Source organism: Cherax quadricarinatus, unplaced genomic scaffold, assembly GCF_038502225.1.
Source record: "Cherax quadricarinatus isolate ZL_2023a unplaced genomic scaffold, ASM3850222v1 Contig1043, whole genome shotgun sequence".
NCBI lineage: Eukaryota > Metazoa > Arthropoda > Malacostraca > Decapoda > Parastacidae > Cherax > Cherax quadricarinatus.
This window is the reverse complement of record NW_027196069.1, coordinates 1-111,332: the sequence shown is the minus strand read 5'-3', so window position 1 is coordinate 111,332 and position 111,332 is coordinate 1. Positions and strand designations below refer to the sequence as shown.

At 41.3% G+C, this 111,332-nt stretch overlaps 1 protein-coding gene across 1 annotated transcript; it reads left to right on the top strand.

The window, feature by feature from the left end:
• The first annotated feature begins 19,566 nt into the window (after nucleotides 1-19,566).
• LOC138851573 (zinc finger protein 300-like) lies at nucleotides 19,567-83,712 on the top strand. The gene is made up of 2 exons (XM_070080816.1): nucleotides 19,567-19,685; nucleotides 72,236-83,712. Exon 2 carries the CDS (start codon nucleotides 75,191-75,193, stop codon nucleotides 76,163-76,165), a length of 975 nt encoding a protein of 324 aa, XP_069936917.1. The 5' UTR covers nucleotides 19,567-19,685; nucleotides 72,236-75,190; the 3' UTR covers nucleotides 76,166-83,712.
• Nucleotides 83,713-111,332: the final 27,620 nt, after the last annotated feature.

Here is a 111,332-nt window from a genome sequence, read left to right as displayed (position 1 = left end):
CTCCTCGTTCCCGGCGCCCACTCTGACACCTCGCCAAGTACCATGACTCGCTGTTGTCTACCTCACAGGCATTCACTGATTCGTTCAGTCCACCAATCTTGTAGGAAGTGCAGCATAGGGCCAGAGAGGTGCTTAAATACTTGAGGGACTGATTACCTCAAACTTCTCTCCTTTCGCAATTCTACTTTTTATTGGACTGATGAAGCTACTGTGTGGCGAAACGTTTCTTCAGTAAAGATTCCCATGTGTTGCATAAGTGTCTCAATTCTTCAACTTGCGGTTTTCAAAACCATTCATCACATTCGTTGATTCATTGTAGTACCTTCCCTGTTATCCCTGCCTGGTGTGCGTGTGTATGTATGTACTCACCTTTTTGTACTCACCTATTTGTGGTTGCAGGGGTCGAGACACAGCTCCTGGCCCCGCTTCTTCGCTGATTGCTACTAGATCCTCTCTCTCCCTGCCCCATGAGCTTTATCATACCTCGCCTTAAAACTATGTATGGTTCCCGCCTCCACTACGTCACTTTCTAGGCTATTCCACGGCCTGACTACTCTATGACTGAAGAAATACTTCCTAACATCCCTTTGATTCATCTGAGTCTTCAACTTCCAATTGTGACCTCATTACCTTTGTAACTTGTGAGCTCATTACCTTTGTACCTAGTTCAGCTATCAAAACTTTGGGGGCCCAGTCCCTGGACCCATTACGTACCTCTGTAATCTGTAAATACCTTTGTAACTTGTCATGATTGTGACCAGACTTACCTGGAGTTCATTACCTTTGTAAATTGTGAGTTCATTACCTTTGTAAATTGTGAGTTCATTACCTTTGTAAATTGTGAGTTCATTACCTTTGTAAATTGTGAGTTCATTACCTCTGTAACTTGCTCAGCTATCAAAACTTTGGAGTCCAGTCCCTGGACCAATTATGTACCTCTGTAATCTTTTGACTACCGCCCACAGGATGGGTATGGGGTGCATAATAAACATATTAAACTAACTAACTTGTGTCTGTGTCCCTTCTCTGGAACATCCCGTCTTTGTCCACCTTGTCTATTCCGCGCAGTATTTTATATGTCGTTATCATGTTCCGCGTGCCAGCGTGTCAGCGTGCCTCGTTGTGCTCCCGGTTTTCTCGTGTTTTCACGGTCGCTCTTACGTGCTAGAACTTTAATTTGTGTCATCAATCCTATACGATACATCCCTGTGGAACCCTGCTTGTCACAGGCGCCCACTCTGACACCTCGTCGCGTACCATGACTCGTTGTTGCCTCCCTGTCAGATATTCTCTGATCCATTGCAGTGCCTTTCCTGTTATGTGTGCCTGATCCTCTAGCATTTGCAGTAACCTCTTGTGAGGAACTGTGTCGAAGGCCTTCTTGCAGTCCAAAAATATGCAGTCGATCCACCCCTCTCTCTCTTGTCTTACTTCTGTCACCTTGTCATAAAACTCTAGTAGGTTTGTGACACAGGATTTTCCTTCCCTGAAACCATGCTGGTTGTCAATTATACACTTGTTTCTTTCCAGGTGCCGCACCACTCTCCTCCTGATGATCTTCTCCATGACCTTGCATACTATACACGTTAGTGATACAGGTCTGTAGTTTGGTGCCTCATGTCTGTCTCCCTTTTTAAAAATTGGGACTACATTTGCCATTTTCCATACCTCAGGGAGTTGCCCAGTTTCAAATGATGTGTTGAAGATCTTTGTTAATGGTTCACACAATATCTCTGCTCCCTCTTTAAGGACCCATGGAGAGATGTTGTCTGGTCCCACCGCCTTTGAGGTGTCAAGTTCGCATAGCAGCTTCTTCACCTCCTCCTTGGTTATATGTACCTCATCCAGCACTTGCTGGTGTGCCCCCCTGTTCTGATTTCCTGGAGTCCTACTGGTTTCCACTGTAAATACCTCTTTAAATCTTGTGTTGAGCTCCTGACATACCTCTTGGTCGTTTCTTGTGAATTCCCCATCACCCTTCCTCAGTCTGATTACCGTGTGTGTGTGTGTTTGTGTGTGTACTCACCTATTTGTACTCACCTATTTGTGGTTGCAGGGGTCGAGTCCTAGCTCCTGGCCCCGCCTCTTCACCGGTTGCTACTGGGCCCTCTCTCTCCCCGCTCCATGAGCTTTATCAAACCTCGTCTTAAAACTGTGTATGGTTCCTGCCTCCACTACGTCATTTTCTAGGCTATTCCACTGCCTTACAACTCTATGACTGAAGAAATACTTCCTACTATCTCTCTGACTCATTTGTGTCTTCAACTTCCAATTGTGGCCTCTTGTTTCTGTGTCCCCTCCCTGGAACATCCTGTCCTTGTCCACCTTGTCTATTCCACGCAGTATTTTATATGTCGTTATCATGTCTCCCCTGACCCTCCTGTCCTCCAGTGTCGTCAGGCCGATTTCCCTTAATCTTTCTTCATAGGACATTCCCCTTAGCTCTGGAACTAACCTTGTCGCAAACCTTTGTACTTTCTCTAGTTTCTTGACGTGCTTTATCAAGTGCGGGTTCCAAACAGGTGCTGCATACTCCAGTATGGGCCTGACATACACGGTGTACAGTGTCTTGAATGATTCCTTACTAAGGTATCGGAATGCTGTTCTCAGGTTTGCCAGGCGCCCATATGCTGCAGCAGTTATCTGATTGATGTGTGCTTCCGGAGACATGCTCGGTGTTATACTCACCCCAAGATCTTTCTCCTTGAGTGAGGTTTGCAGTCTTTGGCCACCTAGCCTATACTCTGTCTGTGGTCTTCTGTGCCCTTCCCCTATCTTCATGACTTTGCATTTGGCAGGATTAAATTCGAGAAGCCATTTGCTGGACCAGGTGTCCAGTCTGTCCAGGTCTCTTTGAAGTCCTGCCTGGTCCTCATCAGATTTAATTCTCCTCATTAACTTCACATCATCTGCAAACAGGGACACTTCTGAGTCTAACCCTTCCATCATGTCGTTCACATATACCAAAAATAGCACTGGTCCTAGGACCGACCCCTGTGGGACCCCGCTCGTCACAGGTGCCCACTGTGATACATCATTACGTACCATGACTCGTTGTTGCCTCCCTGTCAGGTATTCTCTGATCCATTGCAGTGCCCTTCCTGTTATATGCGCCTGATGCTCTAGCTTCTGCACTAATCTCTTGTGAGGAACTGTGTCAAAGGCCTTCTTGCAGTCCAAGAAGATGCAATCAACCCACCCCTCTCTCTCTTGTCTTTTAGATTTTGCCACCAAAGTGGCTAGTTTATTGAGCACCCAATATCCATCCTGTGGACGGTAGTGCAAGAGCGTATGGATACACAAAAGGCCTAGGAACTAGGCCCCAAAAGGGTTAACAGGTGTACATTTGGATTTATATCTACAGTTCACTTATCTGTTACAAGCAAATTTAGGAAATTTGCTTAGTATATCTGGTATCTTATTTTCATTAATAAGATATCTTGACATGTCACATAGGTTATTATACTGTCTATCTCTGTATTCCTCAATAAGTGGACAATTAAGCACATAGTGTTCAAGACAGTGACCATATGCCTGATCACATAATTTGCATTTAGTTTGATCATCATCTGTGTGTCTCCCAAACTGCCAGAAGTACTTGTAACCAAGCCTAAGCCTGGCCACTACAACATCAGTCAGTCTGTTCACATTGCAAGTTGCTCCATAAACATACTTATCTACGTTCATGTTATCATAGTGGGTTATAGATCTACTCAGGCTTCTAACTGCATTCCTATAACAATCATTTTCATTATTTACTTCTCTCCTAATATTATTCCTAATGCTAGACACAGATATACCAAAGTTATATTCTACATTCTCCTTCTGGGTACTCTTCTTGGCTAACATATCAACTTTATCATGAAGGAGTAATCCAATGTGTGATGGGATCCATAGCAATTGTACATTAATTCCTTTTCCTTGATTTTTGAGTATCTATACCTGGCTTCTCCAATGAGCATGTTGTTGGAGTCATTATATGAGTCAAGAGCCTTCAATGATGACATAGAATCAGTAATGATGATAGAGTCAAGCTCAGTGTCATAAGTTAGCTTTAGCGCCATTAGGATTGCAAACAATTCAGTTTGCAGTGTAGACGCCCAGTTGTTAATTCTTATGCCTAACTCAACAAATTTATTATCGTTCTTAACTAGGGAGGTGGCAACAAGAGCAGATGCAGCCCTGCCAGAAGACTCCTGTTTAGATCCATCAGTGTATATAACTTGTGATAACTTGCTTATTTCAAATCTTACCTTACTAATAGGTATCAGTATGTCACCATTAAAGACACAGCATCAACAACACGGCCACTTGATACTGGAGTTCCGCAGGGAAGTGTCCTTGGTCCCCTGCTCTTCCTCATATACATCAATGATCTTCCAAACGTATCCCAACACCTGAAACCCATTCTCTTTGCTGACGACACGACTTATGTCATCTCTCACCCTAATCTTGCCACCCTCAACACCATTGTTAACGAGGAGCTGATCAAAATATCGACTTGGATGACAGCCAATAAACTTACGCTTAACACTGACAAAACCTACTATATTATGTTTGGTAGCAGAGCAGGAGATGCACAAATTAACATTAAGATCGACAACACTCTAATTACCAGACATAATGAGGGCAAATTCCTAGGCCTATACCTTGACAACAACCTGAATTTCAGCACCCATATCCAACACATAACCAAAAAAGTATCCAAAACGGTTGGGATCCTCTCCAAGATACGATACTACGTGCCGCAAAATGCCCTTCTCACACTATACCACTCACTTATTTATCCATACCTCACCTATGCTATTTGTGCTTGGGGATCAACTGCAGCAACACACCTAAAGCCAATAATAACCCAACAAAAAGCTGCAGTAAGAATAATCACTAAATCCCATCCCTGGCAACACCCCCCCCCCACTCTTCATAGATCTAAACTTACTCCCTGTTCAGTACATCCACACTTACTACTGTGCAATCTACATCTACAGGACCTTAAACTCCAATATCAACCTTGACCTAAAACGCTTTCTTGATAGTTGTGACAGAACCCACAGGCATAACACCAGACACAAACATCTCTACGACATTCCCCGTGTCCGACTAAACCTTTACAAAAATTCAATGTATGTCAAAGGCCCTAAAATCTGGAACACCCTACCTGAGAACTCTAGAACTGCAGACACATTCATCACCTTCAAAACTACCATTAGAAAACATCTTATCTCCCTGATACACCCCGTCAACTAACTACACGAATACCACCTGGTGGTTCACACTTACACTCACTCACCCATTTGACCATAAACAGAAATATTAATCTCAATCTTAAAATAATGAATCCTGTGATACTCCAATACTGAAACTATGTACTGTGCCAAAACAAAAGCATTCACATTGCTAAACTCACAAACTAGTATTTAGTCACTTAGCCATAATACCAACTTACCTCATAATTTGTAATATTTTAAATTTAAGATTTAAACTAAGTCTGCCCGAAATGCCTAGCCATGCTAGGTGTTCTAGTGGTACACTCTGTAATACCTAGCCATGCTAGGTGTTCTAGTGGTACACTCTGTAATGCCTAGCCATGCTAGGTGTTCTAGTGGTACACTCTGTAATGCCTAGCCATGCTAGGTGTTCTAGTGGTACACTCTGTAATACCTAGCCATGCTAGGTGTTCTAGTGGTACACTCTGTAATACCTAGCCATGCTAGGTGTTCTAGTGGTACACTCTGTAATACCTAGCCATGCTAGGTGTTCTAGTGGTACACTCTGTAATACCTAGCCATGCTAGGTGTTCTAGTGGTACACTCTGTAATACCTAGCCATGCTAGGTGTTCTAGTGGTACACTCTGTAATACCTAGCCATGCTAGGTGTTCTAGTGGTACACTCTGTAATACCTAGCCATGCTAGGTGTTCTAGTGGTACACTCTGTAATACCTAGCCATGCTAGGTGTTCTAGTGGTACACTCTGTAATACCTAGCCATGCTAGGTGTTCTAGTGGTACACTCTGTAATACCTAGCCATGCTAGGTGTTCTAGTGGTACACTCTGTAATACCTAGCCATGCTAGGTGTTCTAGTGGTACACTCTGTAATACCTAGCCATGCTAGGTGTTCTAGTGGTACACTCTGTAATACCTAGCCATGCTAGGTGTTCTAGTGGTACACTCTGTAATACCTAGCCATGCTAGGTGTTCTAGTGGTACACTCTGTAATACCTAGCCATGCTAGGTGTTCTAATACCTAGCCATGCTAGGTGTTCTAGTGGTACACTCTGTAATACCTAGCCATGCTAGGTGTTCTAGTGGTACACTCTGTAATACCTAGCCATGCTAGGTGTTCTAGTGGTACACTCTGTAATACCTAGCCATGCTAGGTGTCCTAGTGGTACACTCTGTAATAGCCTAGCCATGCTAGGTGTTCTAGTGGTACACTCTGTAATACCTAGCCATGCTAGGTGTTCTAGTGGTACACTCTGTAATACCTAGCCATGCTAGGTGTTCTAGTGGTACACTCTGTAATACCTAGCCATGCTAGGTGTTCTAGTGGTACACTCTGTAATACCTAGCCATGCTAGGTGTTCTAGTGGTACACTCTGTAATACCTAGCCATGCTAGGTGTTCTAGTGGTACACTCTGTAATACCTAGCCATGCTAGGTGTTCTAGTGGTACACTCTGTAATACCTAGCCATGCTAGGTGTTCTAGTGGTACACTCTGTAATATGTCATCTGTTTGCAGGAATGTAGATTGAAAGATGGAGCACCTCCACCAAACTTGCCTGGATATGCAGCTTATAACCTAAGGTCAACCAACTGTTGTGTGATGTATGTCAGAAAGAACTTGCCACATTCACTCCTTTCCTTGCAGAGTCGAGTTAACATGCAGTATCATGGTGTCAAAGTATATGCAGGCGATTTTTCCATAAACATTTTTAATCTCTATGCCCCAGCGAACCAGCTTCGACCTGATGCTTTACCAGATCGCATCAATAGTGAACCTACCATCATTCTTGGAGATTTTAATGCCAGACATAAGAATATTGGTGGGTCTATAACAAACACCAATGGAACTAAACTAGTGAAATTGCTAAATGAGCATGATAATGTTCGAATTGTGGGCACTACTGAGCCTACTCACATATATGGTGGCATACTAGATCTGTGTCTTGGATTTAATACATCATATACGATGCATGACTCTGTCATAGTTGATGATCTTCTATCTGATCACTTCCCAAGACTAACAACTGTCAATCTTGATCACATCTCCAGCAATCAAGGAGCTAAATACAGAAGGAGGAAACTTATTCTCAAACCAGAACACAGAGACAACTTTATTAACCACTTGGATCAATGGTATAAGAATTACGAGCCCATTGGCACACAAAAATTTAATGATGATTTAATTACCACTATTGAGAGTGTTCTCACAGATCAAGTGGGCAGGAATAGGAAACAAAGACCCTCCACTATAAATAACAATAAAAACCAATGTAAATACTATAATGATCCACAGCTACGCAATCTAACACATGCAGCTAGGAGGATTGGTAAAGCATACCGTGAATGTAGAACCCCAGACCTGCTCAGAACGTTCCAAGCTGCACTAACAAATGCAAGGAATAGAAAGGAAGAACTTAGGCAACAGGAATGGGAACAGTTTGTTAGTGGATTAAATAGGTCCACCCCTTTGAGTTTGGCTTGGAAAGGTATAAATAAAATAACCAGGAAAAAGACTGGCAATGTTGCTCATCCCTTTCCTCTTGAAAAAGCAAATGACCTCATAAATGACTGGTCCAAAACATCCAGGCATGAAAACCTTCCATCTCATATTAGAAAAAAATTAGAGAGTACTTCTGAAGAAATGTTGAAACTGATTAATTTTATGAGCCAAAATATTGATGAGAGTGATTGCCTCTTTACCGAGTATGAATTAGATAATGCATTAACCAAAGGTCGATCAACTGCTCCTGGAGAGGATGGTATAACCTATGATATTCTCAGAACTCTAAGGCACGTGCCTGATAACCCTTTGTTGGCACTGTATAATCTCAGTTACATTGAGGGCGTTCTTCCTACTTCCTGGACCAATAGTCTCATTGTGCCTATCCCTAAGCCCCAACAGCCTGATACATTTAGGCCGATCTCCTTAACTAGTTGTCTTTGTAAAACTTTTGAAAGAATGATGCTTAACAGACTGTACTACAGAATCAGACATCAACTTTCCCCCTACCTCTATGGGTTCATGAAAGGTAAAAGTGTGCAGAACTGTATTTCCACCTTTCTCACTGCACACACCTCTACTAGTTTTACCACTTTTCTTGATCTAAAATCTGCATTTGATATTGCGAACAGAACCGTTATACTACATGAACTAGCCAAAATGAATATTGGTGGTAGCTTACTCTGCTGGATAATAGGATACCTGTCAAATAGAGTATCCTCTGTCCTTTACCAAGGCTTCAGAAGTCTAAAGAAATGTCTTTAGGTACACCGCAGGAGATTAATGCTCTCCTAAATGCTTCCTCACCTAAACATATAGCTATAAGCTATGCTGATGATATCATGATCCATACAACAGGGCATAAGAAGATGAATACCATTCTTAATGAAGTTCAAGCAATTTGTAATCGACTAGGCCTCATAATATCTTCCTCTAAAACAAAGCAAACGACATCCCCCACCCATCTATTTGCAGGGTGAAATCATTAGCTACGCAGGGGTGTAGATGTACCCTTTAACAAATCGTACACTTAGTGGAACCACATGGATTAATGCTCTTCCTTGGCAAATGCAGGGTCTAAAGCCAGCCTCATCTGGAAAGGCAAATAATGTTCGCGGCTTCTATGATGAGTCATGTGACAGAGTGAACCATGAAGCCTCCGGATGCAACATCCCAGCAATTCCAGGAACAGCTGTTAAAAATTGACCACTGTCTGGAAAATCTTCCAGCTCCTGCACCCAACATCTTGCTCCTGGGGGATTTCAACTTAAGGCACCTAAAATGGAGGAATATAGCAAATAATATTGTTGCAGTAATAACACCAGGAGGCAGCTCTGATGAAAACTCACACTCACACGAGCTTTTAAATCTCTGCACAAAATTCAATTTAAACCAGCAAATAATAGAGCCTACTAGACTGGAGAATACACTAGACCTCATCTTCACTAACAATGATGATCTGATAAGAAATGTCACCATATCAAAAACAATATACTCAGATCACAACATAATTGAGGTTCAGACATGTATGCGTGGAGCCCCAGACCGACAAAATGAGACTAGTCACGAGGGAGCATTCACCAAATTCAACTTCAATAACAAAAACATAAAGTGGGACCAAGTAAACCAAGTCCTAACCGATATAAGCTGGGAAGATATACTAAGCAACACAGACCCAAACTTATGCCTAGAACAGATTAACTCGGTGGCACTCGATGTATGCACAAGGCTTATTCCTCTAAGAAAAAGGAGGAGTAGATGTAAAATAGAAAGAGACAGGCGCTCCCTTTACAGGCGACGGAAAAGAATAACAGAGCGGCTAAAAGAGGTCAATATATCTGAAATGCGCAGGGAGACACTGGTCAGAGAAATAGCAAGCATCGAACTTAAGCTAAAAGAATCCTTTAGGAGTCAGGAATCGCGGGAAGAACTAAAAGCCATAAATGAAATCGAAAGAAACCCAAAGTATTTCTTCTCCTATGCCAAATCAAAATCGAGAACAACGTCCAGTATTGGGCCCCTACTTAAACAAGATGGGTCCTACACAGATGACAGCAAGGAAATGAGTGAGCTACTCAAGTCCCAATATGACTCAGTTTTTAGCAAGCCGCTAACCAGACTGAGAGTCGAAGATCAAAATGAATTTTTTATGAGAGAGCCACAAAATTTGATTAACACAAGCCTATCCGATGTTATCCTGACGCCAAATGACTTCGAACAGGCGATAAATGACATGCCCATGCACTCTGCCCCAGGGCCAGACTCATGGAACTCTGTGTTCATCAAGAACTGCAAGAAGCCCCTATCACGAGCCTTTTCCATCCTATGGAGAGGGAGCATGGACACGGGGGTCGTCCCTCAGTTACTAAAAACAACAGACATAGCCCCACTCCACAAAGGGGGCAGTAAAGCAACAGCAAAGAACTACAGACCAATAGCACTAACATCCCATATCATAAAAATCTTTGAAAGGGTCCTAAGAAGCAAGATCACCACCCATCTAGAAACCCATCAGTTACACAACCCAGGGCAACATGGGTTTAGAACAGGTCGCTCCTGTCTGTCTCAACTACTGGATCACTACGACAAGGTCCTAAATGCACTAGAAGACAAAAAGAATGCAGATGTAATATATACAGACTTTGCAAAAGCCTTCGACAAGTGTGACCATGGCGTAATAGCGCACAAAATGCGCGCTAAAGGAATAACAGGAAAAGTCGGTCGATGGATCTATAATTTCCTCACTAACAGAACACAGAGAGTAGTCGTCAACAGAGTAAAGTCCGAGGCAGCTACGGTGAAAAGCTCTGTTCCACAAGGCACAGTACTAGCTCCCATCTTGTTCCTCATCCTCATATCCGACATAGACAAGGATGTCAGCCACAGCACCGTGTCTTCCTTTGCAGATGACACCCGAATCTGCATGACAGTGTCTTCCATTGCAGACACTGCAAGGCTCCAGGCGGACATCAACCAAATCTTTCAGTGGGCTGCAGAAAACAATATGAAGTTCAACGATGAGAAATTTCAATTACTCAGATATGGTAAACATGAGGAAATTAAATCTTCATCAGAGTACAAAACAAATTCTGGCCACAAAATAGAGCGAAACACCAACGTCAAAGACCTGGGAGTGATTATGTCGGAGGATCTCACCTTCAAGGACCATAACATTGTATCAATCGCATCTGCTAGAAAAATGACAGGATGGATAATGAGAACCTTCAAAACTAGGGAGGCCAAGCCCATGATGACACTCTTCAGGTCACTTGTTCTATCTAGGCTGGAATATTGCTGCACTCTAACAGCACCTTTCAAGGCAGGTGAAATTGCCGACCTAGAAAATGTACAGAGAACTTTCACGGCGCGCATAACGGAGATAAAACACCTCAATTACTGGGAGCGCTTGAGGTTTCTAAACCTGTATTCCCTGGAACGCAGGAGGGAGAGATACATGATTATATACACCTGGAAAATCCTAGAGGGACTAGTACCGAACTTGCACACGAAAATCACTCACTACGAAAGCAAAAGACTTGGCAGACGATGCACCATCCCCCCAATGAAAAGCAGGGGTGTCACTAGCACGTTAAGAGACCATACAATAAGTGTCAGGGGCCCGAGACTGTTCAACTGCCTCCCAGCACACATAAGGGGGATTACCAACAGACCCCTGGCAGTCTTCAAGCTGGCACTGGACAAGCACCTAAAGTCAGTTCCTGATCAGCCGGGCTGTGGCTCGTACGTTGGTTTGCGTGCAGCCAGCAGCAACAGCCTGGTTGATCAGGCGCTGATCCACCAGGAGGCCTGGTCACAGACCGGGCCGCGGGGGCGTTGACCCCCGAAACTCTCTCCAGGTAAACTCCAGGTAATCCACTATACCACAACTAAACAAGAAATGTAAAGCTAGGCTAAATGCTCTCAAAGCTGTTGCTGGCTACAATCCCAACTATGGTGCTAATGTGAGAATCGTGAGAATGATGTACATAGCCTATGTTAGGTCCTTAATTGATTATGCTGCTCCCATGTTGATATTAGCTAGAGAAAGTTCTCTCCGACCCTTGGAGTTAATGCAAAATGAAGCTCTCAGGATTATTCTTGGCTGTCCCAGATCTACAAAAGTTCTTAACATGAGGAAGGAGCTTGGTATTTCTAGTATCAGTGATAGGATTGTTGAAATTAACACTGTACTCGGTATTAGAATGTTGAGAAACGAACCAGACACTGTCACAGTGAATCTTACCAAGTGTCTAGAGGTAAATACACACAGATCTAAATGGATTGTGAAAACGTGCAATTGCATTAAGTTTTATAACCTGCATGAACTGTATCACTGTAGGCAACAAGAGCATTTCACCCCTCCATGGAAGATGTGTTCATTTAATATCACATACCTACAAGTCCCTCCCAAGAAGCTCATTGCTAGTAATCCCTTCCTTAAATCTCTTGTTAGAGCAACTGCTCAAGAAGAAATTTCTCACCTAGCTGGTAGTAATAAGTTATCACAAGTTATATACACTGATGGATCTAAACAGGAGTCTTCTGGCAGGGCTGCATCTGCTCTTGTTGCCACCTCCCTAGTTAAGAACGATAATAAATTTGTTGAGTTAGGCATAAGAATTAACAACTGGGCGTCTACACTGCAAACTGAATTGTTTGCAATCCTAATGGCGCTAAAGCTAACCTATGACACTGAGCTTGACTCTATCATCATTACTGATTCTATGTCATCATTGAAGGCTCTTGGCTCATATAATGACTCCAACAACATGCTCATTGGGGAAGCCAGGTATAGATACTCAAAAATTAGGGACAAAGGAATTAATGTACAATTGCTATGGATCCCATCACACATTGGATTACTCCTTCATGATAAAGTTGATATGTTAGCCAAGAAGAGTATCCAGAAGGAGAATGTAGAATATAACTTTGGTATAACTGTGTCTAGCATTAGGAATAATATTAGGAGAGAAGTAAATAATGAAAATGATTGTTATAGGAATGCAGTTAGAAGCCTGAGTAGATCTATAACCCACTATGATAACATGAACGTAGATAAGTATGTTTATGGAGCAACTTGCAATGTGAACAGACTGACTGATGTTGTAGTGGCCAGGCTTAGGCTTGGTTACAAGTACTTCTGGCAGTTTGGGAGACACACAGATGATGATCAAACTAAATGTAAATTATGTGATCAGGCATATGGTCACTCTCTTGAACACTATGTGCTTAATTGTCCACTTATTGAGGAATACAGAGACAGACAGTATAATAACCTATGTGACATGTCAAGATATCTTATTAATGAAAATAAGATACCAGATATACTAAGCAAATTTCCTAAATTTGCTTGTAACAGATAAGTGAACTATAGATATGTAGATATAAATCCATATGTATTCCTGTTAACCCTTTGGGGCCTAGTTCCTAGGCCTTTTGTGTATCCATATGCTCTCGCGCTACCGTCCACAGGATGGATATGGGGTGCACAATAAACTAGCCACTTCGGTGGCAAAATCTAAAGGTTGTAGCCAGCAACATTAGTACCATAGTTGGGGTTGTAGCCAGCAACATTAGCACCATAGTTGGGGTTGTAGCCAGCAACATTAGTACCATAGTTGGGGTTGTAGCCAGCAACATTAGCACCATAGTTGGGGTTGTAGCCAGCAACATTAGCACCATAGTTGGGGTTGTAGCCAGCAACATTAGCACCATAGTTGGGGTTGTAGCCAGCAACATTAGTACCATAGTTGGGGTTGTAGCCAGCAACATTAGCACCATAGTTGGGGTTGTAGCCAGCAACATTAGTACCATAGTTGGGGTTGTAGCCAGCAACATTAGCACCATAGTTGGGGTTGTAGCCAGCAACATTAGCACCATAGTTGGGGTTGTAGCAAGCAACATTAGCACCATAGTTGGGGTTGTAGCCAGCAACATTAGCACCATAGTTGGGGTTGTAGCCAGCAACATTAGCACCATAGTTGGGGTTGTAGCCAGCAACATTAGCACCATAGTTGGGGTTGTAGCCATCAACATTAGTACCATAGTTGGGGTTGTAGCCAGCAACATTAGTAGCATAGTTGGGGTTGTAGCCAGCAACATTAGCACCATAGTTGGGGTTGTAGCCAGCAACATTAGCACCATAGTTGGGGTTGTAGCCAGCAACATTAGTACCATAGTTGGGGTTGTAGCCATCAACATTAGCACCATAGTTGGGGTTGTAGCCATCAACACTAGCACCATAGTTGGGGTTGTAGCCAGCAACATTAGCACCATAGTTGGGGCTGCAGCTAGCAACATCAGCACCATAGTTAGAGATAAGATAAGATTTCGTTCGGATTTTTAACCCCGGAGGGTTAGCCACCCAGGATAACCCAAGAAAGTCAGTGCGTCATCGAGGACTGTCTAACTTATTTCCATTGGGGTCCTTAATCTTGTCCCCCAGGATGCGACCCACACCAGTCGACTAACACCCAGGTACCTATTTGCTGCTAGGTGAACAGGACAACAGGTGTAAGGAAACGTGTCGAAATGTTTCCACCCGCCGGGAATCAAACCCGGGCCCTCCGTGTGTGAAGCGGGAGCTTTAGCCACCAGGCCACCGGGCCATAGTTGGGGTTGTAGCCAGCAACATTAGTACCATAGTTGGGGTTGTAGCCAGCAACATTAGTACCATAGTTGGGGTTGTAGCCAGCAACATTAGCACCATAGTTGGGGTTGTAGCCAGCAACATTAGCACCATAGTTGGGGTTGTAGCCAGCAACATTAGCACCATAGTTGGGGTTGTAGCCAGCAACATTAGCACCATAGTTGGGGTTGTAGCCAGCAACATTAGTACCATAGTTGGGGTTGTAGCCAGCAACATTAGCACCATAGTTGGGGTTGTAGCCAGCAACATTAGCACCATAGTTGGGGTTGTAGCCATCAACATTAGCACCATAGTTGGGGGTTGTAGCCAGCAACATTAGCACCATAGTTGGGGTTGTAGCCAGCAACATTAGCACCATAGTTGGGGTTGTAGCCATCAACATTAGTACCATAGTTGGGGTTGTAGCCAGCAACATTAGCACCATAGTTGGGGTTGTAGCCATCAACATTAGCACCATAGTTGGGGTTGTAGCCAGCAACATTAGTACCATAGTTGGGGTTGTAGCCAGCAACATTAGCACCATAGTTGGGGTTGTAACCAGCAACATTAGCACCATAGTTGGGGTTGTAGCCAGCAACATTAGTACCATAGTTGGGGTTGTAGCCAGAAACATTAGTACCATAGTTGGGGTTGTAGCCAGCAACATTAGCACCATAGTTGGGGTTGTAGCCAGCAACATTAGCACCATAGTTGGGGTTGTAGCCAGCAACATTAGTACCATAGTTAGGGTTGTAGCCAGCAACATTAGCACCATAGTTGGGGTTGTAGCCAGCAACATTAGTACCATAGTTGGGGTTGTAGCCAGCAACATTAGTACCATAGTTGGGGTTGTAGCCAGCAACATTAGTACCATAGTTGAGGTTGTAGCCAGCAACATTAGCACCATAGTTGGGGTTGTAGCCAGCAACATTAGCACCATAGTTGGGGTTGTAGCCAGCAACATTAGCACCATAGTTGGGGTTGTAGCCATCAACATTAGTACCATAGTTGGGGTTGTAGCCAGCAACATTAGCACCATAGTTGGGGTTGTAGCCAGCAACATTAGCACCATAGTTGGGGTTGTAGCCAGCAACATTAGTACCATAGTTTTTATTTATTTATTTATTTATTTATTTAATTTGCGCACACATACAGAGGTACAAAAAAAAATACAGATAAGAGCAGCATGCCAAAGCCACTTATACTATGCATAGCATTACGGGCTGGCTTAAAATTAACTTAAGATTAACTAAGCACTGATGAAATCAGTGATAAAACATTAATGTAAACAGATTACTATAAAGCACAAGTGAGTATTACAAAGACAGGTCATATGGTTGCATGCATTGTTGTTCATTCAGTGAATGGAGTTAGGTAGTGTATTTAAAAAATAATAAAGTTAGATTGGGTTTTAGGTTTAACATTTATGTGATATAATTGTGAGAAACATTTAAGATATACAATTTATAAGGTTCAGTTATTCAGTATTTATTTGGTTTTGGGTGAGTAAGTGATCTTTGAGAAGAGACTTGAATTTATAAACAGGTAGTGTTTCTTTTATATTTACAGGTAATGAATTCCAGATTTTAGGGCCTTTTATGTGCATTGAGTTTTTGCATAGCGTGAGATGGACACGAGGAACATCAAAGAGTGATCTGTGCCTTGTGTTATGGTCATGTGTTCTGTTGAGGTTGGCAAGGAGATGTTTGAGGGGAGGGTTAATATCAGAGTTAAGTGTTCTATGTATGTAATAGGTGCAGTAATAAGTATGGATGTTTTGTATGGTGAGTAGGTTTAGTGTATTGAATATTGGTGGAGTGTGCTGCCTGTAGTGAGAATTTGTTATCATTCTAACTGCAGCCTTTTGTTGGGTAATTAGTGGTCTGAGATGGTTAATTGTTGTTGAGCCCCATGCACAAATTCCATAGGTGAGATAGGGGTAAATAAGAGAGTGATATAGGGCCAGGAGGGCTGACTGTGGAACATAGTACCGTATCTTCGATAGTATGCCTACAGTCTTGGAAATTTTCTTAGAAATTTGTTGTATATGTGTATGAAATTTGAGTCTATTATCAAGGTGGATTCCTAAGAATTTTCCCTCTGTTAGCTTTGTGATAGGTGATCCGTTTATCATTATGTTAAGAGGGACATCTGTAGCTCTGTTACCAAACTGAATGAAGTAGGTTTTGTCAATGTTTAGTGTAAGTTTGTTAGTCCTCATCCAGGTAGATATTTTCTGTAATTCGGTATTTACAGTATTGGCTAGTGTGACTGGGCTCGGGTGAGAGAAGACGTATGTAGTGTCATCTGCAAATAGTGTGGGTTTGAGTAATTGCGAAGCATTTGGAAGGTCATTTATGTATAGGAGAAAGAGAAGAGGGCCAAGGACACTTCCCTGTGGGACACCAACTGTAATTGGTTGCGCAGAAGAGTTTGCCCCATTTGCGTACACATATTGGCTTCTGTTGCTGAGGTATGACTTGAGGTAGTTGAGGGAGTGCCCTCTTATACCATAGTGTGACAATTTTACGTGGAGCAAGTCATGGTCAACTGTATCAAAAGCTTTACGTAAGTCAATGAAGATCCCCAGTGGGACTTCTTTTTTCTCTATTGCAGTGTATATATGTTCTAGCATGTGTATAATAGCATCATTAGTATTTTTATTAGGCCTGAATCCAAATTGGCAGGGGTTGAGTATGTTTTGGGAGATAAGGTAGGAGTAGATTCGTTTATGAATTAATTTTTCGAAGATTTTTGAGAGAGGGTGTAAGTTGGATATTGGCCTATAGTTATTCAACTCTGTTTGGTCTCCTCCTTTGTGGATCGGGGTGACCCTTGCTATTTTGAGTACTGTAGGGAAGGTGGAGGATTCAATGGATTTGTTAAAGAGTGTTGCAATGATTGGTGATAGCACTTGTGACACTTTTTTGTATATAAAGGGTGGTAAGGTACTTAAATCTCCTGCCTTGTTTTTTAGTGCATTGATAATAAGGGAGACTTCGTATGGGTTAGTCGGAGCTAGGAACAGTGTGTTCGGGTAGTTGCCGGTGAGGTAGTCATTTGGTGGGGTATCTGAGCTTGGGATTTTATTGGCAAGGTTTTGTCCTATAGTGGAGAAGAAATCATTGAGTCTGTTTGCTGTTTCTGTTGGTGGGAGTTGGGGTTCATCTGATTTTGCTAATTTTATTTCGCTATTTCGTGATATCTTTTTTGTTCCCAGAATTTCTGATAGGGTTTTCCAGGTCTTTTTTATATCACCTCGTAAGTTGGATAATCTGTTCTCATAATACAATTTTTTTGCCCTTCTTATCAGGCTGGTTAGGATTGACGAGTAACGTTTTGTTTGGTCTCTGGTTATGTGACCCATTCTGTACTGTTTTTCATATTGGTGTTTTGTATTTATGGATTTGAGAATGCTGGGTGTTAGCCAGGGACTGTTCAGTCTCTTTGCTGTCATCTGTTTAGTTTTTTTAGGGCAGTGCTTGTTATAGAGGTATTGGGTCTTTTTTAGAAAATTATTAATACATTCGTCAATATCTGTATAGATTTCTAGCTCAGTGTGCCAGTCAATGTTTGCTACTGCTGTTGTGAAGTTATTAATGGCTGCCTCATTGTGAAGTCTGAAGGTGACTTTAGTAGTGTCTTGGGGTAGTTTACCAAGAGTTGTTATGAGGAAAGTAGGGTAGTGGTCTGTGGTATTATCTGTAATTATGCCTGATTTTAAAGGGGATATGGTGTTGGTCCAGATGTGGTCAAGTAGGGAAACACTAGTCTCTGTAACTCTTGTAGGTTTTGTTACTGTTGGTAGCAACATACAGTTACTCATTGTGTTTGTGAATTCAGTAACGTGTGGGTCCTGGTCTTGCAGGAGATTTATATTGAAGTCACCTGAGAGTAGTAAGTGATCTTTGTTCATGCGTGCATCAGTTATCATACTTCCTAGATTTTGACTAAATTGGCTAATGTTTGACTGTGGAACTCTGTAGATGTTTATCAATGTGAGAGGTTTTTGTAGGTATTTGGATTTGAATTTAGCTATTATATATTCCCCATGTTCATCCCTTGTGCAAGTATTAGTGATACATTCTAGTTGGTCTGAGTAGTATATGGCTGTGCCACCCCCTTGTTGGTCTGGCCTACAGTTGTGTATGGCTGTGTAACCAGGAATGGCATAGACATCTGTACTATCAGGCTTTAGCCAGGTCACATTAGCACCATAGTTGGGATTGTAGCCAGCAACAGCTTTGAGAGCATTTAGCCTAGCTTTGCATTTCTTGTTTAGTTGTGGTCTAGTGGATTTGATAAAGGGTACATCTACACCAAGATATCTGTAAGTTTTAACGTAGCTAATGATTTCACCCTGCAAATAGATGGGTGGGGGATGTCGTTTGCTTGTTAATATCTTTGTTTTAGAGGAAGATATTATGAGGCCTACACCAAGATATCTGTAAGTTTTAGTGATTTCACCCTGCAAATAGATGATTAAGAATGGTATTCATCTTCTTATGCCCTGTTGTATGGATCATGATATCATCAGCATAGCTTATAGCTATATGTTTAGGTGAGGCAGGTAGAGCATTTAGGAGAGCATTAATCAGAATATTAAATAGCATGGGACTAAGAACTCCTCCCTGCGGTGTACCTAAAGACATTTCTTTAGAATCACTTTTGAAGCCTTGGTAAAGGACAGAGGATACTCTATTTGACAGGTATCCTATTATCCAGCAGAGTAAGCTACCACCAATATTCATTTTGGCTAGTTCATGTAGTATAACGGTTCTGTTCGCAATATCAAATGCAGATTTTAGATCAAGAAAAGTGGTAAAACTAGTAGAGGTGTGTGCAGTGAGAAAGGTGGAAATACAGTTCTGCACACTTACCTTTCATGAACCCATAGAGGTAGGGGGAAAGTTGGTGTCTGATTCTGTAGTACAGTCTGTTAAGCATCATTCTTTCAAAAGTTTTACAAAGACAACTAGTTAAGGAGATCGGTCTAAATGTATCAGGCTGTTGGGGCTTAGGGATAGGCACAATGAGACTATTGGTCCAGGAAGTTTAATGTTTCAGTGTCTCTTTCCAGAAGAAACTTTATTATCCTTCATGGGTTATCCTGAGTGGCTAACCCTCCGGGGTTAAAAATCCGAACGAAATGTGATCTTATCCAGCTGTCAGAGGTTAATAAAGCGTCGCTTGCGGTGGCCCTTAACAACAACAACAACAATAACATACTAGTTATTATTAAAAGTTTGTTGTTGTTATTATATCAAGTTCTGGAGTAACTAGCACTTATATCAAGTTCTGGAGTAACTAGCACTTATATCAAGTTCTGGAGTAAGTAGCACTTATATCAAGTTCTGGAGTAAGTAGCACTTATATCAAGTTCTGGAGTAACTAGCACTTATATCAAGTTCTGCAGTAAGTAGCACTTATATCAAGTTCTGCAGTAAGTAGCACTTATATCAAGTTCTGCAGTAAGTAGCACTTATATCAAGTTCTGCAGTAAGTAGCACTTATATCAAGTTCTGGAGTAACTAGCACTTATATCAAGTTCTGCAGTAAGTAGCACTTATATCAAGTTCTGGAGTAACTAGCACTTATATCAAGTTCTGCAGTAAGTAGCACTTATATCAAGTTCTGCAGTAAGTAGCACTTATATCAAGTTCTGGAGTAACTAGCACTTATATCAAGTTCTGGAGTAACTAGCACTTATATCAAGTTCTGCAGTAAGTAGCACTTATATCAAGTTCTGCAGTAAGTAGCACTTATATCAAGTTCTGCAGTAAGTAGCACTTATATCAAGTTCTGGAGTAACTAGCACTTATATCAAGTTCTGGAGTAAGTAGCACTTATATCAAGTTCTGGAGTAACTAGCACTTATATCAAGTTCTGCAGTAAGTAGCACTTATATCAAGTTCTGCAGTAAGTAGCACTTATATCAAGTTCTGGAGTAACTAGCACTTATATCAAGTTCTGGAGTAAGTAGCACTTATATCAAGTTCTGGAGTAACTAGCACTTATATCAAGTTCTGCAGTAAGTAGCACTTATATCAAGTTCTGGCGTAACTAGCACTTATATCAAGTTCTGCAGTAAGTAGCACTTATATCAAGTTCTGGAGTAAGTAGCACTTATATCAAGTTCTGGAGTAAGTAGCACTTATATCAAGTTCTGCAGTAACTAGCACTTATATCAAGTTCTGAAGTAAGTAGCACTTATATCAAGTTCTGGAGTAAGTAGCACTTATATCAAGTTCTGCAGTAAGTAGCACTTATATCAAGTTCTGCAGTAAGTAGCACTTATATCAAGTTCTGCAGTAACTAGCACTTATATCAAGTTCTGCAGTAACTAGCACTTATATCAAGTTCTGCAGTAACTAGCACTTATATCAAGTTCTGGAGTAAGTAGCACTTATATCAAGTTCTGCAGTAACTAGCACTTATATCAAGTTCTGCAGTAAGTAGCACTTATATCAAGTTCTTAAGTAAGTAGCACTTATATCAAGTTCTGGAGTAAGTAGCACTTATATCAAGTTCTGCAGTAACTAGCACTTATATCAAGTTCTGCAGTAAGTAGCACTTATATCAAGTTCTGCAGTAAGTAGCACTTATATCAAGTTCTGGAGTAAGTAGCACTTATATCAAGTTCTGCAGTAACTAGCACTTATATCAAGTTCTGCAGTAACTAGCACTTATATCAAGTTCTGCAGTAAGTAGCACTTATATCAAGTTCTGTAGTAACTAGCATTTATATCAAGTTCTGGAGTAAGTAGCACTTATATCAAGTTCTGCAGTAAGTAGCACTTATATCAAGTTCTGGAGTAAGTAGCACTTATATCAAGTTATGCAGTAACTAGCACTTATATCAAGTTCTGCAGTAAGTAGCACTTATATCAAGTTCTGCAGTAACTAGCACTTATATCAAGTTCTGGAGTAACTAGCACTTATATCAAGTTCTGCAGTAAGTAGCACTTATATCAAGTTCTGGAGTAACTAGCACTTATATCAAGTTCTGCAGTAAGTAGCACTTATATCAAGTTCTGGAGTAACTAGCACTTATATCAAGTTCTGGAGTAAGTAGCACTTATATCAAGTTCTGCAGTAAGTAGCACTTATATCAAGTTCTGGAGTAAGTAGCACTTATATCAAGTTATGCAGTAACTAGCACTTATATCAAGTTCTGCAGTAAGTAGCACTTATATCAAGTTCTGCAGTAACTAGCACTTATATCAAGTTCTGGAGTAACTAGCACTTATATCAAGTTCTGCAGTAAGTAGCACTTATATCAAGTTCTGGAGTAACTAGCACTTATATCAAGTTCTGCAGTAAGTAGCACTTATATCAAGTTCTGGAGTAACTAGCACTTATATCAAGTTCTGGAGTAACTAGCACTTATATCAAGTTCTGGAGTAACTAGCACTTATATCAAGTTCTGGAGTAACTAGCACTTATATCAAGTTCTGGAGTAACTAGCACTTATATCAAGTTCTGGAGTAACTAGCACTTATATCAAGTTCTGGAGTAAGTAGCACTTATATCAAGTTCTGGAGTAACTAGCACTTGTATCAAGTTCTGGAGTAAGTAGCACTTATATCAAGTTCTGCAGTAACTAGCACTTATATCAAGTTCTGGAGTAAGTAGCACTTATATCAAGTTCTGCAGTAAGTATCACTTATATCAAGTTCTGGAGTAAGTAGCACTTATATCAAGTTCTGCAGTAACTAGCACTTATATCAAGTTCTGGAGTAAGTAGCACTTATATCAAGTTCTGGAGTAAGTAGCACTTATATCAAGTTCTGCAGTAAGTAGCACTTATATCAAGTTCTGCAGTAAGTAGCACTTATATCAAGTTCTGGAGTAAGTAGCACTTATATCAAGTTCTGCAGTAACTAGCACTTATATCAAGTTCTGGAGTAAGTAGCACTTATATCAAGTTCTGGAGTAAGTAGCACTTATATCAAGTTCTGCAGTAAGTAGCACTTATATCAAGTTCTGCAGTAAGTAGCACTTATATCAAGTTCTGGAGTAAGTAGCACTTATATCAAGTTCTGGAGTAAGTAGCACTTATATCAAGTTCTGCAGTAAGTAGCACTTATATCAAGTTCTGGAGTAAGTAGCACTTATATCAAGTTCTGGAGTAAGTAGCACTTATATCAAGTTCTGGAGTAAGTAGCACTTATATCAAGTTCTGCAGTAAGTAGCACTTATATCAAGTTCTGGAGTAACTAGCACTTATATCAAGTTCTGGAGTAACTAGCACTTATATCAAGTTCTGCAGTAAGTAGCACTTATATCAAGTTCTGCAGTAAGTAGCACTTATATCAAGTTCTGCAGTAAGTAGCACTTATATCAAGTTCTGGAGTAACTAGCACTTATATCAAGTTCTGCAGTAAGTAGCACTTATATCAAGTTCTGCAGTAAGTAGCACTTATATCAAGTTCTGGAGTAAGTAGCACTTATATCAAGTTCTGGAGTAAGTAGCACTTATATCAAGTTCTGCAGTAAGTAGCACTTATATCAAGTTCTGGAGTAACTAGCACTTATATCAAGTTCTGGAGTAACTAGCACTTATATCAAGTTCTGCAGTAAGTAGCACTTATATCAAGTTCTGCAGTAAGTAGCACTTATATCAAGTTCTGCAGTAAGTAGCACTTATATCAAGTTCTGGAGTAACTAGCACTTATATCAAGTTCTGCAGTAAGTAGCACTTATATCAAGTTCTGCAGTAACTAGCACTTATATCAAGTTCTGCAGTAAGTAGCACTTATATCAAGTTCTGGAGTAACTAGCACTTATATCAAGTTCTGCAGTAAGTAGCACTTATATCAAGTTCTGCAGTAAGTAGCACTTATATCAAGTTCTGGAGTAAGTAGCACTTATATCAAGTTCTGGAGTAAGTAGCACTTATATCAAGTTCTGCAGTAAGTAGCACTTATATCAAGTTCTGGAGTAACTAGCACTTATATCAAGTTCTGGAGTAACTAGCACTTATATCAAGTTCTGCAGTAAGTAGCACTTAACTAACCAGTATTATAATGGTACTTAGTGGAGTGGAGTGACTTTGCGGTGGAGACAGAAAAAAAAAAAAAAAAAAAAAAAAAAAAAAAAATAGAAAAGCCAGATACAGCGATTGATAAACAAGGAGGTGACCGTTCGTCATTGTAGGAGCTGCCAGATATCACCGGCTCTTCAACACGCAAGTTATACTTTTGTATCAGTCAAATCACATATTACTCGGGTAGATAATTTCCAGTAGATCCTTCATGTGTTAGCTCAAATCACCGACCAGTATGTTTTAAATAAGTGACCCACTGATCAGAGCAGATCGACTGGTCCAAACCCTTGTCTGGTCCGAACCCTTGACTGGTCCGAACCCTTGACTGGTCCGAACCCTTGACTGGTCCGAACCCGGGACTGGTTTCAAACAGTTTCGTTGGACAATAAAGCAGACTGTAAACGGATGGGGTTGTAGGCGCCCTTATAAACACAAACATTAAAAATCAGGAACGTGACGGTAAGCTGTCCAATATACAAAAAGAGTTAGAAACAGAAATACAAATAGCTAGAGCTTCATTTAAGGTTATTAATATAATATTCAAGAGGTTGCTAGTAGAATTGCAGTAAATCAACCATTCAAATCATTATGAAGCTGTGTGTAGTCTGTGGTCAGTCAAACAAACGGGCCTCCACATGGATAAATTGTCATTTTTGTGGAAATTGGTGTCACGCCCCTTGTGCAGATATCCCAGAACTAGCTACAAGCAGTATTAAAACAGAGAAGTGTTTCTGGGTATGCCCAAATGAGGAAAATCTGTGGACTAAAATCACAAGGGTATTAAAAGAGGACAACATCAAAGCTGCTTTCATAGAAAACCTGGAAGCTTTCTACAACAGATGGGAACATAAAAAGTCTGGGCTGAATGGTACTGCCCTTGATACTGGCCATGTAGTCACAAACTGTAAGGCTGGAGGTGATGTCCTGGGAGACAGTAATAGTAAGGCTGGAGGTGCTGTCCTGGGAGACAGTAATGGTGAAGCTGGAGGTGCTGTCCTGGGAGACAGAAATGGTGAAGCTGGAGATACTGTCCTGGGAGACAGTAATGATGAAGCTGGAGATTTTGTCCAGGTAGTCGGGAATTATACGCAGGAAGGAATACATATAAATGACCACATAGGGGATAGGAGCCATAGTAGGGAAACAAGTGTAGTCAAAGATAAGATAAAACCAATATTGCAAACTAGAAATACCGCAGGAAATAGCAAACAAGAGGACTCCAATAGCAATAGTGAGGATAAATTACCAAAAACAACTGGTGGGAGCTCCATTGTTGGTGCTAGGGAGGATAGAAGTAAGACAGGGAAACATGCACCAACAGGGAATACAGTCACAGAAACCCAAGGCAAGCGGAAACCAAGCCTGTGCACATACTATGCACTTGGTATCTGCTGGCATGGGAAATCTGGAAAAACAGATGGGACGTGCAACTATGACCACCCTAGAAAATGCCATGCCCATATGACAACAGGAAAATGCAAACTCCCTTCCTGTAAGCTTTTTCACCCTGAAATGTGTACCTCTTCAGTACAGGAAAGACTGTGCTATAACTTAAATTGCCAGGCATACCATCTAAAGGGGACAAAAAGATACAAAACATCCAGGCCATGGGAAAACCTGGGTAGCCACAGCCACTCAAGAGGGAGAGGTTTTTTAGTGCCAGGAAGGAAAAAAAACTGGCAGGAAATGGCAGAAATCGTACACCAAATCCAGTCATTCCTGGAGTGGAACCACAGTCGATGGCCTCCACTCCAAACCAACAGATACAGATACTAATGCCGGAAAAAAAATCCCCCCCCAGTACCAACAATACCACCAGTCCGATAACATTCTTCTTTGCAAATATACAGGGTCTAAAGCCAGCAACAAACAACAAAATACCTTTCATCCGTGGACTGCTTGCAGAGGCAAAGGCAATGTTCGCGGCTTTCACTGAGACCCACATAAAGGATCACTTGGACAATGAAATATGGATCCCAGGTTACAACCTATACAGATGTGACAGAGTGAACAGGCAAAAGGGGGGGGTTGGCCTGTACATTGCAGAGTCACTTGTTTGCACAGAACTGCTTAATGCCTCAAATGACGTAGTGGAAGTTTTAGCAGTAAAGGTCGAGAACCAAAACCTAGTCATTGTGGTAGTCTACAAGCCTCCGGATGCAACATCCCAGCAATTCCAGGAACAGCTGTTAAAAATTGACCACTGTCTGGAAAATCTTCCAGCTCCTGCACCCAACATCTTGCTCCTGGGGGATTTCAACTTAAGGCACCTAAAATGGAGGAATATAGCAAATAATATTGTTGCAGTAATAACACCAGGAGGCAGCTCTGATGAAAACTCACACTCACACGAGCTTTTAAATCTCTGCACAAAATTCAATTTAAACCAGCAAATAATAGAGCCTACTAGACTGGAGAATACACTAGACCTCATATTCACTAACAATGATGATCTGATAAGAAATGTCACCATATCAAAAACAATATACTCAGATCACAACATAATTGAGGTTCAGACATGTATGCGAGGAGCCCCAGACCGACAAAATGAGACTAGTCACGAGGGAGCATTCACCAAATTCAACTTCAATAACAAAAACATAAAGTGGGACCAAGTAAACCAAGTCCTAACCGATATAAGCTGGGAAGATATACTAAGCAACACAGACCCAAACTTATGCCTAGAACAGATTAACTCGGTGGCACTCGATGTATGCACAAGGCTTATTCCTCTAAGAAAAAGGAGGAGTAGATGTAAAATAGAAAGAGACAGGCGCTCCCTTTACAGGCGACGGAAAAGAATAACAGAGCGGCTAAAAGAGGTCAATATATCTGAAATGCGCAGGGAGACACTGGTCAGAGAAATAGCAAGCATCGAACTTAAGCTAAAAGAATCCTTTAGGAGTCAGGAATCGCGGGAAGAACTAAAAGCTATAAATGAAATCGAAAGAAACCCAAAGTATTTCTTCTCCTATGCCAAATCAAAATCGAGAACAACGCCCAGTATTGGGCCCCTACTTAAACAAGATGGGTCCTACACAGATGACAGCAAGGAAATGAGTGAGCTACTCAAGTCCCAATATGACTCAGTTTTTAGCAAGCCGCTAACCAGACTGAGAGTCGAAGATCAAAATGAATTTTTTATGAGAGAGCCACAAAATTTGATTAACACAAGCCTATCCGATGTTATCCTGACGCCAAATGACTTCGAACAGGCGATAAATGACATGCCCATGCACTCTGCCCCAGGGCCAGACTCATGGAACTCTGTGTTCATCAAGAACTGCAAGAAGCCCCTATCACGAGCCTTTTCCATCCTATGGAGAGGGAGCATGGACACGGGGGTCGTCCCTCAGTTACTAAAAACAACAGACATAGCCCCACTCCACAAAGGGGGCAGTAAAGCAACAGCAAAGAACTACAGACCAATAGCACTAACATCCCATATCATAAAAATCTTTGAAAGGGTCCTAAGAAGCAAGATCACCACCCATCTAGAAACCCATCAGTTACACAACCCAGGGCAACATGGGTTTAGAACAGGTCGCTCCTGTCTGTCTCAGCTACTGGATCACTACGACAAGGTCCTAAATGCACTAGAAGACAAAAAGAATGCAGATGTAATATATACAGACTTTGCAAAAGCCTTCGACAAGTGTGACCATGGCGTAATAGCGCACAAAATGCGCGCTAAAGGAATAACAGGAAAAGTCGGTCGATGGATCTATAATTTCCTCACTAACAGAACACAGAGAGTAGTCGTCAACAGAGTAAAGTCCGAGGCAGCTACGGTGAAAAGCTCTGTTCCACAAGGCACAGTACTAGCTCCCATCTTGTTCCTCATCCTCATATCCGACATAGACAAGGATGTCAGCCACAGCACCGTGTCTTCCTTTGCAGATGACACCCGAATCTGCATGACAGTGTCTTCCATTGCAGACACTGCAAGGCTCCAGGCGGACATCAACCAAATCTTTCAGTGGGCTGCAGAAAACAATATGAAGTTCAACGATGAGAAATTTCAATTACTCAGATATGGTAAACATGAGGAAATTAAATCTTCATCAGAGTACAAAACAAATTCTGGCCACGAAATAGAGCGAAACACCAACGTCAAAGACCTGGGAGTGATTATGTCGGAGGATCTCACCTTCAAGGACCATAACATTGTATCAATCGCATCTGCTAGAAAAATGACAGGATGGATAATGAGAACCTTCAAAACTAGGGAGGCCAAGCCCATGATGACACTCTTCAGGTCACTTGTTCTATCTAGGCTGGAATATTGCTGCACTCTAACAGCACCTTTCAAGGCAGGTGAAATTGCCGACCTAGAAAATGTACAGAGAACTTTCACGGCGCGCATAACGGAGATAAAACACCTCAATTACTGGGAGCGCTTGAGGTTTCTAAACCTGTATTCCCTGGAACGCAGGAGGGAGAGATACATGATTATATACACCTGGAAAATCCTAGAGGGACTAGTACCGAACTTGCACACGAAAATCACTCACTACGAAAGCAAAAGACTTGGCAGACGATGCACCATCCCCCCAATGAAAAGCAGGGGTGTCACTAGCACGTTAAGAGACCATACAATAAGTGTCAGGGGCCCGAGACTGTTCAACTGCCTCCCAGCACACATAAGGGGGATTACCAACAGACCCCTGGCAGTCTTCAAGCTGGCACTGGACAAGCACCTAAAGTCAGTTCCTGATCAGCCGGGCTGTGGCTCGTACGTTGGTTTGCGTGCAGCCAGCAGCAACAGCCTGGTTGATCAGGCGCTGATCCACCAGGAGGCCTGGTCACAGACCGGGCCGCGGGGGCGTTGACCCCCGAAACTCTCTCCAGGTAAACTCCAGGTAAAAGTTCTGCAGTAAGTAGCACTTATATCAAGTTCTGGAGTAACTAGCACTTATATCAAGTTCTGGAGTAACTAGCACTTAACACTTATTTCTCAGGTAAGTTAACACTCTCTCTTATTATTATTGTTGTTATAAATCACTGGAAATAATGACAATACTGATGAAAGTTATTATTACCAACACTAACTTTACTAAGTTCACTTATGTTCACTCAGGTTCACTTAGACTCAAGTTCACTTAGACTCAAGTTCACTTATGTTCACTCAGGTTCACTTAGACTCAAGTTCACTTAGACTCAAGTTCACTTAGACTCAAGTTCACTTAGACTCAAGTTCACTTAGACTCAAGTTCACTTAGACTCAAGTTCACTTAAGTTCACTTAGGTTCACTTAGACTCAAGTTCACTCAAGTTCACTTAGGTTCACTTAGACTCAAGTTCACTTAGACTCAAGTTCACTTATACTCAAGTTCACTTAGACTCAAGTTCACTTAAGTTCACTTACACTCAAGTTCACTTACACTCAAGTTCACTTAGACTCAAGTTCACTTACACTCAAGTTCACTTAGACTCAAGTTCACTTACACTCAAGTTCACTTACACTCAAGTTCACTTACACTCAAGTTCACTTAGACTCAAGTTCACTTACACTCAAGTTCACTTAGACTCAAGTTCACTTACACTCAAGTTCACTTACACTCAAGTTCACTTACACTCAAGTTCACTTACACTCAAGTTCACTTACACTCAAGTTCACTTACACTCAAGTTCACTTACACTCAAGTTCACTTAGACTCAAGTTCACTTACACTCAAGTTCACTTAAGTTCACTCAGGTTCACTTACCTGGAGAGAGTTCCGGAGGTCAACGCCCCCGCGGCCCGGTCTGTGACCAGGCCTCCTGGTGGATCAGAGCCTGATCAACCAGGCTGTTACTGCTGGCTGCACGCAAACCAACGTACGAGCCACAGCCCGGCTGATCAGGTACCAACTTTAGGTGCTTGTCCAGTGCCAGCTTGAAGACTGCCAGGGGTCTGTTGGTAATCCCCCTTATGTATGCTGGGAGGCAGTTGGACCGGGCCCCTGACACTTATTGTATGGTCTCTTAACGTGCTAGTGACACCCCTGCTTTTCATTGGGGGGATGGTGCATCGTCTGCAAAGTCTTTTGCTTTCGTAGTGAGTGATTTTCGTGTGCAAGTTCGGTACTAGTCCCTCTAGGATTTTCCAGGTGTATATAATCATGTATCTCTCCCTCCTGCGTTCCAGGGAATACAGGTTTAGAAACCTCAAGCGCTCCCAGTAATTGAGGTGTTTTATCTCCGTTATGCGCGCCGTGAAAGTTCTCTGTACATTTTCTAGGTCGGCAATTTCACCTGCCTTGAAAGGTGCTGTTAGTGTGCAGCAATATTCCAACCTAGATAGAACAAGTGACCTGAAGAGTGTCATCATGGGCTTGGCGTCCCTAGTTTTGAAGGTTCTCATTATCCATCCTGTCATTTTTCTAGCAGATGCGATTGATACAATGTTATGGTCCTTGAAGGTGAGATCCTCCGACATGATCACTCCCAGGTCTTTGACGTTGGTGTTTCGCTCTATTTTGTGGCCAGAATTTGTTTTGTACTCTGATGAAGATTTAATTTCCTCATGTTTACCATATCTGAGTAATTGAAATTTGTCATCGTTGAACTTCATATTGTTTTCTGCAGCCCACTGAAAGATTTGGTTGATGTCTGCCTGGAGCCTTGCAGTGTCTGCAATGGAAGACACTGTCATGCAGATTCGGGTGTCATCTACAAAGGAAGACACGGTGCTGTGGCTGACATCCTTGTCTATGTCAGATATGAGGATGAGAAACAAGATGAGAGCAAGTACTGTGCCTTGTGGAACAGAGCTTTTCACAGTGGCTGCCTCGGACTTTACTCTGTTGACTACTACTCTCTGTGTTCTGTTAGTGAAGAAATTATAGATCCATCGACCGACTTTTCCTGTTATTCCTTTAGCACGCATTTTGTGTGCTATTACGCCATGGTCACACTTATCGAAGGCTTTTGCAAAGTCTGCATATTCAGTAGACCCCCGCATAACGATTACCTCCAAATGCGACCAATTATGTAAGTGTATTTATGTAAGTGCGTTTGTACGTGTATGTTTGGGGGTCTGAAATGGACTAATCTACTTCACAATATTTCTTATGGGAACAAATTCGGTCAGTACTGGCACCTGAACATACTTCTGGTGTGAAAAAATATCGTTAACCGGGGGTCCATTGTATTACATCTGCATTCTTTTTGTCTTCTAGTGCATCTAGGACCTTGTCGTAATGATCCAGTAGTTGAGACAGACAGGAGCAACCTGTTCTAAACCCATGTTGCCCTGGGTTGTGTAACTGATGGGTTTCTAGATGGGTGGTGATCTTGCTTCTTAGGACCCTTTCAAAGATTTTTATGATATGGGATGTTAGTGCTATCGGTCTGTAGTTCTTTGCTATTGCTTTACTGCCCCCTTTGTGGAGTGGGGCTATGTCTGTTGTTTTTAGTAACTGTGGGACGACCCCCGTGTCCATGCTCCCTCTCCATAGGATGGTAAAAGCTCGTGATAGGGGCTTCTTGCAGTTCTTGATGAACACGGAGTTCCATGAGTCTGGCCCTGGGGCAGAGTGCATGGGCATGTCATTTATCGCCTGTTCGAAGTCATTTGGCGTCAGGATAACATCAGATAGGCTTGTGTTAACCAAATTCTGTGGCTCTCTCATAAAAAATTCATTTTGATCTTCGACTCTCAGTCTGGTTAGCGGCTTGCTAAAAACTGAGTCATATTGGGACTTGAGTAGCTCACTCATTTCCTTGCTGTCATCTGTGTAGGACCCATCTTGTTTAAGTAAGGGCCCAATACTGGACGTTGTTCTCGACTTTGATTTGGCATAGGAGAAGAAATACTTTGGGTTTCTTTCGATTTCATTTATGGCTTTTAGTTCTTCCCGCGATTCCTGACTCCTATAAGATTCCTTTAGCTTAAGTTCGATGCTTGCTATTTCTCTGACCAGTGTCTCCCTACGCATTTCAGATATATTGACCTCTTTTAGCCGCTCTGTTATTCTTTTCCGTCGCCTGTAAAGGGAGCGCCTGTCTCTTTCTATTTTACATCTACTCCTCCTTTTTCTTAGAGGAATAAGCCTTGTGCATACATCGAGTGCCACCGAGTTAATCTGTTCTAGGCATAAGTTGGGGTCTGTGTTGCTTAGTATATCTTCCCAGCTTATATCGGTTAGGACTTGGTTTACTTGGTCCCACTTTATGTTTTTGTTATTGAAGTTGAATTTGGTGAATGCTCCCTCGTGACTAATCTCATTATGTTGGTCTGGGGCTCCGCGCATACATGTCTGAACCTCAATTATGTTGTGATCTGAGTATATTGTTTTTGATATGGTGACATTTCGTATCAGATCATCATTGTTAGTGAAGATGAGGTCTAGTGTATTCTCCAGTCTAGTAGGCTCTATTATTTGCTGGTTTAAATTGAATTTTGTGCAGAGATTTAAAAGCTCGTGTGAGTGTGAGTTTTCATCAGAGCTGCCTCCTGGTGTTATTACTGCAACAATATTATTTGCTATATTCCTCCATTTTAGGTGCCTTAAGTTGAAATCCCCCAGGAGCAAGATGTTGGGTGCAGGAGCCGGCAGATTTTCCAGACAGTGGTCAATTTTTAACAGCTGTTTCTGGAATTGCTGGGATGTTGCATCCGGAAGCTTATAGACTACCACATTGACTAGGCTTGGGTTCTCGATCTTTACTGCTAAAACTTCCACTACATCATTTGAGGCATTTAGCAGTTCTGAGCAAACAAGTGACTCTGCAATGTACAGGCCAACCGCCCCCCCCCCCCATCCTTTTGCCTGTTCACTCTGTCGCATCTGTATAGGTTGTAACCTGGTATCCATATTTCGTTGTCCAAGTGATCCTTTATGTGGGTCTCAGTGAAAGCCGCGAACATTGCCTTTGCCTCTGCAAGCAGTCCATGGATGAAAGGTATTTTGTTGTTTGTTGCTGGCTTTAGACCATGTATATTTGCGAAGAAGAATGTCATCGGACTGGTGGTATTGTTGGTACTGGGGGGGGGGATTTTTTTTCCGGCATTAGTATCTGTATCTGTTGGTTTGGAGTGGAGGCCATCGACTGTGGTTCCACTCCAGGAATGACTGGATTTGGTGTACGATTTCTGCCATTTCCTGCCAATTTTTTTTCCTTCCTGGCACTAAAAAACCACTCCCTCTTGAGTGGCTGTGGTTACCCAGGTTTTCCCATGGCCTGGATGTTTTGTATCTTTTTGTCCCCTTTAGATGGTGTGCCTGGCAATTTAAGTTATAGCACAGTCTTTCCTGTACTGAAGAGGTACACATTTCAGGGTGAAAAAGCTTACAGGAATGGAGTTTGCATTTCCTGTTGTCATATAGGCACGGCATTTTCTAGGGTGGTCATAGTTGCACGTCCCATCTGTTTTTCCAGATTTCCCATGCCTGCAGATACCAAGTGCATAGTATGTGCACAGGCTTGGTTTCCGTTTGCCTTGGGTTTCTGTAACTGTATTCCCTGTTGGTGCATGTTTACCTGTCTTATTCCTATCCTCCCTAGCACCAACAATGGAGCTCCCACCAGTTGTTTTTGGTAATATATACTCACTATTGCTAGTGGAGTCCTCTTGTTTGCTATTTCCTGCGGTATTTCTAGTTTGCAATATTGGTTTTATCTTATCTTTGACTACACTTGATTCCCCACGACGGCTCCTGTCTCCCATGAGGTCATTTATATGCATTCCTTCCTGCGTATAATTCCCGACTACCTGGACAAAATCTCCAGTTTCACCATTACTGTCTCCCAGGACAGCACCTCCAGCTTCACCATTACTGTCTCCTAGGACAGCACCTCCAGCTTCACCATTACTGTCTCCCAGGACAGCACCTCCAGCTTCACCATTACTGTCTCCCAGGACAGCACCTCCAGCTTCACCATTACTGTCTCCCAGGACAGCACCTCCAGCTTCACCATTACTGTCTCCCAGGACAGCACCTCCAGCTTCACCATTACTGTCTCCCAGGACAGCACTATCAGCCCCACATTTACTGACTACCAGGACATCATCTCCAGCCTTACAGTTTGTGACTACATGGCCAGTATCAAGGGCAGTACCATTCAGCCCAGACTTTTTATGTTCCCATCTGTTGTAGAAAGCTTCCAGGTTGTCTATGAAAGCAGCTTTGATGTTGTCCTCTTTTAATACCCTTGTGATTTTAGTCCACAGATTTATCTCATTTGGGCATACCCAAAAACACTTCCCTGTTTTAATACTGCTTGTAGCTAGTTCTTGGATATCTGCACAAGGGGCATGACTCAAGTTCACTTAGACTCAAGTTCACTTAGACTCAAGTTCACTTAGACTCAAGTTCACTTAGACTCAAGTTCACTTAGACTCAAGTTCACTTAGACTCAAGTTCACTTAGACTCAAGTTCACTTAGACTCAGGTTCACATAGACTCAAGTTCACTTAGACTCAAGTTCACTTAGACTCATGTTCACTTAGACTCAGGTTCACATAGACTCAAGTTCACTTAGACTCAAGTTCACTTAGACTCATGTTCACTTAGACTCAGGTTCACATAGACTCAAGTTCACTTAGACTCAAGTTCACTTAGACTCATGTTCACTTAGACTCAGGTTCACATAGACTCAAGTTCACTTAGACTCAAGTTCACTTAGACTCAGGTTCACTTAGACTCAAGTTCACTTAGACTCAAGTTCACTTAGACTCAAGTTCACTTAGACTCAGGTTCACTTAGACTCAAGTTCACTTAGACTCATGTTCACTTAGACTCAGGTTCACATAGACTCAAGTTCACTTAGACTCAAGTTCACTTAGACTCAAGTTCACTTAGACTCAAGTTCACTAAGACTCAGGTTCACTTAGACTCAAGTTCACTTAGACTCAAGTTCACTTAGACTCAAGTTCACTTAGACTCAGGTTCACTTAGACTCAAGTTCACTTAGACTCAAGTTCACTTACACTCAAGTTCACTCACGTTCACTTAGACTCAAGTTCACTTACACTCAAGTTCACTCACATTCACTTAGACTCAAGTTCACTTACACTCAAGTTCACTTACACTCAAGTTCACTTACACTGAAGTTTGCTTACACTCAAGTTCACTTACAATCAAGTTCACTTACACTCAAGTTCACTTACACTCAAGTTCACTTACACTTACACTCAAGTTCACTCAAGTTCATTTAGACTCAAGTTCACTTATACTCAAGTTCACTTACAATCAAGTTCACTTAGACTCAAGTTCACTTACACTCAAGTTCACTTACACTTACACTCAAGTTCACTCAAGTTCACTTACACTCAAGTTCACTTACACTCAAGTTCACTTACACTCAAGTTCACTTACAATCAAGTTCACTTACACAAGTTCACTTACAATGAAGTTCACTTACAATCAAGTTCACTTACACTCAAGTTCACTTACAATCAAGTTCACTTACACTCAAGTTCACTTACACTCAAGTTCACTTACACTCAAGTTCACTTACACTCAAGTTCACTTACACTCAAGTTCACTTACACTCAAGTTCACTTACAATCAAGTTCACTTACAATCAAGTTCACTTACAATCAAGTTCACTTACAATCAAGTTCACTTACAATCAAGTTCACTTACACTCAAGTTCACTTACACTCAAGTTCACTTACACTCAAGTTCACTTACACTCAAGTTCACTTACAATCAAGTTCACTTACAATCAAGTTCACTTACAATCAAGTTCACTTACAATCAAGTTCACTTACAATCAAGTTCACTTACAGTCAAGTTCACTTACAATCAAGTTCACTTACAATCAAGTTCACTTACAATCAAGTTCACTTACAATCAAGTTCACTTACACTCAAGTTCACTTACAATCAAGTTCACTTACAATCAAGTTCACTTACACAAGTGTGTTACAATTATCATACACATTAACATATATTAACACATATTAACATATATTAACATATATTAACATATATTAACATATATTAACATATATTGACATATATTAACGTATATTGACATATATTAACACATATTAACATATATTAACACATATTAACATATATTAATACATATTAACATATATTAACATATAAACATATATTAACATATATTAACACATCTTAACATATATTAACATATATTAACATATATTAACATATATTAACATATATTGACATATATTAACATATATTAACGTATATTGACATATATTAGACATATTAACATATATTAACATATTAACTCATATTAACAGATATTAACACATTAACATATATTAACATATGTAAATTACCAAGAATAACCCACATATTTCCCTTCGGATCCTTGTAATATTATTGTTAGGTGGTATATGACCCATACAGGTTTAGTGCTTCACCAGGAATGTAATAACGGTTTTGATCAGTGAGACAAAAAGTACCTGACCTTGATGCTTAATAACACCTTGATAATGTTGTGTCAAGTGCCTGACCTTGATGCTTAATAACATCTTGATAATGTTGTGTCAAGTGCCTGACCTTGATGCTTAATAACACCTTGATAATGTTGTGTCAAGTGCCTGACCTTGATGCTTAATAACACCTTGATAATGTTGTGTCAAGTGCCTGACCTTGATGCTTAATAACACCTTGATAATGTTGTCAAGTGCCTGACCTTGATGCTTAATAACACCTTGATAATGTTGTGTCAAGTGCCTGACCTTGATGCTTAATAACACCTTGATAATGTTGTGTCAAGTGCCTGACCTTGATGCTTAATAACACCTTGATAATGTTGTCAAGTGCCTGACCTTGATGCTTAATAACACCTTGATAATGTGTCAAGTGCCTGACCTTGCTGCTTAATAGCACCTTGATAATGTGTCAAGTGCCTGACCTTGATGCTTAATAACACCTTGATAATGTTATGTCAACTGCCAACCTTGATGCTTAATAACCCCTTGATAATGTGTCAAGTGCCTGACCTTGATGCTTAATAACACCTTGATAATGTCAAGTGCCTGACCTTGATGCTTAATAACACCTTGATAATGTTGTGTCAAGTGCCTGACCTTGATGCTTAATAGCAAATTGATGATGGTATGTCAAGTGCCTGACCTTGATGCTTAATAACACCTTGATAATGTTATGTCAAATGCCTGACCTTGATGCTTAATAACATCTTAATAATGTTAAGTGCCTGACCTTGATGCTTAATAACACCTTGATAATGCTATGTCAAGTGCCTGACCTTGATGCTTAATAACACCTTAATAATGTTGTATCAAGTGCCTGACCTTGATGCTTAATAACACCTTGATAATGTGTCAAGTGCCTGATCTTGATGCTTAATAGCACCTCAATAATGTTATGTCAAGTGCCTGACCTTGATGCTTAATAACACCTTGATAATGTTATGTCAAGTGCCTGACCTTGATGCTTAATAATACCTTGATAATGTTATGTCAACTGCCAACCTTGATGCTTAATAACCCCTTGATAATGTTGTGTCAAGTGCCTGACCTTGATGCTTAATAACACCTTGATAATGTTGTGTCAAGTGCCTGACCTTGATGCTTAATAACACCTTGATAATGTATCAAGTGCCTGACCTTGCTGCTTAATAACACCTTGATAATGTTGTGACAAGTGCCTGACCTTGATGCTTAATAACACCTTGATAATGTTGTATCAAGTGCCTGACCTTGCTGCTTAATAACACCTTGATAATGTGTCAAGTGCCTGACTTTGATGCTTAATAACACCTTGATAATGTTATGTCAAGTGCCTGACCTTGATGCTTAATAACACCTTGATAATGTTGTATCAAGTGCCTGACCTTGATGCTTAATAACACCTTGATAATGTTGTGTCAAGTGCCTGACCTTGATGCTTAATAACACCTTGATAATGTTGTGCCAAGTGCTTGACCTTGATGCTTAACACCTTGATAATGTTGTATCAAGTGCCTGACCTTGATGCTTAATAACACCTTGATAATGTTGTGTCAAGTGCCTGACCTTGATGCTTAATAACACCTTGATAATGCTGTGTCAAGTGCCTGACCTTGATGCTTAATAACACCTTGATAATGCTGTGTCAAGTGCCTGACCTTGATGCTTAATAACACCTTGATAATGTTATGTCAAGTGCCTGACCTTGATGCTTAATAACCTTGATAATGCTGTGTCAAGTGCCTGACCTTGATGCTTAATAACACCTTGATAATGTTATGTCAAGTGCCTGACTTTGATGCTTAATAACACCTTGATAATGCTGTGTCAAGTGCCTGACCTTGATGCTTAATAACACCTTGATAATATGTCAAGTGCCTGACCTTGATAATGCTGTGTCAAGTGCCTGACCTTGTTGCTTAATAACACCTTGATAATGTTATGTCAAGTGCCTGACCTTAATGCTAATAACACCTTGATAATGTTATGTCAAGTGCCTGACCTTGATGCTTAATAACACCTTGATAATGCTGTGTCAAGTGCCTAACATTGATGCTTAATAACACCTTGATAATGTTATGTCAAGTGCCTGACCTTGATGCTTAATAACACCTTGATAATGCTGTGTCAAGTGCCTGACCTTGATGCTTAATAACACCTTGATAATGTTATGTCAAGTGCCTGACCTTGATGCTTAATAACCTTGATAATGCTGTGTCAAGTGCCTGACCTTGATGCTTAATAACACCTTGATAATGTTATGTCAAGTGCCTGACTTTGATGCTTAATAACACCTTGATAATGCTGTGTCAAGTGCCTGACCTTGATGCTTAATAACACCTTGATAATATGTCAAGTGCCTGACCTTGATAATGCTGTGTCAAGTGCCTGACCTTGTTACTTAATAACACCTTGATAATATGTCAAGTGCCTGACCTTAATGCTAATAACACCTTGATAATGTTATGTCAAGTGCCTGACCTTGATGCTTAATAACACCTTGATAATGCTGTGTCAAGTGCCTAACCTTGATGCTTAATAACACCTTGATAATGTTATGTCAAGTGCCTGACCTTGATGCTTAATAACACCTTGATAATGTCAAGTGCCTGACCTTGATGCTTAATAACACCTTGATAATCCTGTGTCAAGTGCCTGACCTTGATGCTTAATAACACCTTGATAATGTTATGTCAAGTGCCTGACCTTGATGCTTAATAACACCTTGAAAATGCTGTGTCAATTGCCTGACCTTGATGCTTAATAACACCTTGATAATGTTGTGTCAAGTGCCTGACCTTGATGCTTAATAGCACCTTGATAATACTGACTTACCAGCTGAAGAATATTTTGTGTTAATTATTAACATGAAGGTTAGTAACCTAGGAAAACCCAGAAAGTAAGTTGACTGTCAGTCTTATTTCCATTGTTGACTGTCAGTCTTATTTCCATTGTTGACTGTCAGTCTTATTTCCATTGTTGACTGTCAGTCTTATTTCCATTGTTGACTGTCAGTCTTATTTCCATTGTTAACTGTCAGTCTTATTTCCATTGTTGATTGTCAGTCTTATTTCCATTGTTGACTGTCAGCCTTATTTCCATTGTTGACTGTCAGTCTTATTTCCATTGTTAACTGTCAGCCTTATTTCCATTGTTGACTGTCAGTCTTATTTCCATTGTTGACTGTCAGTCTTACTTCCATTGTTGACTGTCAGTCTTATTTCGATTGTTGACTGTCAGTCTTATTTCCATTGTTGATTGTCAGTCTTATTTCGATTGTTGACTGTCAGTCTTATTTCCATTGTTGACTGTCAGTCTTATTTCCATTGTTGACTGTCAGTCTTATTTCCATTGTTGACTGTCAGTCTTATTTCCATTGTTGACTGTCAGTTTTATTTCCATTACATTTCTTTAAAAACCCTCTCCCACAGTTTTATACCTACTAGCATCTGCAAACACCTCAGTACCAACTAACTGCTAGGTGAACAGTGGCAGCATGTGTAAGTACCAACTAACTGCTAGGTGAACAGTGGCAGCAGGTGTAAGTACCAACTAACTGCTAGGTGAACAGTGGCAGCAGGTGTAAGTACCAACTAACTGCTAGGTGAACAGTGGCAGCAGGTGTAAGTACCAACTAACTGCTAGGTGAACAGTGGCAGCAGGTGTAAGTACCAACTAACTGCTAGGTGAACAGTGGCAGCAGATGTAAGTACCAACTTGCTGCTAGGTGAACAGTGGCAGCAAGTGTAGGTACCAACTCGCTGCTAGGTGAACAGTGGCAGCATGTGTAAGTACCAACTTACTGCTAGGTGAACAGTGGCAGCATGTGTAAGTACCAACTTACTGCTAGGTGAACAGTGGCAGCATGTGTAAGTACCAACTAACTGCTAGGTGAACAGTGGCAGCAGGTGTAAGTACCAACTAACTGCTAGGTGAACAGTGGCAGCAGGTGTAAGTACCAACTAACTGCTAGGTGAACAGTGGCAGCAGGTGTAAGTACCAACTAACTGCTAGGTGAACAGTGGCAGCAGGTGTAAGTACCAACTAACTGCTAGGTGAACAGTGGCAGCAGGTGTAAGTACCAACTAACTGCTAGGTGAACAGTGGCAGCAGGTGTAAGTACCAACTAACTGCTAGGTGAACAGTGGCAGCAGATGTAGGTACCAACTTGCTGCTAGGTGAACAGTGGCAGCAAGTGTAGGTACCAACTCGCTGCTAGGTGAACAGTGGCAGCATGTGTAAGTACCAACTTACTGCTAGGTGAACAGTGGCAGCATGTGTAAGTACCAACTTACTGCTAGGTGAACAGTGGCAGCATGTGTAAGTACCAACTTACTGCTAGGTGAACAGTGGCAGCAGATGTAAGTACCAACTTGCTGCTAGGTGAACAGTGGCAGCAAGTGTAGGTACCAACTCGCTGCTAGGTGAACAGTGGCAGCATGTGTAAGTACCAACTTACTGCTAGGTGAACAGTGGCAGCATGTGTAAGTACCAACTTACTGCTAGGTGAACAGTGGCAGCAGATGTAAGTACCAACTTGCTGCTAGGTGAACAGTGGCAGCAAGTGTAGGTACCAACTCGCTGCTAGGTGAACAGTGGCAGCATGTGTAAGTACCAACTTACTGCTAGGTGAACAGTGGCAGCAGGTGTAAGTACCAACTTACTGCTAGGTGAACAGTGGCAGCAGGTGTAAGTACCAACTTACTGCTAGGTGAACAGTGGCAGCAGGTGTAAGTACCAACTTACTGCTAGGTGAACAGTGGCAGCAGATGTAAGTACCAACTTACTGCTAGGTGAACAGTAGCAGCAGGTGTAAGTACCAACTTACTGCTAGGTGAACAGTGGCAGCAGGTGTAAGTACCAACTTGCTGCTAGGTGAACAGTGGCAGCAAGTGTAGGTACCAACTCGCTGCTAGGTGAACAGTGGCAGCAGGTGTAAGTACCAACTTACTGCTAGGTGAACAGTGGCAGCAGATGTAAGTACCAACTTGCTGCTAGGTGAACAGTGGCAGCAAGTGTAGGTACCAACTCGCTGCTAGGTGAACAGTGGCAGCAAGTGTAAGTACCAACTTACTGCTAGGTGAACAGTGGCAGCAGATGTAAGTACCAACTTGCTGCTAGGTGAACAGTGGCAGCAAGTGTAGGTACCAACTTGCTGCTAGGTGAACAGTGGCAGCAGGTGTAAGTACCAACTTACTGCTAGGTGAACAGTGGCAGCAGGTGTAAGTACCAACTTACTGCTAGGTGAACAGTGGCAGCAGGTGTAAGTACCAACTTACTGCTAGGTGAACAGTGGCAGCAGGTGTAAGTACCAACTTACTGCTAGGTGAACAGTGGCAGCAGGTGTAAGGAAAAATGATCATTGTTTAATCTGTGCCTGAGAGCAACCACCGGTACCTTGGTATATAGTTAAGAACACTACTAATCCTGTCACTGTCAAGAACCCTGCTCGCAGATTTGCTCTCAGTGTTGAAGAATTTAAAAAAAAAAAATTCTTGTGAGATGATAGAGAAAATTTACCCGATGGTAATGAAACCAAAAGTATCAAAATTGATGGAGAATTTGCAGAATTACACTCTCAGGAAGTTAGCGATTTCAGTGATATTGATGCATCCGCAGTTTTGCCCACTTTATGTCCTATTTTGGGCCAATTCCATTGTACGAGTCGACTATATTCAGAGCTGTTTCACTAACACTCCTTTTGTTCTATCGGTTGAGTACAAGAAACTGCCCATTTACTTATTTCAACTACTCAGTAAAGTGATCAGAAATTGGTAATTTGGCCAAATGTACACAAAATTCAAGAGAGGTCAATTTCACAATATGGTCCAGAATAAACAGTGCAAACATTCCTAGCACTAAAATAACATTTTCTCTGTTCATTAGTCACATTTCCAGGACCCTCTTATATTATGCTTACTTTCCATTTTCAGTTTTTATTCACACAAGAATTAGAAGATTTACTGTTATGCAGACTACTGCATTATTGTAAAAATGGCATAAATAATATTAGTGCATTTGTGAAAGTATATTAGACCTACCAGTTGATGTGTATCGGATGCGTGACGTGATTTGTTTACTCTTGAACATCGTCAAAAATTGAACATTTCCACTGCTTCGAGCTCACTTTCAAGCTACTTTTAATCTGTAAACCATTCAAAATCATTTCTATTTCTGTAATATATCTTCCATTCTATCAAATGAGCTCAAGGAAATGAGACTGAAACCATAAATACCATGAAAATTCATCATAAATTTGCTGTTTTAAACCAAAAACACGGTCGCAGTTTTTTTCTCATTATGCATTTTCTCATTATGCATTATGCACTGCAGGATATTTGTTATACTGTGCACATGGACCACTCAGACCCATTCTCTCATATACAGCGGACCCCCGCCTTACGATATTAATCCGTTCCTGAGAGTTCATCGTAAGCCGAAATTATTGTTAGCCGAATTAATTTTCCCCATAAGAAATAATGGAAATCAAATTAATCCGTTCCTAACACCCCAAAGTATGGAAAAAAAAAATTTTTTACCACATGAAATATTAATTTTAATACACACAAACTGAAGAAGACATGCACAATTACAGTGGACCCCCGCATACCGTACGCATCACATAACGTTCAATCCGCATACCGCTCGCTTTTATCGCAAAAATTTTGCCTCGCATACCGCTCAAAAACCCGCTCACCGCTCTTCGTCCGAGACGCGTCCAATGTGCGCCCTTAGCCAGCCTCACATGTTCCGCCGGTGGCATTGTTTACCAGCCAGCCTCCGCGGTAACATCCAAGCATACAATCGGAACATTTCGTATTATTACAGTGTTTTTGGTGATTTTATCTGCAAAATAAGTGACCATGGGCCCCAAGAAAGCTTCTAGTGCCAACCCTACAGCAATAAGGGTGAGAATTACTATAGAGATGAAGAAAAAGATCATTGATAAGTATGAAAGTGGAGTGCGTGTCTCCGAGCTGGCCAGGTTGTATAATAAACCCCAATCAACCATCGCTACTATTGGTGGTACAGCTGCTGCTGCTGCTGTACCACCGTCAGCTGCTGCTGCTGCTGCTGCTGCACTGTCAGCTGCTGCTGCTGCTGTACCACTATCAGCTGCTGCTGTAGTACCGTCTGCTGCTGCTGTAGCATCGTCTGCTGCTGCTGTAGCACTGTCGGCTGCTGCTGCTGCTGTACCACCATCAGCTGCTGCTGTAGTACCGTCTGCTGCTGCTGTAGCATCGTCTGCTGCTGCTGTAGCACTGTCAGCTGCTGCTGCTGCTGTACCACCATCAGCTGCTGCTGTAGTACCGTCTGCTGCTGCTGTAGCATCGTCTGCTGCTGCTGTAGCACTGTCAGCTGCTGCTGCTGCTGTACCACCATCAGCTGCTGCTGTAGTACCGTCTGCTGCTGCTGTAGCATCGTCTGCTGCTGCTGTAGCACTGTCAGCTACTGCTGCTGCTGTAGCACTGTCAGCTGCTGCTGCTGCTGCTGTAGCACCGTTGTTGGTGTGGCTTATTGAGAATACCAAGAAACAATTAACCCCAGAGGATTTGCCACCCAGGATAACCCAAAAAAGTCAGTGTCATCGAAGACTGTCTAACTTATTTCCATTGGGGTCCTTAATCTTGTCTCCCAGGATGCAACCCACACCAGTTGACTAACACCCAGGTGAACAGGGAAAAATGCCTGGAACTAGTGCTCATATTGGTGAATTTAAAGCCAGCAAAGGTTGGTTTGAGAGATTTAAGAATCGTAGTGGCATACACAGTGTGATAAGGCCTGTTCTGGAAGAAAATGCCAAACAGGACCTACAGTACTCAGGAGGAAAAGGCACTCCCAGGACACAGTGTCTCATCAGTCATTGCTGCATCTTCAATAAAGGTAAGTGTCATTTATTCTTCATTTAGTAGAGTAGTACATGCACAATATATATTGTGCATGTACTACTCTACTATTGTGCATGTATCCTTCTCTCTGTGTGTAGGAAAATGTATATTTCATGTGGTAAAAATTTTTTTTTCATACTTTTGGGTGTATTGCACGGATTAATTTGATTTCCATTATTTCTTATGGGGAAATTTCATTCGCATACCGATCATTTCGCATAACAATGAGCCCTCTTGCACGGATTAAAGTCGCTATGCGGGGGTCCACTGTACTACTTTACTAAGAATCTGGTGATGATTGATGGGATGGGAGGGGAGAGTGTGGAAGCTATTGTTTAGAAGGGGAATCCCCTTCCATTAGGACTTGAGGTAGCAAGTCCTTTTCCGGGGTTACTTCCCTTCTTCTTTTAATGCCACTAAGACCAGCTTGAGAGTCACTGGACCTCTGTCACACAACAAAACTGTCCATAGAGCTCTGTATCTCCCATTCCTTTAAGACTTTCCTAAAATGGGCCATAACATTGTCATTGTACAGGTTGCCAACATAGCTTGCAGTAGCTGTGTCAGGGTGATTTTCATCCATAAAGGTTTGCAGTTCAACCCACTTTGCACACATTTCCTTAATCTCTTTTTTCAATTCCATACTAATTCTCGCCCTTTTTACCACAAGGATGGCACTAGAAGTTTTCTTGGGGTCCATGGTGACTTATTTTGCAGTTACAAGCACTAAAAACACTGGGATAATGTGAAATGTACCGAATGTATGCATAGATGCAACTGCACTGGCTGGCTTGTAAACACTGGCACTGAGGCCTCACATGGGATGCGTTCCAGATGAATCACAGAATATACAATATACAAAACATAAGTCTACACACTTCCTAGCTGCTCTCCTAGGGACAGCCCACATGGTGCATCTCAACAATTTGCCCTTCATTCTTCTTGACTAATCTACTTTGAGCTTAATTTCAAGGCACTTTTATTCCGTAAACCATCTCTATTTCTATAATATGTCTTCCATTCTATCAAATGAGACCAAGAAAATGAGAATACAACCATAAATACCATACGAAAATACACTGTAAAGTCGGTGTTTAAACCAAAAACATGGTCAGAGTTTTTTCTTATTATGCACTGTGTGCTGCAGTGTTTTGACACACTTTAGTTACCCTGGCTCCTCCCACACCCACCAAAACAACAAAAGACTGTTGCCAAGTACAATTCTCTAGTTACCACAACTCTACCACACCTTATTTTATTTTTACAAAAAGAAATACAACTTTATAAACTACTTATTTAAATTGTGTGTGTGTGTCTATAGTATAGCCTATTATATTGAGAAAAACAGGCTTGACTCAGCTGCCTTACAGCCATAAGGGTGATCAGCCCTTATGACATTTAGGGCTGAGTCCCCATTAGTTCAATATAATTAGGTATTCCAGAGTAACTGTTACTTACATACATCAATATGTGCTGGGTCCCATAGTCCCATTACATAGAACACAAAGAGTAATAGTAAACAGAGTAAAGTCTAAGGTGGCTACAGTGAAAAACTGTTCCACAAGGTGCAGTACTCACTCCCATTCTGTTCCTCATACTCATATCTGACATAGACAGATATGAGGATGACATTTGGGTGTCTTCTTCATGGATGACACCTGAATTGCTATGACAATGTCTTCATATCTGACATAGAAAGATATGAGGATGACAGTCTTCCTTTGTGGATGACACTCGAATTGCCATGGCTGTGTCCTCCATTGAAGACACTGCAAGACTCCAAGCGAACATCAACCAAATCTTTAAATGGACTGCAGAAAACAATATGAAGTTCAATGAGGAGAAATTTCAATTACTACTCGGATATGGAAAACTTGAGGAAATTAAAACTATCAGGGTATAAAACAAATTCTAACCACACAATAGGGCAAAAAACTAATGTGAAGGATCTGGGAGTAATAATGTCAGAGGATCTCACCTTCAAAAACCACAACAATGTATCTATTTCTCTAGAATCAATCTAGGAAATAGCTAGAACTCCATTTGTTCTGTTGATTTAGTACAAGAAACTGCCCATTTGCCAATTTCAATTACCCAATAGAGTGATCAGAAAATGGTAATTTGGCCAGTTTCATACACAATTCAAGAAAGGCCAATTTCAAAATAGGGTTCAGAATTAACAATGCAAACATTCCTGGCACTAAAATAACATTTTCTCTACTCAATAGTCACTTGCTTTCCATTTTGAATTTTTATTCACAAAAAATAGAAGATTTACTGTTATGTAGACTACTGCATTATTGTAAAAATTGTATAAATAATATCAGCGCATTTGTGAAAGCATATTAGACCCAACAGTTGATGTGTATTGGACGTGTGACGTGATTTGTTTGCTCTTGAACTTCGGCAAAAATTGAACATTTTGACTACTTTGAGCTCAATTTCAGGGCACTTTTATTCCGTAAACCATCTCTATTTCTATAATATGTCTTCCATTCTATCAAATGAAACCAAGAAAATGAGAATACAAAAATAAATACCATACGAAAATACACTGTAAAGTCTGTGTTCAAACCAAAAACACGGTCAGAGTTTATTTCTTATTATGCACTGTGTGCTGCAGGATTTTTTTTATACTGCACACACTGACCACTCACACCCATTCTCTCATATTTAGACCTACCATCTTTCTCCTGCAAGATTGAAAGCCACTAGAATTGTGGCATAGTATTATTGTACTGACACTAGCTTGCAAGCCATAATATTACGGGACCGACAGTGAAAGGGTTAATATGTACTGTGTGCTGCAGGATTATTTTTAAATGGTGAACACTTACTGCATAGACCCATTCTCATATCTAGGCCCAAATTTTTTGCTCACAGCTTGTCTGAGTGAGCCGAGCTCATGGTGTACTATAGGACCAACACTGGTTTCAGAGCCATGATACAATGGGACCGACACCAAAAGGGTTAATTTGATTGATTTTAGTATTTAACAAGTACAGGCAGGCCCTGCTTATGTGGCAGGTTAGGTTCTGGGATATTGCTGTAAAACAAAAATTACTGTGAAGTGAAATACAATGGACCCCCAGTTAACGATATTTTTTCTCTCCAGAAGTATGTTCAGGTGCCAGTACTGACCGAATTTGTTCCCATAAGAAATATTGTGAAGTAGATTAGTCCATTTCAGACCCCCAAACATACATGTACAAACGCACTTACATAAATACACTTACATAATTGGTCGCATTCGGAGGTGATCGTTATGCGGGGGTCCACTGTATAACCTTTTTTCTCGTTCAGTTTCATATAAAAGCCTAATAACATGTTTACACTATCATATATTAAGTGAACAATAGAGCGAGGCCTAAAAAATGCAGATGCAGTACACACATTATTTACCTTTAACTCGTCAACGGTCCAAACGTATATATACGTTTTTTTCAACATTTGAAAGTATGTAAAAAAAGTAGATCTTCTTTTTGTTTTTTTACATTTGAAAATGTGTAAAAAAACTTTGATCTACTTTTTTTTTTTGTTATATTTGAAAATATGTAAAAAAAACGTAGATCTACTTTTGTAGCTCTACACATGTGAACGTAGATCTACTTTTGTAGCGCTACACATGTGAACGTAGATCTGCTTGGACCGTTTACGGGTTAAATATTTTTGTCCTTAGCTTATAGTGAATGATGAATGTATATTTTATTGTAGGAAGTCTGAATAAATGAAGAATGGGTATAATTAAAAAACTGCTGCATTAGTAAAATGCTGTAAAGCCAAGTGCTGTAAAGCGAAGTGCTGTAAAGCCAAGTGCTGTAAAGCCAAGTGCTGTAAAGCCAAGTGCTGTAAAGCAAAGAGCTGTAAAGCCAAGTGCTGTAAAGCCAAGTGCTGTAAAGCCAAGTGCTGTAAAGCCAAGTGCTGTAAAGCCAAGTGCTGTAAAGCCAAGTGCTGTAAAGCGGAGTGCTGTAAAGCGAAGTGCTGTAAAGTGAAGTGCTGTAAAGCCAAGTGCTGTAAAGCCAAGTGCTGTAAAGCCAAGTGCTGTAAAGCGAAGTGCTGTAAAGCCAAGTGCTGTAAAGCCAAGTGCTGTAAAGCCAAGTGCTGTAAAGCCAAGTGCTGTAAAGCCAAGTGCTGTAAAGCCAAGTGCTGTAAAGCCAAGTGCTGTAAAGCGAAGTGCTGTAAAGCCAAGTGCTGTAAAGCCAAGTGCTGTAAAGCCAAGTGCTGTAAAGCCAAGTGCTGTAAAGCCAAGTGCTGTAAAGCCGAGTGCTGTAAAGCGGAGTGCTGTAAAGCGGAGTGCTGTAAAGCGGAGTGCTGTAAAGCGGAGTGCTGTAAAGCCAAGTGCTGTAAAGTCAAGTGCTGTAAAGCCAAGTGCTGTAAAGCCAAGTGCTGTAAAGCCAAGTGCTGTAAAGCCAAGTGCTGTAAAGCCAAGTGCTGTAAAGCCGGGCCTGTAATAGACTTGCTGTTATGCAGGCAACTGCATTATTGATATAGTACATTATTATATAATTTTGAAAAAAAATCATAGATGGATTAAGCAAAATGTCTATACAGTGGACCCTGGTTTATGATCTATACAGTGGACCCTGGTTTATGATCTATACAGTGGACCCTGGTTTATGATCTATACAGTGGACCCTGGTTTACGATCACCTCCCAATGCGACCAATTATGTAAGTGTATTTATGTAAGTGCGTTTGTACGTGTATGTTTAGGGGTCTGAAATGGACTAATCTAATTCACAATATTTCTTATGGGAACAAATTCGGTCAGTACTGGCACCTGAACATACTTCTGGAGTGAAATAATATCGTAAACCGGGGGTCCACTGTATTAACGTTTTATACACATTTAATGCGCCTCAGTGATTATTAATGTGTTATTATTATTATTAATATGGCATCTTCAAGACCAATTACACTCTTAATGAGTGGCTCTGAGACAGACAAGCAGACAGACAGACAGACACACAGGTAGACATAAAGACAGACACACAGGTAGACAGAGAGACAGACACACAGGTAGACAGAAAGACAGACACACAGGTAGACAGACAGATAAACAGACACACAGAGATACAGACAGACACAGATATACAGGCAGACAGATACAGACAGGTCTATGAGCAACAATGAAAACAAATAGAGAGTTCGAGAGTAAGAGCCTCTCTTGCCACAATCTCCAGTGCAAGATTCAGACTTCATCTTAGGGGCCATGGTGAAATTTACTGTCCAGTTAGTACAGTTAATGCAGTATGATGCTGCTGATAGGGCAAGGTTACTCAAACTGATGCTGCCTGCATGACGCATTGCTGCCATGAGCATTGTCAAATATTGTACAGCGGTGTGCATCAGCCGGCCCAGCCCAGCTGCCAGATGCACGGTCGTAAGTCGAGTGGACGTTTGTCGAGCAGGTCGTAAGTCGGATGGTAGGTGTATTTGTATAAATAATGTCAGAGCAGTAGTGAACACGTATTAGATCAGCCAGTTGGACATGTATTAGATGAGTGATGTAATTAGTGTCCTCTGGAATGATGATACCATACCATCAGTTGTATAAAATATTGCAGAGTAAAAGAGACCAGAGATCCATTACAGAATTTATCCACACTCCAGTACAACCATCGATTTTAATACCAGAACCTCAGTGGCCCGGTGGCCTGGTGGCTAAAGCTCCCGCTTCGCACACGGAGGGCCCAGGTTCGATTCCCGGCGGGTGGAAACATTCCGACACATTTCCTTACACCTGCCATGTTCACCTAGCAGCGAATAGGTACCTGGGTGTTAGTTGACTGGTGTGGGTGGCATCCTGGGGGACAAGATTGAGGACCCCAATGGAAATAAGTTAGACAGTTCTTGATGACGCACTGACTTGCTTGGGTTATCCTGGGTGGCTAACCTTCAGAGGTTAAAAATCCGAACAAAATCTTATCTTTTCTTAAACATTCAACTCGGCTGATAATCAACAACCATCCATCTCGGCCCAGTAGGGCCACAGCATGCCTCTCCACTCAACAATCATCAAAAAACACCAGCAACCACAATTTAACCCTTTCACTGTCAAGAGCCCTGATCCTTAACTCACTGTCAGTGCCGAAGAATTTAAAAAAAAAAATCTTATGAAATGATAGAGAATCTTTTCCCAATAGAAATGACACCAAAAGTACAAAATTTGATGGAAAGCTTGTGGAATTACGCTCTTGCAAAATTAGTCTCTGTGATATATACGCATCGGCGATTTTGCCCACTTTGAGCCCTATTTTTGGCCAATTCCATTGTTCCAATCAACCAAACTCATAGCTATTTCTTTAGAACTCCATTTGTTCTATTGATTGAGTACAAGAAACTGCCCATTTACCGAGTTCAACTATCCAATAAAGTGGTCAGAAATTGGCAATTTGGCCAATTTCACGCAAATTTCAAAAGATGCCAACTTCAAAATAGGGTCCAGAATAAACAATGCAGACATTCCTGGCACTAAAATAACATTTTCTTTGTTCATCAGTCATGTCTCCAGGCCCCTCTGATATTACTCTTGCTTTCTATTTTGAATTTTTATTCAAAGATAAAATAGAAGATTTACTGTTATGCAGACTACTGAAATATTGTAATAATTGTATAAATAATGTCAACCCATTCATGATTGCATAATAAGATGGCTACTTGGACATTTATTGGAAAAATGACATCATTTGTTTACTTTTGAACATCGGCAAAAATCAAACATTTCCCCTACTTTGAGCTCCATTTCCAGGTTCTCTTCATAGTAAAACCAATCATAATCACCTCTATTTCTATAATATGTTTTCCATTCTATCAAATGAGACCAAGAAAACGAGAATACAACCATAAATACTATACGGAAATACACCACAAAGTCGGCATTTTAATTAAAAATGGTCGGAGTTTTTTTTTCTCATTATGCACTGCATGCTGCAGGATTTTTTTTATATGGTGCACACTGACCACAGACCCATTCTCTCACATGTAGACCTACCAGCTTTCTCCTGCTTGATTTGAAGCCACTAGAATTTATGAGTATACATGTATATATGTCAAAAACGATGGCTTGTAAGACGTATATATATGACCAAAACAGTCAAAGGGTTAAGATGCTGGCTGAGATTGTGGCTCTGAAGATTTCCAGCAGAGAGTTCCAGATTTTAGGCCCCTTTATGTACATTACATTTTTACAAAGATTAAGCTGGACACTGGGTATGTCATAGAGATTTTTGTGCCTAGTATTATGTCTATGGCTCCTGTTGCAACTATGAAAAAAGTGCTTCATGACAAGATTAATATTAGAATTGATTGTTCTCTAAATGTAGAATACAGTAGTAAGAGTGAATTTTTTGCATAGTAAGTTGATATAGGCCTTTGAAGACTGGGAGGTGTGTTGTTTAGTAGTGGACTTTGTGATCATTTGTACTGCAGCTTTTGTTGAGTTATTATTGGCTTTAGGTGATTTGCTGTTGTGGATCCCCAGGCACAAATAGTATAGGTATGGTAGGGGTAGACCAGTGAATAGTATAATGTAAATACAGTGGACCCTCGGCTAACGCCAAATTCGGCTAACACCTCTCTTTGGCATAAAAAAATTGGCTCGGCTAACACCAAAAAACTCAGTTAAGAGCTTTCGTCCTGAACGTGTTGGCATGCCGCCTTGAGTGGGCCCGGCCGCTCACTCTGTGTACCAGCCAGTGTACCATTGTTTACAAAGCCAGTGAGGACGATTCCACACGTACTTGCAATGTATTTTGTATTATTCCATTGTTTTTGGTGCTTGTAACTGCTAAATAAGCCACCATGGGCCCCAAGAAAGCTTCTAGTGCCAGCCCTATGGTAAATAATGTGAGAAACACACATAATTTAAGAAAAATTTTGTAGAAAAATACGAAAGTGGTGGTGGTAGAGGGTGGTAGTGGTTGTGATGGTGGTAGAGGGTAGTAGTGATGGTGGTAGAGAGTGGTAGCAATTGTGATGGTGGTATGGTATGATAAGGCATGGTGAGGTTGCCAGTTCCGACAAAAAAGCAGCTGAAAAATATGTGCAGGACTTTAAGGGGTACATAGGGGCTGAAAAATTAAAACCCCAACAAGTGTTCAATTGTGAGGAAACAGGCCTGTTTAGGGAGAAAATGCCAAACAGGACCTACATTACTCAGGAGGAAAAGGCACTGCCTGGACACAAGCCAGAAAAGGACTTGTTACCTGAAGTCTTTATGGAAGGGGATTCCCCTTCCAATCAATAGGACACCTTCATCCTCTGCCTTCCTCCTGTCTCATCACTCATCGACAAGTCCGCAATAAAGGTAAGTGTGATGTTATTATTGTTTTATTCTTCATGTCTCATTGTTTTCTGCATAGGGAAATGTATATTTCATGTAAAAAATTATTTTGTTTAATACTTTTGGGTGTCTGGAACGGATTAATTGGATTTCCATTATTTCTTATGGGGAAAATTAATTCAGTTAAAGGCTAAATCGGTTAAAGACGAGCTCTGTGGAACGGATTAAAGGCGTTAGCTGAGGGTCCACTGTAGTGCTGTTTGAGGTACATAATAATGTATGTTTGAGAGGATACCCTGGTAGTTTGGACACTTGTTTTTGTTATGTGTTGGAAAATCCTAGAGGGACTAGTACCAAACTTGCACACAAAAATCACTCTCTCCGAAAGCAAAAGACTCGACAGACGATGCAACATCCCCCAATGAAAAGCAGGGGTGTCACTAGCACGCTAAGAGACAACACAATAAGTGTCAGGGGCCCAAGACTGTTCCACTGCCTCCCAGCATACATAAGGGGGATTACCAACAGACCCCTGGCTGTCTTCAAGCAGGCACTGGACAGACTCCTAAAGTTGGTACCTGACCAGCCGGGCTGTGGCTCGTACGTTGGATTGCGTGCAGCCAGCAGTAACAGCCTGGTTGATCAGGCCCTGTTCCACCATGAGGCCTGGTCACAGACTGGGCCGCGGGGGCGCTGACCCCTGGAACTCCCTCCAGGTAAACTCCAGGTATGGGCATTGAATTTCATGTTGCTGCCAAGGTTCAGACCCAGAAATTTTTCCTCTTTGTGGTTAGCAATAAGAGTCTTAGGTAGTAGGTTGGTAGACAGCAACCACCCAGGGAAGTACTACCGTCCTGCCAGATGACTGTGAAACAAAAACCTGTAACTGTTTTGCATGATGGTAGGATTGCTGGTTTCTTTTTCTGTCTCATAAACACGCTAAGATAACAGGGATATCTTGCTACTCCTACTTACACTTTGGTCACACTTCACAGACACGCACATGCATATATATATATACATACATCTAGGTTTTTCTCCTTTTTCTAAATAGCTCTTGTTCTTTTTTATTTCTTCTATTGTCCATGGGGAAGTGGAAAAGAATCTTTCCTCCGTAAGCCATGCGTGTCGTATGAGGCGACTAAAATGCCGGGAGCAATGGGCTAGTAACCCCTTCTCCTGTATACAATTACTAAAAAAGAGAAGAAGAAAAACTTTATAAAACTGGGTTGCTTAAATGTGCGTGGATGTAGTGCGGATGACAAGAAACAGATGATTGCTGATGTTATGAATGAAAAGAAGTTGGATGTCCTGGCCCTAAGCGAAACAAAGCTGAAGGGGGTAGGAGAGTTTCAGTGGGGGGAAATAAATGGGATTAAATCTGGAGTATCTGAGAGAGTTAGAGCAAAGGAAGGGGTAGCAGTAATGTTAAATGATCAGTTATGGAAGGAGAAAAGAGAATATGAATGTGTAAATTCAAGAATTATGTGGATTAAAGTAAAGGTTGGATGCGAGAAGTGGGTCATAATAAGCGTGTATGCACCTGGAGAAGAGAGGAATGCAGAGGAGAGAGAGAGATTTTGGGAGATGTTAAGTGAATGTATAGGAGCCTTTGAACCAAGTGAGAGAGTAATTGTGGTAGGGGACTTGAATGCTAAAGTAGGAGAAACTTTTAGAGAGGGTGTGGTAGGTAAGTTTGGGGTGCCAGGTGTAAATGATAATGGGAGCCCTTTGATTGAACTTTGTATAGAAAGGGGTTTAGTTATAGGTAATACATATTTTAAGAAAAAGAGGATAAATAAGTATACACGATATGATGTAGGGCGAAATGACAGTAGTTTGTTGGATTATGTATTGGTAGATAAAAGACTGTTGAGTAGACTTCAGGATGTACATGTTTATAGAGGGGCCACAGATATATCAGATCACTTTCTAGTTGTAGCTACACTGAGAGTAAAAGGTAGATGGGATACAAGGAGAATAGAAGCATCAGGGAAGAGAGAGGTGAAGGTTTATAAACTAAAAGAGGAGGCAGTTAGGGTAAGATATAAACAGCTATTGGAGGATAGATGGGCTAATGAGAGCATAGGCAATGGGGTCGAAGAGGTATGGGGTAGGTTTAAAAATGTAGTGTTAGAGTGTTCAGCAGAAGTTTGTGGTTACAGGAAAGTGGGTGCAGGAGGGAAGAGGAGCGATTGGTGGAATGATGATGTAAAGAGAGTAGTAAGGGAGAAAAAGTTAGCATATGAGAAGTTTTTACAAAGTAGAAGTGATGCAAGGAGGGAAGAGTATATGGAGAAAAAGAGAGAAGTTAAGAGAGTGGTGAAGCAATGTAAAAAGAGAGCAAATGAGAGAGTGGGTGAGATGTTATCAACAAATTTTGTTGAAAATAAGAAAAAGTTTTGGAGTGAGATTAACAAGTTAAGAAAGCCTAGAGAACAAATGGATTTGTCAGTTAAAAATAGGAGAGGAGAGTTATTAAATGGAGAGTTAGAGGTATTGGGAAGATGGAAGGAATATTTTGAGGAATTGTTAAATGTTGATGAAGATAGGGAAGCTGTGATTTCGTGTATAGGGCAAGGAGGAATAACATCTTGTAGGAGTGAGGAAGAGCCAGTTGTGAGTGTGGGGGAAGTTCGTGAGGCAGTAGGTAAAATGAAAGGGGGTAAGGCAGCCGGGATTGATGGGATAAAGATAGAAATGTTAAAAGCAGGTGGGGATATAGTTTTGGAGTGGTTGGTGCAATTATTTAATAAATGTATGGAAGAGGGTAAGGTACCTAGGGATTGGCAGAGAGCATGCATAGTTCCTTTGTATAAAGGCAAAGGGGATAAAAGAGAGTGCAAAAATTATAGGGGGATAAGTCTGTTGAGTGTACCTGGTAAAGTGTATGGTAGAGTTATAATTGAAAGAATTAAGAGTAAGACGGAGAATAGGATAGCAGATGAACAAGGAGGCTTTAGGAAAGGTAGGGGGTGTGTGGACCAGGTGTTTACAGTGAAACATATAAGTGAACAGTATTTAGATAAGGCTAAAGAGGTCTTTGTGGCATTTATGGATTTGGAAAAGGCGTATGACAGGGTGGATAGGGGGGCAATGTGGCAGATGTTGCAAGTGTATGGTGTAGGAGGTAGGTTACTGAAAGCAGTGAAGAGTTTTTACGAGGATAGTGAGGCTCAAGTTAGAGTATGTAGGAAAGAGGGAAATTTTTTCCCAGTAAAAGTAGGCCTTAGACAAGGATGTGTGATGTCACCGTGGTTGTTTAATATATTTATAGATGGGGTTGTAAGAGAAGTAAATGCGAGGGTCTTGGCAAGAGGCGTGGAGTTAAAAGATAAAGAATCACACACAAAGTGGGAGTTGTCACAGCTGCTCTTTGCTGATGACACTGTGCTCTTGGGAGATTCTGAAGAGAAGTTGCAGAGATTGGTGGATGAATTTGGTAGGGTGTGCAAAAGAAGAAAATTAAAGGTGAATACAGGAAAGAGTAAGGTTATGAGGATAACAAAAAGATTAGGTGATGAAAGATTGAATATCAGATTGGAGGGAGAGAGTATGGAGGAGGTGAACGTATTCAGATATTTGGGAGTGGACGTGTCAGCGGATGGGTCTATGAAAGATGAGGTGAATCATAGAATTGATGAGGGAAAAAGAGTGAGTGGTGCACTTAGGAGTCTGTGGAGACAAAGAACTTTGTCCTTGGAGGCAAAGAGGGGAATGTATGAGAGTATAGTTTTACCAACGCTCTTATATGGGTGTGAAGCGTGGGTGATGAATGTTGCAGCGAGGAGAAGGCTGGAGGCAGTGGAGATGTCATGTCTGAGGGCAATGTGTGGTGTGAATATAATGCAGAGAATTCGTAGTTTGGAAGTTAGGAGGAGGTGCGGGATTACCAAAACTGTTGTCCAGAGGGCTGAGGAAGGGTTGTTGAGGTGGTTCGGACATGTAGAGAGAATGGAGCGAAACAGAATGACTTCAAGAGTGTATCAGTCTGTAGTGGAAGGAAGGCGGGGTAGGGGTCGGCCTAGGAAGGGTTGGAGGGAGGGGGTAAAGGAGGTTTTGTGTGCGAGGGGCTTGGACTTCCAGCAGGCATGCGTGAGCGTGTTTGATAGGAGTGAATGGAGACAAATGGTTTTTAATACTTGACGTGCTGTTGGAGTGTGAGCAAAGTAACATTTATGAAGGGATTCAGGGAAACCGGCAGGCCGGACTTGAGTCCTGGAGATGGGAAGTACAGTGCCTGCACTCTGAAGGAGGGGTGTTAATGTTGCAGTTTAAAAACTGTAGTGTAAAGCACCCTTCTGGCAAGACAGTGATGGAGTGAATGATGGTGAAAGTTTTTCTTTTTCGGGCCACCCTGCCTTGGTGGGAATCGGCCGGTGTGATAATAAAAAAAAAAAATTGTATCTGTATGTTCCAAGATTCTTGAACATTGTATCTGTATGTTCCAAGATTCTTGAACATTGTATCTGTATGTTCCAAGATTCTTGAACATTGTATCTGTATGTTCCAAGATCCTTGGAACATACAGATACAATGTTAAAGGAGGGCCCCGCTTTATGGCATTTCGCCTTTCGGCATTCCGCTAATATGGCGATGTCAAATTATGACCAAAATTTGCTATACGGCAAGCAGTCTTTCAAATACGGCGTGCCCCACCTGGTTTGTTTACATTCTCGGTGACCACATCTATTATGTCAGGAAACTTTCCAAAATTTCAAGTGTTTTAAAGTTACTGCGTATTTTATATGTACTCTGATAATTATACTTATGTGTACGTGTACCTAAATATACTTACACACTGTGCTGGTGTGCAGGTACACATTAAAATCGCTAAGTCTCTCTACTCATGACACCAATACATACTACAAAATAATAATCACTCTTGGGCCCATTAAATGTCTTATTTAACATTAATATGTATAGGCATTTTCATTAATCCATCTATGATATTTTCCTCAAAATTATACAGTGGTCCCTCAATAATCGTCCATAATCCGTTCCTGGAAGTGGAACTATTATCGAAATGGATGATTTTCGAATCAATTTTCCCCATAAGAAATAATGTAAATACAATTAATCCGTTCCTGACACCCAGAAGTATTAAAACAAAAAATTTTTTTACATGAAATATAGATGTAGTACATTTATTTATTTATTTTTTATTTAGAAATTTTAGCATACATACAGAGGTACAAAAAAATACAGGTAAGAGCAGTATGCCAAAGCCACTTATATGCATAGCATTACGGGCTGGCTTAAAATTAACTTAAGATTAACTAAGCAATGATGAAATCAGTGATAAGACATTATTGTAAACAGATAACTATAAAGCACAAATGAGTATTACAAAGACAGTGAGGTAGTCATTTGGTGGGGTATCTGAGCTTGGGATTTTATCCTGGAGTTTACCTGGAGAGAGTTCCGGGGGTCAACGCCCCCGCGGCCCGGTCTGTGACCAGGCCTCCTGGTGGATCAGAGCCTGATCAACCAGGCTGTTGCTGCTGGCTGCACGCAAACCAACGTACGAGCCACAGCCCGGCTGATCAGGAACTGACTTTAGGTGCTTGTCCAGTGCCAGCTTGAAGACTGCCAGGGGTCTGTTGGTAATCCCCCTTATGTGTGCTGGGAGGCAGTTGAACAGTCTCGGGCCCCTGACACTTATTGTATGGTCTCTTAACGTGCTAGTGACACCCCTGCTTTTCATTGGGGGGATGGTGCATCGTCTGCCAAGTCTTTTGCTTTCGTAGTGAGTGATGTTCGTGTGCAAGTTCAGTACTAGTCCCTCTAGGATTTTCCAGGTGTATATAATCATGTATCTCTCCCTCCTGCGTTCCAGGGAATACAGGTTTAGGAACCTCAAGCGCTCCCAATAATTGAGGTGTTTTATCTCCGTTATGCGCGCCGTGAAAGTTCTCTGTACATTTTCTAGGTCGGCAATTTCACCTGCCTTGAAAGGTGCTGTTAGTGTGCAGCAATATTCCAGCCTAGATAGAACAAGTGACCTGAAGAGTGTCATCATGGGCTTGGCCTCCCTAGTTTTGAAGGTTCTCATTATCCATCCTGTCATTTTTCTAGCAGATGCGATTGATACAATGTTATGGTCCTTGAAGGTGAGATCCTCCGACATGATCACTCCCAGGTCTTTGACGTTGGTGTTTCGCTCTATTTTGTGGCCAGAATTTGTTTTGTACTCTGATGAAGATTTAATTTCCTCATGTTTACCATATCTGAGTAATTGAAATTTCTCATCGTTGAACTTCATATTGTTTTCTGCAGCCCACTGAAAGATTTGGTTGATGTCCGCCTGGAGCTTTGCAGTGTCTGCAATGGAAGACACTGTCATGCAGATTCGGGTGTCATCTGCAAAGGAAGACACGGTGCTGTGGCTGACATCCTTGTCTATGTCGGATATGAGGATGAGGAACAAGATGGGAGCGAGTACTGTGCCTTGTGGAACAGAGCTTTTCACCGTAGCTGCCTCGGACTTTACTCTGTTGACGACTACTCTCTGTGTTCTGTTAGTGAGGAAATTATAGATCCATCGACCGACTTTTCCTGTTATTCCTTTAGCACGCATTTTGTGCGCTATTACGCCATGGTCACACTTGTCGAAGGCTTTTGCAAAGTCTGTATATATTACATCTGCATTCTTTTTGTCTTCTAGTGCATTTAGGACCTTGTCGTAGTGATCCAATAGTTGAGACAGACAGGAGCGACCTGTTCTAAACCCATGTTGCCCTGGGTTGTGTAACTGATGGGTTTCTAGATGGGTGGTGATCTTGCTTCTTAGGACCCTTTCAAAGATTTTTATGATATGGGATGTTAGTGCTATTGGTCTGTAGTTCTTTGCTGTTGCTTTACTGCCCCCTTTGTGGAGTGGGGCTATGTCTGTTGTTTTTAGTAACTGTGGGACGACCCCCGTGTCCATGCTCCCTCTCCATAGGATGGAAAAGGCTCGTGATAGGGGCTTCTTGCAGTTCTTGATGAACACAGAGTTCCATGAGTCTGGCCCTGGGGCAGAGTGCATGGGCATGTCATTTATCGCCTGTTCGAAGTCATTTGGCGTCAGGATAACATCGGATAGGCTTGTGTTAATCAAATTTTGTGGCTCTCTCATAAAAAATTCATTTTGATCTTCGACTCTCAGTCTGGTTAGCGGCTTGCTAAAAACTGAGTCATATTGGGACTTGAGTAGCTCACTCATTTCCTTGCTGTCATCTGTGTAGGACCCATCTTGTTTAAGTAGGGGCCCAATACTGGACGTTGTTCTCGATTTTGATTTGGCATAGGAGAAGAAATACTTTGGGTTTCTTTCGATTTCATTTATGGCTTTTAGTTCTTCCCGCGATTCCTGACTCCTAAAGGATTCTTTTAGCTTAAGTTCGATGCTTGCTATTTCTCTGACCAGTGTCTCCCTACGCATTTCAGATATATTGACCTCTTTTAGCCGCTCTGTTATTCTTTTCCGTCGCCTGTAAAGGGAGCGCCTGTCTCTTTCTATTTTACATCTACTCCTCCTTTTTCTTAGAGGAATAAGCCTTGTGCATACATCGAGTGCCACCGAGTTAATCTGTTCTAGGCATAAGTTGGGGTCTGTGTTGCTTAGTATATCTTCCCAGCTTATATCGGTTAGGACTTGGTTTACTTGGTCCCACTTTATGTTTTTGTTATTGAAGTTGAATTTGGTGAATGCTCCCTCGTGACTAATCTCATTATGTCGGTCTGGGGCTCCGCGCATACATGACTGAACCTCAATTATGTTGTGATCTGAGTATATTGTTTTTGATATGGTGACATTTCTTATCAGATCATCATTGTTAGTGAAGATGAGGTCTAGTGTATTCTCCAGTCTAGTAGGCTCTATTATTTGCTGGTTTAAATTGAATTTTGTGCAGAGATTTAAAAGCTCGCGTGAGTGTGAGTTTTCATCAGAGCTGCCTCCTGGTGTTATTACTGCAACAATATTATTTGCTATATTCCTCCATTTTAGGTGCCTTAAGTTGAAATCCCCCAGGAGCAAGATGTTGGGTGCAGGAGCTGGAAGATTTTCCAGACAGTGGTCAATTTTTAACAGCTGTTCCTGGAATTGCTGGGATGTTGCATCCGGAGGCTTGTAGACTACCACAATGACTAGGTTTTGGTTCTCGACCTTTACTGCTAAAACTTCCACTACATCATTTGAGGCATTTAGCAGTTCTGTGCAAACAAGTGACTCTGCAATGTACAGGCCAACCCCCCCCCCCTTTTGCCTGTTCACTCTGTCACATCTGTATAGGTTGTAACCTGGGATCCATATTTCGTTGTCCAAGTGATCCTTTATGTGGGTCTCAGTGAAAGCCGCGAACATTGCCTTTGCCTCTGCAAGCAGTCCACGGATGAAAGGTATTTTGTTGTTTGTTGCTGGCTTTAGACCCTGTATATTTGCCAAGAAGAATGTTATCGGACTGGTGGTATTGTTGGTACTGGGGGGGGGGATTTTTTTTCCGGCATTAGTATCTGTATCTGTTGGTTTGGAGTGGAGGCCATCGACTGTGGTTCCACTCCAGGAATGACTGGATTTGGTGTACGATTTCTGCCATTTCCTGCCAGTTTTTTTTCCTTCCTGGCACTAAAAAACCTCTCCCTCTTGAGTGGCTGTGGCTACCCAGGTTTTCCCATGGCCTGGATGTTTTGTATCTTTTTGTCCCCTTTAGATGGTATGCCTGGCAATTTAAGTTATAGCACAGTCTTTCCTGTACTGAAGAGGTACACAGTTCAGGGTGAAAAAGCTTACAGGAAGGGAGTTTGCATTTTCCTGTTGTCATATGGGCATGGCATTTTCTAGGGTGGTCATAGTTGCACGTCCCATCTGTTTTTCCAGATTTCCCATGCCAGCAGATACCGAGTGCATAGTATGTGCACAGGCTTGGTTTCCGTTTGCCTTGGGTTTCTGTGACTGTATTCCCTGTTGGTGCATGTTTCCCTGTCTTACTTCTATCCTCCCTAGCACCAACAATGGAGCTCCCACCAGTTGTTTTTGGTAATATATCCTCACTATTGCTAGTGGAGTCCTCTTGTTTGCTATTTCCTGCGGTATTTCTAGTTTGCAATATTGGTTTTATCTTATCTTTGACTACACTTGTTTCCCTACTATGGCTCCTGTCCCCTATGAGGTCATTTATATGTATTCCTTCCTGCGTATAATTCCCGACTACCTGGACAAAATCTCCAGCTTCACCATTACTGTCTCCCAGGACAGCATCTCCAGCTTCACCATTACTGTCTCCCAGGACAGCATCTCCAGCTTCACCATTACTGTCTCCCAGGACAGCACCTCCAGCTTCACCATTACTGTCTCCCAGGACAGCACCTCCAGCTTCACCATTACTGTCTCCCAGGACAGCACTATTCAGCCCCACATTTACTGACTACCAGGACATCATCTCCAGCCTTACAGTTTCTGACTACATGGCCAGTATCAAGGGCAGTACCATTCAGCCCAGACTTTTTATGTTCCCATCTGTTGTAGAAAGCTTCCAGGTTTTCTATGAAAGCAGCTTTGATGTTGACCTCTTTTAATACCCTTGTGATTTTAGTCCACAGATTTATCTCATTTGGGCATACCCAAAAACACTTCCCTGTTTTAATACTGCTTGTAGCTAGTTCTTGGATATCTGCACAAGGGGCGTGACACCAATTTCCACAAAAATGACAATTTATGCATGTGGAAGCCCGTTTGTTTGACTGACCACAGACTACACACAGCTTCATAATGATTTGAATGGTTGATTTACTGCAATTCTACTAGCAACCTCTTGAATATTCTATTAATAACCTCCTTAAATGAAGCTCTAGCTATTTGTATTTCTGTTTCTAACTGTTTTTGTATATTGGACAGCTTACCGTGCACGTTCCTGGTATATATTTAATGTTTGTGTTTATAAGGGCGCCTACAACCCCATCCGTTTACAGTCTGCTTTATTGTCCAACGAAACCGTTTGAAACCAGTCAAGGGTTCGGACCAGTCAAGGGTTCGGACCAGTCAAGGGTTCGGACCAGTCAAGGGTTCGGACCAGTCGATCTGATCTGATCAGTGGGTCACTTATTTAAACCATACTGGTCGGTGATTTGAGCTAACACATGAAGGATCTACTGGAAATTATCTACCCGAGTAATTACAAAAGTATAACTTGCGTGTTGAAGAGCCGGTGACTGCTGGCAACTCCTACAATGACGAACGGTCGACCTCCACCCTTGTTTATCAATCGCTGTATCTAGCTTTTCTATTTTTTTTCCGTCTCCACCACAATAAATGCTATATTATCACTATAGTTGACTGGTGCAAATTTTGGAGGAAGGACGCTTTTTCTGTAGTAATAATTGCTTCTCGTTGTGTATATTGCGACCGCTGGTAAAGAGTTGTTATGAGGAAAGTAGGGTAGTGGTCTGTGGTATTATCTGTAATTATGCCTGATTTTAAAGGGGATATGGTGTTGGTCCAGATGTGGTCAAGTAGGGAAACACTAGTCTCTGTAACTCTTGTAGGTTTTGTTACTGTTGGTAGCAACATGCAGTTACTCATTGTGTTTGTGAATTCAGTAATGTGTGGGTCCTGGTCTTGCAGGAGATTTATATTGAAGTCACCTGAGAGTAGTAAGTGATCTTTGTTCATGCGTGCATCAGTTATCATACTTCCTAGGTTTTGACTAAATTGGCTAATGTTTGATTGTGGAACTCTGTAGATGTTTATCACTGTGAGAGGTTTTTGTAGGTATTTGGATTTGAATTTAGCTATTATATATTCCCCATGTTCATCCCTTGTGCAAGTATTAGTGATACATTCTAGTTGGTCTGAGTAGTATATAGCTGTGCCACCCCCTTGTTGGTCTGGCCTACAGTTGTGTATGGCTGTGTAACCAGGAATGGCATAGACATCTGTAGTATCAGGCTTTAGCCAGGTTTCAGTTAGTGTAATGATGGACATATTGGCATGCAAGGAATTTAGTAATGCTAGGAGGTCATCATAATGCTTGCTTAAAGATCTGATATTGTAGTTAAAGATAGTTATGTTGTTGTTGGCTCTGAGAAGTGCCTTTGATTGTTCTGCTGTGTAGTAATTACAGTAACTGTTTGAATCATTTAAGTCATTAAATAAGAGGTTGGTATCAGGATCAATGCTTGTAATCATAAGATTTGTAGTGAATCTATAGTTAGAATTAAGTAAAAAATAAAGTAAATATTCTAAAACTAAAAAAAAATAGCACCTGAATTATTTAACAAATGTAAAAATAATGAGCTAAGGTAGTTTTTTAAAGCTAAAATAAAGGAGACAATATAAAAGGGACTAAAATAATTTGTGGTGAACAAATAAAGTGATGATCAAATAATGGAGCTTGGGAATATGATAGTAGGTAGTACTTTAAAGGTAATTCTTTAAAGTTAGAATTATAATATAAAATTATAATATAAAAGGGACTAATATAAGTTGTGGTGAACAATAAAGTGGTAATCAAATAATGAGCTTTGGAGTATAATGGCAAAATAGTGAACTTATTAACTTTAGCACCTGAGAATAGCACCTTGATTAGTTTAACAATTGCGAATATATGATCTAAGGTAGTTATATAAAGCTAAAATAAAGGACAAAAAAAATATATATAAGGGACTACAATTAAGTAATGGTAAACAAGTTAAATGGACAGATAGTCACTATGAAATAATATTGGTTTAGGAGTAAGATCTGATTTGTAATATTAAATAAGTTGAGCAGTTTATTGCACAATAAAAAGTAAAAAAAAAAAAATGAGGTAGTTGGTACTAGCTAGCAAAAGATAGTTTTGGTACTTGCAAAAAAGTAATTGGAATATACACTAATTGCACACACAATAAAAAGTGACTAAAAAAACAAGTAGTGGTAAACAAAATTAAATGGACAGGTAAGAACAATGAATAATATTAATTTGGAGTAAGATTTGACTTGTAACTTAAAATTATGAGCAATTAATAGCAGTAAGAAAGAAGTAAAAAAGTATTGGAGGTAGTTAGCTAGCTTGTGATGAAAAAATAATAAAAATAATAATGCACAATATAATAGTAAGGTACACTATATGCTCCACACGTATATATAAACAATACAGTGGCACATGATGAATTAAACATTAACAGAATAACACTTACCTTTATTGGCGATTCTTCTTTGTGTATGGAAGACTGGAGAAGGAGACAGATTGGATGAATTACTGTTTGGAAGGGAAATTCCCTTCCATCAACACCTCGGGTACCAATTGCTTTTCTGGGGTTACTTCTCTTCTTTGTTTCTTAATGCCAGTAATGTAGGTCCTCTTTGGCATTTTCTTCCAAAAGAGGCCTGTTTCATCACAATTGAACACTTGTTCAGGTTTCAGTCCTTCACTGTTTATGTACTCCTTGAATTCATGCACATATTTTTCAACTGCCTTGTGGTCCGAACTGGCAGCCTCACTATGCCTTACCACACTGTGTATGCCAGTACGCTTCTTAAATCTCTCAAACCAGCCTTTGCTGGCCTTAAATTTACTCACATCACCACTAGTTGCAGGCAATTTCTTTACCTAATCGTCATGCAACTGCCTAGCCTTTTCACAAATAAGCGACGTCATAAGACTATCTCCTGCTAATTGTTTCTCATTTATCCACACCAATAATAACTTCTCAACATCTTCGAGTACTGGTGATCTCATTTTTGTCAGCATATTTACCCCCTTTGCAACAACAGCATCCTTGATTTCCTTTTTCTTGGCTATGATGGAAGATATGGTTGTACGGGATTTGTTATACATCCTCGCCAGTTCGCCCACACGTACGCCACTATCATATTGTTCAATGATGTTTTTCTTAAATTCAATCGTATTTCTCACCTTCTTTACCAAAGGCTTGGCACTAGGAGCTTTCTTTGGAGCCATGGTAGCTTATTTAGCACTTAAATAACTTGCAAGCACTAAAATAAATGGAATGTTATGAAATATTTCGCTGGAGCACATGAGGGGACCATCGCTCACTGGTAAACAATGGCACACTGGCTGGGAAGGAAAGGCCTAGGCGGCTCAGAGCATGAGTATGCGTCCGGGACGAAGGACTATTAGCGAGTTACCGGACCATTTGCGAGCCAATATTTTGACGAAAAAACAGGACTATTTCCGAAATGGACGACTTTCAGGCCGGACGAATATTGAGGGACCACTGTATATGAAACCCATTACATAGCATATAAACATGATACATACACTCACTGAATAAAAATTGACTTAAATATGAGATTTGTTTACAAAGCGGCTGTGTAGGTAGTGTCAGAAGAATTATGTTTTCTCTAGTCAAACACTGGGGGGTAACTGTAGAAAAATATTCTTTTCATATGCCTTCACTCCATAGCAATTCATTTTTTTTTTTTTTTTTATTATCACACCGGCCGATTCCCACCAAGGCAGGGTGGCCCGAAAAAGAAAAACTTTCACCATCATTCACTCCATCACTGTCTTGCCAGAAGGGTGCTTTACACTACAGTTTTTAAACTGCAACATTAACACCCCTCCTTCAGAGTGCAGGCACTGTACTTCCCATCTCCAGGACTCAAGTCCGGCCTGCCGGTTTCCCTGAATCCCTTCATAAATGTTACTTTGCTCACACTCCAACAGCACGTCAAGTATTAAAAACCATTTGTCTCCATTCACTCCTATCAAACACGCTCACGCATGCCTGCTGGAAGTCCAAGCCCCTCGCACACAAAACCTCCTTTACCCCCTCCCTCCAACCCTTCCTAGGCCGACCCCTACCCCGCCTTCCTTCCACTACAGACTGATACACTCTTGAAGTCATTCTGTTTCGCTCCATTCTCTCTACATGTCCGAACCACCTCAACAACCCTTCCTCAGCCCTCTGGACAACAGTTTTGGTAATCCCGCACCTCCTCCTAACTTCCAAACTACGAATTCTCTGCATTATATTCACACCACACATTGCCCTCAGACATGACATCTCCACTGCCTCCAGCCTTCTCCTCGCTGCAACATTCATCACCCACGCTTCACACCCATATAAGAGCGTTGGTAAAACTATACTCTCATACATTCCCCTCTTTGCCTCCAAGGACAAAGTTCTTTGTCTCCACAGACTCCTAAGTGCACCACTCACTCTTTTTCCCTCATCAATTCTATGATTCACCTCATCTTTCATAGACCCATCCGCTGACACGTCCACTCCCAAATATCTGAATACGTTCACCTCCTCCATACTCTCTCCCTCCAATCTGATATTCAATCTTTCATCACCTAATCTTTTTGTTATCCTCATAACCTTACTCTTTCCTGTATTCACCTTTAATTTTCTTCTTTTGCACACCCTACCAAATTCATCCACCAATCTCTGCAACTTCTCTTCAGAATCTCCCAAGAGCACAGTGTCATCAGCAAAGAGCAGCTGTGACAACTCCCACTTTGTGTGTGATTCTTTATCTTTTAACTCCACGCCTCTTGCCAAGACCCTCGCATTTACTTCTCTTACAACCCCATCTATAAATATATTAAACAACCACGGTGACATCACACATCCTTGTCTAAGGCCTACTTTTACTGGGAAAAAATTTCCCTCTTTCCTACATACTCTAACTTGAGCCTCACTATCCTCGTAAAAACTCTTCACTGCTTTCAGTAACCTACCTCCTACACCATACACTTGCAACATCTGCCACATTGCCCCCCTATCCACCCTGTCATACGCCTTTTCCAAATCCATAAATGCCACAAAGACCTCTTTAGCCTTATCTAAATACTGTTCACTTATATGTTTCACTGTAAACACCTGGTCCACACACCCCCTACCTTTCCTAAAGCCTCCTTGTTCATCTGCTATCCTATTCTCCGTCTTACTCTTAATTCTTTCAATTATAACTCTACCATACACTTTACCAGGTACACTCAACAGACTTATCCCCCTATAATTTTTGCACTCTCTTTTATCCCCTTTGCCTTTATACAAAGGAACTATGCATGCTCTCTGCCAATCCCTAGGTACCTTACCCTCTTCCATACATTTATTAAATAATTGCACCAACCACTCCAAAACTATATCCCCACCTGCTTTTAACATTTCTATCTTTATCCCATCAATCCCGGCTGCCTTACCCCCTTTCATTTTACCTACTGCCTCACGAACTTCCCCCACACTCACAACTGGCTCTTCCTCACTCCTACAAGATGTTATTCCTCCTTGCCCTATACACGAAATCACAGCTTCCCTATCTTCATCAACATTTAACAATTCCTCAAAATATTCCTTCCATCTTCCCAATACCTCTAACTCTCCATTTAATAACTCTCCTCTCCTATTTTTAACTGACAAATCCATTTGTTCTCTAGGCTTTCTTAACTTGTTAATCTCACTCCAAAACTTTTTCTTATTTTCAACAAAATTTGTTGATAACATCTCACCCACTCTCTCATTTGCTCTCTTTTTACATTGCTTCACCACTCTCTTAACTTCTCTCTTTTTCTCCATATACTCTTCCCTCCTTGCATCACTTCTACTTTGTAAAAACTTCTCATATGCTAACTTTTTCTCCCTTACTACTCTCTTTACATCATCATTCCACCAATCGCTCCTCTTCCCTCCTGCACCCACTTTCCTGTAACCACAAACTTCTGCTGAACACTCTAACACTACATTTTTAAACCTACCCCATACCTCTTCGACCCCATTGCCTATGCTCTCATTAGCCCATCTATCCTCCAATAGCTGTTTATATCTTACCCTAACTGCCTCCTCTTTTAGTTTATAAACCTTCACCTCTCTCTTCCCTGATGCTTCTATTCTCCTTGTATCCCATCTACCTTTTACTCTCAGTGTAGCTACAACTAGAAAGTGATCTGATATATCTGTGGCCCCTCTATAAACATGTACATCCTGAAGTCTACTCAACAGTCTTTTATCTACCAATACATAATCCAACAAACTACTGTCATTTCGCCCTACATCATATCGTGTATACTTATTTATCCTCTTTTTCTTAAAATATGTATTACCTATAACTAAACCCCTTTCTATACAAAGTTCAATCAAAGGGCTCCCATTATCATTTACACCTGGCACCCCAAACTTACCTACCACACCCTCTCTAAAAGTTTCTCCTACTTTAGCATTCAAGTCCCCTACCACAATTACTCTCTCACTTGGTTCAAAGGCTCCTATACATTCACTTAACATCTCCCAAAATCTCTCTCTCTCCTCTGCATTCCTCTCTTCTCCAGGTGCATACACGCTTATTATGACCCACTTCTCGCATCCAACCTTTACTTTAATCCACATAATTCTTGAATTTACACATTCATATTCTCTTTTCTCCTTCCATAACTGATCATTTAACATTACTGCTACCCCTTCCTTTGCTCTAACTCTCTCAGATACTCCAGATTTAATCCCATTTATTTCCCCCCACTGAAACTCTCCTACCCCCTTCAGCTTTGTTTCGCTTAGGGCCAGGACATCCAACTTCTTTTCATTCATAACATCAGCAATCATCTGTTTCTTGTCATCCGCACTACATCCACGCACATTTAAGCAACCCAGTTTTATAAAGTTTTTCTTCTTCTCTTTTTTAGTAATTGTATACAGGAGAAGGGGTTACTAGCCCATTGCTCCCGGCATTTTAGTCGCCTCATACGACACGCATGGCTTACGGAGGAAAGATTCTTTTCCACTTCCCCATGGACAATAGAAGAAATAAAAAAGAACAAGAGCTATTTAGAAAAAGGAGAAAAACCTAGATGTATGTATATATATATATGCATGTGCGTGTCTGTGAAGTGTGACCAAAGTGTAAGTAGGAGTAGCAAGATATCCCTGTTATCTTAGCGTGTTTATGAGACAGAAAAAGAAACCAGCAATCCTACCATCATGCAAAACAGTTACAGGTTTTTGTTTCACAGTCATCTGGCAGGACGGTAGTACTTCCCTGGGTGGTTGCTGTCTACCAACCTACTACTTCATCAACATTTAACAATTCCTCAAAATATTCCCTCCATCTTCCCAATACCTCTAACTCTCCATTTAATAACTCTCCTCTCCTATTTTTAACTGACAAATCCATTTGTTCTCTAGGCTTTCTTAACTTGTTAATCTCACTCCAAAACTTTTTCTTATTTTCAACAAAATTTGTTGATAACATCTCACCCACTCTCTCATTTGCTCTCTTTTTACATTGCTTCACCACTCTCTTAACCTCTCTCTTTTTCTCCATATACTCTTCCCTCCTTGCATCACTTCTACTTTGTAAAAACTTCTCATATGCTAACTTTTTCTCCCTTACTACTCTCTTTACATCATCATTCCACCAATCGCTCCTCTTCCCTCCTGCACCTTAATATTTTAAGGTAAGTAATAAGTGTACTCTGTGTGTATCTTACCTTTTATTGTGCTTTTAATGCCTATTTCAATTGCTAACTTAATATAAGTTAGTGTAAACTTGTTGTCTGGCATTTATTGCATATTTTGTATGTGCTCTGATAATAATACTTGTGGACGTGTGTGGTAGCCAGCCGGAGGGACAACATTACGTTTTCTCTGCTCAGCCACCAGAGAAAACGTTTATAAATCTGCGTTTGGCCCAGCCACTCCCCCACTCCGCTTTTGTTTACAATTTTCGGCATGAATTATTCATTACTTCTCCCTTTGTTTATGATGGCATCTAAAGGTAGTTGTTAGAAACGATTTAATTCAGTAAACAAGGTATGTCGATGCTAATAATATGGCTCTGGGCCACAGTGTAGGTAGCCGGTAGGTGTAGCCCAGGCTACCTACACTGACTTCCTACAAATAAATACTACTTACCTCTCTTCCTACATTAAGACTACACATATTTTAAGGTAAATAATGAGTGTACTGTATATGTATTTTAACTCTCTGGGATGTTTTAAATATCGTATATTAAGTATGAGACGGGGAGCCAGTGCTACCTACACCTAGGCTACCTGCACCTGACTTCCTACAAATAAGTACTACTCACTTCTCGCCCTACATTAAGATTACAAATACACCTACGATCCGACTTGCGACCGAGTTCGGTTCCGAGAAACCGGTCGTAAGTCGAAATGGACGTAAGTCGAACTTTACTACTGAATATCAACATCACATTTTTGTAATGGCTTTATTTTATTGTTTTATTTTGGTATTTCATGTTTTACTTTACTTTTTATGTTGTCAGTACTGTATTTCATACTGTAAGGTTTAGGATAAACACTGTGTACAACACAAATAGTTGTTTATTTACCAGAAACTTGGCAAAAAAAACACGGTCGTAAGTCGAGTGGTCGTAAGTCGAGCAGGTCGTAAGTCGAGCAGGTCGTAAGTCGAGCAGGTCGTAAGTCGGATGGTAGGTATACATGTACTTTAAGATAAGTAATGAGTGTACTGTGTATGAATTTTACTTTTTGTGTTTTTTAATGCCTAGTTCTATTACTAACTTAATATAATTTAGTGTAAACTTGTTGTCTGGCATTTATAAATGGAAAAAAATGGCGTCCTGGCTTCCGGCGATGTCTGCTTTCCGGCGATAGTCTAGAACCTAACCCGCCGTATAAGCGGGGCCCTACTGTACAGTCAGATTTCTCTGTTTTCTGTTTGATCGCTGGCTGTCCTGAGAACCTCACATTATCTCCCTGAAAGCAACTTGCTATAGCCAGCTGAACCTCCTTATAACCCTGTAATCTTTCTTGTGGGGGGAGGGGGATCGGTGAACTCTCCTTCGATGTCATTCAGCTCTAATTTTATGGAAACCATATTTTGGGGGCCAGATATGTTCTACAACCTCTCCTGCAACTCTATAAACTTGATTCCATCCATCATCAGGGCTTACGTTTGTATCTAGGTGCTCTTTATTTCTCCCCTCGAGGATTATATGCAGAGGCAATTGTTCCATCTTTGAACAAATGGTTGGATGTCCATTGCCTTTGATATTTTGTCTGCTCTCATGACCTTCATAATCCTTCTACGTACAGAATGGCAACAGACATTAGTAGAGGTCCATTATTTGTGTGCTGCCCCTGTTTACTGCATCCCTTTTTTCTTTGTCTTCACTCTCTTTGGACTTCTCTTCGATTTCCCCCTTTTTATGTTCATCTGGCATCTAAATGTTTTTCTTGCTCCTTGGGAGGTTCCAAAAGTTCGAGTCTGTTCCTCACTGCCACGTGCGAAAGCTGAAATACCTACCGTTGCTTCTTGCTCCCTTTTTCTTAACCACTTTCAGTCTTGTTCTCATGCCATTGCAATTTACACTGATGGTTCTACATCCTCTGACAGTGTTGGGTTTACAGCAGTGTTCCTGGACAGTGTTGTGCGAGGTCATTTATCAAACTCAGCCAGCATTTTCACAGCTGAACTGTATGCAGTTCTCATGATGATTATACATATTACATCAAAGTTTACCTCAACATTTGTGATAGTTTCAGACTCCTTTAGTGCTTTGCAATCTATCAAAAAATCTAATTCGCCTCATCCCCTAGTTCTTTGTATGCAAATTTGGTTGTACCGCATAATAGCAAACACATAGAAATTATTTTCTGCTGGGTTCCTGGTCATGTGGATGTTCAGGGCAATGAGCAGGCAGACTCTACTGCATGGTCAGTGGTACATGACCTTCACGTTTTAAATAGGTTATTCCATTCTCAGACTATTTTGCTGTAATCTTTAGCCACCATCACAACTGTTGACAGCAACGTTAATCTGAGTTGATTTATAGCAAATTATATTCTATCAAGCCGTGTTTAGGATTCTGGTCTTCTTACCATTAGTGTTATGGTTGGGAGACTATGATTTGCTGTCTTCACATTAGACACATCTAACTCATGGGTATCTCATGGATAGCCACCCAGTTCCACTCTGTGAGAACTGTCAAGCTCCAGTTTCAGTTTGCCATATTCTTTTGGACCGTCCTGTCTACCAGGGAGCATGTAGAATGTACCTCTGATGTCATCACTGCTATACCACCCTTATTTTATCTTACATCCTTGCTGACAGCCCCAACTTTGGCACAGACTCCCTCTTCGAATTTTTGACAACAGATTTATTATACAAACTTTGATTATACTGCCTTTAACACCCCTCACTGCCCTATAGTCTCTATCCTCGCTAGTCTATAATCAAACATATTAAACCTTTAGCACACCCTATCCTGCAGCACTGTATAACCCTAGTGGGTTTAGTGCTTAATTTTTATTATAATAATATTACTTAACAAAAGATTATAATAATCTATTATTTCTTTTGTGCAGATCATCCTGGTAGCAGAAGTTCACACTTGTATCATGACTGCAGATTATCCTGGTTGTAGTACCAATACTGCAGATCATCCTGGAAGCAGAGGCTGGAAGCTGGCAACTCTAGTACCAATACTGCAGGTCATCCTGGCAGCAGAGGTTGGCACTTGTAGTACCACTACTACAGGTCATCCTGGCAGCAGAGGTTGACACTTGTAGTACCACTACTACAGGTCATCCTGGCAGCAGAGGTTGACACTTGTAGTACTACTACTACAGGTCATCATGGTAGCAGAGGTTGACACTTGTAGTACCATTTCTGTAAGTTATCGTGAAACCGAGGAATTACACTTGTAGTGTCACTTTCCAGTATCATAAGATTTATATAAGTGTGAGATACTGAGATATATATGACAACAACACTGTGTTACTACAGTGTTAGAAATATATAGTGACAACACTGTTACTCTACTGTGAGAAATATATAGTGACAACACTGTTACTCTACTGTGAGAAATATATAGTGACAACACTATTACTCTACTGTGAGAAATATATAGTGACAACACTGTGTTACTTCAGTGTTAGAAATATAACATTTAAAGTGTAAACATCAGTGTTATTAAGTTGCTGTTTAATGATATTGTTATACATCACCTTAACATCTTACTGTTAAACATCTCCTTAACATGTTAAACATCACCTTAACATCTTACTGTTAAACATCACATTAACATCTTACTGTTAAACATCTCCTTAACATGTTAAACATCACATTAACATCTTACTGTTAAACATCTCCTTAACATGTTAAACATCACATTAACATCTTTCAGTGTTGACACTCATCATTGTATTCTACTCAACATTATCTCTGTAATACAAACTTTTTCATATTGGTTAAAAAATTACTGTGAAAACTTTAGCAAGAAACACTTAAATTCACGAAGAGTATTAGAAAAACCTTCAAGGTAAGTAAGTAAGTAAGTAAGTAAGTAAATGCTTCACTGCTGCTTAATTGCTTGTTTGATCCAGCAAATTGCAGATATCTTGCCATTATTGTAAACATCTGTCCTAATACTCAAGCAATGTTTAAACATAAATGATTTACTGCTTGACATGTTTATAATAATGTGATAATATAGTATTAGAGAAATATTAATTTCCTGGGTAATGAAGTGGTCACAAAAATTGTATCTGGTTAAGCTGTTTATAATTCATTTATAAGATTGTTAACCCTTTTATTGTATCTTGCATAGATCTACATTATTGGCCACAATATTAATCACCTAGATCTACATTATTGACCCCAGTGTCACACATGTAGATCTACATAATTGACCCCAGTGTCACACATGTAGATCTACATAATTGACCCCAGTGTAACACATGTAGATCTACATTATTGACCCCAGTGTCACACATGTAGATCTATGTTTTAAGCACTGTACCCTCAAATATGGTGCGAGTAGTAAAGTCAGTTTGGGTGTAGACATGTGAGAGTGGGTGTGTGCAGTGATTGTAGACATGTGAGAGTGGGTGTGTGCAGTGATTGTAGACATGTGAGAGTGGATGTGTGCAGTGATTGTAGACATGTGAGAGTGGGTGTGTGCAGTGATTGTAGACATGTGAGAGTGGATGTGTGCAGTGATTGTCAACACCATAAATCCTCTCATCATGTAGTGAATCATGAGAAAAACAAACCTCTGACCTTGTGTTTGATTTAAAATAGTGACTGTGTTTCTAGGATGGTTTTTCATGGCTTTATAGATGTTTCTTGGTATCAGTTGATAAAATAGATGTCAATCTACTGAAGTAGATATTTTTATCAACTTCAGAACAGTATCTCACAATATTTGATGCTTTTAAATTTTTTTGAGGAAGGGAAACGTCCCCCTCATTCATTTTATGTTTTTACTGGATTTTTTCAATTTTTGAGATGCTCTAAACCATGACAATCACTCCTGATAATTTTTTTTATCAAAGAAATAGGGTAAAACTTTGATTTTATGTGTGGTGATGGATTCAAAACAGAGAAGTGTAATATACTTGAGGGATGAGAAGTGTAATATACTCGTGGGATGAGAAGTGTAATATACTCGAAGGATGAGAAGTGTAATATACTCGAGGGATGAGAAGTGTAATATACTCGAAGGATGAGAAGTGTAATATACTCGAGGGATGAGAAGTGCAATATTCTCGAGGGATGAGAAGTGCAATATACTCAAGGGATGAAAAGTGTAATATACTCGAGGGATGAGAAGTGCAATATACTCGAGGGATGAGAAGTGCAATATACTCGAGGGATGAGAAGTGTAATATACTCGAGGGATGAGAAGTGTAATATACTCGAGGGATGAGAAGTGTAATATACTCGAGGGATGAGAAGTGTAATATACTCTAGGGGTGAGAAGTGTAATATACTCGAGGGATGAGAAGTGTAATATACTCGAGGGATGAGAAGTGTAATATACTCGAGGGATGAGAAGTGTAATATACTCGAGGGATGAGAAGTGTAATATACTCGAGGGATGGAAAGTGTAATACACTCAAGGGATGAGAAGTGTAATATACTCGAGGGATGGGAAGTGTGATATAGTCGAGGGATGGGGACATGATTAATGAACAGAAGACAGTGTGCTTTACGTGCTGGAAGGCATACTGTGTTTATTTTTGTTTTCAAATGGAATATATTGAATTTTGTGCAAAATTTGTAAAATTATTATCTTTTGTGCACTTTTGCAACTGCAACAAAGCTAAGAACTTGTTCAGAATGTGTAATGGAAATAGCTTAAAATAGGACTTGAGAGGTGAAATTGTTTGTGTGTAAATTATGCTTAGATTGCCATGAAAAAGATTCTCTACAATTACTGAAAAAAAAAAAAAAAAAATTTCTTGTAAAAATTCTGACACTGTCAGCATTTTTAATTTTAGGATCCTGATAGTGAAAGTGTTAAATTATTATTCACTATGTCTGAAGTACTTGAAAATGAACGTGTTGAAGCAACACACAGTACAGTTCATGTGGAAGATAAACTATATCAGTATTCACATTCTTCACAAACATCTGAGTGTTTATCACTGATAACAGTAAAGAAAGACATAAAAACAGTTCGGTGTTTAATGTGTTTGAAGGAGTTTTCCAAAAAGAAAACTTTAAAGGACCACATGAGAATTCACATCAAAGGGAAACCATATCAGTGTTCAGAGTGTCTAAAAGATTTTGCTAGAAAGTCTCATTTAGTACATCACATGAGAACTCATACTGGAGAAAAACCATATCAATGTTCAGAATGTCCAAAAGAGTTCACCAGTAAATCTGGTTTAATAAAGCACATGAGAACTCATACTGGAGAGAAACCATATCAATGTTCACAATGTCCAAAAGAGTTCGCCAGTAAATCTCATCTCGTTCAGCACATGAGAATTCACACTGGAGAAAAACCATATCAGTGTTTACAGTGTCTAAAAGAGTTCTCACAAAAGTCTAGTTTAGTAAAACACATGAGTGTTCATTCTGGAGAGAAACCATATCACTGTTCAGAATGTCTAAAAGAGTTTCCAGGAAAATCTCATTTAGTACAACACATGAGAATTCATACTGGAGAAAAACCACATAAATGTTTGGAGTGTCTGAAAGACTTTCTAGATAAAGCTAGTTTAGTACAACACATGAGAATCCATACTGGAGAGAAACCATATCAATGTTCAGAATGTCTAAAAGTGTTTTCATTAAAATCGCATTTAGTACAACACATGAGAATTCATACTGGAGAGAAACCATATCAATGTTCAGAGTGTCTAAAAGAGTTTTCCAGAAAATCGCATTTATTACAACACATGAGAATTCATACCAAAGAAAAACCATTTAGGTGTTCAGAATGTCTGAAGGAATTTTCATGTAAATCTAATTTAGTAAAACATGTGAGAATTCATACTAGCTAGAAAGCACTTCAGTGTTTAATTTCTAAAATTTTTCTCACTAAAATCAAATTGATTAAACCACATATATAATTATATGGGAGAGAAATCTTGCCAGTGGACAGTGTGATGGGAAGATTAATGTAACATGCATGAAAATTACATAGAAAAAAATGAGTTAGTGTTTCAGATCTTTAACCCTTAAACAGTCCAAAAGTACATATACATTCTCTCACGTAGCACCCCAAACGTATATACAATGGACTCTCGACCAATGATGGCATTGTCTAATGTTAAATTCAACTAACGATACATGTTAATATCGTTAGTAGAGGGTCCACTGTATACGTTTCATTTGTCATTCATTCAACATTGCCACGATAGGCCTGAGTCACCTAGACATGAGAGAATGGGTGTGCGCACTCAGTGTGCGCACTCGGTGTGCGCCATATGAAAAAAATTGGGGACGCCTGGGTACCACATGCTCTTTTTTCCTATAAAAAAAAAAAGACTTTTTTTCTCAAAATATTGAGGGCGGTGCACAGGTGAACGTATATATACATTTGGACCGTTTAAGGTTAAATGATCATTTATACAAATGTAAATTAGCAGTACATATGACTATTCATACCAAAAACTTTTTTTTCCTTGATGTTAGTAAATTATCACAAATCATATAAAAAATTTCTTGGTCTCTCTTAACAGCATTCATTCAAGAAAGGTTTTCTGCATTGGCAGTTTTGTAGTTTTCATGCAAGAAAGTTTGTCTTTGTGTTGTTAAAACAACAGTAGTCATGCAAGGAAGCTGTTTGTGTTGGTAAATCAGTGCCAGGTAATACATTACCTGTGCTACTAAAAAAACACCAAACTGCCAGGTAATACATTACCTGTGCTACTAAAAAAACACCAAACCGAAACATTCCATAAGACAAATTTTTCTCTTTGCAAATATTCACGATTTGAAATCAAATAAAAATGAAATATTAAGTTATATTAGTGGAGTCCTCTCAGAAGCAAATACCATGTTTAGAGTTTTTACACAAGCATACACAAGGGATGTTTTAAATGGAGAGGTAAATATGAAAAACTAACATGTATAGAAGTGACAGAATTAATAAGCCATATGGAGGAGTGCGACTCTAAGTGAAGATACTTTTTGTTGCTGAGAATTGCTGAATTCATTGAATGATGCAGTAGAAATTCTAGGTATTACCTTTTTCAGGGTCTGCCATAGTACTGTGGCTTAGAAATGTGAGTTAGTACTGTAGTACGCCAAAATTCTGTAGACTTCAAATTTAGCAGAAGGTTGGTAAGTCTGTATACATATTAACAAATGGGTCTACATGGTCAGTGTGCGCAGTATACAAAAAATGGGTCTGCATGGTCAGTGTGCGCAGTATACAAAAAATGGGTCTGCATGGTAAGTGTGCGCAGTATACAAAAAATGGGTCTGCATGGTCAGTGTGTGCAGTATACAAAAAATGGGGGCACCTGCACTGCATTGTGGGAATACCATCTCAGCACACTTTGTTCACCATGCCAACGCCAGAAAAACTTCACTCCCAGCGAATTGGGAATCATGAACAATCAAAAACATTGTAAAATATTATACTAGTGCCAGCCCTTTGGTAAAGAAGGTGAGAAAGGCTATAGAATTCAAGAAAGAACTTGTAGCAAAGTACCAAAGTGGAGGAGGAAGAGAGAGGGGAGAATGTGCCTTCTTCAGTGATTTAGTGATTCTACGATATGTACGATACTAAAGTAGCAGGAGTCGATAAAGGCTATAGCGCCAGCCAGCGATAAAGTGTAGCATTAACAATGTAGCAAGTAAGTCAAGTGATTAATCGATAGCAAAAAGGACAGCACGAACCTAGCTCCTCCAATGTTGTGGAAGGTGTATAGGGCCACTTGACAACACTACCGCCTCTGCTGCTGCCCTTCACCGCCACTATGTAAGGCTTATCTTTCAGTGACCCTTATACACTCAACAACAAACAACACAACACTCGTCGATTAGGGAGAGAGACATATGACATATTTTATTCATTCTAGAATATATATCATGTTTCTATGTTATTAATATAGTTTATAATGTCATATTAGATGAATTGTGCTAGATAAGCCATAGAGTTGACATTACTGTCATATTGAAGGACTATCTTGTCCTCTCTCCAAACAAACTCTGCTGCCGCCACAATTCCTAACATACGTAGTGACATATTTTAAATATGATTGGGCAGCTGGGCATTCATGAATGTTTGAAGCCCGCGAAAGTGGAACTCGCGGATGTGGAGGGAGATCTGTACTGCATTGTTGTAAAAATGGTATAAATAATATCAGCGCACTTATGAAAGCATATTAGACCCACCAGTTGACGTGTATTGGACGCGTGACTTGAGTTGTTTAATCTTGAACATCAGCAAAAATCGAACATTTCTGCTACTTTGAGTTCAATTTCAAGGTACTTTTAGCCCAAAAACTATTAAAAATCATCTCTATTTCTGTAATATATCTTTTCATTCTATCAACTGAGACCAAGAAATGAGAATACAACCAAAAATACCATATGAAAATACAATGCATAATTGGTGTTTTAAACCAAAAACACAATTTCTTTTTTTTCATTATGCACTGCATGCTACAGGATTTTTTTTATACTGTAAACACTGACCACTCAGACCCATTCTCTTATATGTAGGCCTACCAGCTTTCTTCCACAAGATTGAAAGCCGCTAGAATTTTGGTGTAATATTATGGGAGTGACACTGGCTTGCAAGCCACAATATTACAGGACCAACAGTGAAAGGGTTAAGAGGGCAATGACAGTAAGTTGTAAATTTAGGAGTTTCCAATGAATACAAGATAACTGAATAGCCCATTACTTCATTATGTATAGCTTTAATAAGTGCAATGGAGAGAAGTACAGGTTTGTGAGAATTACACGTTTAGGAGGTTACACATAGTGAGAGTAAACATATATTGTTTATAATGCTTTACATATGTTCATGACTTTAAGAACATTTACTTATAGCTTTTACATACATTTAGTTTAAAGCTGGGATATGTTAGGGAGATATTTTGCTTTTTAACAGTAGTTTTGAAAATGCTGAGTCACTGGTTCTGGAGATTTCTGGCAGAGAGTTCCAGATTCTGGGCCATTTTATGTACATTGAATTTTTGAAGAGATTTAGTTGGACATGGGGAATCTCATAGAGATTTTTGTGTCTAGTGTTATGTCTATGGGTCCTGTTGCAGCTATCAAGAAACTGCTTCAATTCGGGATTTATATTAGATTTTATTGTTCTGAAAATGTAGGTTGCACAGTAGTAATAGTGAATGTTTTGTTTAGTAAGTAGATTTAGGTCTTTGAAAAGAGGGGAAGTGTGTCATCTAGAGATATTGTCCTAACCAAACCAAATTCACTAATCTGCCCCTACTGATCTTCCCCTACCTCAACTATGCTATTTGTGCCTGGGGATCCACAAGTCACGTAAAGCCTAAATCACCTAGATTGGTGAATTTCATTTGGTTAGGACAATATCTAACCAGTGAAGCATCAATTTATACAACGCCACATGGGGTTCACTAGTGTGCTATTACGAGGGGATGGAGTATATCCTGGAGTATAACCCATGGCCCTACACCAGAAACAGATAGTGAAAGTGATGATGAAACTGCAGTAATTGGGATGGATAATATACCATGTTCGGTGGGATACGGCTGGTGTGTTGAAAGAAAGAATATAATATGTGCAACAATAGGTGGTGATGCCACATGTGATGTAGCATCAGCAGCACCCCAGGCTAGGAGCCACACCACTGACTCGGCACGTCCATGACCCAGGCAGCCTCAACCACCCACAAACCATAACCTGCATTATCACAGCCACAACCAGCTATAACTATCCAGTACCCACCAGAAGACTGCATCTGGGATTGGCAGCTGGGTGCCAGTTTTGTTCCCAGTTCCCATCAATTTGATGAAACTCAAAGTGGATTGGGGTCATCGTGTGCCCTCAGGAACAATGCCAGTGAACTGGAATGTTTTGAAAAAGTTTTTGATCCACCCCTGATGGAAATTATTATCAGGGGAAAGTAACAGATACTTTGACTATACAATGGCAGACATCCTTGTTTCACCAAAATTGCAACTACACTAGTGGAAGGAGACAACTGTAGCTGAGATGTATCTGTTCCTTGCATATGCCACGTGTATAAGCACAGTATCAAATCATACTGGTCGACATACCTCCTAATTTCAACCCCAGCTTTCAGTGATATTATCCCAGTGAACTATATTATCCTATTCATACATATCCTACGCTTAGACAAAAGTCCTGACAGAAACACCAGGTTATACAAGATTAGGAATGTGTTTATGTATCTGAAACAAAAGTTCACTATGCATTTTTATCCCTTCAGGAACATTATTGTTGATGAGTTTAATTCTTTTCAAAGATAGACTGTCATTCAAGCAGTGTATATCAAGCAAGAGGAAACACTTTGGCATCAAACTGTTCGTGCTTTGTGATTGTGAAATTGGTCTAGTATTAGATATAATTATGTACACTGGAAACAAGACAATAAAAGGTACAAGGAAGTTTTTGGGTATCTTGGGTGATATGGCTACAATACTGATGGAGCCATATCTTGATAAGGGGCATACATTATATACTAATAATTGGTACAGAAGCCCCTTACTAAGTGATATCTTTCAAGTGAACATGACATATGTGTGGTACATGCAAATCATAAGCATATGCCCAGGTTCAATGCAGGCACTCATAGTGGTGAGATGCAGGTGTTCGATGCCAATGACATCATGGCATTATGGTAGCATGACAAACGAGATGTCACACTGTTGACATCAATTCACCAAAACAAAACTCAAGAAATCGTAATGACACGATTGCAAACAAACCATACCCCCGGCCGGGATTGAACCCGCGGTCATAGAGTCTCAAAACTCCAGCCCGTCGCGTTAGCCACTAGACTAGCTAGTTCAATCCCGGCCGGGGGTATGGTTTGTTTCACCAAAACAAAACGAGACACTGGCAGGGAGACTAGAGAAGGCAGTGAACCCATTGTAAAACCTGCGGCTGTGATTGACTACACCCTCAGTGTGCGTTTAGTGGAAAATTGTGAGATGCAGATTGTGTTTGCCAGCTGTGTTTGCAAGAGTTACAAGTGGTACATGAAACTCTTCTGTCTTGTGGAGATTTCAATACTCAATACTTATATGTACCAGATGAAGACTGGCTACAGACGAGAGTATGCTGAATTTTGTTTGTCTCATCAGGCAAATAATATTCAGGTCCCAGGTCAACACCTGCAATACAAAACCGCCCACAAACTGATCATCAAATATTCTCATTTGAGGCCTAGTGATCACTTCCTAGTATCACTTCCTTGTGATCACTTCCTAGTATCACTTCCTTGTGATCACTTCCTAGTATCACTTCCTTGTGATCACTTCCTAGTATCACTTCCTTGTGATCACTTCCTAGTATCACTTCCTTGTGATCACTTCCTAGTATCACTTCCTTGTGATCACTTACTAGTATCACTTCCTAGTGATCACTTCCTAGTATCACTTTCTTGTGATCACTTACTAGTATCACTTCCTAGTGATCACTTCCTAGTATCACTTTCTTGTGATCACTTCCTAGTATCACTTTCTCTTAAGAAGAATTGGGCTCAGACGAAATGTTTTGTTTGTGCACATACAACAAAATCCCCCAAAATATAGAGAGACTCGTTTTATGTGTGAGGAGTGACAAACACCATTGTTCATGATACATATCCAGTGACTGTATGTATATAAGTGGACCCCCGCATAACGATTACCTCCGAATGCAACCAATTATGTAAGTGTATTTATGTAAGTGCGTTTGTACGTGTATGTTTGGGGGTCTGAAATGGACTAATCTACTTCACAATATTCCTTATGGGAACAAATTCGGTCAGTACTGGCACCTGAACATACTTCTGGTGTGAAAAAATATCGTTAACCGGGGGTCCACTGTACTATATACGATAGAAAATTAGTAATAAGGAACATTTTTACTTGTTTGCTTGTGTGAACAAGTTTTGTAAACAATATAATAATGACAGTATTAGCGCAGTTGTGTTGCATATGAGTGGATATATATATACATTAGGAACAAAAACAAAAAACATACAAATATGTCGTGTGTGGGAGTCGCCGAAGTTGCCGCCAGTCTGTCAGTTGATGTCATCTTCACACCTTATCTTGGTAAGTACATATGGGGAATTTTTCTTTTAATTACATCCACAAATATATGCTCTTTAATTCAGTAAGATTTTTTTTTTTGTAATTCTTTGACTTTCAAAGCAGTTCTGACATCAGGTCTTGACCCTTAAAGGCTAATACAGGTCAGCCATCAGTAATCCAGCAATCAGTTATCCAGTTCCATCAATAATCCGGCACTAATTTCAGCTAGCATAATTTCAAATTTCATCATTACACTGACTCAAATTTCATCATTATACTGAGTCAGAAATTGTGCAGATGGTTGTAAATCCACAGCAGCAAGCCAGTGGAGGAGAAAGCAGAGATGAAAATGAGGAAGATGTAGCAGAATCTCTATTGACAGGTTAATTAAGTGTATTCTAACCTAACCACTCTGTAATCCGGCAAACTCACTAATCTGGCACACTACAGGTCCCAGTGATGCCGGATTAGTGATGGTTGACCTGTAGGTGAAAATAGGAATCTAGTGGTAATTATCCTAGTACAGTGGACCCCCGGTTTACAATATTATTTCATTCCAGAAGTATGTTCAGGTGCCAGTACTGAACGAATTTGTTCCCATAAGGAATATTGTGAATTAGATTAGTCCATTTCAGACCCCCAAATATACACGTACAAACGCACTTACATAATTGGTCGCATTGGGAGCTGATCGTAAAGCGGGGGTCCACTGTATATACAGGAGGGCCCCAATTACATTGTGAGTTCCAGGCTACCACTCTAAAGCAAAAATCACTGTGAAGTGAATCACCCTTTTTTTCACGTTTACACCATCATATATTAAGTGAGAAATAGAACTAGGCCTAAAAATATTAAAATGCATATACAGAATACTTATTACTTACCTTAAAATAATTCCACCCATATGGTGAGAGATAAGTAGCACAGTCAGAAGATGATGGCACATCTTCATCCTCTGATTCTTCAACAAATTTTATATATTTTAATGATAGAAACTTGAGCGAAGCTCTTGCTGGAGAGTGTTGATGTTGAAGGTTCTTCAAGGCTCACTGTTGAAGGTTCTTCAAGGCTTGCTGTTGATGTTGAAGGTTCTTCAAGGCTCGCTGTTGAAGGTTCTTCAAGGCTTGCTGTTGAAGGTTCTTCAAGGCTTGCTGTTGAAGGTTCTTCAAGGCTTGCTGTTGAAGGTTCTTCAAGGCTTGATGTTGAAGGTTCTTCAAGGCTTGCTGTTGAAGGTTCTTCAAGGCTTGCTGTTGAAGGTTCTTCAAGGCTTGCTGTTGAAGGTTCTTCAAGGCTTGCTGTTGAAGGTTCTTCAAGGCTTGCTGTTGAAGGTTCTTCAAGGCTTGCTGTTGAAGGTTCTTCAAGGCTTGCTGTTGATGTTGAAGGTTCTTCAAGGCTTGCTGTTGAAGGTCCTTCAAGGCTTGCTGTTGAAGGTTCTTCAAGGCTTGCTGTTGATGTTGGAGGTTCTTCAAGGCTTGCTGTTGATGTTGAAGGTTCTTCAAGGCTCGCTGTTGAAGGTTCTTCAAGGCTTGCTGTTGAAGGTTCTTCAAGGCTTGCTGTTGAAGGTTCTTCAAGGCTTGCTGTTGAAGGTTCTTCAAGGCTTGCTGTTGAAGGTTCTTCAAGGCTTGCTGTTGAAGGTTCTTCAAGGCTTGCTGTTGAAGGTTCTTCAAGGCTTGCTGTTGAAGGTTCTTCAAGGCTTGCTGTTGATGTTGAAGGTTCTTCAAGGCTCGCTGTTGAAGGTTCTTCAAGGCTTGATGTTGAAGGTTCTTCAAGGCTCGCTGTTGAAGGTTCTTCAAGGCTCGATGTTGAAGGTTCTTCAAGGCTCGCTGTTGAAGGTTCTTCAAGGCTTGCTGCTGAAGGTTCTTCAAGGCTTGCTGCTGAAGGTTCTTCAAGGCTTGCTGTTGAAGGTTCTTCAAGGCTTGCTGTTGAAGGTTCTTCAAGGCTTGCTGTTGAAGGTTCTTCAAGGCTTGCTGTTGAAGGTTCTTCAAGGCTTGATGTTGAAGGTTCATCAAGGCTTGATGTTGAAGGTTCTTCAAGGCTTGATGTTGAAGGTTCTTCAAGGCTTGCTGTTGAAGGTTCTTCAAGGCTTGATGTTGAAGGTTCTTCAAGGCTTGATGTTGAAGGTTCTTCAAGGCTCGCTGTTGAAGGTTCTTCAAGGCTTGCTGTTGAAGGTTCTTCAAGGCTTGCTGCTGAAGGTTCTTCAAGGCTTGCTGTTGAAGGTTCTTCAAGGCTTGCTGTTGAAGGTTCTTCAAGGCTCGCTGTTGAAGGTTCTTCAAGGCTTGCTGTTGAAGGTTCTTCAAGGCTTGCTGCTGAAGGTTCTTCAAGGCTTGCTGCTGAAGGTTCTTCAAGGCTTGCTGTTGAAGGTTCTTCAAGGCTCGCTGTTGAAGGTTCTTCAAGGCTTGCTGCTGAAGGTTCTTCAAGGCTTGCTGTTGAAGGTTCTTCAAGGCTTGCTGTTGAAGGTTCTTCAAGGCTTGCTGCTGAAGGTTCTTCAAGGCTTGCTGCTGAAGGTTCTTCAAGGCTTGCTGCTGAAGGTTCTTCAAGGCTTGCTGCTGAAGGTTCTTCAAGGCTTGCTGTTGAAGGTTCTTCAAGGCTTGCTGTTGAAGGTTCTTCAAGGCTTGCTGCTGAAGGTTCTTCAAGGCTTGCTGCTGAAGGTTCTTCAAGGCTTGCTGTTGAAGGTTCTTCAAGGCTTGCTGTTGAAGGTTCTATGATACTTTCTTCAAGTAGGGAAGTATTACACTTTACCTCATGAATTTTGTATCCTTCCCAGAAAATTTCTGTATATCATATAACACCATTGAAAAGAGTTGCATTCACAAAATTTGGGTCTCTTTTCAAATACTGCCATTGTCTTTTCTTCAGATGTGATAAATGGTTTTGACAACTGAGAAATGGAAGTTAGACCCTTTGTATTGGACTGATAAAGCCTTTGTGAGGTGAAATGTTTCCTTAATAAAGATTTCCATATGTTGCATAAGTGTCTCAATCTTCCACTTTTCTTCAGATATGATAGCTGCTTCCAGATCTTTGAATGTCATTTCCTTAAAGGCAGTCAGACAATCATCAGGATGAATCTCCTCACAAAACTTCCTTCTCTGCTCTTCAGTCAGAAGATCTTTGTCTGTTAGGGACAGTTTAACCCCTTGACTGTCGCAACCCCCAATCCTGAAGTGTCTCCTGGTGTCGCAAAATTTCAAAAAAAAAAAAAAAAAAAAAAAAAATTTTTAGGAAATGATAGAGAATCTTTTCCCGATTGTAATGACACCAAAAAAACGAAATTTGATGGAAAACTGACGGAATTATGCTCTCGCAAAGTTAGCGACCTTGGCGATATTTACAAATCGGCGATTTTGCCCACTTTGAGCCCTATTTTCGGCTGATTCCATTGTTCCAGTCGACCAAACTCATAGCTATTTCTTTAGAACTCCGTATTTACTATCGACTGAGTACAAGAAACTGCCCATTTACCAATTTCAACTACCCAATAACGTGGTCAGAAATTTGCAATTTAGCCAATTTCGCAAAAATTAAAAAATATGACAATTTCAAAATAATCTCCAGAATGAACAATGCAGACATTCCTGGCTCTAAAATAACATTTTTTTTGTTCATCAGTCATGTCTCCAGGCCCCTCTGATATTACTCTTGCTTTCTATTTTGAATTTTTATTCAAACAAAAAATAGAAGATTTACTATTATGCAGACTACTCCAATACTGTAATAATTGTATAAATAACATCAACCCATTCATGACTGCATATTAGAATGGCTAGTTGGACATATATTGGACAATGATGTCATTTGTTTATTTTTGAACATCGGCAAAAATCAAACATTTCCCCTACTTTGAGCTCCATTTCCAGGTTCTTTTTATAGTAAAATCAATCAAAATCATCTCTTTTTCTATAATATGTTTTCCATTCTAACAAATGAGACCAAGAAAATGAGAATACAACCATAAATACTATACAAAAATAGACCACAAAGTCGGCATTTTAATTAAAAAAACGGTCGGAGTTTTTTTTTCTCATTAAGCACTGCGTGCTCCAGGATTTTTTTTATATGGTGTACACTGACCCCACAGACCCATTCTCTCACATGTGGGCCTACCAGCTTTCTCCTTGATTTGAAGCTGCTAGAATTTATGAGTATATATACGTCAAACACGGTACCTCGTAAGACGTATATATACGGCCGCGACAGTCAAAGGGTTAAGGGTTAAAAAGACTGTTCTCTTCCTAGCAGTAAGCCTCAGTGTATGCTTAAGAGAGTCTGTGAACCAATTTATGAAAAGATCGGCAGTCATCCAATCTTTGAAATTGAATTTATAATTAACAGGGAGGCTGCCTTTTGCATACCCCTCAAGGGAGGTTCCTTGATGTTGGTGAGGGGCTCTTGATCTAGGAAATTGGATCTGTGCTCCAGTTTCCTGAATACCTTCCATCCCCCTCCACAGGTGCTGTATTATCCTATAGGTTTAGTGCTCCCCGTGATTATAATAATAATAATAATAATAATAATAATAATAACACCTTTTGCATAGCTCTAAAGGGCCCTAGCATTCTCTTAAGTGATAAATAATCATAGGTTTTAACTTGGAATCACAAGTTACATTATCCCCTGGCAAGAGTGTTAGCTTGTCTTGTGCAGCTGTAATGCCAGTCATTGACTTCTCTTCTGTAGCAATAAATGTCCTAGAGGGCATCTTCCAAAAATTCTGTTTTTTCCACATTAAAAAGTCTGTCGCTGGGTATATCCAGCACTTGCTGCTTCACCTTTCATTTTGATTTTGTAAAGTTGACTTCTTAACCTAAACCTTTGAAACCAGCCTCTGCTATTTTCTAATTTATCTTCAGCAGCTTCTTCACCTTTTTCAGCCTTCATAGAACTGAAGAGACTTAGGGCACTGGCCTGTTTAATGGCTTGGCTTAAAGGCACATTGTGACTAGTTTGATTTTCAATTTACATCAGTAAAAGTTTTTCCATGTCAGCAATAAGTTATTGAACATTAAAATGGTATAAAATACCGACAGGTTGTTAGGTAAGACACATATGCAACAGTTAGGTATCTTTATTTCGAAACGTTTCGCCTACACAGTAGGCTTCTTCAGTCGAGTACAGAAAAGTTGAAGGAAGCAGAAGATACTTGAAGACAATGTAATCAGTCCATCACCCTTAAAGTTTTGAGGTGGTCAGTCAAAACTTCAAGGGTGATGGACTGATTACATCGTCTTCAAGTATCTTCTGCTTCCTTCAACTTTTCTGTACTCGACTGAAGAAGCCTACTGTGTAGGCGAAACGTTTTGAAATAAAGATACCTAACTGTTGCATATGTGTCTTACCTAATAACAATAAGGTTATTACATTTTCTTTTAACTTTAGTGTTCACTGGTGTAGTATTTTTAAATAGCCTTCAACACTATCTTCTTAGAATTGACAACTGTACTGTGAGTAGCCAAACCAAGCTTACATCTTATCTCAGCCACAGACATACCTTGCTCACTGAGTTTAACCATTTTTAACTTGGCATTTAAAGAGCCTCATGATGACTCTTTCTCACAACTATCCTTAGATGCTATTGAAAAGGACACAAGTGCAACTAATATGACATTTTATTGTGGCAACGTTTCGCTCTCCAGGAGCTTTGTCAAGCCGTTACAAACAGTACATGGACACAGAGGGTATATATAGGCTTAGAATGAGGTGCAATACCTGTGGTAGTGGTAGTAGTAGTAGTAATAGTGATGTAAGTTGTAGTAGTAGTAGTAGTAGTAGTAGTAATACAATATGGTAGAACAATTAACGTGCACATGAGTAAAAGAATATAAAAGCTATTACTTGGGTAACTTAAAAATAGGTTAGACAAATATTTCTGTTGGAGGCTGGATAGAGAAGGTCTGTTTCAGTGTTCATTCTCTGTAATGTGCTGTGTAGTATAACAGGAGAGACTATGTGATGGCAGGGTTTACTGTTTTCAGGAGGATTCTTGTTAAGACTTCAGAGATGGTGAAGCTGCCTTTATTTTGTTTAATTGTATTAAAAACAGCGATCAGTGCTGATTCAAGGCACTTGCGTCTGCGGAAATTTGTTTCTTTGATCACTAATTGGGCGTCCCTGAATTTCATGAGATGATTGGTGGAATTTCGGTCTTGTACGCAGGCGTTGCTCAAGTTATCGTTCGTACATGCATAAATGTGTTCATTGAGGCGGGTTTCGAGGTTTCTTGCTGTTTCACCTACATAAATCCTGTCGCAGCTTCCACAGGGTGTAGTGTAAACCTGTGTTGATTGGTTCATGGTGCTTGGATTTTGTCCTGGTTAGGTCCTTTACTGATGTGCTGGAAGTGATGGCGACTCTAGTGTTAGCTTGTGTAAGTACATGTACTTTAGAAATGTTCAAAGCAACCTGGCTGTTAGGAAGAATTAGAACTTTGTTAGGAGTGGTGTTGGTAAGGAAGGAAAATGTAAATCAGTGAATGTTTGGTGAATGTATGTACATTCCTCGTCAAGAAACATAGGGCTACAAATTTGGAACGCTCTTAGGAAAAACCCGATGATGATGCCTCTTTTGGTCTTAGCATCTTGACTGGAATAGAAGTGTGTGAGATCATTTTTATTTGCAGGTTTTCAGTAAACTTGAAATCTTAGGTTGTTATCTACTTTGTGAATGAGGACGTCTAGAAAAGTATTGGCGAACCTCATCGAATCAAATACAAAGCTTTCTGTCTAGTCTGCTACCACCAGAGAAACTATATTACTAGGAGAAGTAGGGGGTACTCAGAGTGTCACTCTCAGAAGGGTGTGTTGCATGAGTCTGGGAGTGTTGCTGTTTTGCAGACTACTGCATTAATGTGAAGATAATTCATAAATAATGTAATGTGAACTCTGACATTATACATTTATTGATCATTTTCCATACGATACAAACACCTAACATTACATACAAATTTTCCTCACAGTAATGCATAACGCCAACATTCCCAGGCTAATGCAACACACCCTTTTTGAGAGAGAGTGACACTATACAAAAGTAGTGTTTTTCTACAGTTACCCCGAGTAATATACATTTTGCTAGTGGTTCTGAACTAGAAAGTCTTACTGTAATTCTTGCCATACACTCCTACTAGTTGCCACACCTCACAATTACGTCAATTTCTTCTAGTATGGTTATACAGTGGTACCTCGGGAAACGAACTTCATTCCAGAAGGCTGCTCGAGTGCCGATACTGGACGAATTTGTTCCCATGAGGAATAATGTAAATTAATCCTTTTCAGACCCCCAAAATACACTTACAAAAGCACTTACATAGATACACTTACATAACTGTTTGAGTTTTGAGCTGTTTGTATCCCGAGGTACCACTGTATTATGTTTGTATCCCGAGGTACCACTGTATTATGTTTGTATCCCAAGGTACCACTGTATTATGTTTGTATCCCGAGGTACCACTGTATTATGTTTGTATCCCGAGGTACAACTGTATTATGTTTGTAATCTGAGGCACCACTGTATTATGTTTGTATCCCGAGGTACCACTGTATTATGTTTGTAATCTGAGGCACCACTGTATTATGTTTGTATCCCGAGGTACCACTGTATTATGTTTGTAATCTGAGGCACCACTGTATTATGTTTGTATCCCGAGGTACCACTGTATTATGTTTGTATCCCGAGGTACCACTGTATTATGTTTGTATCCCGAGGTACAACTGTATTATGTTTGTAATCTGAGGCACCACTGTATTATGTTTGTATCCCGAGGTACCACTGTATTATGTTTGTAATCTGAGGCACCACTGTATTATGTTTGTATCCCGAGGTACCACTGTATTATGTTTGTAATCTGAGGCACCACTGTATTATGTTTGTATCCCGAGGTACCACTGTATTATGTTTGTAATCTGAGGCACCACTGTATTATGTTTGTATCCCGAGGTACCACTGTATTATGTTTGTAATCTGAGGCACCACTGTATTATGTTTGTATCCCGAGGTACCACTGTATTATGTTTGTATCCCGAGGTACCACTGTATTATGTTTGTAATCTGAGGCACCACTGTATTATGTTTGTATCCCGAGGTACCACTGTATTATGTTTGTATCCCGAGGTACCACTGTATTATGTTTGTATCCCGAGGTACCACTGTATTATGTTTGTATCCCAAGGTACCACTGTATTATGTTTGTATCCCGAGGTACCACTGTATTATGTTTGTATCCCGAGGTACCACTGTATTATGTTTGTATCCCGAGGTACCACTGTATTATGTTTGTATCCCGAGGTACCACTGTATTATGTTTGTATCCCAAGGTACCACTGTATTATGTTTGTATCCCGAGGTACCACTGTATTATGTTTGTATCCCGAGGTACCACTGTATTATGTTTGTATCCCGAGATACCACTGTATTATGTTTGTATCCCGAGGTACCACTGTATTATGTTTGTATCCTGAGGTACCACTGTATTATGTTTGTATCCCAAGGTACCACTGTATTATGTTTGTATCCCGAGGTACCACTGTATTATGTTTGTATCCCGAGGTACCACTGTATTATGTTTGTATCCCGAGGTACCACTGTATTATGTTTGTATCCCGAGGTACCACTGTATTATGTTCGTATTCTGAGGTACCACTGTATTATGTTTGTAACCTGAGGTACCACTGTATTATGTTTGTATCCCGAGGTACCACTGTATTATGCTTGTATCCCGAGGTACCACTGTATTATGTTTGTATCCCGAGGTACCACTGTATTATGTTTGTATCCCGAGGTACCACTGTATTATGTTTGTATCCCGAGGTACCACTGTATTATGTTTGTATCCCGAGGTACCACTGTATTATGTTTGTATTCTGAGGTACCACTGTATTATGTTTGTATCCCGAGGTACCACTGTATTATGTTTGTATCCCAAGGTACCACTGTATTATGTTTGTATTCTGAGGTACCACTGTATTATGTTTGTATCCCAAGGTACCACTGTATTATGTTTGTATCCTGAGGTACCACTGTATTATGTTTGTATCCCGAGGTACCACTGTATTATGTTTGTATCCCAAGGTACCACTGTATTATGTTTGTATCCCGAGGTACCACTGTATTATGTTTGTATCCCAAGGTACCACTGTATTATGTTTGTATCCCAAGGTACCACTGTATTATGTTTGTATCCCGAGGTACCACTGTATTATGTTTGTATCCCAAGGTACCACTGTATTATGTTTGTATCCCAAGGTACCACTGTATTATGTTTGTATCCCAAGGTACCACTGTATCATGTTTGTATCCCAAGGTACCACTGTATTATGTTTGTATCCCAAGGTACCACTGTATCATGTTTGTATCCCAAGGTACCACTGTATTATGTTTGTATCCCAAGGTACCACTGTATTATGTTTGTATCCCGAGGTACCACTGTATTATGTTCGTATTCTGAGGTACCACTGTATTATGTTTGTAATCTGAGGTACCACTGTATTGTTTGTATCCCGAGGTACCACTGTATTATGTTTGTATCCCGAGGTACCACTGTATTATGTTTGTATCCCGAGGTACCACTGTATTATGTTTGTATCCCGAGGTACCACTGTATTATGTTTGTATCCCGAGGTACCACTGTATTATGTTTGTATCCCGAGGTACCACTGTATTATGTTTGTATCCCAAGGTACCACTGTATTATGTTTGTATCCCGAGGTACCACTGTATTATGTTTGTATCCCGAGGTACCACTGTATTATGTTTGTATCCCAAGGTACCACTGTATTATGTTTGTATCCCAAGGTACCACTGTATTATGTTTGTATCCCGAGGTACCACTGTATTATGTTTGTATCCCAAGGTACCACTGTATCATGTTTGTATCCCGAGGTACCACTGTATTATGTTTGTATCCCAAGGTACCACTGTATTATGTTTGTATCCCAAGGTACCACTGTATTATGTTTGTATCCCAAGGTACCACTGTATTATGTTTGTATCCCAAGGTACCACTGTATTATGTTTGTATACCAAGGTACCACTGTATTATGTTTGTATCCCGAGGTACCACTGTATTATGTTTGTATCCCAAGGTACCACTGTATCATGTTTGTATCCCGAGGTACCACTGTATTATGTTTGTATCCCAAGGTACCACTGTATTATGTTTGTATCCCAAGGTACCACTGTATCATGTTTGTATCCCGAGGTACCACTGTATTATGTTTGTATCCCAAGGTACCACTGTATTATGTTTGTATCCCAAGGTACCACTGTATTATGTTTGTATCCCAAGGTACCACTGTATTATGTTTGTATACCAAGGTACCACTGTATTATGTTTGTATCCCGAGGTACCACTGTATTATGTTTGTATCCCAAGGTACCACTGTATTATGTTTGTATCCCGAGGTACCACTGTATTATGTTTGTATCCCGAGGTACCACTGTATTATGTTTGTATCCCAAGGTACCACTGTATTATGTTTGTATCCCAAGGTACCACTGTATTATGTTTGTATCCCGAGGTACCACTGTATTATGTTTGTATCCCAAGGTACCACTGTATTATGTTTGTATCCCAAGGTACCACTGTATTATGTTTGTATCCCAAGGTACCACTGTATTATGTTTGTATCCCAAGGTACCACTGTATTATGTTTGTATCCCGAGGTATCACTGTATTATGTTTGTATCCCAAGGTACCACTGTATTATGTTTGTATCCCGAGGTACCACTGTATTATGTTTGTATCCCGAGGTACCACTGTATTATGTTTGTATCCCAAGGTACCACTGTATTATGTTTGTATCCCAAGGTACCACTGTATTATGTTTGTATCCCAAGGTACCACTGTATTATGTTTGTATCCCAAGGTACCACTGTATTATGTTTGTATCCCAAGGTACCACTGTATTATGTTTGTATCCCAAGGTACCACTGTATTATGTTTGTATCCCAAGGTACCACTGTATTATGTTTGTATCCCAAGGTACCACTGTATTATGTTGTATGTTGCATGTTTTTTATATAATTTAAAAAATGTCATAGATGTATTACATTGGTTTGCGTGCAGCCAGCAGCAACAGCCTGGTTGATCAGGCTCTGATCCACCAGGAGGCCTGGTCACAGACCGGGCCGCGGGGGCGTTGACCCCCAGAACTCTCTCCAGGTAAACTCCAGGTAATAGACATTTTCATCAATCCATCTATAACAATTTTAAAATAACAGCTCAAGTTCCCCAGAGCAATTATTATTATTATTATTATTATTATTATTATTATTATTATTATTATTGTGTCTTTGTAATGGAGTAAATCAGCCCCTCGAGTATTACTGTGTTATAAATATTCATTGTGAAAATTTCCCGACTGTCCTTATTGTGTATTTCTTACCTATATCTTTACCTACTTACCTCTCAAGGGAGGTTCCTTGATGCTGGTTAGAGGCTCTTGATCTAGGGAATTGGATCTGTGCTCCGGTTCCCTGAATTGCGCCTGAATACCTTCCACCCCCCCCCCCCCCGACGTGCTATATAATCCCTACAGGTTTAGCGCTCCCCCATGAGTATAATAATAATAATAATAATTTACCTATTTACTATGTGTGTGGTTCGGTAACTCAGGTGTAGGAAATAAATACATTATAATTAAAAGATAAACCGGGTAATGTAATCTACCGTCATTGTTTTATTGAAATGTAATGCAGAACAAAGATAAATGTTTAATTGAGAAAGAATTATTACTATTATTTATTTTTGTTATTATTATTATTATTATTATTATAATCATGGGGGAGTGCTAAACCCATAGGGATTATACAGCACCTGTGTGTGTGTGGGGGGGGGAATGGAAAGGCATTGAGATTTAGGGAACTGGATCACAGATCCAATTCCCTAGATCAAGAGCCCCTCACCAGCTGGAAATTAACTAAAGAAATTATTAGATATGTGGTCATTTTTGCATATTGATGTTCTATTATTGGTGGTTCCAATATGTTTTCACTAGAATTTTTGTTTAGCTGTAATATAGTGAATAAGATTCATTTTATGTCTTATTATTTTTGTAGTACAGTGGTACCTTGAGTTACAAGCAGCTCCCAGCTCGAACAATTATGTAAGTGGATTTTTGTAAGTGCTTTTGTAAGTGGATTTTTGTAAGTGCTTTTGTAAGTGGATTTTTGGGAGTCTGAAATGGATTAATCTAATTTTCATCATTCCTTATGGGAACAAATTCGTTCGGTATCAGCACTCAAACAGCCGTCTGGAATGAATTAAGCTCGTAACTCAAGGTACCACTGTATTAGTATTCTTTGTAATAATTATTGTGAGGAGTAATAAGGTGTAGTGAGATGAACTGAGCTACTTTTGTAAAGATTGTAAAGAGTGTGTGTACAGGGTTTTGAGTTCAGTTCAGACGAGCTCAGAGGGAACAACGAAGGGCAAGACAACTCCCGTTCAACAACTTTGCCGGTTGTGCAGCCTTTTCCAGCTATACATATTGATTAATATGCTGCTAACGAGTTCATAATCTGTGTTAATGTGCGTACAATAGAGAGGCCCAAAATATTGATATAAAGGCCAGTTTTTGTGAGATAGCCTCTGGGGGATACAGCTCTTAAATATGTGTGCCTTGTAATTTGCCTTATTATAGCCTAAATAATATCTGTACATTGTATGATTAGAGTCAGTTGTAAGATTAGTGATAATTTAAGGCGTAAATGATTGTTTATGTATGACCCGTGTGACTGCCCTATGCCAGTCTTGTTCTCATCTTTATACTAGCCTGATTTTATTAAATATCTGCTGCTTATGCTTAGCTGTTCTTCTGTAATTTACTCTCTACCTGGATCTTAGCTTTATACGTATTCTTGCTGTATTATACAACTGTATTTTCTTCTCTTGTCGTTTATCTCATTCATGTTACCTATGTTTCATGTTTTATGTATTTCTTAATTTTATATATGTGGTTTGTGCTTGGATATGTCCATTATTTTGTGTTTTATAAGTGTGTTAAGTTTTATTATCTGTTCACATTAGTACAATAGTCTGTGAGTCTTATAAGTGAATTATTTTTGATGTGTCTTTTGATGAATGTTTACTAATGTTTTGTTAATTGTGCTCCTCCATAATTTTTGTAAGATCTTTTATTTTTTAGTAATAGTATTTGCTTGTGTTTTGTGACTAGACCAGAAAATACTGTTATAGGTTTAGCAGCAGCCAGACACCCCTGAAAATATGCTAGAACTTTACTGGTTGGTCAAACCAGGCAAGTTACTAGAGACCTTGACAACTCTAGTCCTGGAGGATCAGACCAGACACACGGAGGAAATACCAGTGAGTTACTAGAGACCTTGACAATTCTAGTCCTGGAGGATCAGATCAGGCACACAGAGGAAATGTCACTGAGTTACTAGAGACCTTGACAACTCTAGTTCTGGAGGATCAGACCAGACACACAGAGGAAATACCAGTGAGTTACTAGAGACCTTGACAGCTCTAATCCTGGAGGATCATACCAGGCATACAGAGGAAATGCTAGTGAGTTACTAGAGACCTTGACAGCTCTGGTCTTGGAGGATCAGACCGGGTTACTAGAGACCTTGACAGCTCTGGTCTTGGAGGATCAGACCAAGCTTGTAATCAAGAAATCTGGAAATCTCTGTGGTAGACTGAAGAAGGAATGTATAGAACTGAAACAAAAAGAGGAAATAACCAAAGACAGTATGTTAGAGCAAGGAAGTTACTTGGAAACTCTGTGGAATTAAACTCCTTTAATGGATTACAGTAATAAGTGTTAGTATGAACTGTGTCTTGCTGTAATATTGTGAGTGATTTTAATATTTCATGTATTTGATATAAATTTCTCTTTTCGTTGGTGTCAAAAAATTTCACATTCCCATGCAATGTATTGTATGTTCATTAAATTGTAATGGTTTTATCTGGGGATATTTTACTTTCCCCTTTGAGCATTTAGGGTCCATTTGTCAGAATTTAAATTGGGAAGTATATTGATACATTTTTCCTTCCGAAGAGTCAAGCCTCTGATAAGGTGCCTCCTGCTGAACTTTCAGACTAAGCTACCCTTATTAGGACCAATACCTCGTTCTACCTATCTCATGTTTTTTCTTGCTCTAACCCAAATTCCGTGTCTCTCCCTTTTCCTATGACTTTAGCTACTTTTATCTCTTCTACTGTGTGAAGAGTAAGTTGTGGCAGCCTATTTCTGTCAGAGTAGAGTACTATCTCCTTTTCTCTCAAATTCTAGCAATTCTTCCCTTTTTATTTTTCTGTATTCTTATACTTTTGTCCAATCTGAGTCTCTGCCTGAGAGAATAGACAATATGGCATCATCGGGTGCTTTGTCGACCCTGTACATCAATGGTATGCAATATCAATAAGATGACAATTAGATGTGTATGCAACATCTGGGTATCGTTAATGTAGATGTTTCGCCATCCAGTGGCTTTATCAATATAAATTCTAGGACATAATTTGAAGACGGTAAAACTATAAAGTAGGGCCCCACTTATACAGTAGGTTAGGTTCTAGGCTACCTCCATAAAGTGGAATGCCCTTTTTTTCACTTATAAATGCTACATAACTAGTTGACACTAATATATACAGTGGACCCTCAGTTATCAGCTGTAATTCATTCCAGAGGGTCAGCCTAAAACCGAAAAAGCCGAAAACCAAAATAATATTTCTAATAAGAATTAATGTGACTCCAATTCTGTTTCAGACATCCAAAAATATTAGCAGAAAATACATTTTTTAAAGATCAACTATAGTTTTACATACAGAAAACAATGAGCACATTCATTACTTACCTTAAAATATCTGTAGTCTTAATGTAGGGTGAGAGGTGAGTAGTATTTATTTGTAGGAAGTAACTGTAGTCAGCGGTAGATGTAGGTAGAGTACACGTAGGAAGTAACTGTAGTCAGCGGTAGATGTAGGTAGAGTACACGTAGGAAGTAACTGTAGTCAGCGGTAGATGTAGGTAGAGTACACGTAGGAAGTAACTGTAGTCAGCGGTAGATGTAGGTAGAGTACACGTAGGAAGTAACTGTAGTCAGTGGTAGATGTAGGTAGAGTACACGTAGGAAGTAACTGTAGTCAGCGGTAGATGTAGGTAGAGTACACGTAGGAAGTAACTGTAGTCAGTGGTAGATGTAGGTAGAGTACACGTATGTAGCCCCCCCCTCCCCGGGCTGCACTACACGGATATTATTATCATGTTCACTGAGTTTAATAAATTCTAACAACTACGTACCTTTAGATGCCATCATAAACAAAGGGAGAACTAATGAATAATTCATGATGAGACTTGTAAACAAACACATATGAAGGGAAGTTACTGGGCAAGATGCCAGATTCACAGTTTTCTTGAATGCTAAATCAGATAAAACAATGTTTACTCTCCACTCGATAGCATATAAACATTGTAGATTTATATGCCATGTTTATATGCAATGTAACATGTTTCTTATATAATTTTAAAGAAAATATTATAGATGGATGAATGAAAATGCCTATATTAACCTACAGATGTAAACAACTATAGGCCAATATCAAACTTACCATTGCTATCCAAAATTTTTGAGAAACTCGTGCACAGGAGACTATATTCATTTATAACGACTCAAAACATACTCAACCCCTGCCAATTTGGATTCAGGAAAAATAAAAGCACTAATGATGCAGTTATAAAAACGCTAGACCTGCTTTACACTGCTTTACACACCATTAAAGACACGGCCTTATCAATACGGCCACTTGATACTGGAGTTCCGCAGGGAAGTGTCTTTGGTCCCCTGCTCTTCCTCATTTACATCAATGATCTTCCAAACGTATCCCAACACCTGAAACCCATTCTCTTTGCTGATGACACGACTTATGTCATCTCTCACCCTAATCTTGCCACCCTCAACACCATTGTTAACGAGGAGCTGATCAAAATATTGACTTGGATGACAGCCAATAAACTTACACTTAACACTGGCAAAACCTACTATATTATGTTTGGTAGCAGACCAGGTGTTGCACAACTTAACATTAAGATCGACAACACTCTAATTGTCAGACATAATGAGGGCAAATTCCTAGGCCTATACCTCGACAACAGCCTAAATTTCAGCACCCATATCCAACACATAACCAAAAAAGTATCCAAAATGGTTGGGATCCTCTCCAACATATACTATGTGCCACAAATTGCCCTTCTCACACTATACCATTCACTTATTTATCCATACCTCACCTATGCTATTTGTGCTTGGGGATCAACTGCAGCAACACACCTAAAGCCAATAATAACCCAACAAAAAGCTGCAGTAAGAATAATCACTAAATCCCATCCCTGGCAACACACCCCCCCACTCTTCATAGATCTAAACTTACTCCCTGTTCAGTACATCCACACTTACTACTGTGCAATCTACATCTACAGGACCTTAAACTCCAATATTAACCTTGACCTAGAACGCTTTCTTGATAGTTGTGACAGAACCCACAGGCATAACACCAGACACAAACATCTCTATAACATTCCCCGTGTCCGACTAAACCTTTACAAAAATTCAATGTATGTCAAAGGCCCTAAAATCTGGAACACCCTACCTGAGAACTCTAGAACTGCAGACACATTCATCACCTTCAAAACTACAGTTAGAAATCATCTTATCTCCCTGATCCACCCCGACAACTAACTACATGATAACAACCTGGTGGTTCACAATTACACTCACTCACTGACTATAAACCCAGAAATACTAATTTTAATCTTAAAATAATAAATCCTAACTAGTCATAAGTTTGCCTATGATACTCCAATATAGACACTTCGTATTGTGCCAAAACAAAAACATTCACATTGCTAAACTCACAAATTATGATGTAGTCACTTAGCCTTAATACCATAATCTGTAAGGATTTAATGTTAAGAACTAATCTAAGTCTGCTCGAAATGCCTAGCCATGCTAGGTGTCCTAGCGGCCCCCTCTGTAAATAGTATTTTATAACATGTAAACCACACAATACCCAAAACCTGTAAACCCCACATTGTAACCCTTATAGAGAATAAACTTGAATTGAATTGAATAAAATAATACATTTAATGTGCATAAGCTGTATAGCCCTTGTGGCTTAGTGCTTCTTTTTGATTATAATAATAATAATAATTGTGCATAAGAGTGATTATTATTAAACATACATCACATATAAAGATTACTACACTCCCAGCCTTCCTGCTACACTCCCAGCCTTCCTGCTACATTCCCAGCCTTCCTGCTACACTCCCAGCCTTCCTGCTACACTCCCAGCCTTCCTGCTACACTCCCAGCCTTCCTGCTACACTCCCAGCCTTCCTGCTACACTCCCAGCCTTCCTGCTACACTCCCAGCCTTCCTGCTACACTCCCAGCCTTCCTGCTACACTCCCAGTCTTCCTGCTACACTCCCAGCCTTCCTGCTACACTCCCAGCCTTCCTGATACACTCCCAGCCTTCCTGCTACACTCCCAGCCTTCCTGCTACACTCCCAGCCTTCATGCTACACTTCCAGCCTTCATGTTACACTCCCAACCTTCCTGCTACACTCCCAGCCTTCCTGCTACACTCCCAGCCTTCATGCTATACTCCCAGCCTTCATGCTACACTCCCAGCCTTCCTGCTACACTCCCAGCCTTCCTGCTACACTCCCAGCCTTCATGCTACACTCCCAGCCTTCATGCTACACTCCCAGCCTTCCTGCTACACTCCCAGCCTTCATGCTACACTCCCAGCCTTCATGCTACAATCCCAGCCTTCCTGCTACACTCCCAGCCTTCATGCTACACTCCCAGCCTTCCTGCTACACTCCCAGCCTTCCTGCTACACTCCCAGCCTTCCTGCTACACTCCCAGCCTTCATGCTACACAGCCAGCCTTCCTGCTACACTCCCAGCCTTCCTGCTACACTCCCAGCCTTCCTGCTACACTCCTAGCCTTCCTGCTACACCCCCAGCCTCCATGCAACACTTCCAGCCTTTCTGCTACACTCCCAGCCTTCCTGCTACACTCCCAGCCTTCCCACTACTCTCCCAGCCTTCCTGCTACACTCCCAGCCTTCATGCTACACTCCCAGCCTTCAGGCTACACTCCCAGCCTTCATGCTACACTCCCAGCCTTCATGCTACACTCCCAGCCTTCCTGCTACACTCCCAGCCTTCCTGCTACACTCCCAGCCTTCATGCTACACTCCCAGCCTTCCTGCTACACTCCCAGCCTTCCTGCTACACTCCCAGCCTTCATGCTACACTCCCAGCCTTCCTGCTACACTCCCAGCCTTCCTGCTACACTCCCAGCCTTCCTGCTACACTCCCAGCCTTCCTGCTACACTCCCAGCCTTCCTGCTACATTCCCAGCCTTCATGATAAGATAAGATTTCGTTCGGATTTTTAACCCCGGAGGGTTAGCCACCCAGGATAACCCAAGAAAGTCAGTGCGTCATCGAGGACTGTCTAACTTATTTCCATTGGGGTCCTTAATCTTGTCCCCCAGGATGCGACCCACACCAGTCGACTAACACCCAGGTACCTATTTGCTGCTAGGTGAACAGGACAACAGGTGTAAGGAAACATGTCGAATGTATCCACCCGCCGGGAATCGAACCCGGCCCCTCCGTGTGTGAAGCGGGAGCTTTAGCCACCAGGCCACCGGGCCACTCCCAGCCTTCCCGCTACACTCCCAGCCTTCAAGCTACACTCCCAGCCTTCATGCTACACTCCCAGCCTTCCTGCTACACTCCCAGCCTTCCCGCTACACTCCCAGCCTTCAAGCTACACTCCCAGCCTTCATGCTACACTCCCAGCCTTCCTGCTACACTCCCAGAATTCCTGCTACACTCCCAGCCTTCCTGCTACACTCCCAGCCTTCATGCTATACTCCCAGCCTTCATGCTACACTCCCAGCCTTCCTGCTACACTTCCAGCCTTTCTGCTACACTCCCAGCCTTCCGGCTACACTCCCAGCCTTCCCACTACTCTCCCAGCCTTTCTGCTACACTCCCAGCCTTCCTGCTACACTCCCAGCCTTCCTGCTACACTCCCAGCCTTCCTGCTACACTCCCAGCATATATGCTACACTCACAACCTTCCTGCTACACTCCCAGCCTTCCTGCTACACTCCCAGCCTTCCTGCTACGCTCCCAGCATATATGCTACACTCCCAGCCTTCCTGCTACACTCACAGCCTTCATGCTACATTCCCAGCGTCCATGCTACACTCCCAGCCTTCATGCTACACTCCCAGCCTTCCTGCTACACTCCCAGCCTTCCTGCTACACTCCCAGCCTTCCTGCTACACTCCCAGCCTTCCTGCTACGCTCCCAGCATATATGCTACACTCACAACCTTCCTGCTACACTCCCAGCTTTCCTGCTACACTCCCAGCTTTCCTGCTACACTCCCAGCCTTCCTGCTACACTCCCTGTCTTCATGCTGCACTCCCAGCCTTCATGCTGCACTCCCAGCCTTCTTGCTACACTCCCAGCCTTCATGCTACACTCCCTGTCTTCATGCTACACTCCCAGCCTTCATGCTACACTCCCAGCCTTCATGCTACACTCCCAGCCTTCATGCTACACTTCCAGCCTTCATGTTACACTCCCAACCTTCCTGCTACACTCCCAGCCTTCCTGCTACACTCCCAGCCTTCATGCTATACTCCCAGCCTTCATGCTACACTCCCAGCCTTCCTGCTACACTCCCAGCCTTCCTGCTACACTCCCAGCCTTCATGCTACACTCCCAGCCTTCATGCTACACTCCCAGCCTTCCTGCTACACTCCCAGCCTTCATGCTACACTCCCAGCCTTCATGCTACACTCCCAGCCTTCCTGCTACACTCCCAGCCTTCATGCTACACTCCCAGCCTTCCTGCTACACTCCCAGCCTTCCTGCTACACTCCCAGCCTTCCTGCTACACTCCCAGCCTTCATGCTACACAGCCAGCCTTCCTGCTACACTCCCAGCCTTCCTGCTACACTCCCAGCCCTCCTGCTACACACCCAGCCTTCCTGCTACACTCCTAGCCTTCCTGCTACACTCCCAGCCTCCCTGCTACACTCCTAGCCTTCCTGCTACACTCCCTGCCTTCATGCTACACTTCCAGCCTTTCTGCTACACTCCCAGCCTTCCTGCTACACTCCCAGCCTTCCCACTACTCTCCCAGCCTTCCTGCTACACTCCCAGCCTTCATGCTACACTCCCAGCCTTCAGGCTACACTCCCAGCCTTCATGCTACACTCCCAGCCTTCATGCTACACTCCCAGCCTTCCTGCTACACTCCCAGCCTTCCTGCTACACTCCCAGCCTTCCTGCTACACTCCCAGCCTTCCTGCTACACTCCCAGCCTTCCTGCTACATTCCCAGCCTTCATGATAAGATAATTTAAGATTTCGTTCGGATTTTTAACCCCGGAGGGTTAGCCACCCAGGATAACCCAAGAAAGTCAGTGCGTCATCGAGGACTGTCTAACTTATTTCCATTGGGGTCCTTAATCTTGTCCCCCAGGATGCGACCCACACCAGTCGACTAACACCCAGGTACCTATTTGCTGCTAGGTGAACAGGACAACAGGTGTAAGGAAACATGTCGAATGTATCCACCCGCCGGGAATCGAACCCGGCCCCTCCGTGTGTGAAGCGGGAGCTTTAGCCACCAGGCCACCGGGCCACTCCCAGCCTTCCCGCTACACTCCCAGCCTTCAAGCTACACTCCCAGCCTTCATGCTACACTCCCAGCCTTCCTGCTACACTCCCAGCCTTCCTGCTACACTCCCAGAATTCCTGCTACACTCCCAGCCTTCCTGCTACACTCCCAGCCTTCATGCTACACTCCCAGCCTTCATGCTATACTCCCAGCCTTCATGCTACACTCCCAGCCTTCCTGCTACACTTCCAGCCTTTCTGCTACACTCCCAGCCTTCCTGCTACACTCCCAGCCTTCCCACTACTCTCCCAGCCTTTCTGCTACACTCCCAGCCTTCCTGCTACACTCCCAGCCTTCCTGCTACACTCCCAGCCTTCCTGCTACACTCCCAGCATATATGCTACACTCACAACCTTCCTGCTACACTCCCAGCCTTCCTGCTACACTCCCAGCCTTCCTGCTACGCTCCCAGCATATATGCTACACTCCCAGCCTTCCTGCTACACTCACAGCCTTCATGCTACATTCCCAGCGTCCATGCTACACTCCCAGCCTTCCTGCTACACTCCCAGCCTTCCTGCTACACTCCCAGCCTTCCTGCTACACTCCCAGCCTTCCTGCTACGCTCCCAGCATATATGCTACACTCACAACCTTCCTGCTACACTCCCAGCTTTCCTGCTACACTCCCAGCCTTCCTGCTACACTCCCAGCCTTCCTGCTACACTCCCTGTCTTCATGCTGCACTCCCAGCCTTCATGCTACACTCCCAGCCTTCATGCTACACTCCCAGCCTTCCTGCTACACTCCCAGCCTTCCTGCTACACTCCCTGTTTTCATGCTGCACTCCCAGCCTTCATGCTGCACTCCCAGCCTTCTTGCTACACTCCCAGCCTTCATGCTACACTCCCTGTCTTCATGCTACACTCCCAGCCTTCATGCTACACTCCCTGTCTTCATGCTACACTCCCAGCCTTCCTGCTACACTCCCAGCCTTCCTGCTACACTCCCTGTCTTCATGCTGCACTCCCAGCCTTCTTGCTACACTCCCAGCCTTCTTGCTACACTCCCAGCCTTCATGCTACACTCCCAGCCTTCATGCTACACTCCCAGCCTTCATGCTACACTCCCAGCCTTCATGCTACACTCCCAGCCTTCATGCTACACTCCCAGCCTTCATGCTACACTCCCAGCCTTCCTGCTACACTCCCTGTCTTCATGCTGCACTCCCAGCCTTCCTGCTACACTCCCAGCCTTCCTGCTACACTCTCAGCCTTCCTGCTACACTCCCTGTCTTCATGCTACACCCCTAACCTTCATGCTACACTCCCAGCTCTCCTGCTACACTCCCTGCTACACTCCCAGCCTTCCTCCTACACTCCCAGCCTTCATGCTACACTCCCAGCCTTCCTCCTACACTTGTGAGGGTGTGTGTGTGTGGGTGTTGGTGTGTGTGTGTGTGTGTGTGTGGGTGTGTGTGTGTGGGTGTGCGTCCTTGTGTGTATGCATATATTTGTACGCTCGTGTGCACATGTCCGTGCGTGCGCCCTCGTGTGTGTATGTGCGCGCGCGCGCTAGTGTGGGTGTATGATCCACATTACCTCTGTAACTTGCCATGATTAGTGACCAGATCTACCTGGAGTTCATTACCTTTGTAACTAGTTCAGCTATCATAACTTTGGGGTCCAGTCACTGGACCCATTATGTACCTTTGTAATCTTTTGACTACCGCCCACAGGATGGGTATGGGGTGCATAAAGATATTAAACTAAAGTGTGTGTGTGTGTGTGTGTGTGTGTGTGTGTGTGTGTGTGTGTGTGTGTGTGTGTGTACTCACCTATTTGTACTCACCTATTTGTGGTTGCAGGGGTCGAGTCATAGCTCCTGGCCCCGCCTCTTCACTGATTGCTACTAGGTCCTCTCTCTCCCTGCTCCATGAGCTTTATCATACCTCGCCTTAAAACTATGTATGGTTCCCGCCTCCACTACTTCACTTTCTAGACTATTCCACGACTTGACTACTCTATGACTGAAGAAATACTTCCTAACATCCCTTTGATTCATCTGAGTCTTCAACTTCCAATTGTGACCTCTTGTGTCTGTGTCCCATCTCTGGAACATCCTGTCTTTGTCCACCTTGTCTATTCCGCGCAGTATTTTATATGTCGTTATCATGTCTCCCCTGACCCTCCTGGCCTCCAGTGTCGTCAGGCCGATTTCCCTCAACCTTTCTTCGTAGGACAATCCCCGTAGCTCTGGGACTAGTCTTGTTGCAAACCTTTGCACTTTCTCTAATTTCTTGACGTGCTTGACTAGGTGTGGATTCCAAACTGGTGCTGCATACTCCAGTATGGGCCTGACGTAAATGGTATACAGTGTCTTGAACGACTCCTTACTGAGGTATCGGAACGCTATCCGTAGGTTTGCCAGGCGCCCGTATGCTGCAGCAGTTATCTGATTTATGTGCGCCTCAGGAGATATGCTCGGTGTTATACTCACCCCCAGATCTTTTTCCTTGAGTGAGGTTTGCAGTCTTTGGCCATCTAAACTATATTGTGTCTGCGGTCTTCTTTGCCCTTCCCCAATCTTCATGACTTTGCATTTGGCAGGGTTAAACTCAAGGAGCCAGTTGCTGGACCAGGCTTGTAGCCTGTCCAGGTCTCTTTGTAGTCCTGCCTGATCCTCATCCGATTTGATTCTTCTCATTAACTTCACATCATCTGCAAACAAGGACACTTCTGAGTCTATCCCTTCCGTTATGTCGTTCACATATACCAAGAACAGCACAGGTCCTAGGACTGACCCCTGTGGAACCCCGCTTGTCACAAGCGCCCACTCTGACACCTCGTCACGTACCATGACTCGTTGTTGCCTCCCTGTCAGGTATTCTCTGATCCATTGCAGTGCCTTTCCTGTTATGTGTGCCTGATCTTCTAGCTTTTTCAGTAACCTCTTGTGAGGAACTGTGTCGAAGGCCTTTTTGCAGTCCAAAAAAATGCAGTCGATCCACCCCTCTCTCTCTTGTCTTACTTCTGTCACCTTGTCATAAAACTCTAGTAGGTTTGTGACACAGGATTTTCCTTCCCTGAAACCATGCTGGTTGTCAATTATACACTTGTTTCTTTCCAGGTGCTCCACCACTCTCCTCCTGATGATCTTCTCCATGACCTTGCATACTATACACGTTAGTGATACAGGTCTGTAGTTTAGTGCCTCATGTCTGTCTCCCTTTTTAAAAATTGGGACTACATTTGCCATCTTCCATACCTCAGGGAGTTGCCCAGTTTCAAATGATGTGTTGAAGATCTTTGTTAATGGCACACACAATATCTCTGCTCCCTCTTTAAGGACCCACGGAGAGATGTTGTCTGGTCCCACCGCCTTTGAGGTGTCAAGTTCGCATAGCAGCTTCTTCACTTCCTCCTTGGTTATATGTACCTCATCCAGCACTTGCTGGTGTACCCCCCTGTTCTGATTTCCTGGAGTCCTACTGGTTTCCACTGTAAATACTTCTTTAAATCTCGTGTTGAGCTCCTGACATACCTCTCGGTCGTTGCTTGTGAATTCCCCATCACCCTTCCTCAGTCTGATTACCTGGTCCTTGACTGTTGTTTTCCTCCTGATGTGGCTGTACAACAGCTTCGGGTCAGTCTTGACTTTCGATGCTATGTCATTTTCATATTGTCGCTGAGCCTCCCTTCTTATCTGTGCATATTCATTTCTGGCTCTTCGGCTAATCTCTTTATTTTCCTGAGTTCTCTGTCTTCTGTACCTTTTCCATTCTCTAGTACACCTAGTTTTTGCCTCCCTACACCTTTGGGTGAACCAAGGACTCGTTCTGTTCTTCCCATTATTTCTGTTTCCCTTGGGAACAAACCTCTCCTCTGCCTCCTTGCATTTTGTTGCCACATAGTCCATCATTTCTTGTACTGGTTTTCCTGTCAGTTCCCTCTCCCACTGAATGTTTTGAAGGAAGTTCCTCATGCCTGAGTAGTTCCCCCTTTTGTAGTTTGGTTTTTCCCACCCTATTCCTGCTACTCTCTCCACTTGGAGCTCAACTATGTAGTCGAAGCACAGAACCACATGATCACTAGCTCCCAGGGGCCTTTCATACAAGATATCCTCGATGTCTGAACTACTCAAGGTGAATACAAGGTCCAGTCTTGCTGGTTCATCTTCTCCTCTCTCTCTGGTAGTGTCTCTAACATGTTGATGCATGAGGTTTTCCAGTACTACATCCATCATCTTGGCTCTCCATGTTTCGGAACCCCCATGGGGCTCCAGGTTTTCCCAGTCAATCTCCTTGTGATTGAAATCACCCATAACTAGTAACTTTGCTCCCCCCACGTGTGCTCTCCTGGCCACCTCGGCTAGTGTGTCGACCATGGCTCTGTTGCTCTCATCGTATTCTTCTCTTGGTCTCCTGCAGTTCTGTGGTGGGTTGTACATTACTGCAATTATCACCTTATGTCCCTCAGACTGGATTGTTCCTACTAAGTAGTCCCTTTCACCCGTGCCATCCATTCCTTCCATTTTCTCAAAACCCCACTGGCTTTTAATGAGCAGTGCAACTCCTCCTCCCCCTCTCCTCCCTCTGTCTTTCCTGAGGATTTGATATCCGGGTGGAAAGATTGAATCTGTTATTATTCTGGTGAGTTTTGTTTCTGTGAGTGCTATTATGTCTGGGGATGTCTCCTTGATTCTTTCGTGCCACTCCTCATACTTATTTGTTATTCCATCTGCATTTGTATACCATACCTTCAACTTCTTTTCTAAGACTGTGGTCTGGGAGGTGTATTGGGGTTGGGGAAGTGGGAGACCTGATAAGGAACTATGGGTGGTTGCTGTGGGGGTGGAGTTTGTAATGTAGTGGGTGGGGGCATTGGATATGGCATGGGTGTTTTGGTTTAGAGTGTTTGGCTGCACTGGGGTTGACCTGGTTGGGAGGCTTCTATAGGAAGCTGTGAGGGAGGTTGTATTTGATCTTCTTCCTGTGTCTGGGATCTCCTGTCTGTCTTCTCCATCCCCTCTCTTTCCTCCTTTCGCCTTTGTACCATCTCTCTCAGTTTCCGCCTTTCGTCTTGTGTTCTGTCGCGGTCGAGATACACCTTCCTGTATCCCGGCATGTCCCTTAATCGTGCTTTTTCCTGCAGTATCCTGTTCCGAGTCGATTCTGCCTTGAAGGTCACTTTCACTGGCCGGGTTCTTTTTTTTACAAACCCCCCTATTCTCCGAAAATTTTCCAGCTGGGTCATGTCGTCTTCTCCGATTACTTTCATGATGCTTTCAATTGCTTTTTTTTCCCCTTGTTTTCTTGCTTCATATGTTTCCCCTTCAACTTCCTGTAGCCCATACACAAAGACTGACCTCACCCTTTCATTCTCCCACTGCATATCCCTGTGTATCCCCTCATTCAATTTGATTTCCTCCATTGCAGCTTTCCTTTCTTCAGTTTCACTAGCTACTGTACATGGGCTCAGTGGCCTGTCATTTTCCCTTCTCGGCTTTCCCTGGGCTCTGTTGTGGTCTTTTAGGGCCTCCACATATAGCTTAGCTCTTTCATTTACTACAGTCTCCACTGATAGAGCTTCTACATGCAGTTTTGCTCCTTCTTTCCCTACAGTCCCCTTATTTGTGGCTGAGGTAGCGGTCTCTGTTGTCAATCCCAAAATGTTCTTTAGTTCTTTAGGCTGTTTCAGATTTTCCAGTTCCTCTTCTAAACTCTGTATCCTGGCCTCTGCTGCTTTGACTTTCACCTCCCACTTCCTGCTTTCCATGTCTATCCTCTCTTCCATTCTCATGCTAAGTTCTTCTAGTTTCTTTTCCCATTCTTGTTCCCTTTTTGTGAGCTCTGCTGCCCAATCTTCCTTTGCAGTTTCCTCCTCCTGTCCCTTGGGTTTTCTTGTTGCTCTCTGGCAACCCATTTTTGTTTTATCCTGATTGCCTCAGAGTGGGAAACCTATGTAATTCTGTATGTTAGGTTAGTATTGTATATGTCAGAGTGTGGGGTGGGGGGGAGGTAGAGGAGGAACTGTGGCTATATGGGAGAGTAGTGGGGAGGGGGAGTGGGAAGGAGAGTGAAGCAAGTGGTGGGTGAGTGGGAGAGGGAGAGGTGGGGAGGGGGAGGGTGAAAGAGGGAGGGGAGGGATCAGGTGAAGGAGTGAGATGTCGGTGGGGGAGGGGGGGAGTGTATGTGTGAGTCTGGCAATATGTGTGTGTGTGTGTGTGTGTGTGTGTGTGTTGTGTGTGTGTGTGTGGAGGGGTGTGGTGGGTGTGGGGTGGGGGGTGTGGGTGGGTGTGTGGGTGGGTGTGTGGGTGGGTGTGTGTGGGTGTGTGGGTGTGTGTGTGGTGGGTGTGTGGGTGGGTGTGTGGGTGGGTGTGTGGGTGGGTGTGGGTGGGTGTGTGGGTGTGTGGGGGTGTGTGGGGGTGTGGGTGTGTGGGGGTGTGTGGGTGGGTGTGTGTGGGGGTGTGTGGGTGTGTGGGTGGGTGTGTGGGTGGGTGTGTGGGTGGGTGTGTGGGTGGGTGTGTGGGTGGGTGTGTGGGTGGGTGTGGGTGGGTGTGTGGGTGGGTGTGTGGGTGGGTGTGTGGGTGGGTGTGTGTGGGTGTGTGTGGGTGTGTGTGGGTGTGTGTGGGTGTGTGTGGGTGTGTGTGGGTGTGTGTGGGTGTGTGGGTGTGTGTGGGTGTGTGTGGGTGTGTGGGTGTGTGTGGGTGTGTGGGTGTGTGTGGGTGTACGTGCGCACACTAGGCTACGCTACTCTTTTGAAGATTATAAAAAAAATTTTCCCAATCAATTTACTTTTTGAAGATTATAGGATTATTTTTTCTCACTCAATTCCTTATTAATATATACTGTTTATTATAACAATAATTACGGGTGCACACGTGTGTTTGTATGTGCGTACTTGTTTACTAGCTTGTCCCTCAGAAAAACGGGGGGGGGGTCACTAGGCTACACAACTCTTCTGGAGTTTACCTGGCGATATTTAGATAATTTACTAACCACTATCTATCTCCTGGTACTGAAATAGGGAGAGAGAGATGGTATAGCATACAACCAGCAGGGCGAGACACTTGAGACTTTAGACACTAACCAAAATTAACCACAAATAGGCAAGTGATGTCTGCACAACAATGGATGTTCCTGCTGGTCGTCTATCAACTCCTTCAATTTTCTAACTCCTTCAGGAACTTTATCATGCATTCAAGTTTTTATTTTCTTTTTCTTTTAAGACTTGGTATTCCCTCTTTTTTCTTTAGTACAGTATTATGGTCATAACAAGTCTGATGATGTTAGCTACCTTCACAACACCAACAGCTGGGCATTGACTAATTTTTTCTTACTTTCAGTATTTACTTAATCACTCTTTTATGACCTTATCACTACACTGCTGTTATAATCAACCAACATACGTATTTGTTAATATTTCAGATCACACCGTTAACCCAATTAACTGTTTGGATATTTTGTGTCAACACTGCGGCCAGTAGCCTGATCAGCTGACTGCTACCCTCCCTCACTCAAATTTCATTCAAATTTAAATTGTAAAATTCTTGATCCTATCACATTATTCGCACTCTTGAAAGCTATTACAGTCTTGTAGGTATGTTCACTGATTCACTCACGTACGATGACCGCTAATAATATCTTAGGACAGCCACTAGAACGCTAAATCCTGGGAGCACTATTTAGCGATACTGCTTCACGTGTGTGTGTGTGTGTGTGTGTGTGTGTGTGTGTGTGTGGTGTGTGTGACTCAACAATCAATATTTGCACCAATAACTCATTACAGTTGTGAGTTAGTTAGTTAGTTTAATATGTTTATTATGCACCCCATACCCATCCTGTGGGCGGTAGTCAAAAGATTACAGAGGTACATAATTGGTCCAGGGACTGGACTCCAAAGTTTTGATAGCTGAGCAAGTTACAGAGGTAATGAACTAACAATTTACAAAGGTAATGAACTCACAATTTACAAAGGTAATGAACTCACAATTTACAAAGGTAATGAACTCCAGGAAGGTCTGGTCACAATCATGACAAGTTACAAAGGTATTTACAGATTACAGAGGTACGTAATGGGTCCAGGGACTGGGCCCCCAGAGTTTTGATAGCTGAACTAGGTACAAAGGTAATGAGCTCACAAGTTACAAAGGTAATGAATTCTGTAGAATGGTTACTTACGTTTATACTTTGGCTACAATCATGAACAAATTATAGAGTAATGAGCAATTCACACTTCCACACCCGGTCACAACTGTAATGAGTTATTGGTGCAAATATTGATTGTTGAG

Excerpts from the sequence above, each read along its gene's own strand:
- LOC138851573 (XM_070080816.1), top strand. The coding sequence starts at position 75,191 with ATGTCTGAAGTACTTGAAAATGAACGTGTTGAAGCAACACACAGTACA.